General features: G+C 36.3%; 3 protein-coding genes and 1 long non-coding RNA gene across 4 annotated transcripts in view; 2 read left to right on the forward strand and 2 right to left on the reverse strand.

Moving 5' to 3' along the window:
- Positions 1–359: 359 nt before the first annotated feature.
- On the reverse strand, positions 360–76695 carry LOC121380870 (integrin alpha-V-like). Its single transcript, XM_041509875.1, has 27 exons — positions 76570–76695; positions 57743–57804; positions 54450–54498; positions 52990–53073; positions 48988–49032; positions 39877–39920; positions 36284–36337; positions 30419–30571; positions 28652–28760; positions 27563–27660; positions 27317–27407; positions 26760–26910; positions 26058–26113; positions 25321–25481; positions 24709–24849; positions 21986–22053; positions 21335–21482; positions 20412–20504; positions 18521–18600; positions 17495–17584; positions 17075–17162; positions 15835–15999; positions 13903–14001; positions 13062–13172; positions 12218–12328; positions 11753–11878; positions 360–7963 (listed from the first exon to the last, which is right to left on the reverse strand). The coding sequence occupies exons 3-27, from the start codon at positions 54481–54483 to the stop codon at positions 7865–7867; spliced, it is 2499 nt and encodes an 832-aa protein (XP_041365809.1). The 5' UTR covers positions 54484–54498; positions 57743–57804; positions 76570–76695; the 3' UTR covers positions 360–7864.
- Positions 76696–80997: 4302 nt separating this feature from the next.
- On the reverse strand, positions 80998–113631 carry LOC121381510 (integrin alpha-V-like). The gene is made up of 5 exons (XM_041510833.1): positions 113299–113631; positions 99713–99834; positions 98778–98884; positions 88673–88793; positions 80998–81107 (listed from the first exon to the last, which is right to left on the reverse strand). The coding sequence occupies exons 1-5, from the start codon at positions 113511–113513 to the stop codon at positions 80998–81000; spliced, it is 675 nt and encodes a 224-aa protein (XP_041366767.1). The 5' UTR covers positions 113514–113631.
- A 9928-nt stretch (positions 113632–123559) lies between these two features.
- The window catches only part of LOC121381831 (cytochrome P450 20A1-like), a 42644-nt gene continuing 22024 nt past the window's right edge, over positions 123560–144179 (forward strand). The window contains exons 1-4 of the mRNA XM_041511193.1: positions 123560–123681; positions 135088–135137; positions 136056–136225; positions 141212–141357. Of these exons, the coding sequence (XP_041367127.1) occupies positions 123610–123681; positions 135088–135137; positions 136056–136225; positions 141212–141357 (438 nt within the window). The 5' untranslated portion in view covers positions 123560–123609. The remainder of the gene's footprint in view (positions 123682–135087; positions 135138–136055; positions 136226–141211; positions 141358–144179) is intronic.
- Positions 124836–125700, forward strand: LOC121381832. The gene is made up of 2 exons (XR_005959086.1): positions 124836–124891; positions 125311–125700. It is a non-coding gene; the product is annotated as an uncharacterized LOC121381832 (long non-coding RNA).

Here is a 144179-nt window from a genome sequence, read left to right on the forward strand (position 1 = left end):
TTGTTTAATAACACGTACTCAACACATTTCAACTTGGTATTTGTTGTCTAACATATGCTCTTTTTTTTTAACATTTAGTCGAGAGAGAAAAAAAAGAAGAAAAAAAAAGAGTGGAAACCTGCTGTTGCCACAGGCTATATGTAACTAAAGCAACAAGGGATCTTTTATATGCAATACATGCCATGAGCATTGGTGATCAGTACTGGTTGAAATGGGAATAAACACGATTCCATTGAGGGTAATCATTCCTGTGACTCGTAGATATATTTTACCAATGACCAAATTAGACAAACAACATATTACCTATCACCTGGGCCCCGAATAAATACATTTAAAAAACCCATTAACACAACAGTTAAAAGTTTTAATAGTTTATTCACATTTGTACTTAGAATACATAAAACATTTCAACAGTCAATGAAAATGCATATCAATTCATGTAAATGATTAATAACCCTAAGCAAAGTGGTGATGTTGTTTTTTTAAGGTTAAACTTGAAAGAAGAAACCTCCATCAGTATCAGTAGAACGAGAGCAAGTAGAACGAGAGCAATTAGGCCTATTTACTACATTTAAGAATTCAATATAATTTGTTTTAAAAAGCTCACACTTGTTTATTTGCTTACATGCAAGTTTTAAATCTTGAACTTTGAACTTTTGTAGTATATGCCCGAAAAATGTGTGGTCAGAGTGTAAACATTTTCGTGGCATCAAAAGTTAAATTTAAAAAAAAAACCATAAATGTAAATTTAGTTCATCCTTTTTTCAGACAAACATGGAACACAGATGTTAAAAACCAAAAAATATGGAAGCATTCATACTCTTGTCCAATGAGCTTTAAGTTTAATAAGCTTAAATTAATGTAATCCATTAAACTTTGTATCATTTTTCATTAATTATTATGGAAACAATGTTAGATATAAAAAATAAAGTCAAATGCACATTATGGTTTCATTTTGGCAGTTTGGGGATAACTAACACTGCATCATAATAGCACCAGTTATACAAGAAATCATTAATTTAATTATCTTTCAGCAAAGCAATGCATAACTATAGTTAATATTTATTGTTTTTAATAGGTTTATTTATAATCATCATGCAGTTAATAATTCACTCAATGATATCCAGATTTTTAAATGAATGAAGCCAGATTTGTTCTATTTTAATGAATGAGGCTGAATGCTAAATCAAAAAAAATTATTCTAAAATCTAGTACTGGTATACTAGACCTTTTTAGATCAGTGCTTCTTCAGCTGTATTAACCTGGTTCTGATATATGATAAGAACCTGATACCAGTCTCTGAATACCACGCCACCTGATACTGAAATCTGGTTCTGATACGTGATAAGAACCTGATACCAGTCTCTGAATACCACGCCACTTGACACTGAAATCTGGTTCTGATACTTGTTAAGAACCTGATACCAGTCTCTGAATACCACGCCACTTGACACTGAAAGCTGTAGTGTGTTGAGAAAGGCTGATTCTGATCCGTGATAAGAACCTGATACCAGTCTCTGAATACCACCCCACTTGACACTGAAATCTGGTTCCGATACGTGATAAGAACCCGATACCAGTCTCTGAATACCACGCCACTTGACACTGAAATCTGGTTCTGATACTTGCTAAGAACCTGATACCAGTCTCTGAAAACCACGCCATTTGACAATGAAAGCTGGTTCTGATCCATGATAAGAAACTCATACCAACTTGACATAATCATGAGCGGCTGCAATTGCTCACCCTCCTAACAAGCTACAGTTGTTTAATGATATTTTTTGTTTCTAAATAGTATTTAAGCCTCACCCAATAAACTTTATATCAAAATGTAATAATAAAGCCTATTGCATACTAGTATATCAAACAAAATGATTATTAGATTGTCTTTTTTCAGTTATATTTGGTTATATCTGAGTAACATAATAAACAAACTTTATTAAATTCAAAAAACTTTTTAAAATCCCAAAACAAAACAGAAACCCAAATTACTCTATAAATCATTACCGTACAGTAAACACAATGTATATATTATACAAATTAATATATTTGTTATTAATGAAGAGAAAGCAAAACTCTTATAAAAGCAATACGAAAATTATGCAATATACAATAAATGTATAATGAAGACATGGAGACGAACCTGGTGTTAGGAGATCAACAGCCGACTACAACTCGCCCCATTACATGTTTAAAAACATCAAACATACAACACACGCCGACCAATAAATAGCTTGTACATGTTTAATGCTATGTATAAAATAACATACGATCACACATTCATCCACTCCAATCACAGACACTCAAAGCAATTTTTACATCTTACAGAATGGGTGTTGGAGCATGCCAGTAATAGGGGGTGGGGGTGAAATTATTGATTCACTTGTCAACTCTGGGCCATGCAGCTTCATAGTTGGAGGTAAGTTCTTCCCCTGCCCCCACCCAATTCTGACACCCAAGTTTGTGTACCATTCTTAGGAATCTGTCCAAGAATGAAAGAATTGTTGTTTGAAACAAAATGATGATTTATTAATCTGAAACATATCAGTGTCATAATGATAGCACTGTTCAGTTTTAATCATATCGATCATAATTTTTGACAATGTTTAAAGTTAATTTTAAAATTAAGAATAAGGTTTGCTCACTTAAAAAACAAAATAAAGAAAAAAACAAAACAAAACAATAACCCAAAAGTCTGAAATCTTGTAGTGTGACACATTAGTGTTTTTAAATTGTCGTTAAATAAAACATTTCCTTCCTTGTTAGTCTTTTAAATTAAGAACAAAATTTAACAGAATGTGTTGTTTATTTCACAACATAGACAGATTCCTGAACTCTACGTTCTACACTGCTTGAAAGCAAAACAAGAATATAAATATTAAATTACTTGTAGAACTGGACATAATTAACTAACATGCAGCAGTAAATAACCTGCTCCAAGGGGCCACCTCTATTGTCTAAAGGGGTCACCTCTATTGTGTTAAGGGGCCACCTCTAACGTGTTAAGGGGCCACCTCTATAGTGTTAAGGGGCCACCTCTATTGTGTTAAGGGGCCACCTCTATTGTGTTATGGGGCCACCTCTATTGTCTAAAGGGGTCACCATACAATACTCTCCAATCACCTAACAGTGTACACACTGACCAATGTCACGGTCGGACTGTATTGACAGGGAAATGTTGACATACATGTAACATCTATTAACTCGAAAACAACATCATGTTAACTTGATTCAAGACCAGTACAATAGTATGACTGTTATGTATAACTTGGATAATCCCACAGATGCATGTACACAGCCTTTACTGCAAATCAACACAATTCAGAACAAATAACCATAATTAAATTTCCACTATAATGGTTACAGTTTAAAGGCATCCTATTGGTCCAGCAATAGCAAGGCAAATTGGTTTATTTCTCAGGGAAAGTCACATTTGATGATGCCACTTTATATTGGTACTTTACTGAGTGTTATTTTCTAAAGAATTAAATATGATCTTTTTGTGCTTTTGTTAATAAAAGTATTTAAAATTATATGGATTGTCTGTTAATTTGTTTAGGTTCATTGGCATATGAACACAAAAAAACATGGCAAGTTTGTGTAAATGGCTTTGCCGATTTACACAATTTGCACATGTCTTTTTGGTTCTTACCCTAATCAAGTTAAAAGTTCTTATACATTTATGGCAATAAAAATTAGGTCAAACAAATACTAAAGACAGCCTTGGTATCAGGTTAAATTAGACTAAACAATTAACAAGGTTCATAAAGAACAAATCTATGCTTATAAAACTTTAAAATCCAAATGTCAGACTATCAAAGTCTCCATATTGCAAGCATGAAGCCAGAACTGAAGCTGAAATATCATAAACTTTCAAGAACTTTCTAGAATTCAAAAATGTACAAACCCCCTGTATATTGTATTGTTAAACATTCATAAACTAAGCAAGTACAAATAACAAGACAAATGCTAAAATGTATAGCGTACATATATGTTATGTCCAGTCCACACCATGTTTATATATTGTTTATAAAATGTACACTTTCATATTATGCATATATAATATATCATAAATGTTAATAAGACAAAAATTGCCTTGTCAGTGATATCTAATTATAACAAACTATTTACATCACAACTGCTGCAAAATTAAGGCACTTTTGGATTTTATACAATTACTTTGTTATACATACACGTAAGTTTTGTTCTTATTATTAATGGATATAAAAAGGCAAACAGTTGATGAATCCGTCAAAATCCTGCTTAAAGATTTTGTCTGTAGCAATTTAAACAACCAATGAGTGCATTCTTTAATAGTAATAGAATACAAAAGACACTAAGTTGAATCCTCAACCAGCAAACAGTTATTTTATCTTAACTCTAAAGCAGTAAAGATTTTCTAGAATAAAATAACATGTGACAAGATCAGTCATTATTTTAAAGTTAGTATCCCTTTTGTACAAACAAAAAACAGTAATATTATAGGGACAAGAACTAGATATTTAAATCTTTTAACAGACTGAACATAAGGTCTGATCATTCACAATTGATTGATACCAAATTGTTGAACATTTATTAATAAAAAACAAAAAGATTATAACTTTACGTTTGTGAGTTCACTTCAATAAACCATAAATATGATGGCCTCATGTAATAATGGAACTTCTGTTGCTTCTTATATGCTTGAATGTGTATAAAATATTCAAATACATGCCATAATATCTAGCTCATCTAAAACATGAGACAAATCTATTCTAATGTTAATCATTTAAATGAAGATTCTTACTCCTAAACATGACAACTCAACAAAAAATACAAACATTACAATGATACCTTAAATTAAGCCTATATGAATACATCACAATGACTATATGATAAATGGTAGTGAAATGATATGACATTTATATAAGTGATATGATATATGTAATCAAAAAATGAGTTACATGTTAATATGTACAATTGTTAAATATTTATAATGGCACAACAACTTCTAACATTATTTTCACAACAGGACTATTGCTTAAATTCAGACTTGAGACATTTAAAAAATAATAAACAAACAACAATGTCTTTATGTTTAACTTAATAACAAAAAAAACCTGTAATCAAACCCATTAAAGTATGTAGATGTTTTGAGCAGCTGTTTTAAGGCCACCTTATTACACTCCTAAAACATCTACTGTAATACAGCTTTAACTGAAATAAACAATCATGTCTTAGGTAATTGTTATAGTCATTTTACTGACTGCTTAACATGCTTGACTATGCATATTAATATAAACTTTGTATTAAAAGCAATAAATCAACTGACGGTTTTACTTGAAAATTGGCAGTGAACCACAAAACAAATTTTCACTAATTAATAAAGAGTATTTAAATCAAATTGTAAAAGACCAAAGGAATCTTCAAACGTTATTAGGCACAGGTACAGCTTGTATGTGATGCTATGCATCTCCACAGAATAAGAAAGAGTACATAAATGTGTGTCATTGAAAAGTGTAAAAGATCACGTTTCTTGTTTTCCCACTTAATTTGCTATCAACAGGTGGTTAATAAGTGGGAGTGACCCCCAAACTACACAGTGACATTGTAATCATCCAACTATCAATCATTATTTAGGCAATATCATCTCTCAAAGAAAAATATAGAAAACATGTCATCTCAGTACATCTATACACACACCCATTCCCCCCCAAAAAGAGATCCATCAAACTTTTCATTCTAATTTTATGGCCCTTTCTAAATATTTAGAAAAAGATTTATACACCCATCTATCAAAATCTTGGATCCATCACTAGTTTTTAGAAAACAGAGATTGCAGAGAAAGAAACAAAGCAGTATTTCCTATACAATTTATGAGACGAGTGTTAAAACTAAAATTGTTCTGAGACTGTCATAAGAAACGACTCGGGCTCATGATCCCAAAAGTTCCTTTCTCAACTGCTTCAGAAGACTCATTTGGTCCATTTTGAAGTTGGCCCTCTGCATCAGTGTGTTTATATTTTTTCAATGCCTGATAAATAAAAATACTAGGGCTTCGCAATTAGACACATCTCAAAAAATATTAATGCAATTGACATGAATGTCATGATGTCATCGTAAAACCATGACAACAAGAATACGTATGTTTCAAAGAGATCTTCACAATGGAATGGAACACATTCTGAGTTCACAATAATGTGAAGTTTTAGCTAAGGCCTAGTTTTAGAAATGCCATAAACAAATAAAGCAATTTTTTGCCATTTATTTAAAAAATGTTTATCAAGTAATTTTTTTTACAAAGAATAAATATTATCTGATGAGATGTTGCTATTTTGACAATCTAATTTGTGCATGTTGATAAGCCTGCAATATGCAGTTGAAAGCTAGTTTCTGGCTGCTTTGTAACATATACCATCAATATTTAACATAAACCAAGTACATCTTCTTGGCTTCAATATCAGCCTCATTATGTCACATGAGATTCATAGCAGACAGTAACAGCCAGCTATAATTTCTTATTCACTTGCTTTTCTATTTTTAATGGCCATGTCTGCTGCTTATAAAACTTTTAGTCTTGACTCGAGACTCTAATGGAGTCTTAGACGTCATGGCCACACCATACAAATTGTATGTGTGTGACGTCATTAGAGACTGAGTCTGAATTCTAAAAGTTTTATAAGCACGGGGGGCTACAGGGCTCACCCTGTATATTGTCAAATTAGCCAAATGCTAATGTTTATACATAGTGACTACAACATTTAGTATTGGACTAATAAAATATTCCTTAAATTAACATTTTAATAATTTTGAAGGAAATACTTTATATATCTAAAAATTGGTTAATTCAAAATATGTTCCAGTGTGAGCCCTGATTGTCATCACTGATGTTTAAAGTTACAATCTGAGACATTGTTACACACACCAGTCTACCAAAATGTCTGCTGTAAAGACAACACAACCTGTTACTGTTATCCAGCATATGCCTGTCGGTCAACAGTCAGGCAAACATGTCTAAATGTTATGAAAATAATAGTAACAAAATAGCTTGTCTCTATGATTCTCAAAGTCTACTACAAATGAATCACAATAAATTAAAACATGAAACAGTTTGGCACCAAGAATATTGCAGTTCTCAAAGTGTGAAAGCACAGTGGTATTAATTGCATAGAAAAACAAGTATTCTTTTTTGTGACAAATACCATTCCGAAGGCATGCAGTAGAGTACAACATACAAGAAATACACAACACCAAGTGGTATCTGGAACCAGGCTATTATATATTTTGTAGATAAGAGTACACCAAGTGGTATCTGGAACCAGGCTATTATATATTTTGTAGATAAGAGTACACCAAGTGGTATCTGGAACCAGGCTATTATATATTTTGTAGATAAGAGTATACCAAGTGGTATCTGGAACTAGGCTATTATATATTTTGTAGATAAGAGTATACCAAGTGGTATCTGGAACCAGGCTATTATATATTTTGTAGATAAGAGTATACCAAGTGGTATCATTTTAAAGGTATTTGATGCCTGTTATATTCAAATTTCAATCATCAGTGATACCACTGTTAAAAAAATATTTGGCATAAATGTCTTTTGAAAGTGCCAATGAAAATCGGAAATTTAGCCATGTAAAGCCCGATTATTTTGTATTATTGGGCTTAGAGGGCAATAACTCTTACTATGATTTGATCTAAATTGATTGCCCATTCTGCCTAATCATATTTATATCTCCATTTGACTATCACACATCCATTCATGAACAAATTTAATATTAAAAGTATGAATCCATGTTTTTCCCCCACACAAATGAATGGCAAATGTTGTTATGGCTATGATGAGGTGCTTCTTGAAACATATCCAGTGAATGTTCTTGACTCACTCCCACATTTTGTTGTCAACATCCATCTTTGATGTGCCACCATTAGCAATCATGTATCCTTCATCCTCTGGCTGCCAACGTTTGAAAAATCCACACTATAAAACAAAAACAGTTTAGTTATGAAAATCGATTCAGGAAGCCAATTAAATGAAAATTACACATGAAACCATATGTTTGGTAACAGATGATTGTTAACAGCTGTGGAATTTGATGTTGGTAACATATATAAGAGTAAAGGATTTGTGGAATTACAGATAGGAAAGAGTAATTACAGTGAACACATTAAACAGATGACATGTTCAATAACCTTTCCATTCTGTGATATGTTTGTACTGAATCAGTGTAATTTCGACTCATAACTTAACAAAAGGAAATAATAATTTCATTTCATTCTATAAGCTGAAAATCTGTGGAAAAAAGTTAAAATTTCCTTTAAGTAATGAAACCACCAGAGCACATTGATGTATTAAGCATTGCCTATTGGATGTCAAACATTTAGTAAGTTTTGATAAAGTCTAAGAGGAAACATGCTAAATTTTTCCATCAGCAGCAAGGGATCTTTTATTTGTACTTTCCCCATAGACATGACAGCACATACTATGGCATTTGATATACCAGACATGGGGGCAATCTGTGGAAGTCAGTAGCTGCTATTTGTGAAGAGGTAACTGGTGTACACTAGGTGAAAACTGGCACTAACCCACCACAGCAGAATGACTATCAAGAGTTAACTGGTGTAAACTGGCACTAACCCACCACAGCAGGATGACTATCAAGAGTTAACTGGTGTAAACTGGCACTAACCCACCACAGCAGGATGACTATCAAGAGTTAACTGGTGTAAACTGGCACTAACCCACCACAGCAGGATGACTATCAAGAGTTAACTGGTGTAAACTGGCACTAACCCACCACAGCAGGATGACTATCAAGAGTTAACTGGTGTAAACTGGCACTAACCCACCACAGCAGAATGACTATCAAGAGTTAACTGGTGTAAACTGGCACTAACCCACCACAGCAGGATGACTATCAAGAGTTAACTGGTGTAAACTGGCACTAACCCACCACAGCAGGATGACTATCAAGAGTTAACTGGTGTAAACTGGCACTAACCCACCACAGCAGGATGACTATCAAGAGTTAACTGGTGTAAACTGGCACTACCCACCACAGCAGAATGACTATCAAGAGTTAACTGGTGTAAACTGGCACTAACCCACCACAGCAGGATGACTATCAAGAGTTAACTGGTGTAAACTGGCACTAACCCACCACAGCAGGATGACTATCAAGAGTTAACTGATGTAAACTGGCACTAACCCACCACAGCAGGATGACTATCAAGAGTTAACTGATGTAAACTGGCACTAACCCACCACAGCAGGATGACTATCAAGAGTTAACTGGTGTAAACTGGCACTAACCCACCACAGCAGGATGACTATCAAGAGTTAACTGGTGTAAACTGGCACTAACCCACCACAGCAGGATGACTATCAAGAGTTAACTGGTGTAAACTGGCACTAACCCACCACAGCAGGATGACTATCAAGAGTTAACTGATGTAAACTGGCACTAACCCACCACAGCAGGATGACTATCAAGAGTTAACTGATGTAAACTGGCACTAACCCACCACAGCAGGATGACTATCAAGAGTTAACTGATGTAAACTGGCACTAACCCACCACAGCAGGATGACTATCAAGAGTTAACTGATGTAAACTGGCACTAACCCACCACAGCAGGATGACTATCAAGAGTTAACTGATGTAAACTGGCACTAACCCACCACAGCAGGATGACTATCAAGAGTTAACTGATGTAAACTGGCACTAACCCACCACAGCAGGATGACTATCAAGAGTTAACTGATGTAAACTGGCACTAACCCACCACAGCAGGATGACTATCAAGAGTTAACTGATGTAAACTGGCACTAACCCACCACAGCAGGATGACTATCAAGAGTTAACTGATGTAAACTGGCACTAACCCACCACAGCAGGATGACTATCAAGAGTTAACTGATGTAAACTGGCACTAACCCACCACAGCAGGATGACTATCAAGAGTTAACTGATGTAAACTGGCACTAACCCACCACAGCAGGATGACTATCAAGAGTTAACTGATGTAAACTGGCACTAACCCACCACAGCAGGATGACTATCAAGAGTTAACTGATGTAAACTGGCACTAACCCGCCACAGCAGGATGACTATCAAGAGTTAACTGATGTAAACTGGCACTAACCCGCCACAGCAGGATGACTATCAAGAGTTAACTGATGTAAACTGGCACTAACCCGCCACAGCAGGATGACTATCAAGAGTTAACTGATGTAAACTGGCACTAACCCGCCACAGCAGGATGACTATCAAGAGTTAACTGATGTAAACTGGCACTAACCCGCCACAGCAGGATGACTATCAAGAGTTAACTGATGTAAACTGGCACTAACCCGCCACAGCAGGATGACTATCAAGAGTTAACTGATGTAAACTGGCACTAACCCGCCACAGCAGGATGACTATCAAGAGTTAACTGATGTAAACTGGCACTAACCCGCCACAGCAGGATGACTATCAAGAGTTAACTGATGTAAACTGGCACTAACCCGCCACAGCAGGATGACTATCAAGAGTTAACTGATGTAAACTGGCACTAACCCGCCACAGCAGGATGACTATCAAGAGTTAACTGATGTAAACTGGCACTAACCCGCCACAGCAGGATGACTATCAAGAGTTAACTGATGTAAACTGGCACTAACCCGCCACAGCAGGATGACTATCAAGAGTTAACTGATGTAAACTGGCACTAACCCGCCACAGCAGGATGACTATCAAGAGTTAACTGATGTAAACTGGCACTAACCCGCCACAGCAGGATGACTATCAAGAGTTAACTGATGTAAACTGGCACTAACCCGCCACAGCAGGATGACTATCAAGAGTTAACTGATGTAAACTGGCACTAACCCGCCACAGCAGGATGACTATCAAGAGTTAAACTGGCACTGAGCAGGATGTAAACTGGCACTAACCCGCCACAGCAGGATGACTATCAAGAGTTAACTGATGTAAACTGGCACTAACCCGCCACAGCAGGATGACTATCAAGAGTTAACTGATGTAAACTGGCACTAACCCGCCACAGCAGGATGACTATCAAGAGTTAACTGATGTAAACTGGCACTAACCCGCCACAGCAGGATGACTATCAAGAGTTAACTGATGTAAACTGGCACTAACCCGCCACAGCAGGATGACTATCAAGAGTTAACTGATGTAAACTGGCACTAACCCGCCACAGCAGGATGACTATCAAGAGTTAACTGATGTAAACTGGCACTAACCCGCCACAGCAGGATGACTATCAAGAGTTAACTGATGTAAACTGGCACTAACCCGCCACAGCAGGATGACTATCAAGAGTTAACTGATGTAAACTGGCACTAACCCGCCACAGCAGGATGACTATCAAGAGTTAACTGATGTAAACTGGCACTAACCCACCAAAGCAGGATGACTATCAAGAGTTAACTGATGTAAACTGGCACTAACCCACCAAAGCAGGATGACTATCAAGAGTTAACTGATGTAAACTGGCACTAACCCACCAAAGCAGGATGACTATCAAGAGTTAACTGATGTAAACTGGCACTAACCCACCACAGCAGGATGACTATCAAGAGTTAACTGATGTAAACTGGCACTAACCCACCACAGCAGGATGACTATCAAGAGTTAACTGATGTAAACTGGCACTAACCCACCAAAGCAGGATGACTATCAAGAGTTAACTGATGTAAACTGGCACTAACCCACCAAAGCAGGATGACTATCAAGAGTTAACTGATGTAAACTGGCACTAACCCACCACAGCAGGATGACTATTAAGAGTAGAACCAGAAGACCCGCTGATACCGAGATGGCGATGATCCAGATCTCTATAGGTCGTGACCCCGAGTCGGGTCTGTCTGCTGTGACCTCTGTTGTGACCTAAAAATAGAATCACTTTATAGGCGTCTTTCTAATAATAATTGCAACAGGTTTTTTTATAGACACATCGTGACATACAAGTGGAGTATCATATTCAAAAGCCTAGAGATTAATATTTTATCTGCAGAGGTTTTTCAAGTAAATTCATTTGAATCAGTATTTGATAAAAATACCATTTAAATAAAAAAAATTACTTGTTTTAGTATCATAGTCAAAACCATTTAAATCAAGATTTTAGTATTTGAGTAATAATCACAGTAATAGTCATGATCAAACATTTGGATTAACATTTTATTTGTTTGAGTATTAAAGGTAAAAGCAAATGAATCAATATTTTACTTGTTGAGTATCGTAATCAAAAGCATTTGGATCAATATTCTTCAACTTGTAAGGCATGGACAAAACTCGGGCATAGGCCTGGGACGTGAGATGCATCTGATCAATCTCTTTCTGTAAGAGGAAACACAACATGCTGTAGACACAGAGGCTTGTCAGCAATATCAGCAATGTAGCAAATTGTCAAAACAAATCAAGTGAAAATCATACTTAAAGCAAAGTATATATGTTTGCTGTAATGTAACTCACTGTGTTAGCAGTGAAGCTTATCTGTAATAAATTATTATACACAGAAACCCCGCTAAACCGGACACCCATGGGATCAAGTAAAAAGTCTGGTTTTAAGGGGTATCCTGTTCAGAGAAGTTCTGTACTGATATTTAAAAGGGGACTGTGAAAAGTCAGGTTTGGAGGGAATTCCAGCTTACTGAAGGCCCAATTTTGATGGGGTTTCACTGTACTGAAAATGGAATGAAAATAAGACAATTATAAAAAGCCACCCTTCCAGTCCACAATATTTTCTTTAAAGAATGGCTGAGATAAAATAGAACACTGTGACTAGTAATATTTAAATCAAGAACAGCAAAACCTTTTTATTAAAAAAAAAACCCAACTAACATTCTACCGTATTTATAACATGACTGCTAAACAGTAATAACAATCTTCAGAATAACTGGTAAATTTATAAAACTTTACAGAAAAAGGTGTTTACTTTAAAATAATGTAATTCTATCTAATACTAAGATATAATGGGGCTGGGGGTTACTGGAGAAAAGGAAGTTAAGAGTAAACCGTGACCGAATACTATTAAAACTGCACCTATAAAAATAATAGATCTAAATTTTACCTGTAAAAATATTGGAACATTCAGTTCAGCTCGTATTTTAATGAGGAAATTGTCGTTCGCCTTCATGTAGCCCACCAAGCACTGAATAACAGTGCACCAGTCAGAACAGACCTGCAATAAAAATAGTTAAGCTATCAAAAACACCAAGTAAGTTGTATAATTTGTATAAATCATGATAATATACACTGGTCTACACAGGAAGTAGATATCAAACAAATATTAAATGTTAAATAGTAGTAATAAGAAATAATCTTACATGCTAGAAAAACATGACCTCAAGATAACATATACTGTATAAATTCAACAAAAAATGTAGTTGTAAAAAAATATGTGGCTGTAAATATGACTTGTCGGTAATATATGATATCTGTTACAGACCTTGGCTACTGACATATATGTATGTACATACAAACATATACCCAGTGTTTACAGTTTCGAAGAAACAGATAACATAAACATTTAATGTAATACAAAAAAGATATAGACAAGGTCACCATTTGAAAGCAATCTCTGATGTCCGGATGGATGGGATGAGATGGGATGGGATGGAATAGTATGGGATGGATGGATGGATGTAGTTAATATGGTTGAATTATCATGGATGGAGTTAATATGGTTGAATTATCATGTTTTGTTGTTTTTTAGACTTGTAGATTTCACTAATAAAACATGTTTATGTTATGCTTCCTTCTTTAGTACAAGTACTGTACTGTTCCAAACAACGGAACTAAATTTAGTGAAGTCACTTTATGAAGACATTTTTTAAATACACATTGTATGCTTCGCTGTACATTTGTACATGTTAATAAAGAGAGAAGCCAAAATGCTGTGGAACACTCACCAGACGATGCTGTACATTTCTTTCTGCTGCTCGCTTCAGCCTCTGGTTTTGTAAAATCACATCTACACTGTTATCGGAATATGGACCATACTGAAATCCCTTCAAATTATAAACAAAGTGAAAAAAGTCACTTTATAAGAATATTAATAATTGAATATAATGCTTATTAAGCCAAGATAATGCACAGAACTGCAAAGCAGGATGTAGTACAGTGGTACAGCTCTAGCCTGAGGGAAAAAGGGTCTCAGTCAACCCATTGGGGTTATCCATTCCAACCAGTGTGGCACAACTGGTGTATCAACGACTGTAGTATGTGCTGTCCTGTCCATGACTAGGTGCATATAAAAGAATTCTTATAGCTCTTCTGGGTGTATATCACAAAATTAAATACCACAGACGATATTTCAATCAACATTTACACTATAGATATAAATACTACAACTCATTATCCTTAAAGTAAATTAAAAAATGGGAGGAGGGTATGCTACTAGGAAGCATCTTTGACTCCGCACAAAAACTGTCATTCTACTTGCAGTAGGAGTGTGGATGTTTGAAGCATAATCGTAGCTGGTACACCGATACTAGTTGAAACTGAATTACCAGCCTTTACTGGCCAGAGAGAACAACACTTTAGACCACATTTACTGGCCAGATAGAACAACACTTTAGATCACATTTACTGGCCAGATAGAATAACACTTTAGACCACATTTACTGGCCAGATAGAACAACACTTTAGACCACATTTACTGGCCAGATAGAACAACACTTTAGATCACATTTACTGGCCAGATAGAACAACACTTTAGACCACATTTATTGGCCAGAGAGAACAACACTTTAGATCACATTTACTGGCCAGATAGAACAACACTTTAGATCACATTTACTGGCCAGATAGAACAACACTTAAAGACCACATTTACTGGCCAGATAGAACAACACTTTAGACCACATTTACTGGCCAGATAGAACAACACTTAAAGACCACATTTACTGGCCAGATAGAACAACACTTTAGATCACATTTACTGGCCAGATAGAACAACACTTTAGACCACATTTACTGGCCAGATAGAACAACACTTTAGACCACATTTACTGGCCAGATAGAACAACACTTTAGATCACATTTACTGGCCAGATAGAACAACACTTAAAGACCACATTTACTGGCCAGATAGAACAACACTTAAAGACCACATTTACTGGCCAGATAGAACAACACTTTAGACCACATTTACTGGCCAGATAGAACAACACTTTAGACCACATTTACTGGCCAGATAGAACACTTTAGACCACATTTACTGGCCAGATAGAACACTTTAGACCACATTTACTGGCCAGATAGAACAAAACGTAAAGACCACATTTACTGGCCAGATAGAACAACACTTTAGACCATATTTACTGGCCAGATACAGGCCTCTGAAAATTGCAAGAGCGATCGTTTTGTTTGCACAAATCTAATTTTGTGTAACCTATTTTTTGGAGCACCATTTACCTGAATATAACGGGGTATGCAAAAAGAAAATGGGTTGCCGAGATTTATTTCTGCGTAACCAAAATAAACGAGTCATGCAGATGTTCAATCCTCAGCGGCTTGACACACCTACCCAATGGAAAGTGTTCCCATATTAATGCTCTATTTAAAGTTACATGCACTTTGAACCAGTGAGCAACTATTTGATGTACTCTTCATTTTATTGCAACTTACATCTTAAAATACATTTGGTGACAATACTCAAATTCAATATATTTACAATTTAATTACATTGTAGAAACAAAAAAATTGTATCCAAATTAATTTTAGAAGTGACCAAGCAAAGAATGGAAAACAAATATAAACCATGTGTAACTGAAATAATCAGCCAAAAATTAGTTCAAAACTGTCTTTGAATTTCTCAGCACATTCAGATAAATACTCACCGTGTTATTATCGGGTGTCACAAACACGGTCTTGCATGTTCCAACGCCTTCTGTTATTAATGGCTGACCAATTATTGGGAAAATAGGATTGTAATCACTGTCATGGCTGGGCCAGTAGATTTCTAAAGCAGTTGTCTCTGTAGCACTTTTCCCATAGTTCCGAAGCTGTAAGAGAACAGTGAGTATGATAACTGTTGTCATGTTTCCCCATCCATTTCACAATGGTCTACAATACACATGTTTACAGATATAACACAAGTGAGAATTCAATTGCAGAATTTTAACAGTGAGATATTTCTCCCGACATCACACAAGTCGACACAATGTACACTGTACAGTGCATTCCCCAATTCATATTTCCCACTATTTTGCACACAGCACTGAATGGAAATAATAATGGAACAGGGAATAAATTAATTAAGTCTATAGTGGATTTAGTTATTTGTTTACAATGGAAAATACATGGACATTTTTAGTTTAAAATGTGGTTTTCGGCAAGTATTTTCGCGTGACAACAATGGCGGAACCTTGCATTCATTTCAGGAATCGATTGTGACAGCTAATTTGATAATAAATTTAATCATTTTACTATCAACGAAATTCACGAAATATTGGAATATATATTTTAGGTCGTTTCCAAGAGAAATTCTGGTCAGCAAACACAGTGATTGGGAATATTATTATAATTTTTACACAAATTGGCAACAAAATTTAGTTTTTGGCTAAAATAAAATTTTCATTAAATTAGCCACTTTTCAATAATTTTCAAGAACATACTCCACATATCTGAAGATTGACTAAAACAAAATTTGTTCCTGAATGGCTGTAAATACCGGACAGCTAACAATAATTGTGCTGAAGTAAGATCAACTTTATTGATTTTTTTGCATATTTTAAATCAAATTAACTGATCTAAAATATTGTAAAAAATTAGAAAAACCCTACAGAAATAGTTACTACAGTAAGCTATTTTGTACTTGTTCTTAATAAATTAACAAAGATAAAATCTTCATGGTAATTTATATGGCTTTTTTTTAATAAAAGGGTTAAATTTTGCTTCTGGAAATATAAATGGTGACTGCAAAGATTTAGCTTGAAAAAATAACTATCTTTTACATGATGAATGATCTTTTAACTTCTGAGAAATTAACAAAAATGAATAGCTAAATTAGTATAATGACAAATAAACTCAAAAAGACATTTTAATAAATTTTACTGAAAGGATAAAAACAAAATTCACCTCATATACATGTTCTACTACTCTCTTCAGAATTCGATTAGCTTTTGCTTTTGTTGTATTAATATTGATTTGTTCTGGGTCTGTCTTTCTGAAAACAACAATAATGGGTTAAGTACACAATTTGTGGAATAAATGCCAGAAAGTGACTATCATTATTAATCAACCATTATTAGGATGTGGATACGTTCTATAATAACTACTGTTGGTATTCCACCAGCTGACACTTAGAGTGTTCTTATATAAACTATATTGTAATGGTAAAACATGATCTAAAAAAAGAAGTGATATATTACAAAAAGACAAAAAGTTGAGCAAAATATCATTCAAATATTGATTCTAGAATTGCTGTAGTATTCTAATGCTACAAAGATAAACACATGAAACAGTAGATTTTTTTGAGTGGAAAATAAACCTACTAACCCATTGATGTTGATTTTAGCTGTGGCCGTTACAGGTATGGTGACTGCAGCAAAGTTGTTGATGGTCGTTTTCAGGATTTCTGGGTTCGAGCTAAAATAATTAATTAATTAATCCAGAGAATAAAGTACATAAATGCCAAAAATAAGGAAACAACCTTTTTTCCCCATCTGGGACTAGTTGTGAAATTTTTCTAAAATGGAAAAGCAATAAAATTTATTATGCTAATTTTTTAAAATAATTTATTTCACATATTTACAGAGTATCTCTGTATTACACAGCGAAACTAGTATTCAGTCAACTTACAATTTACAGAGTACACAGCAAAACTAGTATTCAGTCAACTTACAATTTACAGAGTACACAGCAAAACTAGTATTCAGTCAACTTACAATTTACAGAGTACACAGCGAAACTAGTATTCAGTCAACTTACAATTTACAGAGTACACAGCAAATCTAGTATTCAGTCAACTTACAATTTACAGAGTACACAGCAAAACTAGTATTCAGTCAAATTACAATTTACAGAGTACACAGCAAAACTAGTATTCAGTCAACTTACAATTTACAGAGTACACAGCAAAACTAGTATTCAGTCAAATTACAATTTACAGAGTACACAGCGAAACTAGTATTCAGTCAACTTACAATTTACAGAGTACACAGCAAAACTAGTATTCAGTCAACTTACAATTTACAGAGTACACAGCAAAACTAGTATTCAGTCAACTTACAATTTACAGAGTACACAGCAAAACTAGTATTCAGTCAACTTACAATTTACAGAGTACACAGCTAAACTAGTATTCAGTCAACTTACAATTTACATACTCGAGTACACAGCTAAACTAGTATTCAGTCAACTTACAATTTACATACTCGAGTACACAGCTAAACTAGTATTCAGTCAACTTACAATTTACAGATAATGAGCATACTTTTTAAAGTGTTCAGTTAGACATACATGTAGTTGGTCAACATTTACATTAGATAGGAGAACTTTACCACGCAGGGCAGTTCTAATTACCTGTTAACATGCAAAGCAAATTCCAGGTCATCTTTTGTTCCATTTACATCTTTAGGTGCCACCCTCAAAGTAAAATTAGTCTGCAAACAAAATACATTTACATAAATCATTGCAAAAATTTGTTTTAATCTTTAAAATAAGTTACATCATTCAAATATAAAAAATATACTTGTCAAACCAATGAACACCAGTGAACTAGGAATTCTAATGAAACGTTAATCCAAATTACTACAAAACCATTAACTATTTGTCAAAATATCATTGCAGTTAAATCCACAAAGCCGCCACTTGTATTAAGCAACCATCCCTATTTAGCAACCACATTTATCAAGTGACCACCTGTTAAGCAGCCACCTCAATAAAGCAGCGACATCTATTAAACATCCACTTTTATTACACTACAGTGGCAGAGATAACCATGTGATATTTTCTGTCTCTCACAATGTGAAATGTCCTTTGAGAGGTCATGACCTCCGATCACCAGATCAAACATGTCGTCACACCGTATGACTCACAATGTGAAATGTCCTTTGAGAGGTCATGACCTTCGATCACCAGATCAAACATGTCGTCACACCGTATGACTCACAATGTGAAATGTCCTTTGAGAGGTCATGACCTCCGATCACCAGATCAAACATGTCGTCACACAGTATGACTCACAATGTGAAATGTCCTTTGAGAGGTCATGACCTCCGATCACCAGATCAAACATGTCGTCACACAGTATGACTCACAATGTGAAATGTCCTTGGAGAGGTCATGACCTCCGATCACCAGATCAAACATGTCGTCACACAGTATGACTCACAATATGAAATGTCCTTTGAGAGGTCATGACCTCCGATCAGCAGATCAAACATCTCACACAGTATGACTCACAATGTGAAATGTCCTTTGAGAGGTCATGACCTCCGATCAGCAGATCAAACATGTCGTCACACAGTATGACTCCCATAAATAGTTAAGCAAAAAGTTAGTTTATATTTTAAAATAATTTTGCTTAGTCTTGAATATGTTTATAGCATTGTTTGTGTAAACTTCATCTTAATCATACAGCACAAATTGACCTCTAAGATGTCATATTTTAATCATCCATTTAATGGTCAGTTAAAACATTACAGCAGTTTGTCAACACAAATTATGTATAATACAGTCAAACCTGTCTTAAGTGGTCACACAAGGGAGTAGATAAAAGTGGCAGCTTAAAACAGGTGGCCGCTGATTACAGGTTGCCACATTTATCATCTTTAAAACATTTGTTGTTGTTTCTTGTTTTACAGTCTGTACTGCTAATCAACAGATTTATGCTTCACAGTTGACTATAAATGAACTTTTGACATGTTGTCTCCTTCAGAAATAATTCAAATGGAATGTATTAAATTAACCATTCTCAACACATTTGTTTTCTTTTTCCATTTAATTATTTAATTCTTACTTCATGCTGTGTATTGTCATAGTAAGTGAATCTATAATGTCAAGTGTAGCCTGCCCAGAGGCAATTTGAGGCATTCCAGAGCCCTACTTTGTTAACTGACACACAGTAGATATGTCGGGACTAAATGGATACTAGTATTAAAGTGTGAGATCGGTTATTTGCTGCAACTTATCGCTGTTATTAAAATGTCCCTTTTATATAATAGAAAACATTTCCAGTGGCCGCTTAATACAGGTATTTTAGCGATTTGGGATCTGATTTAGGTGGCTGCTGGCCGCGTTAGACAGGTGACCATTTATTACAGGTGCATTTACATTATAAATTGTTTGGGAGGGGAAAAAGTAGCCACTTAAGGCAGGTGACCACTGATCACAGGTGGCCATTAGGACAGGTTTGACTGTATTTGTGGAAGAAAACAATGGAATAGTGACAAGTACAAGTATAACGCCTCACCTTGGCACGACTAGGCAGAGGGTTGCCTAGGTCACACAGAACCATGGCCTCCTTGGTGAAAAATGCCCTGCAGCTGACTGGTGCTTCCTGAACCTGAACACCAAAACACAGAGGAAATAAAACTAAAATAATAGTGTATCAATTCATTACGTCTCATTGTTGGATCTAAGTTCTGTTTAAACAAATAGGAAATGTTCAAGGTAATCTGAATGACAAACAATCTATGTATTAAAAATGGTATGTAGCGCTTTATAGAACTCATTAATTTGAGCACAACAGGATTTTTTCTGTTCTAAGCACACCAGTCTTTTTAGTGCAGTAATGTTAATAACAGCTGGTAATGAGTTGTAGATATTCAGAAATGCATTTCAAGTTATTTTAATCTAACACAGCTTAACATTCACTTGATTTTGAGGTGAAATGTTTTAAGGTTAGCATGTTTGTACTTAATTTAGGCTTGCTGACTTTTGGCATATTTATTTTGGGCACACGCATTATTGCATCAGCTTTGGTGCAATCTAAAGGCCTGTGGTATTACTGTACAAGACAGAGTTTAAATGTTTTTAACACGGCTGTGACTTCTCCCATCAATGACTGTCGGTGCTTTGTCTAGAGGACTGCCATTCTCAAAACAATACATTTATTCTTACCAGTGTTAGACTCCCAACACTGCTTTTGACAAATCTCAACTAGTGCATGACCAAGCTCAATGAATATTTAAACAGTTGTGATGGTATTTAAACATGTAAAACTGAATGTTCTCATCCACAAAATCATTGAAAAGTCTTTTATAGTTTACTTTTGAAGGTGCCTGATTTAATGTGATGGTAATGTTAAATATTCAGATAGATACGTGTGGTATTCAGATAGATACGTGTGGTATTCAGATAAATACGTGTGGTATTCTGAAACACAAAGCTCACCGCCTGAATAGCATCAGCATTTTTATAGCTGACACCAGGTGGTAGGTTGATCCACAGCTGAGTGTTGTATGCGTCTTCCCCGCGATTCTCGATCATTATCAGAATTTCTAGTTCAGTTCTGTCACCAATGATGTGAGCTGCTGATATCCTGAAACAGTATTAAAGATATAATTATGTCAAATAAAATGATTTTTACAATGATTTTTGTGTAAATCAGTGAATTTGTCTGGCTGTAATAAAGCTAGCACTGGACTGTTTAAAATATTACATGCGATAACAATTTAAAAAATACATCACACCTGCTTTTCTGCTAGATACAATGTACAGTGAAACCCCTCTAAAGCAGACACCTTGGGACCAATAAAAATGTTCAGTATTAAGAGGGATCTCGGTTAGAGAGATTAAGTTTGTACAAGTTTTTAAAAAGGGACTGTGTAAAATGTGCCGTTTTGATGGAAGTTCAGTTTACAGATGGTCCGGTCTTGAGATGTTTCACTCTATATTGAGGACAGACTTAGAAAATCAGGCAGAACCAAATTGCTAACAAGCATCTCTATAAATGAGGCTCATCTACCGTAATAATAACTCCATAGACACCTTACTTTTTTAACTGAATCTATAATGTACATACATTTTATAATGGCATCTTACCTGAATGAATTAAGAACTAAATCCGGAATACATATATTATCTCTCCCACAATGCTTCAGTATTTGAGCCTGAAACAAAAACAGTGTTAAATGATACAACTATTCATAATATAGTTTCCAATGGCTAAGCTTTGCCTGTTAACTGAATTGTTCACATGAAAATAAATAACAAAATCGAAAGCCTCCTTTCCCAAAAAGGAATTTTGTAAATCTTTTATTAGATAACATGTGCCCAATGTCAATTCTTTGCATGTTAATTATATATTAAACTGCTCAATATTAGAAAGATATGACAAATACAAAAATTAGGAATAGTGAAATAACCAACACACTGTAGAATTGTGAATTGACAAATATATTGGAGAAAATAGCCAACATATTAGAGCACAGTAAAATAACCAACTCTACTTGAGAATAGTAAAATTACCCATTACTAAAGAATGGTAAAATAATCCTTTACTAGAATATGGTAAACTAAAATTTGTTTTGCTTAACAACACCAATACAGCCTGTTGATTAAAGTAAAGTTTGTTTTGTTAATGACACCACTAGAGCACATTGATTAATTAATCATAGGCTGTTGAATGTCAAACAATTGGTAACCTGCTACATTTTTTCCTAATGCAACAAAGGATCTTTTGTATGCACTTTCCCACAGTTGTGGTGCACTGGTTGGAATGAGAAAAAATCCAATCAATTGAATTAATCCATAACTGTCGTTCGATCCTGTGACACAAGCACCTCAAGCGAGCACTCAACCGACTGAGCTAAATTCCACCCTGCCTGTTGATTAATTAATCATTGGTTATTGGATGTTGAATACTTGATAATTCTGATTACCGGGTACTTGAGAATGGCAAATTGGCCCACTACTTGGGAATGGCAAATTGGCCCACTACTTGGGAATGGCAAATTGGCCCACCACCTGGGAATGGCAAATTGGCCCACCACCTGGGAATGGCAAATTGGCCCACTACCTGGGAAAGGCAAATTGGCCCACTACTTGAGAATGGCAAATTGGCCCACTACTTGAGAATGGCAAATTGGCCCACCACCTGGGAATGGCAAATTGGCCCACTACCTGGGAATGGCAAATTGGCCCACTACCTGGGAATGGCAAATTGGCCCACTACTTGAGAATGGCAAATTGGCCCACTACTTGAGAATGGCAAATTGGCCCACTACTTGGGAATGGCAAATTAGCTCACTACTTGAGAATTGGAAAATGGCTCACTACTAATATATATAAATCCATGTATACCATTCATATTATACATATATATATATATATAACTTTTCAAAAAAAGAAACTTGACATTGGTAAAAATAATGCTGTCATATTATTTTTACAAAATCAAAGACATTGTAAAGACAATCAAGTAAGTGACCGAATGGTGATGCAAAAACACTAGAAAACACGTCAGATTTACATAAACATAGCCACAGTCGACATTTGTACTGAAATGCAAAAGCGCAACCCTCAGAGAAGCACGTGCATCATGAAATTCTGTAACTTTGCATGCCGAACCCTCCGTTGGTGGGGCATACAAGGCCACATCAGTAGTGATTCAAACAGACTGCATAACGACAATGTAGGTAATGCAATAATGCCAAGATTGGCATCAGCAATAATGCCATTGAGAGATTGCAAGCAGGGGCAACTCAACAAGCTATGGCAAGGCACTTTGGCATCTCCAGACAGACCATCTCTGCTTTATGGGCATGTAACAACACCACTCAAGTGTTAATAACAGTCCAAGGTCAGGTCATCCCAGAGTAACCACGGCCGCTCAAGATCAATACATCCAGGTATGTCATCTTCGAAATCGAACCACAGTGACACAAATCCCTGGACTACGCAGAATTTCTGACCATACAGTTTGTAATCGGCTGATGGAGGCAGGAATTTTTCCTAGAAGATAAGTGCGACGTAATGTTTTGACCCCATGTCACTTAGCAGACATGAATGTCAACATGGAATGTTTCAGCATGACAATGCCAGACCACATATTGCACTTTCAGTCAGCAGTTTCTGCAGTGCCACAACATCCAGACATTACATTGGCCTGCCTGTTCGCCGGATTTAAACTCAATATCATATCTATGGGATGCACTGGATCAGCGTGTGTGCCAGAGGAATCCACCACCCCAGACACTTCCGCAACTTCTTACAGCACTGCAGCATGAGTGGCAGAACATTCCACAACATGTTATGCAATGTTTGATTGCTTCCATACATCGCCATTGTCAAGCTGTCATCAGGGCTCGTGGTGGTCATAAACGATACCAATATTTCCCCCACCCCTATGTCACACATATTGCTGTGTACATGTTTCAAGGGGGAGTTCCAGATATACCGTTTCGGACTTCTACAGAGTAATCCCCTTCCCATGTCGTCTTGATCTTTGGTTGCTTGTATCATGTCGAACAGTTTTTTTTATTAAACTTTAAAAATCAATGTTGTTTCTTTTTTTGAAGAGTATATATATATATAATATGCTGTCCGAATTATATATATATACATATATACACATCTGATCATGGCAAAATTAACCACTGCTACTTGAGAATGGTAAATAGCCCATTGCTGTTCATGAATAATAAAATGGCCCATAATTCTTGACAATGGTAAAACAGCCAACTACTTGAGAATGGTAGAATGATCGACAGCTACTAGAGAAATGTAGAATGGTTAACCTACTGGAAGAGGACACAGTGACTGACCTCAGTTTGGACATTAGTTGGAATGTATTGGTCGAGGATTGGTACCAAATTTCTTCTTCGTCTACGTTTCTTCTTCTCGTCTGACTTTAGTTTAAACTTGAAGTCCACAGCAATTGGTGTCAGCTTGTCTCGTAGATCATTCTACATAAAACAATATGGATGCAAAACACTGTTCTAATTAAAGTAATACATGAATAAATGTATTCACAATTAAAAAAAAAAGTTTTAATGTTATACCACAGCAAGCAGTCATAGAATTCATTATTGTAAATTGCCACAGTAATGTTGTCAACTTTTAGTTTATTTTAAATAATATAAAATATGTTTAACATTTATCCATAGCATAAGTGTCAACATGCATTGAGGATTATTCTAAATAACACAATATGTGTTTAATGTTATCCCCAGCAATTTATGTAAACTTGTCATCAAGATTCAAAACCAAAACCAAACCTATTCACATATTTACAACAGAAAGAAAAAAGTTCATGACCGTATTGAAGAAACCAGTCTCACTTTAATGTAAGCAAACGATTGATGAGGTATTAAAGAAAGCAGTCTCACTTTAATGTAAGCAAACGATTGATGAGGTATTAAAGAAACCAGTCTCACTTTAATGTATGCAAATGATGAGGTGCACCAGGTGGCCTTGCGTGTCAGTTTGATGGTGTTTGCCTCGGTCAGCACGTCCTCGGTGGGCAGGTAGTATGCGCGCTGCTCTTCACGCGTCCGGTTCCTCTGCAGCACGTCCAGCTCCCAGTTCACGTCAAAAACTGAAACACACAGTATACATATATTACTATTACTCGAATCGGTCTTCAGTGAGGCCTGGTATTACGGTTACAGTTAGCACAGGAAACTATTTGGTGTTTTATCATAGTTATTTTCCTACTGAATAACAGCAAGGGATCATTCATGAACTTTGCTGCTATAAACGCATATCACAGCCTTTGATGTACCATTGCTGGGCTACTGGTTGGAACAGGACAAATACCCTGGGCTGTAGGATAAATTTCTTTGTGGACTCATCATAATTTGTCCTGTTCCAACCAGTAGCCCAGGAATGGTACATCAAAGTATTCTACCGCTGAACTACATCCTCCATTTTGTATTTGGTCATTATGACAATTTGAAATGGCAACATTGCCTAGAACTTGAGAATAACAAAATGTCTACTTAGAAATGGTAAAATGTCCCACTACCGGTACTTGAGAATGGTACATAGGCCTACTACTTGGGAATAGTAAAATGGCCCACTACTTGAGAATTGTAAAATGGACAACTACCTGAGAATAGTAAATTTCACTACTTGAGAATGGTATGTAGGCCTACTACTTGAGAATACTTACAAAGTTCCTCAGGCACCCCAATACCACTGTATTCTAAACACGTGTATACTGTGAAACTGAAAATAAACATTAAGATCATCACTATAAAATAGTTTATGTGATGCAATCATCCAAAACATATTATAGCCCACAACACTTGCATTCATAAAACCAAACATGTCAATGGATATTTCATTTATCTAAGAAGTATTTTTAATAGGTTTAAATATTCTAATTTATCATTTATGAAAGTTAAAATTTATGAAAGTTAAATAAATTAATTAAAATCAATTTGAAAATGAAATGAAAAGTTACATGTATTTTTATTTCTGCATTTTACTTTCCATTGTTATTAACACAAAATAAATTCAGAAATGCCAAGATGTTGTGTTGATAGATTTCTTGCCTAGTGAATGGTGTTTTACCGACAGACTATTTAAGCTGACATACATTCTGATGACTGTATAGTTTTCTGCAATACACACACAGTTTGGGAATAAAAACATCTTGCATGTTTTATATTGTAACAATTTCATTCTCATCAACAAACACTGACAGTCAACAAAATGTACTGTCAGCAGAATATACTGTTGACAAAATGTTCAGTTCTGTGAAAAGTCTATGAGAACAGTCAGTCAGCAACCTACAGGTATCAATGAAATGGCAGGGCACCTATTGAATAGTTAAATGGCAATGTAAACTGTTTTCCAGCTCTGTGTTTACCAAGTGATCCTGGTGTCGTCGATGAGGGTACAGGACTTGGTGTCGAGGTTGATCATGTCTGGGTCGATCTTCAAGCTGGCAGTGACACGCACCACGGGACGGGTCCGCAGAAACACAGCCTTGTCAGACTCATACGCGCCAACCAGAATATCTGCAAACATCACAGCATTTACATCAGCAGTGTCTTCTCATTCAAACACTTATTTGTACTGTCCCAAAGGCACATACCACTGATATTTACATTTATAACAAAAGAGTGTTTACAGATTGGAATTATACTAGTTATGATGCACCGAGAGTGATTGATCTTATGATCCATCACACCTTCATAAGCATACAAGAAGGGGGAAAACTGTAGTTGTCCCCTCTCCCCCAGTGTTGGAGCATATCCTCAAATCCAGGCAAAAATCATAAAGATTTTTTGGCACAATGAGCTGGCCTGAAACCGATTCACCATGTTTTTCCACCATTCTACACATAACATTAGTTGTAATCCATGTAAAATTAAAAATCATACTGTCAATTATAGGAAAATTAAAGTGTGATGTGAAACCCACCTGGATAGGTGTTGCCATCCTGATCCTGGCCTCCAGACAGCGAGTAGCCAAACGTAGATAAGCTGGAGTCCATTTGTTTGGCATAAATGATCTAAAAACAAACGTCAGAATGATATATTCTGTAAGAAAACACTTCAAGAATAAAAATTCAAGATAAGTATCCATATTGTATTTAGTGTACTCAGTTTAAAAAAGAAAAGTTTTGTGTTAGTTGTGTGAAAAGACAAACACCTGTTATACACAAACCTGAGATACTTGAGTGATGATTCCTTTACGAGTGCCATGGTAAATGTAGACCGCTCCACGGCCATCCTCACCTGCATACGGAGCACCCACCCCTAGATCTGAAGCACAAAGAACAATAGCATGTAGCAGAAAAACCCCACAAGATATCTAAGCATTTTTTAAATAATTGTCTGCAACACACAAGTACTTATGATTGAAATATGAGGCAGGAAAGTACATATAAAATATCTTTTGCTTCTAAGTGAAACATGCAGCAGGTTTCTTCAGATGAAGACACTGTCAAATTCTTAAATTTTGACATCCACAAGCATAATCTAAGTTTCAGGAAACAAAACAAACTTTGGAATCTCTTTGAATGAATCATACAATAATCTGGCATTAAACCATTAATATAGAGAATAACTAGTTAATGAAATAGGATATCAGCTTTATCTTGTGATGGTAAGAATGGGAAATTACACGAGGCTTGGCAAGCGGAATTTCTCATTCCATAAAAATTATGGGTAAAAACTATTATCTCTGTTATTTAAGCTACATTGTACGATGACTTAGAAGTTAAATAAGCAATTTTACAATGAACACAAGTGACATCAAAAGTCGTAATCTGCTAGTATACGTTTATGACTGCTTCAATTGATAATCATTATCGGGACAATTGAAACTGTGGTTGCAGGATACAAATCAATATGCTCCAAGCAAGTCATCACATTACAGCTAAATGAAAATTACTCTATTATTTATTTTTAAAATCATATCTGTGCAAGTCAGAGTCCAAGTAAGATTTCGAAGCATGAAAAGTGTATTTATGTAACAACACCAAAGCACAATTTAAACTACGTCTTTTTAATGTTTAACATACTGTTATTGTTAAATTGTGAGTGACAGAGGAAGAAATTACTCATATCAAAAAACAACAAGGGTTCATTAATATTTTCAGGAAACCTAAAAAATGTCTGAGAGCAATCCTATCATATTACAGGGCGAGTGCTCCACCACTAAGCTAAATCTCTACCTAGATTTTGATGATCCCACAATCACTGCAAACAATGAACACTAATAAATTACACAATTAAAATTAAAATTACAAACCATTAAAGCCATCTTTGTTTATGTCACCAAGACCAGTGATTGCAAGACCAAATCTGGCTTTACTGCCTTGGCCATCCAAAATGTCTTTTCTCTGTGCTTTAAAAGTGTGCTGAAACATACAAAACATGCATACATATTTATAACATTGTACAGATAGGTTAAATAGTGATTGAATCCTTTACTGAGAGTTTCATTAAGTTTTCACAGAGCACCCTGCTACAAGAGTCCTGTGCAAGGTATTGTGCAACATAACTACCTCCCTTTGATGCTCTTCAATTTACAGCAACCACAGTGTAAACTCAAGCCAATAACAAACACTTGTATATTAATTTAGATTCAAAGAAAGGAAATAAAACAAATGATTGTTAGCAACACTCAACAATTTAATTATTCTTCCACAATATAGGCTATTCCTGTTGAATAATAGAAGGAATTATATATATATATGCTTTCACACAGACAAAAAAATAATTTACCATGGTATTTGATATACCAGATAAAAGTAAATCTAGTTTATGTGGTCTAATTATATTCAGCATTAACACCAGTCAGATGGGAATATACAATATACCTGTATGGTCTGGTAGTATATGTAGACTCTGCCTGTCTCGTACAACACGTGAGACTTGGTCAGAGTACAATATATATAATATACCTGTATGGTCTGGTAGTATATGTACTCTGCCTGTCTCGTATGACACGTGAGACTTGAAGTCAGAGTACAATATATATAATATACCTGTATGGTCTGGTAGTATATGTAGACTCTGCCTGTCTCGCATGACACGTGAGACTTGAAGTCAGAGTACAATATATATAATATACCTGTATGGTCTGGTAGTATATGTAGACTCTGCCTGTCTCATACAACACGTGAGACTTGGTCAGAGTACAATATATATAATATACCTGTATGGTCTGGTAGTATATGTACACTCTGCCTGTCTCGTATGACACGTGAGACTTGAAGTCAGAGTACAGTATATATAATATACCTGTATGGTCTGGTAGTATATGTACACTCTGCCTGTCTCGTATGACACGTGAGACTTGAAGTCAGAGTACAATATATATAATATACCTGTATGGTCTGGTAGTATATGTAGACTCTGCCTGTCTCGTATGACACATGAGACTTGAAGTCAGAGTACAATATATATAATATACCTGTATGGTCTGGTAGTATATGTAGACTCTGCCTGTCTCGTACAACACGTGAGACTTGGTCAGAGTACAATATATATAATATACCTGTATGGTCTGGTAGTATATGTAGACTCTGCCTGTCTTGTATGACACGTGAGACTTGAAGTCAGAGTACAATATATATAATATACCTGTATGGTCTGGTAGTATATGTACACTCTGCCTGTCTCGTATGACACGTGAGACTTGAAGTCAGAGTACAATATATATAATATACCTGTATGGTCTGGTAGTATATGTAGACTCTGCCTGTCTCGTACGACACGTGAGACTTGAAGTCAGAGTACAACATATATAATATACCTGTGTGGTCTGGTAGTATATGTAGACTCTGCCTGTCTCATACGACACGTGAGACTTGAAGTCAGAGTACAATATATATAATATACCTGTATGGTCTGGTAGTATATGTAGACTCTGCCTGTCTCGTACGACACGTGAGACTTGAAGTCAGAGTACAACATATATAATATACCTGTATGGTCTGGTAGTATATGTAGACTCTGCCTGTCTCGTATGACACGTGAGACTTGAAGTCAGAGTACAATATATATAATATACCTGTGTGGTCTGGTAGTATATGTAGACTCTGCCTGTCTCGTACGACATGTGAGACTTGAAGTCAGAGTACAGTGGTGCCCCGATGATGATGTCATCCAGCTGATCTCCATCCAGGTCAGTCACAGCCAGAGTGTGACCAAAATAAGCTCCAACCTGAAATTCAAAGTAAGTTTGTAGACTTTACATATTTGTTTAAAACCTTTGTCACTTACTAAAGGCAGAATTCAAAGTAAGTTTGTAGACTTTACATATTTGTTTAAAACCTTTGTCACCTACTAAAGGCAAAATTCAAAGTAAGTTTGTAGACTTTATATATTTGTTTAAAACCTTTGTCACCTACTAAAGGCAGAATTCAAAGTAAGTTTATAGACTTTACATATTTGTTTAAAACCTTTGTCACCTACTAAAGGCAGAATTCAAAGTAAGTTTATAGACTTTACATATTTGTTTAAAACCTTTGTCACCTACTAAAGGCAGAATTTCAAGGATGATTTGAATTAAATATATACTGTGTTTTCATTCATCTTTAGCTAATGCTAATTACCATAAACTATTTTGCTAACTGAAGTTCAGACAAAATTTAGTTGGGTCATTTAGTAGGTAATCTGCAACACAATCCTGTCTTTATTATCATCAGACCGCTTTGTTTAACTGGCAGCCATCAGATCTTTGTCAACATGTATTATATGACGGATGTTCAGTGAGTGAAGGAATATGATGCTGCCACATGAGATTAGTTTTTATTAGCAGTAGACAGGACAACACATATCACAGTGTTTGACATGCAAGTATTGGTTGTAATAGGTAAACACCCTATAGGTGGACTGTACAGACATACAGCAACTCAGGCTAGTAAGAGTTTTTATTAGCAGTAGACAGGACAACACATATCACAGTGTTTGACATGCAAGTATTGGTTGTAATAGGTAAACACCCTATAGGTGGACTGTACAGACATACAGCAACTCAGGCTAGTAAGAGTTTTTATTAGCAGTAGACAGGACAACACATATCACAGTGTTTGACATGCAAGTATTGGTTGTAATAGGTAAACACCCTATAGGTGGACTGTACAGACATACAGCAACTCAGGCTAGTAAGAGTTTTTGCGCACTGTTACCAGTAGCACACCAACACAGAATGGCACAAAAGGACTATTTGTTTTATCACACACAAACACATTTTGAATTAACGGCTATTAAATTTTTAACAGTCTAGGCAGAATTAATGAAGATAGGAACACCTTTCAAATTATTTGTAGAGAGTGTCTTCAGTTTACTGTCATTATAAGATGTTTCTATCAGTGCCGTTTTAACAATCATGTTTAGTTTTTTCACATCAGAGGATATTCAGTATCTAATATATAGCCCTTGCTACATTTCGGTAAAAAAAAAGAGCGATGAAGCCCGAAGCCATATTTCCATCAATATGGCTGCAGTCTAAATAGGTTTGGTTGCAGTCATATGCATTTGTTGTGTTTCCATATATATACGGCTGCTAAATGCTATATTAACTGAGTCAAATTCAAGATGCATATTTATTAATTTTCAATAGCACCTACTGTTGGAAGATGAGCAACCTTCATTGTGATGCAGGGAATGGGAACTCTATTAATGTGCCCATATCCAATGAAGCTTCAGGCACATCCATCCTGAACTTAGCCTCTGACATCGCCAGTGACTAATTCCGGGACAGGAAAAAGATAAGAAAAGAAAAAGTAAACCAAAAGGAAGCACCACTGATGGAAGCAATATGTTATATATAAAGACTCGTCTCCTCTGCAATGTCACCAATGATCTCACAGATATTACAGATCACTTGTGCTCAATGTTGTGGGTTGGTACATTCATAAAGACACCTTTTATTTCTAACAGTAACAAGTTTGACAATTTTTCTAAATCTTGCTGCTAACTACACGAGGCATGATTGCATAGAATGTCGAGATTAGTGAATGTTTTTGGTAAAATGCTGTGTTGCAAGGGGAATTCTCCATGCAGTTCTTATGCAGGTTAGCTGGAATCACATCATATATCAAAAAAAAATTGACAGTGTTTCTGTGTGGACACCACATGAAAATCACATAAATGGAACCACTCATTATAAGAACAATGGTATGCTATATCTGATGTTCCATGTCACACCACATCCAGACTGTAGCCATACTGATGGAAACAGCTTAACAGACAGGATAGCACATACCATAGCATTTGAAACATCAGTCACAGTGTAATGGCTATGATGTTCAAGAAGCCAAAGAAGCTAAAGGTTTACAAGTGTTTACAACAAATTGAATTATTCCCATATCCCCTTTTCCCTTCACAGCACTGCGACACAAACTATTTCAGCTTTCTGCTAAATGTGTATTTGTTGAGTTAAAACATCAACAATTTACAATGCAAAGCAAACAGGCAGACAGTAAGGACGGACGGAATTCCTTGACTGGCATCTGGTCGTTGCCTTAAACACTGAATGAGAGGTTAACATGACGGAATCATCTCCATTAAATCCAGTCATGCCAAAACTAATGGCCGGTATTGCCCCTGCTGTTTAGAGACAAGACTGTACACAGAACTGACAGTTTCCTTCTTCATCAAAAAGAAAGGAAAGGAATATTGCCACCTCAGTATATTTGTAAACTTCTACATTTATCACTCTTTGGTGTCTAGCACTTGGAATTTCCAAAACATGATTGTGAGAGAAAAACTGCTGTTGCCACACGGGTTACTCCTTTAAAATGAAACTTGTTTATAAACACCAGTAGAGCACACTGATTAATTAATTGGCTATTGGATGTCAAACACCTGATAATTATGACACAAAATATCCAGAGGACACCCACTATATTTTTCTATTAGCAGCAATTAATCACAGACAGGACATACCATGGCCGTTTATAATTACAACTGTGTGTGAAGAGTAAAAGCCTATATTATGTTCACCGATGGGGATCCAATACTGTAAACCAAGCACCTCAGGTCAATGTTCTGACTACTGAGCTAGGACCATGGGATTTTTTACATGCACGTTCCCATAGACAGGACTGTACTGGCGTAGGAAGTGGGGGATAGGAATGGGCAAGGGGGTGCTTTATATTTGCTTTATAATAGTGTAAAAGTGTGTAAATATAAAAGTGTGCCCCCCCCCCCCCCACCACACCACACCACACCACACACACACTTTTTGTCACCTTCCTACGCCACTGGACTGTATAATCACATTTGATGCACAAGCTGCTGGCAAGTGCTTGGGATCTAAGGAAAAGACTAGTCCATCAGTATTTGAAATAACTGAGGCTACATTCCAGCATATCCATATACTATTATCTATGTGTACAAGTACATGACTAAAATTCTACTTTTAACTCAATGTCCACATTTTAAAATTAATGTATTCCTGGAGTTGATTGGTCAGTGAGTATTTTGACAGATACTTACAATGGATTATCTCCAACCATTGTTCACATTCAATCACACCACTGGACTAAAGTATATGTATTCCATCTACATACGCTGCACTAGTTACACCCATTAATATGTTCACTTGTACAAGAAAAGACAAACAAACTGCATGTTTAAAGTAATAAATCCCAAACGTCTAACAAAACAACAACAGATGTCAAACAAAGTTTTAATAAACAAAATATGTGGGTGGTCTACGTACTGAACCATAAAACTGCACATGTCTGCTTAGATAATAAGCAATTACAAAGAAGGATTGGAATTATTTGAAAACATTTTCCCTTTTAGTTTTAAGTTTTTTAATATCCATGCTCATGTCACAGTTCGTGTTTTGTTTTGTTTAATGACACCACTAGAGCACATTGATTAATTAATCATCGGCTATTGGATGTCAAATATTTGGTAATTCTGACACGTAGTCATCAAAGGAAATACGCCACATTTTTCCTTTAGAAAGAAATGTTTTATTTAACGACGCATTTTATTTACGGTTATAAGGCGTCAGACATATGGTTAAGGACCACACAGATTTTGAGAGGAAACCCGCTGTCGCCACTACATGGGCTACTCTTCATTTTTCCTTTAGCAGCAAGGGATCTTTTATATGCACTTTCCCACAGACAGGAAAGCACATACCATGGCCTTTGACCAATTTTGGTGCACTAGTTGGAATGAGAAAAAACCCAATCAGTTGAATGGATCTACCGTGGTGGTTCGATCTTGCGATACAAGCACCTCAAGCAGGCATTCAACCGATTCAGCTAAATAGGGTTCATGCATGCTGTTCTGTGCACACAGCTCAGCTATCTAGATAGGTTAATGGTGTTAGGTACTTGGATTTGAATTTTGATAAACTGTAACAGAAAGTAGAACTGCCTTAATGCTTGACTTTATATATTCAACCCGTACCATTGTTTCACAACCAATAGCCCATATAAATGACTTCATATATACAACCCTTACCATTGTTTCACAACCAAAAGGCCATGTAAATGACTTCATATATACAACCCTTACCATTGTTTCACAACCAATAGCCCATGTAAATGACTTCATATATACAACCCTTACCGTTGTTTCACAACCAATAGCCCATATAAATGACTTCATATATAGAACTCTTACCGTTGTTTCACAACCAATAGCCCATATAAATGACTTTATATATACAACCCTTACCATTGTTTCACAACCAAAAGGCCATGTAAATGACTTCATATATACAACCCTTACCATTGTTTCACAACCAATAGCCCATGTAAATGACTTCATATATAGAATGCTTACCATTGTTTCACAACAAATAGCCCATGTAAATGACTTCATATATACAACCCTTACCGTTGTTTCACAACCAATAGCCCATATAAATGACTTCATATATAGAACTCTTACCGTTGTTTCACAACCAATAGCCCATGTAAATGACTTCATATATACAACCCTTACCGTTGTTTCACAACCAATAGCCCATGTAAATGACTTCATATATAGAACTCTTACCGTTGTTTCACAAACAATAGCCCATGTAAATGACTTCGTATATACAACCCTTACCGTTGTTTCACAACCAATAGCCCATATAAATGACTTCATATATAGAACTCTTACCGTTGTTTCACAACCAACAGCCCATGTAAATGACTTCATATATACAACCCTTACCGTTGTTTCACAACCAATAGCCCATATAAATGACTTCACATATACAACCCTTACCATTGTTTCACAACCAATAGCCCATGTAAATTTTGGTGAGACTTTAACAAATGTTTACTGACTTTATGTTGAGGTCGTATGACCTACAGATATTATTTATAACTGACATTATTAAAAACAGATCGTTATACAGGTAATGTTAGTTTTGTTGTTGGGACAATTTAGACATTATTACAAAACAGATTTTTATACAGATAATGTTAGTTTTGTTGTTGGGATGATTTAAACATTATTAAAAACAGATTTTTATACAGATAATGTTAGTTTTGATGTTGGGATGATTTAGACATTATTAAAAATATATTTCCGTACAGGTAATGTTAGTTTTGATGGTGGGACGATTTAAGCAATTAAAACTTTACATCTCAAATTCAAAATAGCCCTCTGTATGTGTTGTCCTTCTTGTTTATTATTCAGGACACTATGCACCAGTTGTTGAACATGGGCTGCCTGGCCAAACCGATGGTGGACAAACAAAGAAAGTACTGCTGATCCACCTCTGACCCACTAGCAACATGCTAGCTGGGTAGCTAGGCTTACACATACTTCTTTTACTTCTTTTTCCTCTTATTTATAGTACCCATAGTCCTTAGCGTCAGGAGTAACAAACTATAAATAATATAGTTTGAATTCAATAATGAATAAAAATAAACGAAAACAAACTGAGTTGTCACAAAACATTTCTTACCTGTTCTCCTGTTATATTCATCAGATTGGACATATTCTGGTTAAAAACAGCCACCTAGAAATACAAAATAAATAAATTACTTTATTTGCCATAAATTATACAGTTCAAATGATGATGGAAAACACATTTTGACTCATTTAATTCATGAAGAAGATGGATACCTCAGCTGCATGGATGCAGTAACTAGTCAAATATTCTTTCACACAGGAATTTTATACACAAAACAAAAGTGCTTAAAAGTGATATTTTTTTAAGTAGAAAAAGCCATGGTATTTATTTTCTCCACTAAATACTGACAAATGGTCTTAAGAATTAGAAGGACTAATGGAAGCATTCACTCCACTCTATTTATAAAGCAGTAAAATGTAGATGGCTAGCAGTTAAGAATGTTAACTTTTACTCTTTTTTGTTATTTGAAACAAAGATTTTAATATAATTCATACAACAAAAGTTCACTTCATAGTGTGTAGAGAGAATTTATGGATGGACAACAGACATCTAGCTTTAGATTGTCTAAAGATTGGGATACAACTAGACATTTTATCTCATGGAGCAGATCTGCAGTCCAGCATCTGGTTCCCATTAAATAAGCAGAGGATCTGTCCAAACATCAAGGGTAATCTGGTTTTAGCTACATCACTATAATCTTATAACAAGATTGTTTACCCACAGCCAACTCTGCAAACTGAACTTTCTTGTGCATCTATAATATATATTTATACTTGCCTGATATTTAAATGTTTCAAGATTTTATCAGTCTGATCCCTTAATATTAAAATATTATCAATACAATGTACTTATAGCTGTTACGGAATTACTTATGGGCGAGGCGAAATCAAGGCACTATAAATATTATTTTATGTCAAGTGGGTCTGCATCATTGGGTTTTTTTCCTTTTGCATGATTGACTAATAAAAGACATCAATTTTGACCAACAGTAAGGGCTTGCACTCTCTTTAATAACAGTGGGCCATTTCTCATTCCAGTCAGTGCTCCACAACTGGTGTAACAAAGGCCGTGGTATGTACAGTACTATTCTGTGTGTGGACGGTCATCTATAAGATCCTCTGCTGCTAATCAAAAAGAGTAAAAAAAAGTTTGTTTGTTTAATGACACCACTAGAGCACATTAATTAATCATTGGCTATTGGATGTCAAACATTTGGTAATTCTGACACGTAGTCATCAAAGGAAACCCGCTACATTTTTCCTAATGCAGCAAGGGATCTTTTATATGCACTTTTCCACAGACAGGAAAGCACACACCACGGCCTTTGACCAGTTGTGGTGCACTGGTTGGAATGAGAAAACCCCCAATCAGTTGAATGGATCCACCAAGGTGGTTTGATCCTACGACACAAGCACCTCAAGCAAGCACTCAACTGACTGAGCTAAATCCCGCCCCTTGAAATGAGTAGTCCATGGAGTGGCAGCAGCGGGTTTCTTCTCTGACGCCACATGTAAACCATAAATAAAAATGTGGTGAGTGGGCTGTTAAATAAAACAGTTCTTGTAGCACACCTTACAAACCCTTACTTTAAAACCTTTGTTAAGAATGTTGAAATAGTCATTGATCAAACATACCCTGGTTATTGCAACAACACTAAGAAAGGAAACCTGCTGCTAAATAGGCTACTCCTACCAAATACTGTATTATACTTGTCTATTATATAGTAAATCTACTTGTCTACCAAATACTGTATTATACTTGTCTATTATATAGTAAATCTACTTGTCTACCAAATACTGTATTATACTTGTCTATTATATAGTAAATCTACTTGTCTACCAAATACTGTATTATACTTGTCTATTATATACTAAATCTACTTGTCTGCCAATATTTCCACTTGTCCAAATAAATAATTTGTTTCATTCAAGTACAAGACAATGTTTTTTTACTGCTCAAAATGAAACTGCATTGAACATTTTTACTTGTCCATAGGACAACCATTAAAGTAAAATGTGTTTGCCCAAACACATTTTCACTTGTTAGGATAAAGGGACAAGTGTTTATTTCAAACATTAAGTACATTAATACAGCAAGTGGCACCTGCAAAATATGTTCTATTTTTATTCTATAGAACATATTTTAATATATATTTTATTGACTAAAATAGGTTCTACATGTATATTTCATTAAACACATTACGAGAATAAAGTAGAAAAATTATTGTCCTATAATTTCACAAATTATTACATTTTATTGTACTACTGCGCCCTGTTATACAATGCGATTTTAGAGCTAAGATCACCTTCAGTGAATACAGAAATTATGGACTTAAGGTGATCATAGTGCTAAAATCACTTCATAAAACAAGGCCCTGAACGTTACTTATCGTTGATGTAAACATAGATGTACAGATGTGTGGTAGTCTGCAGACTGGTTTTTATATGAAATTACAATATGAAATTGTCTGCTTTCTTTTCCACTTTAAATTACATTTTCCTTTTCAAAGATTCGCGAAAAAATATATATACATGAAATAGCTATTTTTTTGTGAATTCACAAAATGTATTACTGAGAAAATAATGTTTTTTTACAGTAGCACTTTCCCAAAGAGAGGACAGCACATGCCACAGTCTTTGATATATCAGTCCTGTATGACTGGCTGGGACAAGTCAAAAGAACATGTGTCCATTCAGAGCAATCGATCCTGTGAGCCATGAAACCTGAGAACTACATGTACATCTTATCCCCCATTTACACAACAGGGATTTCACAGGTCTGGAAGTTATTAATTATCCACAGTTTCCTATTTATTTATTTAGTAGATGCATCGGATGTAGCTTTCATACCTGTATAGAAGTGGCTTGAGCCCTAATATAAACATTATCCAAAAGTAAACATTTCAGATACTACACATGCTAGCAAAGTCAGACAGATGTGTTAGCAAGTAAATAATAAACTTGCCATTTGACATATAAATACATTAAAGCTTAAACAAAAGTCAAAAGAAACTACATGTCAGGACTCACAATATAACTTGTGAAAACTGAAAAACACTCGTTTCTTAGACCTAGCAGGTGAAATAGAAACTCACCTGCAAAAACCACCAGAAAATGGTAAGTAATTTTTCAAGTTAAAGTTTGTTTTGTTTAACAAAACCACCAGAGCGCATTGATTTATTAATCATTAGCTATTGGATGTCAAACATTTGTTCATTTTGACATAGTCTTAGAGAAAAAATCCAAGCCCTACATGCACATGTACATACTGCCAATTTTTACAAATAATGTTTTATTAAACTTACATATTAATATTATTCCTAACACAAATACCCCAGACCTAGAAATATATATATATATATATATATATACCAGTATGTCAAAACCGTTTTGTGTCTGCATGTATGTACATGTGTACTTGGGATGAGTACCTCATGCATACTTCACTATGATTGAAAACATAATGCTGTTAACATCTCAAGACATTTTCACATTTATTATGAATACCCAGTAGTTAATTACTCTTTTTCCATAAGAAAATTATGCACAAGAAAGAGATATTCATTATTTAATTTTAAAGTCAGTGCAAGGTATCAACACGGTTTCAGAGAAAACTTCTCCACAACAGGTGAAAAACATTCTCACCTTTCCTAAATGCTGTTCTCCTTTCGGTATTCCAACAACATAATCTGAAAGAGAATAAAGAAACGAGATCAGATTTCCACAAACAGGACAGAAATAGAAGCAGGAATCAAGAAAGTGTTAACACAAAAAACCAACAACGTTTACACAAACATAAATGTACGAAGACTAGCTGTTTTCTGAAAGCTTTAAGTACATTGCCAGTGCTTATATAATATGTGTATATTTTCAGCACTGGCCTCAGTGGTACGGTGGCAAAGTCTTGAGGCAGGTAGGTGTTGGGTTTATATCCCACTGCCTGTTCTAATATAGAGAGTGCACTACTCACTGGCCTCAGTGGTACGGTGGCAGAGTCTTGAGGCAGGTAGGTGTTGGGTTTATATCCCACTACCTGTTCTAATATAGAGTGTGCACTACTCACTGGGGTCATTATAGATTTCTTACTAACCACCCTCCTGTCCAGGAATTGGTCACTGGCGATGTCAGAGGCCAAGTCCGGGGTGGGCGTGCCTGAACCTTCATTGGATAAGGGCACATTAACAGAATTAACCCATCCTGGACAGTCAGACTCAGATAATTCGGGTGTTTGTCCAGGACAGTGTTCTTCAGTCTTAGTTGGATATGAGTGAAAAAACAACAACACATTATGAAATCAATCTAGCTTGATGAGAATGCTCTGAAAATAGCTATATGTAACACAAAACATATTATGTTGTATGTCTGGTTGAAACTTTTATCTTGCTTAGCATGTTCATCTATTTATGTCCATTTAGATCTTCGTGGTCCTTATGTTCAAAATACACAATGTCATGCATAATGCTGCCAATACTTTGCCCATTCACAGTTGGATTTATCACTGCTCAAAATCAAATAGGTCTAGCTAATGTGCTAATGTATATGTACAATCAACTATGTTATGCAGTGACCTAAGGGAGCAACAGTAAGCAGCTATAAATATGTTATGCAGTGACCTAAGGGAGCAACAGTAAGCAGCTATAAATATGTTATGCAGTGACCTAAGGGAGCAACAGTAAGCAGCTATAAATATGTTATGCAGTGACCTAAGGGAGCAACAGTAAGCAGCTATAAATATGTTATGCAGTGACCTAAGGGAGCAACAGTAAGCAGCTATAAATATGTTATGCAGTGACCTAAGGGAGCAACAGTAAGCAGCTATAAATATGTTATGCAGTGACCTAAGGGAGCAACAGTAAGCAGCTATAAATATGTTATGCAGTGACCTAAGGGAGCAACAGTAAGCAGCTATAAATATGTTATGCAGTGACCTAAGGGAGCAACAGTAAGCAGCTATAAATATGTTATGCAGTGACCTAAGGGAGCAACAGTAAGCAGCTATAAATATGTTATGCAGTGACCTAAGGGAGCAACAGTAAGCAGCTATAAATATGCATAATTTAATGATTCAGAAGAATGATCTCTTAGAATCACTTTTAAGGTAATAGTGGGGGGAAAAGTTGAATATTCTATTATTTGAATTAAAACCACCCTATTCGAAACATATATTTGTATATTTCATCAGCTGACTTTCTCAGAAGTAAATCAAATTGATCAATAGGTAGACTAGAAAGGTAACTTGTGTTCTAGGTTGGCTTGGGCATGACATGAAAAAGATGCAGCAAATTTCCAACAGCTAAACAAAACAGTTGTATGCAACATAAACAAGTTGGCAGTGAAGACTACTGACTAACAAATGCCCAGGTGTTCTAGCCTAATGGATTCTGGGGAAGACATGTCACTATTCTATATGCACAGCTCAGCTCTTCACAGCAGACATGATTAGCACCATTCCATGTCCATCTGCTCTTTCTCCTGTCATCACTCTAAATCAGATCCTAGAGCTACACCTGTTCCAAGACAGGGCAGAACTCAGCCCCTCCAACACATCCAAATTAACACATGGAAACCTAATCCCCCAAGTCTCCCAGGTTTATAAATATTACTGTGCCACTTGGCCTTTGCACTGGAGGTCAGCAAATATCAGCAAGACCAGCAACTAGAGATGTAATGTTACTCTTCAAATTGCAGTGCAGATAACTCTGGCATGATGCATCTGCCACATGCCCCAGATGGCAAGATATTGTAGCTATAGGTGTCACTGGCAAGCTCTAGAATAGTGTGCAAGGTAATCTACTCTATTTATATCCACTTTTATATCCACTTAATTAAGGTTCAGGCACATCTCACCTGACCATGTATAGTTGTCCACAATTCATTCATTTTAACTTATTTTCGTGCTTATATCCAATTAAGGTTCAAGCACGCTGTCCTGGACACACACCTCAGCTATCTGGGTTGTTTGTCCAGAACAGTGGGTTAGTTATGACATGTTAGTGGTTAGTGAGTGAGAAGCTGGTGTAGTGTCCTTACACCTACCTATTGAGTGGTTAAAACTTGCTCTGGGTGCGAGCCAGTACCGGCCTGCCAACCCTGTACCTACCAGCCTTATGTCAGATGACTTAACCACGAAACCACCAAGGCCGATTGTACACAATGAAAGATGCTTGATCCCTATACCTATTGTTCATATGTAATAAAGTATCATATATAAAAAAAATGATATGTAACAAAATACACTTCAGTAAAGTACTTTACAGTAGAGTTCAGTATAAAACAACACAATATAAACTGGTAATTAATTCTGCCTCATGTAAACTGTAGAAAGAATCCATTTGCTTAACTGGGTTTTTTTCACCAAATATTTTTTTCTGCCAAGTATTCCTTTATTTCACATAAGTTTAACGAGTTACTGTAAGTTGGGAGATTGTGGGTGGGATTTGTTCTCTTCTATCAAAGTGTCTGTGTTGTAGGCTATTATCTTCAGACACCACTAACCATGCCTGGACTCCACACCACTGTGACAACAGGTCATATAATTTACTGGGAGGTTTATTTCTTAAAATGACCTCATTGTTGCTTTTTATCCCATCTATATCTTATGGTCTCAACTTACTCAGTTTGCCACACACATAAAGACCAGTGGTTCTTAAATTGCCAACAAGGAAGATAAGAAGGAGAGGAAAGGAAGGTTTGTGTAAATATAATTACGCGCGTATTGTTTAAACTACAGGGTGTCTATCACACAGTTATTGTGACACTTGGTCTAGATAGTAAGACACATAATCTGCAACCACCACATAGGCTACTCCTACTACTCAAGCGGCACAGGATATTTTATAGGCACTTTCCTACACATAGGTTAGCCACTGATATACCATGTAGTCAAAGGGAACCACAGGTAACCTCTTTTACCAGAACTACCTGTACCTTGTGCACAGGAAAATTCTGTAACCACTTTTACCAGAACTACCTGTACTTTCTGACATGAAGTGAAAGAAGAATAAATGTTTTATTTAACGATGCACTCAACACATTTTAATCTTCCATCTTAACCAGCCCCATGACGAGTCTATCTATCAGACCTCTTCCATCTTAACCAGCCCCCATGACTAGTGTATCCATCAGACCTCTTCCATCTCAACCAGCCCCATGACGAGTATATCTATGAGAGCTCTTCCATCTTAACCAGCCCCATGACTAGTATATCCAACAGAGCTCATCCATCTCAACCAGCCCCATGACTAGTGTATCCATCAAACCTCTTCCATCTCAACCAGCCCCCACAACGAGTATATCTATCAGAGCTCATCCATCTCAACCAGCCCCATGACTAGTATATCCATCAGAGCTCTTCCATCTCAACCAGCCCCATGACTAGTATATCTATCAGACCTCTTCCATCTCAACCAGCCACCATGACTAGTGTATCCATCAGAGCTCATCCATCTCAACCAGCCCCATGACTAGTATATCCATCAGAGCTCTTCCATCTCAACCAGCCCCATGACTAGTATATCCATCAGAGCTCTTCCATCTCAACCAGCCCCCATGACTAGTATATCTATCAGAGCTCATCCATCTCAACCAGCCCCATGACTAGTATATCCATCAGAGCTCTTCCATCTCAACCAGCCCCCATGACTAGTATATCCATCAGAGCTCTTCCATCTCAACCAGCCCCATGACTAGTATATCCATCAGAGCTCTTCCATCTCAACCAGCCCCATGACTAGTATATCCATCAGAGCTCTTCCATCTCAACCAGCCCCATGACTAGTATATCCATCAGAGCTCTTCCATCTCAACCAGCCCCATGACTAGTATATCCATCAGAGCTCTTCCATCTCAACCAGCCACCATGACTAGTGTATCCATCAGAGCTCATCCATCTCAACCAGCCCCATGACTAGTATATCCATCAGAGCTCTTCCATCTCAACCAGCCCCCATGACTAGTATATCCATCAGAGCTCTTCCATCTCAACCAGCCCCATGACTAGTGTATCCATCAGAGCTCTTCCATCTCAACCAGCCCCCATGACTAGTATATCCATCAGAGCTCTTCCATCTCAACCAGCCCCATGACTAGTCTATCCATCAGAGCTCTTCCATCTCAACCAGCCCCATGACTAGTATATCCATCAGAGCTCTTCCATCTCAACCAGCCCCATGACTAGTATATCCATCAGAGCTCTTCCATCTCAACCAGCCACCATGACTAGTGTATCCATCAGAGCTCATCCATCTCAACCAGCCCCATGACTAGTATATCCATCAGAGCTCTTCCATCTCAACCAGCCCCATGACTAGTATATCTATCAGAGCTCATCCATCTCAACCAGCCCCCATGACTAGTGTATCCATCAGAGCTCATCCATCTCAACCAGCCCCATGACTAGTATATCCATCAGACCTCTTCCATCTCAACCAGCCCCATGACTAGTGTATCCATCAGAGCTCATCCATCTCAACCAGCCCCATGACTAGTGTATCCATCAGAGCTCATCCATCTCAACCAGCCCCCATGACTAGTGTATCCATCAGAGCTCATCCATCTCAACCAGCCCCCATGACTAGTGTATCCATCAGAGCTCATCCATCTCAACCAGCCCCATGACTAGTATATCCATCAGACCTCTTCCATCTCAACCAGCCCCATGACTAGTGTATCCATCATAGCTCATCCATCTCAACCAGCCCCATGACTAGTATATCCATCAGAGCTCATCCATCTCAACCAGCCCCATGACTAGTGTATCCATCAGAGCTCATCCATCTCAACCAGCCCCATGACTAGTATATCTATGAGAGCTCTTCCATCTCAACCAGCCCCCATGACTAGTATATCTATCAGAGCTCATCCATCTCAACCAGCCCCATGACTAGTGTATCTATGAGAGCTCTTCCATCTCAACCAGCCCCCATGACTAGTGTATCCATCAGAGCTCTTCCATCTCAACCAGCCCCCATGACTAGTATATCTATCAGAGCTCTTCCATCTCAACCAGCCCCATGACTAGTGTATCTATCAGAGCTCTTCCATCTCAACCAGCCCCCATGACTAGTATATCTATCAGACCTCTTCCATCTCAACCAGCCCCATGACTAGTGTATCCATCAGAGCTCTTCCATCTCAACCAGCCCCATGACTAGTGTATCCATCAGAGCTCTTCCATCTCAACCAGCCCCCACAACGAGTATATCCACCAGAGCTCTTCCATCTCAACCAGCCCCCATGACTAGTGTATCCATCAGACCTCTTCCATCTCAACCAGCCCCCACAATGAGTATATCCACCAGAGCTCATCCATCTCAACCAGCCCCCATGACTAATATATCCACCAGCGCTCTTCCATCTCAACCAGCCCCATGACTAGTATATCCACCAGAGCTCTTCCATCTCAACCAGCCCCATGACTAGTATATCCATCAGACCTCTTACATCTCAACCAGCCCCCACAACGAGTATATCTATCAGAGCTCATCCATCTCAACCAGCCCCCATGACTAGTGTATCCATCAGAGCTCATCCATCTCAACCAGCCCCCATGACTAGTGTATCCATCAGAGCTCATCCATCTCAACCAGCCCCCACAACGAGTATATCCACCAGAGCTCATCCATCTCAACCAGCCCCCATGACTAGGGTATCCATCAGAGCTCATCCATCTCAACCAGCCCCCATGACTAGTGTATCCATCAGAGCTCATCCATCTCAACCAGCCCCATGACTAGTATATCCATCAGACCTCTTCCATCTCAACCAGCCCCATGACTAGTGTATCCATCAGAGCTCATCCATCTCAACCAGCCCCATAACTAGTGTATCCATCAGAGCTCATCCATCTCAACCAGCCCCATGACTAGTGTATCCATCAGAGCTCTTCCATCTCAACCAGCCCCCATGACTAGTATATCCATCAGAGCTCATCCATCTCAACCAGCCCCATGACGAGTATATCCATCAGAGCTCTTCCATCTCAACCAGCCCCATGACTAGTATATCTATCAGAGCTCTTCCATCTCAACCAGCCCCCATGACTAGTGTATCCATCAGAGCTCATCCATCTCAACCAGCCCCCATGACTAGTGTATCCATCAGAGCTCATCCATCTCAACCAGCCCCATGACTAGTATATCCATCAGACCTCTTCCATCTCAACCAGCCCCATGACTAGTGTATCCATCAGAGCTCATCCATCTCAACCAGCCCCATGACTAGTGTATCCATCAGAGCTCATCCATCTCAACCAGCCCCATGACTAGTATATCCTTCAGAGCTCATCCATCTCAACCAGCCCCATGACTAGTGTATCCATCAGAGCTCATCCATCTCAACCAGCCCCATGACTAGTATATCTATGAGAGCTCTTCCATCTCAACCAGCCCCCATGACTAGTATATCTATCAGAGCTCATCCATCTCAACCAGCCCCATGACTAGTGTATCTATGAGAGCTCTTCCATCTCAACCAGCCCCCATGACTAGTGTATCCATCAGAGCTCTTCCATCTCAACCAGCCCCCATGACTAGTATATCTATCAGAGCTCTTCCATCTCAACCAGCCCCATGACTAGTGTATCTATCAGAGCTCTTCCATCTCAACCAGCCCCCATGACTAGTATATCTATCAGACCTCTTCCATCTCAACCAGCCCCATGACTAGTGTATCCATCAGAGCTCTTCCATCTCAACCAGCCCCATGACTAGTGTATCCATCAGAGCTCTTCCATCTCAACCAGCCCCCACAACGAGTATATCCACCAGAGCTCTTCCATCTCAACCAGCCCCCATGACTAGTGTATCCATCAGACCTCTTCCATCTCAACCAGCCCCCACAACGAGTATATCCACCAGAGCTCATCCATCTCAACCAGCCCCCATGACTAGTATATCCACCAGAGCTCTTCCATCTCAACCAGCCCCCATGACTAGTGTATCCACCAGAGCTCATCCATCTCAACCAGCCCCATGACTAGTATATCCACCAGAGCTCTTCCATCTCAACCAGCCCCATGACTAGTATCCATCCCATCTCAACCAGATGACTAGTGTATCTCAGAGCTCATCCATCTCAACCAGCCCCCACAACGAGTATATCTATCAGAGCTCAGCCCCCATGACTAGTATATCCATCAGAGCTCATCCATCTCAACCAGCCCCCATGACTAGTGTATCCATCAGAGCTCATCCATCTCAACCAGCCCCCACAACGAGTATATCCACCAGAGCTCATCCATCTCAACCAGCCCCCATGACTAGGGTATCCATCAGAGCTCATCCATCTCAACCAGCCCCCATGACTAGAGTATCTCATCAGAGCTCATCCATCTCAACCAGCCCCATGACTAGTGTATCCATCAGAGCTCATCCATCTCAACCAGCCCCCATACTAGTGTATCCATCAGAGCTCATCCATCTCAACCAGCCCCATGACTAGTGTATCCATCAGAGCTCCCATCTCAACCAGCCCCCATGACTAGTATATCCACCAGAGCTCATCCATCTCAACCAGCCCCCATGACTAGGGTATCCATCAGAGCTCATCCATCTCAACCAGCCCCCATGACTAGTGTATCCATCAGAGCTCATCCATCTCAACCAGCCCCATGACTAGTATATCCATCAGACCTCTTCCATCTCAACCAGCCCCATGACTAGTGTATCCATCAGAGCTCATCCATCTCAACCAGCCCCATGACTAGTGTATCCATCAGAGCTCATCCATCTCAACCAGCCCCATGACTAGTGTATCCATCAGAGCTCTTCCATCTCAACCAGCCCCCATGACTAGTATATCCATCAGAGCTCATCCATCTCAACCAGCCCCATGACGAGTATATCCATCAGAGCTCTTCCATCTCAACCAGCCCCATGACTAGTATATCTATCAGAGCTCTTCCATCTCAACCAGCCCCCATGACTAGTGTATCCATCAGAGCTCATCCATCTCAACCAGCCCCCATGACTAGTGTATCCATCAGAGCTCATCCATCTCAACCAGCCCCATGACTAGTATATCCATCAGACCTCTTCCATCTCAACCAGCCCCATGACTAGTGTATCCATCAGAGCTCATCCATCTCAACCAGCCCCATGACTAGTGTATCCATCAGAGCTCATCCATCTCAACCAGCCCCCATGACTAGTATATCCATCAGAGCTCTTCCATCTCAACCAGCCCCCATGACTAGTATATCCATCAGAGCTCTTCCATCTCAACCAGCCACCATGACGAGTATATCCATCAGAGCTCATCCATCTCAACCAGCCCCCATGACTAGTATATCCATCAGAGCTCATCCATCTCAACCAGCCCCCATGACTAGTATATCCATCAGAGCTCATCCATCTCAACCAGCCACCATGACGAGTATATCCATCAGAGCTCTTCCATCTCAACCAGCCCACACAACTTTTATATCAAAGGTTGGGATATTATTATCATATATGTAGAAAGTGCAAATAGAAAATTCCTTGCTTTTATTCAGGAGTAATCTAAGCAGTTTCCTCTCTCACCATCTAAACCTAGTGTTAAAATAACTGCATGTAATCACTGGCGTAGGCAGGATTTTATATTGGAGGGCCAACAGAGGCAAGATTGGAGGACCATTGCCCCTGTGCCCCCTCCCCCTCGCTATGCCACTGCATGTAATACAACACTAACCATAGCTTGTTATGGGTGCATGGTGTTTTTACATAAATTTTCATTGCAACCTCCCTGTTGATAATTTCAGAACTGCCCTTAACTACCTACCCTCCACTCCATCTCCATCAAAGTCACCAACTGCACTTGAGTACCCTAGAAAAAGGAAGACAACACAAGAACGTTAATTCACTGCATTTCACATCATTAATATGGCAGAATGTGAAAACTTGTGGGTGTTCCCATAAACATGTATCCCAAAATAAACACACAAGGGAACTAATTTCCTGGGGAACAGAATAATAAAAGCAGTTCTGAAAGTGTGAAATATATTTGTGAGTTCATTGGAAAATGATTTCTGCCTTGATGATGTGGTGGTTAAGCCATAAGGGTTCAATGCTGGTAGGTGCTGGGTTCGTGACTAAGCACCACCTCTACCCAAAGAGAGTGTCAAACAACTCAGTAACAGACCCAGTGTTCTCGCTGCTCCATTTAAGCGGGGTGGCCCGCCCCACTATTGCATTTTACCACCCTCCTTTCATGTTCTGCTACCCTCCCTTATTTTTCTACGACCCTCTTTATTTTCCCGCACCGTACTAAATTTTACAGCACCTGTCTCTGCTATTTCCAATTGCACACTTCTTTTTTCCACACATAAAATAAACAAAACAACGGTCATTCTGCACACTGGACATCAAAGGAAACAAGCCGCATTGTGTGTATGAAAAAGCAACTAACGAAACATTTACGACAGTTACCATAACATAATTTAACAGTATTTTTAACAGCCCCATATTTGTATGTTTAATACACACAATAAAATTTATATTTGATTAGAGCAATGAAAACATTTTATATTTTATGAATTCGGCAATCTCCGATTGAAAACCCCCCACTTATTTGGTACCAAATTTATCACATGATCAGAAGGGTCATTCTGTCTTTTGTTTCCACTAACCATCATCTGATATTTTGTCCTCAATTTCAGATATAATTGGTCGTAACTGATGATTTTTACTTTCTGTCATTCTGTTTATTCAGCAATTCTTTATAAAATATTATAAACTTTTCATTTTCGGGGGATATCACCACTTATAAAAACAATGGAAGTGGTAGCGTTTATCATTAAAATCATTTATCTTGGATGCCAAATAATATATACACCGCCTTTACAAAAATGAAATTACTTTTTATCAGCTGGCAATAATATTTAATCACAGCGATCGATTCATTTAATGAAGATGGAAATAAATAAAAATGTATCCGACATTAGGGGATCACTTTACAAACATCTTTATTGGTTTTCATATATCTTGAAATCTTTATTAAAATAATATTAAAACTTTGATCGGTTCAGCAAAACCAGAACTGCCCGTGAATGGCAGACTGACATCTTCAGATGAGTCGGCTTGTATTTCGTATAATCTTTCTTGTTTTGAGTATGTTTTTCCACAAAGTCGACCAACACACAACGTGGTAACCAAGCCCCCCCACCCACCCCTTTTTTTCTTTTTTTTCTTTTCGGGGTTGGGAGGGTTTTTTTGTGTTTTTTTGGAAGGGTAGTGGCTGTGCGGCCGCCCTCCTTTAACTTTTACCCAGCGAGAACACTGACAACAATTAACCATTCCTGGACAACAATTTGCACCATAGGAGCCCAGGAAACCATACTTGAACCATGCAAGCATGAAAATCATTGAAGATGAAATAAAACTTATCAGGGAATAACAGCGGACATAATTGCATGTTGAGAAGTAAACTTTCATCTGCTCTAATGCATTCATGTAACTGTGCAGAAATACTGCAATTACATTAATAGAATAAGTGGTGGTTCTTGGCAGTTTTAACTAACATAACATTTAATTTGATATTTCATTAAGCAATTCATTTCAGATGTTTGATTAATATCATCCATAAATAATTTCTGGTTTTGTTTTCATGCATGTTCCTGCATATGATCTACTTCTACATAAAAAAACCCATCACGGTCAAATTTACTGGGTGTTTCCTTGCTGACTTTAATACACAGGCTTCATTCTACATGTTTGTGCATTACAAATACAGTCATTAATGAAATTCTCATGTATCCAATACAAACACAGAGGGTGAATTTATGGCCTATTCTCAAACTTTACTGACTGACTGATAACTGGACTGAATGATGACTGATTGATAATTGGACCACCTGACTCATGATTGGACTCACTAATGACTGACCAACTGACTGATGACCAACTGACTCATGATTGGACTGACTGATGGATGACTGATGATTGACTGATGACTAGACTGACTGACTGACTGATGACCAATTGACTGATATTAGACTGACTGATAACTGACTGACTGATGACCAACTGACTGATATTAGACTGATAACTGATTTATGAGCACACCAAGTGACTGATGACTGACTGACCACTGAAAATAGACTGATTGGTCACTGACTGACTGACTGACTGACTGACTGACTGACTATCACTAATTGTATTACAAAAAGAGTGGTTTGTGAAAGTTCTACAAAGCTAGCTAATTCTCTAACCTTACATGAACATTAAAAAAACCACAATCTGAATCAAGCTTTGTAAGCGTGAGATGCAGCCACACACATCTGCCATGCTCACGTCTACTCCATGTGGTTAGCAGACGGAACTTGCTCTCATCCATTAAACAAATCAAATTGATTTCCGCTTGTCTTAATTTGACTTCTACAATGTCCCACTCACTCACGGCGGACATGTTCTGCAGATAACCGGGATAAACTTAAAGAACCCAGAGAAAATGATTAAGGGAAATTATGAAATCAACAACAGCTAGTTCTGTATCAAGCAAACAGTTATGTGAGGGGTGTAGCTATGGCAACGGTAATCACATATTCTTGGGTTTCAAAGAAGATGAGTTAAATTGCTGGCAATATCAGTCAGGATAGGTCAGATATGTGCTGCATGCACCAATAAGAAAATTGTCTGATGGTGTATCATTTACAGTAATCAACATCAAGCAAATAGCTTGCTGCATGAAAAACTTGAAATATTTGGCCAAGTGAATAGTTAAATTCAAATTGTCTGAGCCAGTCATGGCTACTCTTGTATTAAAAGACAATTTCCTCATTTTTATATGTATGATTGATATAATATTCTAATACAAATCACACAGTTGATCAATTGGTCACCTTTATTAAGGAGTCACTTGAGGTTTCTTCAGTAACACTCTGATCCATTGCTGTATTAATGGCTATAGCATTTCTAGTGTATGGGAGTTGTGACAACTAGTCTTAAGAATGAGATAAGAAATCCATATTGCCACAACATAGGCTACTCTAGTGCTGCTGGGTACAAAGGATCTGTTTAAGTATACTGTCAAATACTGTCAAAGACAATAGCATATCCCATGGCTTTTGTTGTATCATTCATGAGAATGCAGGACATAATATTTCACGCAAACTATTGTACTTTTTGCATGTTGATTGTTTAAATTCACAAGAACTGCTTATAGATTGAACTGTTGCATTTTAAAATTATGAGTTGCAATCTTTTCCTCTTTTTTTTGAGACTGATTTTGGACACCTGAAAAATACTATATTATTTTCAAATCAATTTATTTAAAATACATTGGTAATATTCATGATGTACAGAAGAGCAGTACATGTGTTACGATTAAATTACTCATCAGTTACACAAATATAATTGTTGTAATCACAATCATTTGCCAAAGGCTTTCAAATATTGTGCCCAGGAATGGGAGGAAAGGCAATGGTGTCCTCCCATTTCTGTAGACAAACTGAGTGTAGGCAAAATGGGTGTAAGCAAAGTGGGTTGTAGGCAGAATGGGAGGGAACCAAGGCAATGGTCTACCTACTGAGGTGGGAGGGTTGTGGAATACTCTACAACTGACTAAACACTAAGTATGTCAGAAGGCCACAACAGCACAGAGCTCCTGTCCTGGATGGAAGAGCCAGCCAAGCCCAGCACCTGTGACCATGACAGGCGTGCATTACAACAACTTGTTCTGAATGTGCACGTAAAATACTATGACCTGACCTGCACAGAGCTACATAATTTAAACAAAATGAAAATCAAATGAAGCCACTTTTTTTAAATAATAAAATAAACTTACCCATGTAGCTATCATCTTCAGTGGGTTCACCCTCATGGGTTGCTGTATACTTCCTGTCCGAAATCTGATAGTTAAACAACTGACCTGTAAAATGTCCAAACAACAAATTACAGTGATGTTGTCCATGTCTAAAACAAGATGTTTCAGTTGCAATGACAAACAGTCATCAAGGAATCGACCCCCCCCACCCCCATTGGTGGGCCCATTGGGCTATTTCTTGCTCCAGCCAGTGCATCACAAATGGTATATCAAAGACCGTGGTATGTGCTATCCTGTCTGTGGGATGGTGCATATAAAAGATCCCTTGCTACTAATGGAAAAATGTAGAGGGTTTCCTCTCAACATTACCAAATCTTTAACATCCAATGATAATTAATAAATCAATGTGCTCTGGTGGTGTCATTAAACAAAGAAACTTTTCAAGGAATTTAGATTATATACAGCAATTGAAGGGTGCAAGTGGCAGACCCGTAAATGATTCTTTTACAGGTAGTAGTTTTTGAAGAAGTAATGTCAGATCTGTAGGAATTTGTATACAGCAAATAATGTCAGACCATTTTATTTTATTCTATACAGGTAGGTGTATTAGAAAGGGGGCCAGTTAAAACATACCCCGTGTTTTTATCAAAACAACCCTTGTTCACATTGCGTATATGGATGAGTTCCCTAGCAAAACAAAATAATTAGGTATTTTTTAATACAAAGCCTAATATATTCTTACAAGATTAATAAGAAAAAATACCCTGGTTATGAAAAAATATATCATATAATTCCATTGCATGTTTCTTTGTGTGTGTGTGTGTGTGTGTGTGTGTGTGTCAAAATTGGTTGCAGACACAAGTTTTATCTATATGGATGATCCATTCATACACATACATAAATGCATGTGTTCACACTTATTAATTTGTACAGAATTATTTGTTACGTAAACGGATAATGCATACATATATACACATATGCTGTGTTTGACACTTGAGACTCATTAGTGAAATCATCACCAACTATGAGCACAACTTTTCAAACTTTGGGATGAGTAGCCTATATTTCAGAAGAGAAAACACAGAAACCCATTTTATAAGACTCAATGCCAATTTTGATTGAATGTGAACTTATTGGACCTGAGGACGTTTAGCTTTCTTAATTTGGGGGATGTTTTCACACAGACAGGAAAGCACATAGCACAGCCTTTGACCAGTTGTGGTGCACTGATGGAACGAGAAAAAACCCATTCAGCTGAATGCTTCCACCGAGGTGGTTTGATCCTACGATGTAAGCACCTCAGGCGAGCACTCAATAGAAAGTAATATAGCCCAAACATAAAAGTGTGTAGTCAAAGCCTTTCAAGCTTGAGGTACTTCTTAAATAAAAACACAGAACCTTTTTCAATCAATATATCATCACATAGTCACTTAAACAAAGAAGATTTCTTCGTTAAATATAAAATTAAACCAAACACTCACCTTGCCAGTACCAACTTCCAATGGCAGCAATCATCAATTTTTGGCCACCCTACAATAAAAAAAATATCTCCATCACAATGATGTCATACAGGAAAGCAATATCTCTACCACAATCAAAATAATAAAATATACACATGTATTCCTTTGTTTGGCAAACAAATTACAAGATGACATAATAGAAGGCAGAATTTAGCACTGAAAAAAACATTGTTATAAATATAAACCTTCCTAGTATTGACAGTTATTTTGTTAAAATATTATATATATTTTAAGTCCATATATTATTACAGTATAAATTATATGTTTCTTGTCCACCTGTAATCTTGGGAATAATTTGTGTTCAGTGTTAAAGTCAGTGTTAACAACATAATCTTCAATTTAAAACTAAAAACATTATCAAACATGCTAAAGAATTGAGGTACCCGTTACTTTAATAACATTTATTTTTATTTTATTAGACGCAACAAAGATACTGAGTTCATGAACTAGACAGTTAAAAGATCACTTGTTCTGTATTGTACTAATTACTTGGGTTACTGGTTTTGTATTATGATACAGATCTTCTGACATTACAAGGTGGAGGTGGCACAATTTCATGCAGTCCATGCAATATGTAAATATACTTCCTAATACTATTACATAACAACAAGTCATGTTCTTGTTTGAGTTGTTAAGTCTTAAATTTATGTTGTTACATGCACTGTGTATCCAAATATAAATGGCCATGTTATTTTTATATATCTAATTAATGGCTAAAAATATTCGTATTAACAATATAGTAATTATAATATCACAAAAAAATACCCCTGAAAAGATAGGTAAAAATATACATGGACAAAAATGATGTCATCATCATTATTTAAATCATATCATCTCAAACTGTTGTAGTCTAATTTACACTAAAAATACCCTTTAAATTAATTATCCTTAACAATAAACACTCCACAGTGGTGACACTTTTAAACATCACAATTTAACCGAGCATATCAGCTTCAGTATTACATATCAGCCTCAGTATTACATATCAGCCTCAGTATCACATATCAGCCTCAGTATCACATATCAGTCTCAGTATCACATATCAGCCTCAGTATGACATATCAGTCTCAGTATGACATATCAGCCTCAGTATTACATATCAGCCTCAGTATTACATATCAGCCTCAGTATCACATATCAGCCTCAGTATCACATATCAGCCTCAGTATTACTAGTACATATCAGCCTCAGTATTACATATCAGCTTTAAAATGTTTGAATCTTACATTTATATATACATCACTGCACTCATCCACTTATTTTTCTCAAGCAGAATCCTACTTTCAAAGACAATTAACTAAATATTCAAAATAAACTCAAGATTCCAGCTTTAAAAATAAAAGAGACAGAGGTGAAAGTGAAAGACAGAGAGAGAAGAAAGAGAGAGAGAGGGAGAGAGAGAGAGAGAGAGAGAGAGAGAGAGAGAGAGAGAGAGAGAGAGAGAGAGAGAGAGAGAGAGAGAGAGAGAGAGAGAGAGAGAGAGAGAGAGAGAGAGAGAGAGAGAGAGAGAGAGAGTAGGAAGAGAAGGGAGGACGGAAGACAAAGAGAGAAGACATTGAGTGAAAGAATTGTCCCCAATCAGCCAACTGTAAAGGTACACACTATAACATGAAGAAAAAAGCTCAAAAGTTGTTATATTGCAAAACAAAGAAACTTTTAATAGGCTACATATGAAACTATTCCATTCAGTCAATTTGCATGCCAAATCCAACTCCAAAATTAACAAGCAAATGAGAAAAAGAAAAGAAAAAAGTATGCACTTGAGAGAAAAAACCCAAACATGCAGAAGAAAACCAAACCAAGCCAAGTACCGTAAATCATGAAATATAAGCAAGGTTTTAAAGACATTTTAATTTTTTTAGAAAGAAATAATATGTACACAAAATAGATCAATTACACATACATTATATAGAAAATGTAATATGTTTAGGATTTTAGAATCATGAAATATTACCAGTTTGAATGGTCTTAATAAATTTTTAATATCCATTCTTTCGTGGTCACACACATTTCATGATTTTTAGTATTTTAGCAAACTGACATGCAGTATAAAGAAGTTAGGGAGTTTTTCCATCAAAGAATGCGAATGTGATTGTGAATGCAAATGATTGGGTTGTACTGATATCCAATTGTCAAGTGAACATGAAGGCAATGTACATAGTTCACAAAAGTGAATGCCAACTATCAAGAATTTGGCAATCAATTGCTCCTGGTTTGTAATTCTCCATTAACCTGTATAACAAGGCACCAAAATATTTTCCATCTTGATATTAAAATTTTTATTTCCAAAACTCACTATGATTTCATGAAGTGAAATACATTTATTTTTATTCTAGGCAATATGAGTGTATAGATTTTAGTTTATTTTTATTCTAGGCAATATGAGTGTATAGATTTTAGTTTATTTTTATTCTAGGCAATATGAGTGTATAGATTTTAGTTTATTTTTGTTTGAGGGGCTATATTTTTATTTAATTATAAAGAAAATATTAACAATAAATGAGAGAAATACTTTGCATCTTCTTTGGCTTGTTCATTTAGATTTTGTAGGAGAAGAAATTTTCTTCCCTGAATTGAAAACATTTCACCTAAATATTTTGCAGTAAAAGGCCAGTCAAATTCACTATGAATGGAAAAGGTTGTGCACAGTTCACGTTTGCATTCACTTGATGGATAAGCTTTCAAAGCAGAGAAACCATGTATCAAAAGGAACTGAACAGTTGCAATGTGGTGGAAACAAAACTGCAGGTATATAAACAAGTAAATACTAAACAATCTGGTAAACTTTTAAAATTTACTGGGTAACAATATATCTTAATAGTTTTTTTGTGTTTTTTGTTTGTTTGTTTATTTGTTAGTTTTTATGTTTACTTACCTGCACATTTTTGATAGGAAAAAGACCCAAAGAAATTTATTCTAAGATTGAGACGTTTTTATCATGAAATATACCGGTATCTAAATATTTAAGAGTTTATCATTAAACAATCTCAATAAGGTAGGATTCCATGTTATGAAAAGAAATTATTGCCTTATTTTGTGGAATATTAAATTCATTCATAGACCAGAAAAGCCTTGTTATTTTACGACATAAATTTTGAATCGATTTTGTATTTGTTGTGGCACATATGCTGTAGTCCTGTCTTGATGATACTTCCCACACAACTACTACATATTAAAAGCCACACACACTGACTGGCATTACTACAGAACACTTGAAGCAAAACTAGGAAGTTAGTCGTCTGCGATGCACTCACTTGTGACAGGGCTGCACTGAGGCCAGCCTGACAGAAACCTTGTCGGTGATACCCCCAGGCACCTAGTCGAAGAATAACACAAGCATACAGATAGGCGTGACAATACACATACTAGGTGTGGCAATACACATACTAGATGTGACAATACACATACAGGATGTGACAATGCATGGACTAGATGTGACACTACACTGTGGTGTCTGTTAGTTTGAAAGCTAGGATGACATGTCATGGTTATACCTGGTAGATGAACAAGAAGAGAGTTGCCGCCCTTCAAAAACAATGACAACTTGCCACTATTATTCAGCTGGAGAAGACATTTACCATGTGTTCGAAACTCTGTCATAGTGCTGGGAATGTTTTCCTCAAAAAAGTGAGAATGTGTTGTGTGTTGGTTCCCACTCTCAAATTCCACACTACCTCACATAGTGGTGTGATGAAAATGGGTTCTTAGCCATTCGTAAACACAGTCGTCTTGAACACACGGTTTATTACTGTACCGCAATTCCATTTTCACTGCTCCACCCCATCTCACTCCACTTGATATTTTAGTATAGTTAAAGGAAGGGACAATTAAGGCATTTGGCCTGGTATGCATAGTCAACGATATATAATGCACATTATTGCTTAATATCAACAAGAATAATTGTATAGTTAATTAATAAAATGATTAATTGTAACAGCTATTATTTATAACGGGCACAGCCATTTTGTACCATCCCAGTGCATACGCCCTCTGGTGCCAGTGGTTATGTAATACTTAACGTGTCGCGTTAGGATTATTTTTTTCCATTAATTTTGTTCATTCATTCATTTATTCACTTCAGATCAACTTCATTTTTATCTGCATGAACCAACTAACAATATATGAAGACAGTCTCCATAATCAACACATAACATTTCCAATCATATAGCCCATTAACCACAAAACATAAAATATTTGTGCTTAAATTGGCTGGATATGAAAATAAGAGATAGGATTAATTAATATGTTTTTTGTATAACAAAACATACAAGGTAAATTATATTTCTGTAATACACATATAATGTATAATGAATACTAATGTTTACTTATATAGAGCACACTTTGTATACCATTAGCTTTCAGCTGGCATAGGTACATACAACTGTATTTTATATTAAAAAGTTAACCATTTTCTATTATTATTAAAATAAACCAATTGCATATTTACTTTTATCATATAATATCTTACATTTTCAGTGCAATTAAAGTGTGTGATATTTTTAAGATCACATACTTTAAGAATTTGATAACTTTGCAAATTAGATGTAAATTAATCGAGATCACAGCACTAGGTTTATTGACATTTAAGCAAACGTACTTGTGTGACACTCCATAATTGACGTATGCATTCATAGTCATTGAATAAAAATATTTCAATGGCAATTTGACACTGAAAGCTGTCCAGCGTTCAGAAAACACAAAAACGTTAAGCCCTAGTTTGTTTTGCCAGAGGCTCGCATAATACAATTTTTATTCCTAATATGTGATATTGACAATACCGAAAAACACTCTGGTAATAACCTCTCTGTATTCTTTTAAAAACACCTGTACGTGTATGTTTATTCCATGAACTGTCTTATTTATAGTATCACATATACATATCCCTGGATATATTAAGATTTGTGTCATTACTTCATAAATTAGGGCATAACGTGGTCGCGGGATGGGTCCACATACGAACCTAGCAGATCATCCCATCTACATCTTCCCTGGACACCAATATGAACAACCTAATACTGCACCCACCCCAACCCCTCCACCTGCCCTTGCAAAAGCTGTGTCTGCTTTTAAAATGCATAAATATTTTATACAATGCAATAATGTTTTCTGTTGGATTATATATATACAATGAATAGTCTTGCAATAGGAACAATTACAGAATGACACCATATAACCTTTATAATCTTTTTTTTTTTTACAACTAACAATTTACAGCTTATAAATCAAAGGTTAAACTTATTGTTATATACATGTATACCTTTCATGGTTTCATTCAACATCTGTGTGTGTATAGTACATATATATCTGTGAAATAAAATCTCATTCAGTGCAACAAGTGCAATGTATCATTTTTCAAAACAAAGAATAAAAGATGAAAGGTGTGTTTTTAACACATATCAACAAGTAATGATTATGCTAATGTTAGATGCAGTAATAAATGATAAAACTACATGTACTAGTAACATCAGAGTGAAAATTCAATAGTGATGTGACCAATGATACTTATAGGTAAGTACTATAAACTAAATAACTTCCAGCTGGGTCAAAGTTCGAGGTGCACTGAACTTTTGATAGAGAAGTTAACACCACAAGTCCTGTGATTGGTGATAAATGTGACTGTTTTGGTTGTAAAAAAAAAAAAAAATTTCATCTGGGAAAAAAATGTATGCAATTTTATTTCATCTAGTACCACTGAGTAGCCTTGTGCTTGAAACATGTATGGGGTACCTGTAAAAAAAAAGTACTCAAATTTTGTGTGGAACTAGGGTAGTCTGATTCACTTTAAGGGTGAGGGGTGGTAGTATATCATTTCAAATGATATGCTGCAGGTAGGAGTTTTAGCCTATGGGATTTTATTTGGTAGTATACACCCTATAAAGATATTTGTAGTCATCTAGAATAGATTTCGGATGGGAGCCTTGGGAATTATATCCCCCAATTTATTTGTAAAGTTTACTTTCACTCAAGCATAGAGATGCACCATTTCAAGCAAATGAAATCCTACCATATGCCACCATTAGTCAAATCCAACCTTCAACCCATACCATGTATACTCAGATGACTAGGATGCTATATATAATTATATGACTCAACAAGCCATACAATAATTTAAAAAATTAAAAAGCAAAAAATAAAAGCGTAAAAATACACCATTTCATATATCAACTGGATGTATTCTTTTGTTGTTCTTTTACATATGTATTAAAGCAAGGTCCATTCAGAGTATATACATGTAACAGAACAAAATGTAAATAGTAAATTACAGAGAACCTGTATACCTATGTGGAGATACATTCACAGGTAACATACCTGTATACCTATGTGGAGATACATTCACAGGTAACATACCTCTATGTGGAGATACATTCACAGGTAACATACCTGTATACCTATGTGGAGATACATTCACAGGTAACATACCTGTATACCTATGTGGAGATACATTCGCAGGTAATACACCTATATATCTATGTGGAGATACATTCACAGGTAACATACCTGTATACCTATGTGGAGATACATTCACAGGTAACAACCTGTATACCTATGTGGAGATACATTCACAAGTAACATACCTGTATACCTATGTGGAGATACATTCGCAGGTAATACACCTATATATCTATGTGGAGATACATTCACAGGTAATACACCTGTATACCTATGTGGAGATACATTCACAGGTAACATACCTATATACCTATGTGGAGATACATTCACAGGTAACATACCTATATACCTATGTGGAGATACAATCACAGGCAACATACCTATATACCTATGTGGATATACATTTACAGGTAACATACCTATATACCTATGTGGATATACATTTACAGGTAACATACCTATATACCTATGAGGATATACATTTACAGGTAACATACCTGTATACTTATGTGGAGATACATTTACAGGTAACATACCTATATACATATGTGGAAATATATTTGCAGGTAACATACATATATATCTATGTGGAGATACATTTGCAGGTAACACACCTGTATACCTATGTGGAGACATTCACAGGTAACACACCTGTATACCTATGAGGAGACATTCACAGGTAACACACTCCAGCCAGTGCACCACGACTGGTATATTAAAGGTCGTGGTATGTGCTGTCCTGACTGTGAGATGGTGTATATAAAAGATCCCTTGCTACTAATGGAAAAATGTAGCAGGTTTCTTCTCTAAGACTATATGTCAAAATTACACAAATTTGGACATCCAATAGCTGATAATTACTAAATCAATGTGCTCTAGTGGTGTGGTTAAACAAAACAAAATTTAAATAAACAAATGTTAGGTAACACACCTGTATGGCTATGTGGAAACATTCACAGGTAACAACCTGTGGTAAGCAGCAAAACAATAGCTGTACCCAAATTGATCACATGGAGTGGGGAGGACATGGTTTTTATATCTCCACCCACAAAGTGATCACATGGGGTGGGGAGGACATGTTTTTTATATCTCCACCCACAAAGTGATCACATGGGGTGGGGAGGACATGTTTTTTTATATCTCCACCCACAAAGTGGTCACATGGGGTGGGGAGGACATGTTTTTTATATCTCCACCCACAAAGTGATCACATGGGGTGGGGAGGACATGGTTTTTATATCTCCACCCACAAAGTGATCACATGGAGTGGGGAGGACATGTTTTTTATATCTCCACCCACAAAGTGATCACATGGAGTGGGGAGGACATGGTTTTATATCTCCGCCCACAAAGTGATCACATGGGGTGGGGAGGACATGGTTTTTATATCTCCACCCACAAAGTGATCACATGGGGTGGGGAGGACATAGTTTTATATCTCCACCCACAAAGTGACCACATGGAGTGGGGAGGACATGTTTTTTATATCTCCACCCACAAAGTGATCACATGGGGTGGGGAGGACATGTTTTTTATATCTGCACCCACAAAGTGATCACATGGGGTGGGGAGGACATGTTTTTTATATCTCCACCCACAAAGTGATCACATGGAGTGGGGAGGACATGGTTTTATATCTCCGCCCACAAAGTGATCACATGGGGTGGGGAGGACATGGTTTTTATATCTCCACCCACAAAGTGATCACATGGGGTGGGGAGGACATAGTTTTATATCTCCACCCACAAAGTGACCACATGGAGTGGGGAGGACATGTTTTTTATATCTCCACCCACAAAGTGATCACATGGGGTGGGGAGGACATGTTTTTTATATCTGCACCCACAAAGTGATCACATGGGGTGGGGAGGACATGTTTTTTATATCTCCACCCACAAAGTGATCACATGGGGTGGGGAGGACATGTTTTTTTATATCTCCACCCACAAAGTGATCACATGGAGTGGGGAGGACATGGTTTTATATCTCCGCCCACAAAGTGATCACATGGGGTGGGGAGGACATGATTTTATATCTCCACCCACAAAGTGATCACATGGAGTGGGGAGGACATGTTTTTTATATCTCCACCCACAAAGCGGGGTGGGACATAGCCCAGTTGTAAAGCACGGTCGGTTTGGGATCGATTCCCATCGGTGGGCCCATTGGCCTATTTCTCACTCCAGCCAGTGCACCACGACTGGTACATCAAAGGCCATGGTATATGCTATCCTGTCTATGGGATAGTGCACATCCTTTGCTGCTAATCAAAAAGAGTAGCCCATTAAGTGGTGACAGCGTGTTTCCTCCCTCAATAACTGTGTGGTCCTTAATCATATGTCCGATGCCATATAACCGTAAATAAAATGTGTTGAGTGTGTCGTTAAATAAAAACATTTCCTTTCCACCCACAAAATAAAACTATATTTTAATTAAATAATACTACCATCTCCATGTAATTATGTTTTCAACAATGCCAAACATCTGCCTATTAAGACAGGTAACTGCTTAATAAGGTATTTACTACTACAAGATAAACTAGAATAATAGTAACCTGACATTTTCATATAAGACAGGTAACTGCTTAATACAGGTATTTACTACTACAATTTTTTTCATATTAGACAGGTGGCTGCTTAATATAGGTCATTTTGTGCTTCCAGATAAGCTGGCAGAAAATAACTTGGCCTCTGAATACAAGACAGATGGCTGCTCAGCTCGAGTAGGTTTGATTGTAGTTACCTGTAGGTCATGTACAGGTGTGTGGGTGTCTTCTGTACTTGCTGTATACTTACTTAATCAACCACTGAATGTTTAATAGGTGTGTAGTGGAATTTTCACAGTTAAACACATACCTTGAATGTTGGTTCCACTAATTTGTAGTTTCATGCTAAATATCACCTGTACATTGACATAATTCAAGGTTGTTTGTGTTAGCGGGACCAGCGATGAAACTAGTGGATGCAGAGTGCTGGTGAGGAGCCCCTGCACTGTACAATAGTTACTTAATTACAGCTGGTGTACACAAAACTGGTTATTTCAGCACTAAAACAAGTGTAATAAAACATGGAGACTGCTTAAAACAGTGTATTTAAGAGGCCTATTTTTGATGACCTTTATGAAAATGTTTACTACAGCATGCTAGACTGTATTAGCTTCTGTTTAGTTGCTTTTGTGTTGTTTTTGTAAGTTTTTGGTTTATTCATTGTTTATTTGTTTATGCTCGTTTGTTTGTTACAAGCTGCATCAAAATAAATTGTTTTAATTCCATTGTTTATTATTATATTGTCGGAATAGATTACTGATATCACAATAAATGTATTTTTACTCCCCAACCCCCAGTTAATGTTGTCCTTGGATGGACTGTAATCTCCGATGTTGTCCTTGGATGGACTCTGTAATCTCCACTGGTGACTGACCACAGTTTTACCAGCAAAGATAAGCAGCAGAATGAGTTAATATCCTCTTGGACTGTGGCCAAGTCTCCTGGGGCAGCCTAACCAAACACTGCACACACCATACATGCCAGCATTACCAGAGTTCAATACACACACTGGAGAAATCAGCTCTGTAATTTGTTAATTACCAGCAATCATTAGTCTACAGTATGACAAAGTTAACTGTACAACGTAACACATTACATCTTACACAAGAAAAGCAGCTTACAGAAAGCTAAAAGATAATTTGCAATATGATTTTTGTAGTAAGGACAGTTAAAACAGGTACTTTAGACCATAGTCAAAAGTTTATATCTATTGAAACATATTGTAAAATATTAAATTTTAAATTAATGTTAAGTAATTAACAGACAATATTTTGGTGGGTGGTAGGATTATTTTGTTTAAGAGTATCTACAAATAGTGTTTTTTTACTCCATTTGAATAATAAAGAAAACGTTTATTCATTTCAACTTATTTTCGTGCTTATATCCAATTAAGGTTCAAGCACACTGTCCTGGGCACACACACCTCAGCTATCTCTTAATGTTTACAAGAACACTACATAATCTTTAATTAGTGGCTATTAGGATATCTTACAACTCGTTATAATTATATGGTAATAAAGAACCGGATGTTTGTAGCAACAGGTTATATACGGTTCAGTTAGTGGCTATTAGGAAAGAAAAGCAATGGATATTGAATGACACCTCTGCACACTGTTTGATAAGCAGCTGTCTCGGATGCCTGATCACTGTGACCCTAAGTCTATGGTGGGACAAGTACCTCAGAGGATGGATGTTAGCCTCAGGTGAGATGGGTCGTAGCATCAATAACCCTTAATGAACTTGGTCCCCCCCCCACCCTCCTCCCAGTCTGTTCTGTTCTGTCTACTAGTATGGGAAAGTCATTATAATAGATACCTTGCTGTTTTTCAGCTTGGCAATAACATGTTTTATTCTTCAGTCTAAACAACACATTAAAAGAAAAACATATTTTAGAAAGCAAATAGCAACAGTTTAAAATGTGCTGAGGTGTTGTTAAGCAAACCATTCCTTTCTTTTCTTCCTCTCTTTTTTTCTTTCTTTTCTTTTCTTTTTTTTTGAGGCAGGGGGATGGGAAAAAGTCTACGGTGTGTAAAAGAAACCTGCTGTTACTACATAGGTCACTCATTCCACCAGCAGAAAAAGATTCTTCTATTAAAGAGGAAAGTACGAACAGTGATTTGTATAATTATACAGGTCATAGAGCACCGGATAACTCGATAGGAATTGGGAGGGTGTTAAACACTGACATTTCTAAGCACTGACCTACATGCTATACCTGACTGTACAATACAGTCTCATAGATTAACACACCAATATATACACCTAAGTACCAGTAATTGAAATCCAGCACTTTGTTAACTCATTGGGGAGATATCAGATAGTGTTTTGTTGCATTCACTGAGAATGTATGTATATTGTATATTTCTCATCTGAATTAGTTTACTGTATACACATATATCTGATCAAGAGAGCACAAGTAGTTAGAATATCATCCATATGCTGTGTGTAGTTTGCTATGAATAGCTTAATTTGTCAAATGAGAGAGGAGCATATTAGAATTGACACTGTTATGTGGAGAGGCGAAACAGAGACCTAGCCCATTGGTAAAGAGCTTGGCTGATGTGCAGTTAGTCTGAGATATATTTTCTCATTCCAGCCAGTGCACCATGATTGGTATATCAAATGCCGTGGTATGTGCTATCCTGTTTGTGGGATGGTGTATATAAAAGATGCCTTGCTGCTAATGGAAAAATGTAGTGGGTTTCCTCTCTAAGATTATGTCAGAATTACCAAATGTTTGACATCAAATAGTCAATGATTAATAAATCTAGTGGTGGAGTCAAAACAAACTTTAAATTTGTTATGTGGATTTGCAGAAGCATCTATGTCTCGTTCCATAACTGGTTTAACAAAGGCCATGGTATGAGCTATCCTGTCTGAGGGATAGTGCATATAAAAGATCCCTTGCTGCTAACTGATCGAAAACACAAGCCCATGGAGTGGCGGCGGCAAGTTTCCTCTTTAATTATCTGTGATCCGTAACCTGTGTCTGACGCCAAATAACTGGTTAAAATGTGTTAACTGTGTTGTTAAATAACACTTTTTTTTTTCTTTCTTTCTTTCTTTCTTTGCAGAAACACAAATATTAACTCGTCTATGGTCACAAGGTATTCAGTATTACTGTCATCTGTTTTTAAAACAAGGGCTGGATCTAGTGCTTGCCCGAGGTGCCGTGATCCCAGGACTGAACACCCTCAGTGGGACCATTCTCTGACTGGGTCTAGTGCCCGCCTGAGGTGCCGTGATCCCAGGACTGAACACCCTCAGTGGGACCATTCTCTGACTGGGTCTAGTGCCCGCCTGAGGTGCCGTGATCCAGGACTGAACTCCCTCAGTGGGACCATTCTCTGACTGGATCTAGTGCCCGCCTGAGGTGCCGTGATCCAGGACTGAACACCCTCAGTGGGACCATTCTCCGACTGGGTCTAGTGCCCGCCTGAGGTGCCGTGATCCCAGGACTGAACACCCTCAGTGGGACCATTCTCTGACTGGGTCTAGTGCCCGCCTGAGGTGCCGTGATCCCAGGACTGAACACCCTCAGTGGGACCATTCTCGGACTGGATCTAGTGCCCGCCTGAGGTGCCGTGATCCAGGACTGAACACCCTCAGTGGGACCATTCTCGGACTGGATCTAGTGCCGCCTGAGGTGCCGTGATCCCAGGACTGAACACCCTCAGTGGGACCATTCTCGGACTGGATCTAGTGCCCGCCTGAGGTGCCGTGATCCCAGGACTGAACACCCTCAGTGGGACCATTCTCGGACTGGATCTAGTGCCCGCCTGAGGTGCCGTGATCCCAGGACTGAACACCCTCAGTGGGACCATTCTCGGACTGGATCTAGTGCCCGCCTGAGGTGCCGTGATCCAGGACTGAACACCCTCAGTGGGACCATTCTCGGACTGAATCTTTTCTTGTCCCAACCAGTGTCTGGAGGCAAAATGCTTATAAAAGATCCCTTTCTACTAATGATCAAGTTTGTATTATTTAACAACACCACTAGAACACATTGCTTTATTAATCATCGGCTACTGGATGTCAAATATTTGGTAATTCTGACATATAGTCTTAGAGGATCCCGCTACATTTTTTCCATTAGCAGCAAGGGATCTTTTATATGCACCATTCCACAGACAGGATAGCACATACCACGGCCTTTGATACACCAATCATGGTGCAATGGCTGAAACGAGAAATAGCCCAATGGGCCACTGACAGGGTTCGATCTCAGACTGACCACGCATCAGGCGAGAGTTTTACCACTGAGCTACATCTTGCCCCCTTCTACTAATGAAAAAATGTAGAAGATTTCTCTGAATGTTTGACATCCAATAGCTGCTGATTTATAAAGCAATGTGCTCTAGTGGTGTCAATAAACAAAAACAAACTTAAGTGCCTTAAACATAACTAAAGGTTATAATAGCTATTCCAGTTTATATCAAAGTCACTGTATGTTTGACTGACATCTAGGGTGTATACTACCAAATCAAATCCCACAGACGACAATAGTAACATACGTGGCTAAAACTCCTACCTGTAACGTATCAATCGACATAGACGCCACGGATATAAATACTACCACCCCTCATCCTTAAAGTGAATCACAAAAAAGTGGGTGTCAAGCTGCTCATTTCTGAGATAACGGGTAGCGTCTATGACTACCTTAGTTCCGCACAAAATTTGAGTACTTTTTTTTACAGGTACCCCATACATGTTCCAAGCACAAGGCTACTTGACACGGTGGTACTAGATGAAATAAAATTGCATACTTTTTTAGCCCAGATGAAACTATTTTTTTTTACAACCAACACACTCACATTTATAACCAATCACAGGACTTGTGGTGTTCACTTCTCTATCAAAAGTTGGGTGCACCTCGAACTTTGACCCAGCCGGAAGTTATTTGGTTTAGTACTACCTATACTGATAACATACATTTTTCAAAAAGTGTCCAGCTATGTGTTTTTATGACAACCAGGATCTGGTGTATTCTGACATAAAGTGACAGCCTCACTGAAACTGTTGTTTCTACAGTGCAACCTAATATAATGTATACCTCATAAGGCATATATATTGTATACAGTTTTGTACAAATGCAATATGTCATATTAAACAACAAAATGTTTTAAAATAAAACTCCTGAAGATATTTACTGTCAGTTGGGTGTGTGTACTCAGGTATATATGTAGAGACAACAAAGATAGTCAGAGTACCTCTACTCCTTTAAAGTATTCCATTAAAACACATGCACTTGACTGACCCCTAGATTAGGAAACCTGAACAGGTACATCAAAGAAATATCAGTATTAAAAAAATACACTGTCTGAGGAAAGAAACACAAACATGACTGTACCTGTATGAAGTAATGACTTAATGTCCTGAACATTAGTGTTGGGAGGAAATCCTGTATGCAGGGTGTGGCCATCTTCAAGTTACCAGGTGTGGGAATTTCAAATCCATCGGCCATGCTGATTTTCCTAATGAACCATCAAAACCATTGGGAGCCACCCATATTCCTGACTATATTTTATTTGTAGCCTACTGTAGTTGGAGCTTTTAATATTTGTGATATCTGGAATTATCATCCAGCTTTCACACATTTATTTTTGATTAATTACTGAAAAAAAACAATTTTTAAATGACATAATTACCCGAACATCTATTTTATTACATTATTTTCTAATCCAGATCAATACAATATGTATATTGGATGTATTCCTACAATCAGTAATCCAGCATTTTATTTAGCTAGTAACATTGGGTAATACAGCTTTAATAATAAAATAAATTATCAACCTCCTCCAAGGCAGATAATCAAATCTAAAAAATATCGGTTCTGAATCCAGTATAAACCTAAAATGGTCTTCATGAGAGCAAACTAAGTGATTATTTAAAAAAAAATTTGATCTGGAGATCTAAAGGTATGTTTAACAAGCTTATTGTTATGTATAACTAAGAACAGAAGGCACAATAGTGACAACAAATTTAATTATGTCTTTGGTGAAGTTTTTCTTTAAATTTATTTTAAATTTTGCATAAAACTACAAATTTGTCTAAAATATAACTTAGCACCCTATAAATATGTCAAAATGACAATAAAAATCAAGTTCTTTACAAATTTGAGTTTTCAGAATTTCATACATTAACTATGTTAATGGAAACTAAAGACATTAACCCACTATTGACACATGTTATTTTTAATATAAAAATAAATTGGTATTAAACTCTTAATTCAGGTTGCCTATATATAACACCATATTTAAGAGCAGTTGTGTATGGCAAGTCAAATACCATGTAAAAAGAAATTATTGAAATATTTACAGTATGAATTATAGGCCAAAACCAACTTTTCCTCAGTGCTAACTTTGATTCAAACTCCATTCAGAGCCATGTACAGTTTTTTGTGTCACGGTCAAGGTCATTGTGAACTTGTGTGGTCCAGTGACGGCTAATTAATTAACCAGTATAGTTTAATTAAATAAAATCACAAAATCATAATATTTTTTATTATGCACTGAATATGTGCTATAGGGTGTATACTACCAAATCAAATCCCATAGATGACAATAGTAACATATGTGGCTAAAACTCCTACCTGTAACGTATCAATCGACATAGATGCCACGGATATAAATACTACCACCCCTCACCCTTAAAGTGAATCACAAAAAAGTGGGTGTCAAGCTGCTCATTTCTGAGATAACAGGTAGCGTCTATGACTACCCTAGTTCCGAACAAAATTTGAGTACTTTTTTTTACAGGTACCCCATACATGTTCCAAGCACACGGCTACTTGACACTGGTACTAGATGAAATAAAATTGCATACTTTTTTAGCCCAGATGAAACTAATTTTTTTTACAACCAACACACTCACATTTATAACCAATCACAGGACTTGTGGTGTTCACTTCTCTATCAAAAGTTGGGTGCACCTCGAACTTTGACCCAGCCGGAAGTTATTTGGTTTAGTACTACCTCTAGTACTTATTCTTTGTTGATAATCATTGATAAACAAAGTACATGTATGAATGCACTTAACATGCAACATATTTCAACTTGACAATTTGTACAGCTCTGGTAAAACAGGTTTTACTATCCATTCTGTGACTATTTAACAAACAATTCAGCTTTACTGAAGGTCTCGTTTTTAAGTGCTACAGTATTTTCAATTTTTTTAGTCAGCTAAAAATCTGTACCATCAATCATGTATTCAAAGACAGAATTTTCTATGGTTCTAAATCTAATAATCTAGTACAAAATGTTTCAGATGCCAGTTTGTAAAACATCATCAGATGACTTGTGAACACATTTAACCCAGCCACAACTAAACAAGGATGACATGCAAAGATTGCCTTTTGTAGAGCAAAGGTAACATTAAGGTTTAACACTGGCGAATGGTGTGTAACATTCAGTGTGATAAAAATAGCCAAAAGAATTTCCTTCTTATTGGAAGAATGTCTGTTACTGTTCAGGCAAATATCAACAAGTTTCTTAAAACTGTGATTCATTATCATCAGAATTGCCACACAAGGAAACAAGGTCATGTTAATAGAGGGTCCACCGAGTACATCATCCACCCACCGGCCCACACAGGTTACATCTTACAGGTTAATACATCAGCTTAAAGGTGCAGACCTTAGTTTCAACACGTAAAAATGGACACTAAGTTTGAATAATCTACAAACCTGTAACACATTTGGATAACGTCACAAGAGAGTGAAACAATAGTCTGTGACTTTGAGATGGTGAAATATTATCTAAAATAGACTAAAACTCGACTCCATAACTGTTATTTCTAAGACACATATATGAAAAATCCATTTTGTGGTATTAGTGGTATGAGCTATGGCAGATCCTCCCTCTTCAACTGTGAACAAGAAAAAAAAAGGACTTTCTTTTGTTTAACAACACCACTAGAGCACATTGATTTATTAACCATCAGCTAACGAATGTCAAACATATGGTAATTTTGACAGTTATAGAGAGGAAACCTGCCACATTTTCCATTAGTAGCAAGGGATCTTTTATACGCACCATCTCACAGACAGGATAGCACATACCTTGGCCTTTGATATACCAGTTGTGGTGCACTGGCTAGAACGAGAAACAGCCCAATGGGCACACCGACAGGATCGATCCTAGACCGACTGTGCATCAGGCGTGCACTCAACTGTGAACAATGCAATTTGAATTTTTGTACGTTCAGGTCATGAATTTGAACCAACAAGGGACTGAACTTGCACACTGTAAATAAGTACAATGCTTGAGCCCACTAGGCAAAACATCCGCATCATCAAATGAACATGTAAGTCAAGCCGTATAAATCTGATATTAGTGATAGTAATATATTTGTACGAAATACAATGGAGATCGTCAAATACTAAATCAGAAATCACAAATTACTTGTACATGTTTATCATGTGTATTGTACTTAATGCCAGCCATCCTCTTCTGATAATTTATTATCAGAATATTTTAGGTTACATGTAGGTCTAAAAGGATCCAACATTTTCATTAAAAATATACAATAGTAGTTAACTTGGCAGTAACATTAAACAAATATTTCTGAATAATGAATGAAGCTGGAGAGGCTTCTAAAACCTAATTAACTTGTCCCTAGGCGTTCATGAACTATTTTTCACAAATCCACACTACATCTTGTTTAGTCCAATAGACTACATGTATTTTGAAAACTGTATAATTTCTGTTATACAAATAAAACATATATATATACATGTAGGTCATGCTCATGCTATAAGATATAATTGACTAACAGTTAATTACTATATACTACAGCTGTGCACAAAAGACTGAATAAACAACACCAACATGTAGCCATTGTATGTATGCACATGCAACAATAATGGATGGATGGATGGATGGATGGATGGACGGATGGATGGATGGACGGACGGACGGACAGATGGGTGAATGGATGGTATATAGAAATTACTTTTCTTCTTGAGGTGGAAGGACATTTGATTTGAAAATAAACTTGAAATGAAAATTATATATATGGATTTTAAAGAAGTGTGTGTGTGTCTGTATGCATGTCTGTGTGTGTGTGTGTGTGTGTGTGTGTGTATGCACTGGCATAGGAAGCGGGGGGGGGGGGGGCATGGGAGCATATGCCTTGCCACTTTTCAGATATTTTGCTTTATATTTACTTTATAATACTGTAAAAGTGTGTAAATATAAAAGTGTGCCCCCCCCCACCCCCCTCACACTTTTTGGCACCTTCCTACGCCACTGGTGTGTGTATATGTGTGTATGTATGTGTGTGTATATGTGTGTGTGTGTGTGTGTGTGTGTGTGTGTGTGCGTGCATGTGATATGTGTGCATTTTGTGGTATTAAAAACACAAGAATGACCAGAAACACTTCAGATGAAAACAAATGGACAATCTAAATAAAATCTAATTAAAGTAGGATTTGTGTCACAAACAGCTCTAATAGTGAAATATATGCCGTAGTGTTTAAAAACTAGGGTATGTCACTTTAAGATCTAACCTACCCTCGCACCTCAAACCGCACTAAATATGTAGAGACATAGAGAGATCAACACAAACTAAATTTTCTATCGCGCTGCATGCTCACACCTATGAAAGAACCTCCATTTTGAAGATGAACCCCATGACATGTATACTTGGTTACACTGTTCAAGGTGCTTGTGTATGTGCTGGATAGTATTTGATTATATATGGTGCTGTCATCTATAACTACCGTATACGCAAATATTTTCGTGGCTAAAATAATTCGCAATCGGGCTTTCGTGTTACATTTTCGCGAGGAATTATTTTTGCGACTGTGTCCCCCGATAATAAAATCAAAATTACCCATATTTCATTTGCCAAACTCTTTTCAATGACGATTTCACGCACACACTTCATGTTCACCATGCTTTCAGCGAGACATCAATGTTGTATGTATGTCTGATACATATCGATGGAACACGCACATGCGATACAGAACATTGAAACACGCAAATGTCATAAGAAATAACTTTTCATTATTGGTGGTACCCACAAACTTCCATTCAAGGTTACAAAGAAAACAAACAAAACTGAGATTAGTAACAACAAATCAACAGTGATACAAAGTACTAAACTAGCAACTGTACCTAAAGATGTGCAGAATTATATTCATACATCCAAGATTAAATCGTCCACCTTTCACCTCAACATGCTTTAACTGGCAGTAAGTTACTATTAAAACAGGTCATAAGGTCACATAAGTCCAGGTAAGAAACACCACACTATCAGGAACCATGATTAATTCAATCAGGAACAAGGAGCAAGTCACACAACCTTCATTGTACAGACTGAACCTTTAATCTTTGCTGCCTGTTTGAAATAACTTTATGAAACTAGAAGATACTTACAGCAATATATTCATTGTAATTAAAATATTAACTTATTTGACACCCTACACTTAAATACATGTATAGCCAGGATTTCACTTTGAAGTTGTTTCTCACTTCATTCATAACAGGAAACATTTTAAAACATTAATTCCTTTCTCTTCCTTTCTGTTGCTATGCCTGAACTCGAGTATGTGTTTAATTACCTACGCCAAATTGTTTTTATTTGTAATAACATTTAGGTACACCGATTATAATTACAGCATGCATTACTGTTTTGCATTATCCTGTTGTTCTGAAAATGTAAGTGGTTTGTATTAACAAATGTTACATGTAGTGCTAGCATACTGCATGGGTTAAATACTGGCTAAACTGAACTGGAAGAGAGAAAAGAGAAACCTAAACAACATCGGATTCCTCAAATGGTCCAACAATCATCCACTAATATTTGGATATCTCTATTCCACTCCATTACCAAACAATATCCTATGGCCATAACTGGCTCATGGATGTGGCATATTGGAGGAGAAAAACAATCCACAGGAAACAAAGAGTGGGCGGGCACCTGGTTTCACTTGCAGCACCCTTTTGAGTGAGCCATTACATGTGCAAGAGGTGAGGTTGGCAAACCTTTGTCAGCACATCATAAAACATTTGGTCCTCATTTGTGCTTGTAGGTCAGCACACCATAGTATTTCCATAATGCATCAAAGAATTACTCTTGATGTGTATGGCACAGGTTGTAGTATTTTCTAAAGAAATCATTCCAATTATTTAAAGTGTTCATGGTTTGATAAATTGTGTTGGAAAATTTGGAAAGTGTGTTGGTCAATTTAAAAAATATTTTCTGGTATTTACGATAGTTATACAAGTAAATTTCAATAGTTGGTAACTGTGGATATCATACCTGTATATATCAAGAAATGTTCTTGCTTTGAAATACAAGATATGTGTAAAAATATTATTTATTTATTTACATACCCAAACTGGATCTTAACGTATCATTTAGTTCTAAAGAAAGTTAAGTTAGAATTTTAATATGGTGGTATCAGGTTTTAAAAATTTAAGTAAACCTAATAGTGATTATTTACCAATATTTTACTGTAAATTCAATTCAATATGATTATACAGTTCCTTGGCAATTCATTTATTAAAGATGACTTCTGTGTAATCAAACAAAAACATAATCTATATAAACCCATATAAACATATTAATATGTTAAAGTCTAGTTTTTAAAATCTTCAAAATTATTGAGTCATATTTTTGTACAAAAAGAAACTTCAGGGTACATCTATTTTGTCAAACTTGTAACTTCAAAACAGCACAGTAATATATATATTTTTGAACAGAAAACACTGCTGTCAAAACAACATATTGTAAATCATGAAAATAATCCACATGATATTATTTCATTGTGACAGGTACACAAAGTGTGTACCTTTATTAATGCGTCCGACAAATGCAACTTTTAAATATCATATTATAAATTATTTTAAAAATTCAAAAATGATGAGTTTATATAATTTACTTTAGGTTTAGTTCACATCAATTAAACAATAGCAGTTGTCATTTGTTTTAACAGTCAAAACAATTGGAGCTAGCCATTTGTGTTAGTCTGTAGTAATTCATTAAACTGATTGGTGTCTTTTCTCATTCCAATTGGTGCACCACAATTGGTCCAAAAAAAAAAGAAGAGTAAAGTTTGTTTTATTTAACGACGCCACTAGAGCACATTGATTTTTTATCTTATCATCGGCTATTGGACGTCAAACATATGGTCATTCTGACACTGTTTTTAGAGGAAACCCGCTGTTGCCACATAGGCTACTCTTTTTACGACAGGCAGCAAGGGATCTTTTATTTGCGCTTCCCACAGGCAGGATAGCACAAACCATGGCCTTTGTTGAACCAGTTATGGATCACTGGTCGGTGCAAGTGGTTTACACCTACCCATTGAGCCTTGCGGAGCACTCACTCAGGGTTTGGAGTCGGTATCTGGATTAAAAATCCCATGCCTCGACTGGGATCCGAACCCAGTACCTACCAGCCTGTAGACCGATGGCCTGCCACGACGCCACCGAGGCCGGTCAATTGGTCAAAAAGACAATGGTATGTGCTTTCCTGTCTGTGGGAAGTACATATACAAGATCTCTTGCTACTTTAGGAAAAATGTAGCAGGTTTTCTCTGTTGATTATGTGTCAGAATTACCAAATGTTTGACATCCAATAGCCGATGATTAATTAATCAATGTGCTCTAGTGGTGTCATTAAACAAAACAAACAATCTTTAGTCTGTAGTAATTTCCTGTATCTCTTATGCAGAGCACCACAGAAATGACAAAATATGGATTTGACATAGTACAGCTACCTATTATCAACAACAATTAATGGACTATGTTTCACTTGTCCAACATACTTTTCTTTTACATTGATGTTACAATGTATCTTGTTCATTCCCCGATTACTTTTTAATGAAATAAAATAGCACTTTCATTCTACACATGTTTGGTTGTTTCTGTTTTTGTTGGTTAGAAATATAATGCATCAAGTAATTATTGTGCTGATAATCGGAGTCGGGCGCTTTTTTCGCATTTATATCTTGCTTGCATTCATTTCATAATTTACAGTATTCCAATTTGTATTTTTCAAAATGCTATCCCTAAAACAACCTATACTAAACATTTTTATTAAAAAAACTGTTTTCAAAACAACAAATTCAAATTTTTCTGAAAATGACATGAAATATTTATCTTCAATTTGAAGACAACAAAGTCAAGGTTGACTTACATTACTGAAGACTCCGGAGAAACCGAGTTGACAGTAACCTCTCTTGTGGTACTGATCGGGCACCCAGCTCTTGTCTACCGCTAAAAAAACCAAAACCACATGCACAGACCCTGTTAGTGAACTGGCAGCAAACACACAGTACATGGTAAGCATGGAAAACTGGGTAATAAGGAATTCAGCAAACACACTGGCTAGTAAATATTCAGAAGGTAAGGAAAGCAATTACTTGGGTTTAGGTCAAGGAGTAAATTAGAAAACTACTTAAAGACCAATATGGACATTGAATTTTAAGAAATGTGCAGGTATATAAATTACTACATGTGCATTTGTATTCAACAATAATGGTAGAAGTAACATTCTATGCCAGGTTGAAAATTCCAAGACAATTTCTTAATGTTCGTTCACCTTTTGTTCAAGTAAGTTTAGTTTAACACAACCATTTTTTTTATTCGACCATTAAATTTTGGACTTTGTTTTGAAAGTTTAATATTATGTTATTAAATGTGTGTTTTCATAATGGTCTTATTACAGATGGAAGAACAGTTGTATTGTCATTGTTGTCTAAGGTCAATACATCCAGCTGAGGACCAATGTATCTGTCCAAGAACCTATATCTAGACCAATGTGAAAACACCTATTTAATGATATTTTCATTAATAATCACTGGCATGTTGTTGTCTGCTAATGCCAGGTGTACTGAAATGTATTCAAATTGTATTACTACTACTGTTTCTGGCATCAAAACATAAACACAAATCCCTTGTTGGAAATATAACAGATAATGTTATTGACTGTTACATTTAGTGGCAGTTTAATTTGTATGCCTAAAACAAAACATTTACTTTGGTCTGAGAATGGAGTATAATTAATGTATTTTAATTGCATTACTGTAATGTAAAATTTACATTAAAAATCACCATTTTATAGTGCAACTATGTCATGAAAAATGTTAACAATCACAAGGAAATTTAGTTTTTGAGGAAAACTCACAATGAAGTGATTTTTTTCCAGGAGAAAAATATGTTGCAAATAAAATTGTTGTGTAAGTCCTGGAACATTCACAGAATTTAGTTGTACTGGTGTGATATAACAGATCATTTGTTATGTATTACAGTTAGTTGATTAATAATGGGGTTCCACAAAACAAAATGAGTTAACTAGAAACATTTCATAAGCCAGAGTGAATGACTGTCAGTTGTCAGAGGTCTGCAATGTGACAATGTCAGGTAAAGCTGGGTTGACCAAACAACAAACTCATTTTTATCTATTATTACAGGCCCGTACGCCCCCCACTTTTTCGCCAGTTTTTATTTCGGGAATTCAAAATGTCTTATAATGCTAATACGGAAACCTTACAATAGAACAACCATAAAAATTAGCCCCCCCCCCCCCCCCCCACCACCACCACTTTGAAAGTCCATCCTACGGGCCTGATTAATACCTATTATTGTTCAGCCAATATTGTTTCAGAAAGATATTCAATCCAGCACCATACATATGTATATCTCAATATTTCAATAAGTTAGGGTCAATTTTACAGTTACTGAACTTAATTGCAATGTAAGTTTTATATATTCCTTGTATATATATTCTACCCTATTATTTCTCAATATTTGAAAAATATACTACTGCCATATCTAGAAAAGCCATAGATCCTAGTACACATAAATAACAGCCTAATAAATATTTTAATTTAATATATAACTGTCAAATATCTTACATGCAATATTTTCTAACTACTGATATAATAAAATAATCACACGACACATGCAATAATTCTAATATTGAGTAATGTCCAAAAAGGTAGGTCCAGTGGTTAGCACACTCACAAATCATATTGGTAAAACTTATTATCTGAAATTGATTCCAGAAAGGTCTAACAATTCATATGACAATACAGAAACCCAATGGCTAGTAATAAATATTATTCTGTCAACAGTATAATTCACATCAGCAAAAAATGTACAGTAACCACATTTTAATGAAGAATCATTACAACTAAGTTTTTCTTAAATAGTGTTACAATTACAATTAGGTTGCTGTGCTAAAATTAATGACATCATTTAGAATGTTTACAGATAGTGTCATGTGTTCTACAAAAGTAACAAATAATGTCACTCTTTGGTGTGTCATACTGACATATTTTTGAAGCAGATTTCCATAGTCAGTCTCATTCTCTTACAAAAATGTTTTTGTAAATAATTTCAGTTTGGTCTGATGTAAGAAGAAAAGTAAATGTGTTTTGGAAATAACATAAAAAACCCACCTTATTTGTGTGTGTAATTTAGATAACAATCGGCTCAGAAATAACTTGTAAATTTCATAGTATGAAAAAAGGCATTCCCAGTGGGACGGACTATAAGTGCATGTAACCATTAACTATAAGCTATTACAACTCTTAACACAAAAAGCACATTCAAATACATACATGTGTATTACATGTGTGATAAATTGTGTTCTCCAAACCAGGAACAATATATGACCTAGGTCAAATTTCTGTACATGTCTGTTCAAGAATCGAATTACATATAAAGGACGAGCCATCCCAATTACTACATGCCCCATGTATCCTGAAATTATCAGTTGTGGATGAAGGTGTCCTAGTAAATGAATACATATATGTTCATTCAATTACATATGTGAGACCATTTTTATACATATTATTGCATACGTTTTCTATCAAAGTTCATCACAAACTCTGGTATATCAATATATTTTATTTTTCCTTTAAATTCAAGATGTCTTGTATGTTTTTTTCTACCAAGACACAGTATGTTAATATGTTGCATGCATGCCATTTGTCTTTTTGCATAAACAACAATTTCTATTGTCTATTTTTTCATCTAAAACCATCTGTATCCTTGGTATATTTATTTCTTTTTCTAGTTTAACACAATGTAATGACCTCTTGTCTATTTGTTTTTATGATCCGTTAATACTACATGTATAATAGCTCTTTCATTCATACAGTCTATCTTTTGTTCTCATGAATACAACAATATTGTATTCAAGAAGTCATTATGTAACTTACATAATGACTTCTTGAATACAGAATAATCCCTTTTTCTTGTGATCTCATGTTTGCATACCATTTATTTCATTTTTAAACAGTATGTGACTTCTTTTATGTCATAATGATAATCTATATATATTTGTCTTGTAAGAAAATATATATGCAGAGATAAGATAAGCCTATATTCTACATGTATATGTATTTAGCAGTGATGTAAAAATGATGCACTTATAGAGCTCTACATCACAAATCCCTTATCCCATTGTGCTCCTAGACCATCATCCAGGCCCCGTGCTTATAAACCTTAAAGTCCAGACTTTAATAAAGTCCAGACTTTAACATCATGGCAACGCCATTCAAATAGCATTACGTTAAAGTCTGGACTTTATTAAAGTCTAGACTTTAAGTTTTATAAGCACGGGCCCAGGGCTTGTGTGGTGTGTGTGTGTGGGGGGGGGGGGGGGCATTTTGGAGGGTCAGAGACTTTCTCAAATATTTGTCCAAAGCATATTCAGAAAACAGCAGGAAACCTGTAAGGGTTGTGAGTTTTCTCTCTTCATAACAAATTATGGGAAATTCCAAGAAAAACAATAGCTATAGCCTTGAAATGAATACCCCTGTCCAGGTGGATAAATAGTGACTTCTGCTGAGCTGTCAGTGCACCAAGGCCAAACTTAAAATAAATGATGTTTGCTGTAACCCAACTTGTTCACACATATCCTGGGTCCATACAGGTCACAGTAAGCCATAGAATTTGCAAATATCATTTGCACTGCTTGGAAAGAATGGGTATGTGCTATCCTGTCTGTGGGATGCTGCATATAAAAGATCCCTTACTACTAATGGAAAAATGTAGCAGGTTTCCTCTCTAAGACTATATGTCAGAAAATTACCAAATGTTTGACATCCAATAGCCGATGATTAATAAATCAAGGTGCTCTAGCAGTGTCGTTAAACAAGACAAATTGAGCATTTTAAACTTGTTTTGTTGGTTAAGTAAAGTTCACAACAATTCAATCATCTGATTGGTTGTAAATAATTAACATAATTCTTATGTAAATTACTGTTATTTAATTATCTAAAACAGAGAATGTACACTCAGTACAGACTGTAATACTTATATACTGGTAGTATAAAACATACAATAAAAATATCTACACACTCTACCAATATATAAAAATGTAATTTTCTATAATTATTAATTACATCTCTGAATAGAAAATCAAAATCAAGAAGAAATTGTATGCAAATTTTGGTGAAACATTTAGATGATGGTAGAGCACGAAATATCTGTTTTTAACACCGGTCTCGCATAATAACCCCACAGATAATCTGGTGAAATGTAATGCTAGAGATAACCAGTTTTACACTAAAGCATTATAAAACTATGAAAACATATTTATTTCAAATTTAGCTCATAATGTCTGGCAGTTGGCACCTAGTGGAGAACAAGATGAGCTGTTCCTGGCAAAACATTCTTTCCCAGTCAGCAGCCGGCTAATTCTGGGAATGTGGTGTGTAATTCCTGTCAAACACCAACATAACACATTAAAGGTACTCTCTTAAGTTCCACAAGTTACATGTAGCATATTTTATACAATCACATCTTGGTTTACATCAAAGTGATATGCCCATTGCAGATGTTTAAAAAGGAATAAAAATATATTTGTTTAACGACACCTCTAATGCTATTGAGTGTCTATCATATGATTATTATGACACCTACCACTGAGCTACAACCCTTCTGTTCGACTGTAATGTGTCAGATATCATTATTCCTGACAGTGGTGCTTTAACTGAGAGTTGCACTGTCATTATTCCTGACAGTGGTGCTTTAACCGAGAGTTGCACTGTCATTATTCCTGACAGTGGTGCTTTAACCGAGAGTTGTACTGTCATTATTCCTGACAGTGGTGCTTTAACTGAGAGTTGCACTTTAACTGAGAGTTGCACTGTCATTATTCCTGACAGTGGTGCTTTAACTGAGAGTTGCACTGTCATAATTCCTGACAGTGGTGAGAGTTGCACTAATTTGAAGTATGACATCAATAAGAGCAGGATCTACTGGCGTTCTTAAATTACATCCGATTTAATCAGATTTGTATCTATGGGACACTGATGGTTTAACCAAAGGCTCCATTGATTTATACTGGTAAGAGTAAGATCTACTAAAGATCTCAAATTACATCTGAAACACAGATTTAAAGGGATTTGTATGAATCCAGACACTGATGCTTTAACCAAGAGTTTTACTAATTTAAAGTATGTAACTGATAAGAGTGAGATGTATTAGGCATCTCAAATTACAGCTGAACTAAGAATTTAAACTGAGTTGAACTCTTTGAATACTTGAACAGAAAGGAATAACAAACCAATGGGTTAGCTCCACCATTATGGTATACGTAAATATAACATTCCTGTTACTGTGAACATGCACTGTTTACAATATCAAGAGTAAATGACAAACAACAGTCATCTATGATGCTGCTAAGCTGCTAACATCTGGCATTTGTATCATACTTGAATATTATAAGAAACACTGAAAAACTTAACAGTTGTATTATTCGACTGAATAATTACTTTTTACAATACAAAGGACACTAATATTTTAATTTAGAAAAGCCATACATTGGTAAATAGGTTTATGAACCAAATGTTAGTATATCAATGTATATCAATTGGTATACTGCAATGCAATTTGCAGCCACAAATACATCAGGCCTCACGCCAGCGGGTGAAGTAAGCCAAAACTTTAACTTGATCAACTTGACTTCGCCTGACATTACCTTTAAAGCGACATTGGTGTCACCTTGTAAAAACATTGACCACTGGCATTGTACACAGTTGCGAATGAATGGTGAATGACTTGGGGAATATCTATCATAGATACTAACTGTTAAGTATCAAAGCATTCGATGCGACACTAGCGCCACAAAATCATGCTCGCCTAGACCGGATCATATCCATGATTGATATTAAAAGTAAAAGGCGCTACTGACTGTTGAAGCGTATAACGTTTGGTAACTCTATTGCTTATTTTGTATTAGGGTATATCCAACTTTTAAAAATATATATTTAATTTTACTCAATGAAAACTTATTCATAAGCCTTAAACACAACGAATAGGCCTACCATTTCCATGATACTGAAACGATACATGGAATGTTTGCTTAGTTAATTGGTCTATTCTGTTAGTTGCCACTGCCTGTGATTTCCTGACTGGCAGGTGTGTATTTGATTGGTAACCAGACAAGCCAATTAATTACCGCTGTCTAGACACAAAAATACATACCGGTATTGTGTAATATTACCTGTCGCCCCTAAAATGGTAATGGACATGGTTTATTACTGTAAATAGTTCTGTAAAACTATTGATTAAGTAGACTTTCCCCATCTAAAATCACAGAACTGACCAATTACGTAGTCCCAAAGAACAGAAAATTATCACTTGGGTATCGTGGGTTGTTGTTTTTGTTCCAACGTAGGATACCAATAGGCCTAACAGTGTACATTTTCCCTTTGGATTATTTAACAGAGAAAAATACTATAACCCCATTTCGTTCCGTTAATGCAACTTGAAATATATTTAGTTAAATAGTTTATTATATGATCATGTCATTTATGTTGTTTTACAAGTGAGGTTGATCAAAAAGAAGCCTTGTCATACATTACTGCTTTTGTTTACACTGTGATATATACAGGAGTTGGTCACGAGTTGACGTCACTTTGTCCAAAGCTAGAGTACCAGACGCCTCGAAAAGAAAAGAAAATGGCTGCCCCCAGTTATCAGGAATAATCACATTTTTTATTAACACTAAAATTACGCATTTTTCATTTGTTAAAGTGTCAGTATGAGTTGGTGGTCTGGGTATGCATCTTTCCAACACAAGACTCATGTTTTAGTTTACTATCCCTTTAATAAGTATTATACTGGGTTCATTTTGTTATGATTGTCACCTTTCTTAGAGAACAACTGTTATGACTGTGCTTTATTAGGCCTAATACAATTTTGTTATGATAATAAATTACATTAAAAAAACACTCACACCACCACAAAAATGAAAAAAAAAATAATAATAACATTCACACTATCTTTAATTGTATATGACAATGGAAATCATTATCGGCCAGCAGTAGGAGGGATTTGTCCATTTCACACAAGGAAGACACAAGAAGAACAGAGTAATATTACCCCACATTAGAGTGTCCCTATCAGAAATATAAGAATGTTGAAATTGTTATTAAACTATATTTATAATCTGTGAGCAAGATATTTGTAGACTGACCTGTTCATCAAAATATAAGCCTTTGGTTGGATCATTCGAACAGTAAACGAAAATGTTTTCTACATTGCTTTTTCCTTTGTAATTAATTAGTTTCCTTTTTAATGTGTATTACATTTTCATTGATTGCACGTTATTTGTTGGTGACTAGTTTTACATACTTTCTTATAAAGATGGCAAAATTATTTGTATTTTATTATTATTATTATTAATTAAAACAAAATCAAGTCTAGCTCCCTCCTTTTAAAAACTTCGCCCTGTTGAAAGTTGAGAGAGCCGTAACATCGCCCTATAATTTGAACCTTGAAAATAGCTAGTTAATGACATAGATTATCAGCTTTATCCTGTGTCTGAACACGATAAAGCCTATGTCCTCTGTCATTAACTATTTATTATCAGCTTTATCCTGTGTCTGAACACGATAAAGCCTATGTCCTCTGTCATTAACTATTTATTATCAGCTTTATCCTGTGTCTGAACACGATAAAGCCTATGTCCTCTATCATTAACTATTTATTATTTGTACATGTACATTGTACGATAACCTGGAGGTCAAATGAACCATTTTTAAATCACATGCTTGACGTCAAAAATCATAATCTGCTAGTATACATTTATTACTTTGCTTTATAATCGGCCAATAGAAACAGTGGTTGCAGGATAAAATATTTTATCTTAGTATTCATACTGTTCTAAAGTAAAATACTGCTTAATTAAAGTAGACACCTACATTAAGCACCATTTAAAACAATGTAATTAATGTTGGGTTTTTTGTTACATAGAATCTTTTATTGTAAAACATATCTGGCACAGAACTTGCAATTACTAATGAAATTCACTGGCTGCCGGTGTACTTTGGCAAGTCTGTTTTCTGTTTAGTTTAATAACAAATTACATTTTGTACATGTAAAACACTATACAGCTTTTTCTCTGTGTGCACACACTATGTGAAATTTTCATTAAACAAAAAATGGTTTCTGAATTTCACAAGCAAACACCAGACATATTGGCATCACTGACATCAATAACCAAGATTCTTTAGATTTCCCACTAAATATTGTTTTTCCATATCCCCATGTAGAGCTTCCATCAAAAGTCAACACACCTTCTATTTCTAACCAAACACGGGATACACCAGTACAGCCGAGCCAGTAACAGTAATATGTGTGTCTGTGTTTCTGTATGCCGGTCAGTAATGTGTATAAAAAACCTCTTGCTGCCACTCAAAGTAATATGTGTGTCTCTGTGTTTCTGTATGGCGGTCAGTAATGTGTATAAAAGACCTCTTGCTGCCACTCAAAGTAATATGTGTGTCTCTGTGTTTCTGTATGGCGGTCATTAATGTGTATAAAAGACCTCTTGCTGCCACTCAAAGTAATATGTGTGTCTCTGTGTTTCTGTGTGCTGGTCAGTATTGTGTGTAAAAGACATCTTGCTGCCACTCAACAGTAAGATGTGTGTCTCTGTGTTTCTGTATGCCGGTCAATAATGTATATAAAAGACATCTTGCTGTCACTTAACAGTAAGATGGGTGTCTCTGTGTTTCTGTATGGCAGTTAATAATGTGTATAAAAGACCTCTTGCTGTTACTCAAAGTAATATGTGTGTCTGTGTTTCTATATGCCGGTCAATAATGTGCATAAAAGACCTATTGCTGCCAATCAAAGAAAACCTACAAGATGACAGCAGGTTTCTTCTCTGACACTGTAAACATTATCATGACTACTAAAAACATACATCTGATATATAATGACCATTGATTAACAATGAATTAGAGGGTTGGTCACCAGATTCGTCTTCCTTTTTCTCTTACATATGTATACAGCTTCTTCGTACTACTCATAGATAGATTACCCAGTAAAATGTATCTTTCGCACAACACTCCCCATCTGCTGGTCTACATAATGTAGTTCACGTTGCATTCCAGAATAAGCCCAATTTTTTTTCATGCATATTCTCAAGCACATTGTAAGTATCTAAGTTTACGAGGCTTATCTTGCGTAAACATCAGAGAACATCACTAGCATGATATGGGCTATGAAGTCTATGGGTTATGGGCAATGAAGTCTGCAGAAATCATGTTATCACAATCTAAGCCTGTCTGAGAAATATTTTTCAGATTATTAAATATATAAATGGAAAGAACACATACAAAAACATTTCAGATAATATGAATGTGTTATTCTTGGCATGTCTCACAAGAATTATGGGTTGCAATGTGTAATTCTTAAAATAAATCTCTTGGTCAGTTATTTTGATCTTATCATGCAACCATGCTTCCTATTGACCTGAAAACTCCTACCTGATAATTCAAAGTGTTATCATGTCAGGAAATGAGTTGTGCGCATGACGGATGTTTGCTAAATTTTCAGATACATGTAAGTCGTTTTCTCATTTTTCAAATATCCAGTTACAGCAATAATTGTTGAACTGCATAATAAATAAATATAACATTTACACTTCCTGTAATGTCAAATTACCTCTTATTTTTCAATTCTCCATTATTCGCTCCCATTTGGAACTAGTCAGCATATTGAATGAATCATTTTGAAACAAAAAAGCAAGTAGCTTCCTTCAAAGAATGTTTACATTGGAACAGCATCTGACGTCACAGTCACTAGCAGCCAGTGATGTAGATCTTCTTCAGGTCACACATAAATTTGAGTTTAGATTCATAGAAAAAGGTACAAAAATTGTAATGTTTTGATACAACAGACTTTGAAATATAATCAAAGTATTTTATTTAAAATTTGGAAACACATAACTTTTAGGCTGGCTATGCCATTCCCAAGATGCTTTCAGGCACCTGCTATTGTCTGACTTCCGGTAGTAGCTTCTACATGATAAAAATAATAGTTTCTATACTGCTTTTGACTGAAACATATCACAAAAATATAACTTGAAAGGGGTTGCATGATAAAAAAAATATCAGGTTACTACGTTTTGATATTGTGGTTATTTGGCTCAGTTCGATAACGGTGATACACCATTATCTAAACCTCGCCAAATAACCATGATATCACAACATAGTAACCTGATATTCTATATTTCAAGATGGAACATATACTAATAATATGTATGTACATCTGTTCATTTTGTATTTTAAATTAAGATACCCAGATCAATATGGCTACACCAAGTTGAGCTTCCTTGAGATTTTGGTCTTACAATCACATCACAGGAACATATTAATATATGGAAATGGAATACTAAAATATGATGGTAAGAAAATGGTGTTCGGTAAGAAGAAATTAAAAAAATGTATGTATGAAAAGAAAAGAGAGAAAATGTTTTTCTTAGTGTCTTTAGTTTTCAAAATAATATTTATTATTTAAAGTTACTTTCTACTATTTTAGGATACCCAGTAACTCAAAATAATTACTCAGGCAATATGACAATCCTGACACTTGTTTTGTAAAATCAGTGTGACACATAAGCTCGTTTAATAATCTCTATATATGCATTTTCCCATAAACAAGACAGCACTTTAATACAGAAGTTGTGTGATACTGATTTGGATTTGTGTGGGGAAATAATGGGTGCACCCCTGGCCGATCCTTTATATACAATGAATGGTCTACCACTGAGCAGCATACCACTACCACAGTCAGATTATAAAAAACAAATACTATTTATTAATGCTTGTCTTACACACAGATACTACCTCTGAGGTTCTGATGAAATTGCAATATCACAATCATAATATAAAATAGTGAGCATATATTGTACAACAAGAGAAAAATAACAATAGTCAAGCAGAGCCACTGCTCTGAATATACACTATACATAATTATGTACATGTAGCATACATATATATGTAGGTGTACATATACTTTGCACAATTTATCTAGATGATATAAGCATAATGATGTAAATTGTTTCAACAGCAAAACCGGCCTATAGTGGCCATCCACAATATCTACATGAGTTTTATGCATACTCTTAAAGAGCAAGTGGCCTGTACAGGTTGTACAAGATTGCCTTTAAGACAGTTTGTGGACTATTTTGTAAATCAGCTGCATGTATACATGCCAGGGCTCGACAATAGCAGTATCACGGGGTGTTTTGGCTACCCATTTGTTTTTGGGGCTACCAGATATCTAAACCCAGTAGTCCACCGGGCTACTAGATTTGTTTTGCACATCCAGTTACACTGCAATCAACAAGATGCTTAAACATCTAAAAAAAACCCACATAAAACATGTTTAAATAAAAGTAAATGATTTTGCATTTTTTAAACTTTTTTAATTTATTAAAATTATGGGACTACCAATTTTTACTGAGGGCTACCAGAATTTATAACCTGGTAGCCCGGTGGGTTACCTCTGCAAAAAGTCATGGTTAAGGCCTGCAGTTACTTCAATAACAATTACATAAAATAACATACAAATAAGCTGCAAATCAAAGAAAGAAAGTGATACTAAGTGACTTATTTGCATGTACTCACTGCAGACCAACACACCAATCAAAGCTCAACAATAAATGCATATTAATTACTTATTTACTTATGTATTTGATGTGCCTGTATCATATTAAGGTTCAAGCATGCTGTCTTGTAGACACAGTACACATATGCATATACTCATTTTTATGGTCACTTGGGTTAAGAAACTTGGTTTTAATATCGTCTTACATAATTATCTGTTAGTTCACGTTTTGCAAACTTGTGATGAAACTGTTTATCACAAATCTATTTTTGAAGGAGAAAAAATAGCAATAAATCAACTGCTTGAGATTGTGTACATGTAGTTCCCATCACGTATTACTAGTTATGTCCCCATGATATCTCAGAATAGTTGCATCTTACCTGTCCGACAGGGAGAAAACTCCTCGGCTGTTGTGGTAGATGCTCTTGAAATGTAGCATGTGCCCACTGGTTCTCGCTTGTCAAAGGTATCAGAGAAATAGGTGTAACGTGGTGCACAGGCCTGATAAATAGACAGACACATTTTCATTAATAAACACAGGGTTAGTCTTTACTGTATGTGATATAGTATTAACCAACTTGGCTCACACAAAGCCTAATTTTAAACGTAATTCCTGGATATACTTTCCTAATGATACATACATGTCTTATGCTAGGCTCAACCTACCAACTGCCTGCACAAAGTTGGCCAACTCGGCAGTACCGTTGTAATTTCCCAACTTACGATGTGTGCGCTCAGAATAACAAGTAATGGGTTATACGACGAGAATGGGGTTATAAGAGCTCTAAGACTAGCAGTGGTAGAAGTCGTGACCTCATAAAGTTGACCAACTTTGTGTTGGTAGTTGGTAGTCGGACACTAGCATTAGTCTTCTGTTTTGGGGAACTTTTTTTTTTTCAAAATCACATAACCATCCTCAAAAAATATATTTAAAAAATCTATATTAAAAAAAAAGTGAATACAATTACTGAAGTAAACACAAGAAATTATTAGTAATATATTTACTTTGGGAAATTTTATCTATGGAAATTTAGTATTTCTTAACATTAAATTGGCTTTGTGGATGTTAGCTAGGGCAGGTGGTGCTAAATTTTGGCATCTATCAGTACAAACATGTCAAATACTTCTGATATATCCACTAGTTCTGCTGCTGAAAATAAACAAGCATGTAATGTACATTGAACATGTTACATGTACATATACAGTACATATATAAATATATATACATATAATAAAAAATAGAGTACATGTCTTTAAATTACTCTGTATTGAATAGAGCGAATTTGATTTTTTAAACATACATGCATGATATAGCTGACACAGTTTGTTGACTTATTATGACAAATATGCAGGTTAATGGGTGACCTCCATAGAAAAGTCTGACAATATGTTACAAGTTGATATTATAGAGCAAGCAAACACTTCTTTTTACCAAGAGCTTTTCTTTACAATCCCTATTTTAAATTAAAGTGTGAACAGCTGGTGAGTGATAGCAAGCCCTCTCCCTGAAGGTTTAGAATCCATGAAGATCTGTTACATGTAGCATTTGTCTACTTTATTTGACTGCTCTGACTTCATCCATCAAGTCAATGGGGTCCAATTGTAATTATTGAACAGAAAAATTACTCATCGAAGAAAGCTTTTTCCAGCCATGGGGAAAAACACATGGTTCAAGAGGATATTGATTTTATTGCTGAAACAATATTTTTAGGAATGTTAGGAATAACTGAATACTTTATTCGAAGAAAATTTTCACCTTCTTTTTCAACAAGATATTGACCCACTGATTTCAGAAAAATGAGGAAAAGTGAAGTCTAGGCTACAGCTTAATACAGCTACAGCTAATATGATACCAGTTCTACACCGTCCCTACATTATTAAGGCTCAGATTTAATGGTGGCCGTACCGCAAACTGTTTTAGTATATACTCCAATGCCCTCGAAATTAAACAGGCATGCCTTATTTATGATATACATGTAATTCATCAGTAAACTCTTACACCGTTCCTGAAAGTTGTTTTATTACAGAAACATAAAACTGTTCACATTTATTTATGCTGAGTGGGTGCTGTTTTGTTATATATTAAGATACTTGTCGAAGGTTGCCTTGTTGCTTTGACTTCTGGACATAATGCCACAAAAAATTGCCATTGATCTAGGCCACTGCTGAATTGTTAAATTCAAGACCTGTATTATACCAAGAAATTTAAATTAACCTCATTTGTAAACTTGCATTATATGGTCACTGAATGTAAATTTATTACATTCATTTTAAATATCTCTAAAAATATAACTGTTTTTATGTAACATGACATATATCTATAATATAATATGCAGGCCATTTTAACAATTCCTATCATTCTGACAACTTCTCATCTTTTGATTTACACTGCTGATTGCCTTCTTTGTACTTATCTGATGCCGCATTTCATAAGGATCTTTTTGCGCTTAGGTCCTGTTGATTACTGTACAAACACTGTGTTAAATATTGCTTACAAAGATGAATTCCATTAATACAACCATAATACAGGTTGCCATATTTGTTACTTAACATATAAGTGGTTATATACATATACATAGCAGCTGTGAATATAGCCTCAACTAATGAGCGCTGACTATCTACATGGCAGCGATATTTTGAGGGAATGCCTATTTTAAGGCTATCACACCCTATCTAAACTTTGAGGGAATGCCTATTTTAAGGCCATCACACCCTATCTAAACTTTGAGGGAATTGCTAGTTTAAGGCCATCACACACTATCTAAACTTTGAGGGAATTAATAGTTTAAGGCCATCACACACTATCTAAACTTTGAGGGAATTGCTAGTTTACGGCCATTACAGCCTATCTAAACTTCCCTGTGTGTAAACCTTGTCAAGCATAGCAGGGGAAATATCTAGTATGTACATATTCTCATGCATAATATGTTTTTAGACTATTTAAACCTAATCTATAAATTACACATTAATCTGAATTTTTTTCTTTTTTCAGTCATTTTGCAAAAGTGCCAGAGCACATATATTTGGAGCTCTACAGCGTAATCATACCTGAATGAACTTTGACAAATTAATATTAATATTAAATATTTATATTAGATTTTGGTCTTAAAAAAATATAAAATGGTTTTCTTTTAAGAACAACACTAGAGCACACTGATTTATTAATCATCAACTGTTGAATGTCTAATGTGATAATTCTGATAACAGAGTCTTTGAGGAAACCGGCTACTATTTTCCATTAGCAGCAAGAGATCTTTTATGTGCACTTTCCCACAAAGAGGACAGAACTTGCCATGATGGCATTTCATATCAGAGAATGCTCTAGCAACTGAGCTAGATCCCATCCCCATCAGATTCTGGCCATCTAGACAACCACCTACTGTAGTTCATCTAAAGACAGTATCAACCCTTCATAAAATAAGACAAAATTCTTTCCATGTTCAGTGTGTACGCAGTAATTGGTTATTTGTGGAGAAAGCACAGGACAATCTTGCTGAAAGGGCTGACTGATGTGCTACCTGTACCCACTGGACAGGTTTGATAGGGAGGCTGGCTGCTCTAGGGTCATCTTCAAGGTCAACAGTCGGATGCCAGATAAAGTAGTGTTAATTACAACAAGTCTACCTCAGGAGTCAAAGGTTAATTTGAACAGCTGCTGAAGAGTGAGGTTCAAAGTTTATTATCCGAAGCCTGCTGGCACATGCTCAAACTTGAAAACCATGCATTGCTGGTACATAAATGTATCTCAGTTACCAAAATAACTGCAAGTCATAAATAATAAGGAAAAAACAACCATTACATCCAAATTGTCATAAGGGGAAGTGGATAAAAGTTTGTCCATGTATTTGATGCAGAAAGTTTATTAATAATTGCAACAAGATATATAAAAAATACTTTTGTGTCTCAGGTTTAGTTGCATATATGTAACATATCTGTGATTTGTATGCCCTGTAACATAATGTTTTTAAATTGTACCGGCTCAATTTGGGGTATTTTGTACAATAAATATTGATTGATTGATTCACATCAACTGTAACATTACCAGAGGGAAATTAAATATATTTTGTATCGTTTCTATTTATTCCAAAACATAAAATCTCCTTTAAAATAAGTTATATTTGCACACACATTAAAAAACCCCATATTAAATCATTACACCTACACTATATATTCAATTATAAAATGTTTTCTGTACACCAGTTATCATTTCTTTATATAAAACAGTATATTTTCCCCATCAAGCAATACAAGTTCTGCTTCAGGATTTGGCATGAACACATTTAATGTAGCAACTGTTAGATGCTTTAGGGCAGTTTCAGGTGTCATTTTAACATGAACCCATTTTTCTGTTATTACTGCAGTGCTAAGACTTAAAATTTGGAATGTCAACGCACTCAACACATTTTTTATTTATGGTTATATGGTGTCGAACATATGGTTAAAGACCAAACATATACTGAAAGAGAAAACCCGCTGTCGCCACTTCATGGGCTACTCTTTTCGATTAGCAGCAAGGGATTTTTTTTATATGCACCATCCCACAGACAGGATAACACATACCATGGCCTTTGATATACCAGTCGTGGTGCACTGGCTGGAACGAGAAACAGCCCAATGGGCTCACCGACGGGGATCGATCCTAGACTAACCGTGCATCGAGCGAGCACTCAACCACTGGGCTATGTCCTGCCCCCACCTCCTCCTCCTAGAGATACAGTGGGAATGAAATGTTTCAATGACACATTTCACAATCCTATATTTCAACATTGAGTAACAAAATCATGCAGTATGTTGGTGGGTTTTAGGGTTGTGTTTTGGGGTTGTTGTTTTTTGCTTTTTTAAATAATATAATATTTGTCAGGTCAAAGCCTGTCTACATTATTGAACACGGTTATAATCAAAAAATAATAAAAAAAGTAAATGAACAGAAAAATGGTGGATTAACTTCTTTTATAGAATGTCTTCAAATATTATGATGACATCTGGTGTTGAAATCAATATCTGATTTGAAGAATTCTTTAAAAACAAAGAATCTGCAGCAACAGCTATACATACATTTTGAGCTGGCTGGTCACAGCTCACAAATGTCACATGTATGTTTAAACATCTAAGAACCCAAATCCAATACTTAACGGGTAGGGATTGATGCAATGGGGGAAGAGAAAGATAATTGCCACAAATGGTGTTCTTTTTAGTTCAAAAGTGTTCTTTAAATTTTGTGTAAGTGAAAAAAAATAAAATGTGTTTTTACATTGCCATGATCCTTGTTTTACTACCCACTAGCTATTTCAGGCATGGAATCCTCTCTAGCCCCTAATGACATATTCTCTACACCAAGTACTGCAGCTAATGTTACAAATCTAACAACTGGTGTTTAAATAATGTGTGTTGTTTAGTAAACTTAATATAAAGGACCTTGGGTATCTTTATTCCTTAGATTATTGTTTTTAGACATTTCGGTATAAACTGAGTATAAATGTCCTTGGAACTCTTTATTCCTTAGATTATTGTTTTTAGACATTTCGGTATAAACTGAGTATAAATGTCCTTGGAACTCTTTATTCCTTTGATTATTGTTTTTAGACATTTCAGTATAAACTGATTATAAAGGTCCTTGGGACTCTTTATTCCTTTGATTATTGTTTTTAGACATTTCAGTATAAACTGAGTATAAAGGTCCTTGGGTATCTTTATTCCTTTGATTATTGTTTTTAGACATTTCAGTATAAACTGAGTATAAAGGTCCTTGGGACTCTTTATTCCTTTGATTATTGTTTTTAGACATTTCAGTATAAACTCAGTATAAATGTCCTTGGAACTCTTTATTCCTTTGATTATTGTTTTTAGACATTTCAGTATAAACTGAGTATAAAGGTCCTTGGGACTCTTTATTCCTTTGATTATTGTTTTTAGACATTTCAGTATAAACTCAGTATAAAGGTCCTTGGGACTCTTTATTCCTTTGATTATTGTTTTTAGACATTTCAGTATAAACTGAGTATAAAGGTCCTTGGGTATCTTTATTCCTTTGATTATTGTTTTTAGACATTTCAGTATAAACTCAGTATAAAGGTCCTTGGGACTCTTTATTCCTTTGATTATTGTTTTTAGACATTTCAGTATAAACTGAGTATAAAGGTCCTTGGGACTCTTTATTCCTTTGATTATTGTTTTTAGACATTTCAGTATAAACTCAGTATAAATGTCCTTGGAACTCTTTATTCCTTTGATTATTGTTTTTAGACATTTCAGTATAAACTGAGTATAAAGGTCCTTGGGTATCTTTATTCCTTTGATTATTGTTTTTAGACATTTCAGTATAAACTCAGTATAAAGGTCCTTGGGACTCTTTATTCCTTTGATCATTATTTTTAGACATTTTGCCGTTCACCACAGGAGTTCACTGAATGTTCAAAACTTTCAAAGGCATTTGTCACACCCAAAGATGAAACGCAGTCCAAATAAACATGCCCACATTCATATGAACAAGACTGCATCAGACTTCATTTCTGACAATGTTGACATTATGTAAATGATACATGTGCTCTGTGTTAAACTGATGAATTCTAATATATTGGATAACAGTGAAACCTTTCAGTCTTTGGATCATTTCAACAGTCTACATAACATATCATATTTAACCATTAAAAACTTCCTTTCACAAATTCTTATGGTGAAATGAAAACGTGCACAAAAAACACAGCAAAGTCTACATATGGCTGATAAGGCCAATATTTTAAAAGTGTGTATTGTTTACTGGAACCCAGTCTACTCATACTAAATGCTTCTAATTTATTTTAGATAAAATCTTTTTGTTTTATTAAAAACAATTCTTATTTATTTATATATATTTATATTCCTGTTAACCAACTCAAATGAAACTGATGGGCTGGATTACAACTTGGGTATTCATTGCTTTAAAGTAAACATATGGTTTCACAGGCCTATAGAAATGGGAAGTGGAGGGGCTAGTGCCCCCCCCCCCACACACACACACACACTTGAAGACAATAACATTTACTTTTTGTCATATAATTTAATATAATGAAAATTTTTTTTTTAAATAAGCAAAACTTTGACACATAAACCATTGTTATTTTATTATTCAGAGGCAAATGTATATTTTATTATTAAATCAAAATTTGAAAAACCATGTCTTATTTGCAGATATACAGGGTTGAAACAACTTTAAAATAATGAAAAAGTTTGTTTTGTTTAACAACACCACTAGAACACATTGATTTATTAAAGGTCTACATTTATCAAAAACATAATTCACTATTGTTTGGTATCTACGTATACCTTTTACAATATATATGAAGTATCAATAAAATAAAATAAAATTAATTTACCCGTTTTTAATATATTCGCAATAAAAAGTCACGTTTTCCCCATCACTTGCCAAAAAGCCTCTCAACTCCAAGAGTCAAGTCATGTGTCCCCATGACACACTAACTGGCATAACATGAACGCACGATTCACAGCCTTTCAGTCATTTTACATGGAAGTGGAACACGTGTATTTTTAAAATGCGAAAATGTTATTCTATTGAATTGAATTGTATGTTTGGATTATTATTTTGAAGATATATTTCAAATGTGAAACATGGTGAACCATTGTTCAGTGTATGGATGTACAAAAGCTGCAGTTAAAGGCAAAAGAAGTTTGCATATTTTTCTGAAAGACAAACCGACATTGTTTGCACAGAAGCAGTTCTTAAACCGAACACATGCGTATTGGAAAGGACCGTCAAGGTAGGATTCGATTTGCAGTGACTACTTCACACCTGGGGATTATGACAATTATCTAAGATGGTCGATGGGAATGGCACCGAAACTTTTGTTAAAGAACAAGCCTGTATCCCCCCATTTCAGCCTATTGCAGCCCGGAGCCCAAATGTTGCCCGGAGACAAAAACAAAGCCCGAATGTTAATGCCGAGGTGTACATGGTTCATATTTGGCACAAAGATACACCTCAACACGATGCATTTATACCGTCATTACTGCAACATTTATACCATCCGACCACAAATTGTCGGGAACAAACATACATCAGTGTTATTCTGTTCATTACAATGGAATTCACACCTTCCGACACCGACAGAGGAAATTAGGAACAAACGTGCATCCGACATCTGAAAAACCTCTTTCCAACATTACATAATCACAGATACTGTAGCATATTGGCAGTACACACACAACCACTTAGATTCCTTGATCTCGTAGTGAGCCGACTGTGTCACATGCTGTCCGAGCTACCGATGTCTGTGAAATCTGTAGACATGTATTGCTTTTGCAAATAAGCCTTTAGTTAACCAATTAAAGGATTAACTTCGAACAATAAAATCTTCTATTTTCATATTTTGTTAATGTTATGTTAAAACGAAACAGGTACCAATCGTAGATGTCTGTAAAAAAGTAATGATTAGCCTGATGATGAATGCGCCTTGTTCAATATATTTAATGATGTTTTTTAAAAACATATTTAATGTATGTATGTGTATTTGTTGTTTTTAATACATTAATTATTTAAATGCTATCCAGTCATCAGTTAATATTAATTAGTATTTTTGCTAAAAAATATTTTTCCTACATTTATGAACAATGTACACCTAGGCATTAACATTCTGGCTTTGTTTTTGTCACCGGACAACGTCCGGACTCCGGGCTGCAAATAGACCACATTTGACTCCACGGATCCATCGTTGGTGTACTATGAGTCAAACTGATAGGGAAGTCATGCTAACCTACTGATGAATGAGTGGAATTCACCTGATCCTACGTCACAGGTCAGATGTGGGTCAAATCGACTGGATCAGTGTTCTCTCCCCCCCCCCCCCCCTGAGCATTTTACAAAAAGTCGCTTTATTAATAATTGGGGTGGTATTTTTATTTTTTTTATAGTTAATAATGTAATCTTTATGTATTTTTTTTAATATACTGTGTATTAATAATGTGCCATGATTGTGAACCTTTAATCAAAAGTTATTAAGTGTCAAACATTTGGTAATTCTGACTATAGTCTAAGTGAGGAAACCCGCTACATTTTTCCATTAGTAGCAAGCGATATTTTATATGTACAGGTTAGCACATATCATGGCCTAAAATATACCAGTAGTGGTGCACTGGCTGGAACACGAAATAGCCCAATGGGCCCACCGACAGGGATCGATCCTAGACCTACAATGCATCATACCACTTTACCACTGGGCTACGTTGCAACCATAAAAATGCACTGGCAACTTATTCAGACAAGCCTGATTGTATTAATAATATTCCCACAAGTTTGCTCTTTTAGTTCATAATCTAAGATTTCAGAAACAGATTCAAGCCTGGTTATGGCAAACAATAATATTTGTACATATGGTCGAAGTGTGGAATCCGGCTGAGTGTTACATGGAGAGAAAAATAATGTGAGGAAAGGAAAGAAGTCTTGATAGCCATGGCAGATGTTGGGTGGTTACGTCACAAGTCACATCTGTGGGTCCATTGTCAAGGGCCATGGCCATCACATGCTACTCAGTTCCTTACACTTCATTTTGTTCAGAGGAAATCTAAACTACAGTTAATTAAATAATGGTTTAAAATTAAAATTACATTTATTCTGTGTTTATTTTTAATTAAATTAGATACAAATATGTTGAAGATTTTAAATAATGCATGTCTGAATGCTAAAGATTCAAGATTTTTTAAAGGATGGTCTGTTATTTCTTTTATGTTCATTGGGGTATGAACAAAAAACATCATCTGCAAACTGTGTGAATCAGCTAACGTTCTCACATAAACTTGCAGATTATGTTTTCTGTTCACACCCAAATCAACATGTATAAAAGAAATAATGTTAAAAGTTCATATTTTATTTTGAATAATATTTTTGGTTCTGAACAATAACACTCAATAAGACAAACTATCAATATAAAATGACGTCAGATATGATGATTCCTGACGACGTACTATTTACTTTCATCGAGAAATTAACAAACTCCCATTGCTACAGCTACACCAATTGGATGACGTGACAGTGTAACTTGTAATGAATGTAATGGAATTTTAATTATGTTATTATGGTAGCACAATCAACTGTTATCAAGAATGTGACAGTCAGTACATGTTACTACGTGTACTTCATAAATGTTATTATGGTAGCACAATCAACTGTTACCAAGAATGTGACAGTCAGTACATGTTACTACGTGTACATCATAAATGTTATTATGGTAGCACAATCAACTGTTACCAAGAATGTGACAGTCAGTACATGTTACTACGTGTACTTCATAAATGTTATTATGGTAGCACAATCAACTGTTACCAAGAATGTGACAGTCAGTACATGTTACTACGTGTACTTCATAAATGTTATTATGGTAGCACAATCAACTGTTACCAAGAATGTGACAGTCAGTATATGTTACTACGTGTACTTCATAAATGCATGTACATGTGTATGTAGGTAACACTAATGAACTCATTTTAATTACTCACCAAAATAACTCCATTTTCTCCAGAACTCTTAACAGTGGCACCAAACCACTGCCCAGACTTATCCTCTATATCAACATAATCGCGTCCATTCCACTTTATATTATTACCTGAAACATGCAAGACATAAAAACATAAACACTAAAAACAAATTAAAATTATTTCCTTTCCTTTTACAAGAATAAATACAGAATGAATATATGGTATTTTACTGGTCAGTGTTTGAAAGAATCAAAATAAACACTTTCATAACAATACACTGCATGAAAACTAGATGCGTCCGTTGTATATGATACGACCATGACAGCAAATAAGACAATCATCTATTCTTACTTTAACCTGACCAAGTATAAAAAATACAAGTTATTACAAGTAAGAGCTGCAATTAATTTGATTTTTCTCAAATAAAATTTCATATTTACTGTAAGTATAAGATGTGATAAGTAGAAGATGTGATATAGTGTAATGTTTAAACATTAGAATGACACACACAAGTCCAGTCAAACCTGTGTTAAGCAGTCACTATTTAATACATGTACACGGCCTCTTATATGTAAGACATGATGATTTGAGACAAATTGAAAGTGACATGTTAACTAAAAACAGGTGGCTGTTTAACAAAGGGTTTTTATCAAGGCAGGTTTCATAATGTAGCCCCCTTTTACCACTGTGATTTTCTAGCAAATTAAATCATAAATATAATTCACAGGAAATTATGACGGTAACACATTTGACAGTATATAACCACATTCAATATGGTTTTTTGTAAATTGTTTTAAAAACACATTTTTGTAAGGCCTGAATCAAACAAAATCATATATTATTATTTTTGTGAGCTTACAATATTTACATTTTGTATTGCCATTATTATATCATCTTGTCAAAAACAACATCAAGAGTTTTCTTAAATTTTAATTATATTATATTATTTCACCAACCTGAGGAATCAAAAGGAATTTCTTGGCAATAGTTCTTTTTATCTGTTCTACACCTGTAAACTGCTCCCCCTTTTTGAACTCCTGGCTGCGATGTCTGTGCCTGGGGTGCTCCAACCAATAACCTGTGGAAAACAAGTGCATTGCTTACATTTAACCGTGCAATACAACTGTTAGTTAAACAATATTTACAGGTATTGGCAAAAATAATGTGTTACTGGATTGGCCAGTGAATGATAAAAGAAAAGGTGAAAGATAAAAGAAAACAGAAACAAAGGTAAAACTATCATGACCTTTGACCTTTGAGTGCCGCTGATTGAGCACCATTTCATCAGTTTGTGCTATTTCATGACAGTCTTCAAACAACTCATACTACATGCATGCTTACACTATTAAATTAAAAATGTGTGTCATCTTCACTAGTTGCTACAACACTTTTATTTCTCAAACACTTTTAGATATTTCATTGTTTCAAATCATGCAATAATATATAAATTTGTGAATCAAATGAAATGTAAATAGTTAAATGTTGCATTTAAGCAGGAGTTTAACCACACCAGTGTACCGTCAGACCTTGTTACAATGATCATTGTTAATATGACATTTCCTCATCCAACCACAAATATTAAGGAATAAATGTACATCAATGTTATTGTATTCATTACACCAGAATTCACACCTTCTTACTGAGAAAATAAGAAACAAATATACTCAATACATCCCATCTTGTGAAAATGCCTCTTGCATTGACATTACATTTATCAAAGATGCTGTTTTGTGTTGAATGAGGAATTGTCAATGAACAGTCAATGACTAGTCAACACTAAAGTTAGCAGTACATTCATTTTATGCAATGTTCCAGTTGCTTGTGAAGTTAACCATCACAGTTTGTCAAAGTTAAAGTTATAGTTTAGTTTTGTTTAATGACACCACTAGAGCACATAGATTTATTAATTATCAGCTGTTGGATGTCAAACATTTGGTAATTCTGACATTTAGTCTTCACTACATTTTTCCATTAGTACTAGTAGCAAGGCATCTTTTATATGCACCATCCCACAGACAGGATAGCACATACTATGGTCTTTGATATACCAGTCATGACGCACTGGCTGGAACGAGTAATAGCCTAATAGGTCCACTGCTAATTGATACAGTATATCACAGTACAACATGTATAGATTAGAATTCCATTGTGTTTTTTTATTACATGAATAATTGTAGTCATATTATTAATGTAAAAGCAGAAAAACATGGATGGTCATACTAGGTTCATATCTGAGTACAGCCAGACTCCAACCCAAAGCAAGTTCACTGCTTTGTTCAGTGGGGAGATACAGGGTCCATGCTTATAAAACATTAGTCTACAGGCCTCAGCCAGACTCCAGCCCACAGCAGGTTCACCCTTTGTTCAATGGGGAGATACAGGGTCCATGCTTATAAAACATTAGTCTACAGGCCTCAGCCAGACTCCAGCCCAGAGCAAGTTCACCCTTTGTTCAATGGGGAGATACAGGGTCCATGCTTATAAAACATTAGTCTACAGGCCTCAGCCAGACTCCAGCCCACAGCAGGTTCACCCTTTGTTCAATGGGGAGATACAGGGTCCATGCTTATAAAACGTTAGTCTACAGGGTTCAGCCAGACTCCAGCCCACAGCAAGTTCACTGCTTTGTTCAGTGGGGAGATACAGGGTCCATGCTTATAAAACGTTAGTCTACAGGGTTCAGCCAGACTCCAGCCCACAGCAAGTTCACTGCTTTGTTCAATGGGGAGATACAGGGTCCATGCTTATAAAACGTTAGTCTACAGGCCTCAGCCAGACTCCAGCCCACAGCAAGTTCACTGCTTTGTTCAGTGGGGAGATACAGGGTCCCTGCTTATAAAACGTTAGTCTACAGGGTTCAGCCAGACTCCAGCCCACAGCAAGTTCACTGCTTTGTTCAGTGGGGAGATACAGGGTCCATGCTTATAAAACGTTAGTCTACAGGCCTCAGCCAGACTCCAGCCCACAGCAAGTTCACTGCTTTGTTCAGTGGGGAGATACAGGGTACCTGATTATAAAACATTAGTCTACAGGGTTCAGCCAGACTCCAGCCCACAGCAAGTTCACTGCTTTGTTCAGTGGGGAGATACAGGGTACCTGATTATAAAACATTAGTCTACAGGGTTCAGCCAGACTCCAACCCAGAGCAGGTTCACCAATGTGTTCAGTGGGGAGATACAGGGTCCCTGATTATTAAATGTTAGTCTACAGGGTTCAGCCAGACTCCAGCCCAGATCAGGTTCACCAATGTGTTCAGTGGGGAGATACAGGGTCCCTGATTATTAAATGTTAGTCTACAGGGTTCAGCCAGACTCCAACCCAGAGCAGGTTCACCCTTTGTTCAATGGGGAGATACAGGGTCCCTGATTATAAAACATTAGTCTACAGGGTTCAGCCAGACTCCAACCCACAACAAGTTCACCACTTTGTTCAGTGGGGAGATACAGGGTCCCTGATTATAAAACATTAGTCTACAGGGTTCAGCCAGACTCCAGCCCACAGCAAGTTCACTGCTTTGCTCAGTGGGGAGATACAGGGTCCATGCTTATAAAACGTTAACCTACAGGCCTTAGCCAGACTCCAGCCCACAGCAAGTTCACTGCTTTGTTCAGTGGGGAGATACAGGGTCCATGCTTATAAAACGTTAGTCTACAGGGTTCAGCCAGACTCCAGCCCACAGCAAGTTCACTGCTTTGTTCAGTGGGGAGATACAGGGTCCATGCTTATAAAACGTTAGTCTACAGGGTTCAGCCAGACTCCAGCCCACAGCAAGTTCACTGCTTTGTTCAGTGGGGAGATACAGGGTCCATGCTTATAAAACATTAGTCTACAGTGTTCAGCCAGACTCCAGCCCAGAGCAAGATCACTGCTTTGTTCAGTGGGGAGATACAGGGTCCATGCTTATAAAACGTTAGTCTACAGGCCTCAGCCAGACTCCAGCCCACAGCAAGTTCACTGCTTTGTTCAGTGGGGAGATACAGGGTCCATGCTTATAAAACGTTAGTCTACAGGCCTCAGCCAGACTCCAGCCCACAGCAAGTTCACTGCTTTGTTCAGTGGGGAGATACAGGGTCCATGCTTATAAAACATTAGTCTACAGGGTTCAGCCAGACTCCAGCCCACAGCAAGTTCACTGCTTTGTTCAGTGGGGAGATACAGGGTCCCTGATTATAAAACATTAGTCTACAGGGTTCAGCCAGACTCCAACCCACAACAAGTTCACCACTTTGTTCAGTGGGGAGATACAGGGTCCCTGATTATAAAACATTAGTCTACAGGCCTCAGCCAGACTCCAGCCCACAGCAGGTTCACCCTTTGTTCAATGGGGAGATACAGGGTCCATGCTTATAAAACGTTAGTCTACAGGGTTCAGCCAGACTCCAACCCACAACAAGTTCACCACTTTGTTCAGTGGGGAGATACAGGGTCCATGCTTATAAAACGTTAGTCTACAGGGTTCAGCCAGACTCCAGCCCACAGCAGGTTCACTGCTTTGTTCAGTGGGGAGATACAGGGTCCATGCTTATAAAACGTTAGTCTACAGGGTTCAGCCAGACTCCAACCCAGAGCAGGTTCACCCTTTGTTCAATGGGGAGATACAGGGTCCCTGATTATAAAACATTAGTCTACAGGGTTCAGCCAGACTCCAACCCACAAGTTCACCACTTTGTTCAGTGGGGAGATACAGGGTCCCTGATTATAAAACGTTAGTCTACAGGGTTCAGCCAGACTCCAGCCCACAGCAAGTTCACTGCTTTGTTCAGTGGGGAGATACAGGGTCCATGCTTATAAAACGTTAGTCTACAGGGTTCAGCCAGACTCCAGCCCACAGCAAGTTCACTGCTTTGTTCAGTGGGGAGATACAGGGTCCATGCTTATAAAACGTTAGTCTACAGGGTTCAGCCAGACTCCAGCCCAGAGCAAGTTCACTGCTTTGTTCAGTGGGGAGATACAGGGTCCATGCTTATAAAACATTAGTCTACAGGGTTCAGCCAGACTCCAACCCAGAGCAGGTTCACCCTTTGTTCAATGGGGAGATACAGGGTCCCTGATTATAAAACATTAGTCTACAGGGTTCAGCCAGACTCCAACCCACAACAAGTTCACCACTTTGTTCAGTGGGGAGATACAGGGTCCCTGATTATAAAACATTAGTCTACAGGGTTCAGCCAGACTCCAACCCACAACAAGTTCACCACTTTGTTCAGTGGGGAGATACAGGGTACCTGATTATAAAACATTAGTCTACAGGGTTCAGCCAGACTCCAGCCCACAGCAAGTTCACTGCTTTGTTCAGTGGGGAGATACAGGGTACCTGATTATAAAACATTAGTCTACAGGGTTCAGCCAGACTCCAGCCCAGATCAGGTTCACCAATGTGTTCAGTGGGGAGATACAGGGTCCCTGATTATTAAATGTTAGTCTACAGGGTTCAGCCAGACTCCAACCCAGAGCAGGTTCACCCTTTGTTCAGTGGGGAGATACAGGGTCCCTGATTATAAAACATTAGTCTACAGGGTTCAGCCAGACTCCAACCCAGAGCAAGTTCACTGCTTTGTTCAGTGGGGAGATACAGGGTCCCTGATTATTAAATGTTAGTCTACAGGGTTCAGCCAGACTCCAACCCACAACAAGTTCACCACTTTGTTCAGTGGGGAGATACAGGGTCCCTGATTATAAAACATTAGTCTACAGGGTTCAGCCAGACTCCAGCCCAGATCAGGTTCACCAATGTGTTCAGTGGGGAGATACAGGGTCCCTGATTATTAAATGTTAGTCTACTGGCCTCAGCCAGACTCCAACCCAGAGCAGGTTCACCCTTTGTTCAGTGGGGAGATGCCACTATTTAATCCAGCACCAAGACTAGAAAACAATGATTTTCTAATACAGGTTTTTTTCCAGTATGACGTCATGTTGGAATCCTTGCTTCATTAAGGGTACTTAACGGTAACTGGATAATTTTCTTGTACTGTCCAAAATGTGTGACAATCGGATCTGACAAATAAACGTTATGGACAAATGTGTTGGTCTTCATTAAAAAACACTGGTTCAAAATCATCTGTTATCGGACGCATTTTACAGCTGATAAATGGATGCGATAAACGGATTGTTAACGGATATATGTGTCACTAGCTTTACACAATCGACTGAACATAAGAAGGAACTGAAAATATGAACCATGCACCTATTATGTTCACTAGGATACACCATACAAATTGCTAATTACATTTACACCTTTACAAACTACCTAACCTTTTTCTTTCTTTATGTGGACATGAAAATAAACACCAATCCCAACATATTTACATCAATTCAGTCATCTTTTTAAACTTCTTTTTTCAAAAATCATTATTTTTCTGTTGAAATTACATTACATTACCTAAAGGTGTAAGTACATCAATTCCATCATCTAAACCAGAGGAACAATTACAGTTAATGTTAACCATAACAATTGATTATGGATTTTTACAATCCATCATTACATCAGTATAGAGCCCTACCAATCCATTTTCAAATTAATTAAAATCCACTTTAATATGAACTATCAATCTGTAACAGACTTTTCTTTTACCCAAACTGAACAATAATTTCACAATATAATACCAGTGATGAACACCAATGTCTAGTTTAATGTAAGAGAAACATTTTGGATACTAACAAAAGAATCACATGAACTTAATGGCAATATTTCAATAACTACTTATATTACTAACATATGTATACATAAATTTACAATGTAGTACAGCACTATTACTTTGTATTACTGTACATTGAAACAATGTTTAAACAATGTTTCATACATGTATGTATATATAATATAGGAGAGAGAGAGAGAGAGAGAGAGAGAGAGAGAGAGAGAGAGAGAGAGAGAGAGAGAGAGAGAGAGAGAGAGAGAGAGAGAGAGGTGGGGAGGAAGGGAGATAGAGAGGGAGGGAAGGGAGATAGAGAGGGAGGGAGGGAAGCAGGTGAATATGATCAATTTAACAATTAAGTACCAAGAAATGTATTTATGCATAATCATTGTTACCTTTTTCTAGCTGATATATGACTTTGTATTTTAATATGTCATCAGTGGTCTTACAGCAATATTTCTAGGTGTTATTGACCTGCTAATTTTAGGCTACTTTAGTATACATTGCAGTTGTTATGGATCCTGAACATAGTGATAAAAGGATATTAATCGATATGAGAACATATCATTAATCTGTTTTTCTTTAGCAATATAACCATAATGTGACAACAATGTAAAGACAATTGTCTTATTGTTAGTTACAAAAAAGAAGAAAATGCCAAAACATGTTAATTTAACAATTGAACTGTTGACTGTGGTATATAATATAATATATATATATATATATATATATATATATATACATACATACATGTATAATTAATTTTACAGTTCAGCAGAATGAATCAGTGCAGGAAAACGATCTTTAAATAACTTCCCATGTGGAAGTACCTACCACTATTCATAAATACATGTAGGTCATTTCTATATACATATCCTATATTCCTATGTACATACATGTGTGTATTTCCGTATGTTCACATATACATACATATCGACTACATAATCATATAGCGTTATTTACAATACATTTAATTGTAATATGATTCAAGATTTTTTACTTCAAAGATTTTCATCATCTTAATTAAGGGTTGGTTATTGGGTTCATAATGACATACAAGTACCGGTACAAGTACTTGTTATAGTTATAATTTTTCAATCTAGAAAGGATGGTAAAGTGACATATTTAAAGCCATATGGTATGACTCAAACTAAAGAATGTTACATGCCTGTACATGTATGGCAATCTTAAAAATGTTTTTGTCAAAGGTGTGGTACAACAATGCTATATATTCCTGTGTGTCAGTATACACGTAATATAGTACATGTCACTGGCGTAGGAAGTGGGTGGGTGGGGGTGGGGGGAGCAAGCAAGCCGTTTTATATATTTATAAATGTATTTATATATATATATATATATATATATATATATATATATATATATATGTGTGTGTGTGGCCCTCTCCCCCACACTTTTTGGAACCCTCCTACGACCGTGCATGTATACCAGTACTCATCAAAGTTAATTAAAGACCAGTAGATCTTTGCAGCATGTTTTTTAATTATGGTTTTGAAAAGAAAAAAAGACCTCTTCCGTTGTGAAGTCTCAATGTTGTGACATGTTGTTAAACTTAATTCTGAAAAGAGTTAACAGTTAAAGTTTGTTTTGTTTAATGACACCACAAAATAAATCTCTGAAAAGAGATAAACACACACGTATGTAAAGTTCAATCACTGATTCACTATTAAAGTGATGACTGGGCAAGGCTTTTGGACTGGTATGCATGCATATTCAACGATATTTAATGCACATTATTGCTTAATATCAACAAGTATATTGGTATATTTAATTAATAAAATAGTACAGATGTGATGGCTATTATAAATAACAGGCGTAGCCATTTTGCTACATCCCAATGATCTGTCATCTGGTGAGCCGCAGTTACTTAAAACTTCAACACATCACATCAAGTCTTAGTACTGAAGAATCAAACGTAAAAGTCTGTCCATTTTTGCAGAATGATAAAACAGGCATGTGTCACAATGTTCTGTAATAAAATCCATCCCAATATGCCAGAAATAAGTATACATTATTTTCCTATAATGCAAAATTGTCAAACTGGCTACAAAGCAAATAGAAATACATGTAACTGTCAATCAATGTATTGTCCAAAATGAAATGATGAAATAATGACTGCTTACTTAGTTAATTGGTCTATTCTTTCCAACACATACATGTAAGGCTCATATTTGACCTGATTATGCCTTCAACATAGTCAATGCTAGCACTGTATGAACAGGTAAGTTCACAACATTATCTATTAAGCTTTAAAAATTGCAGAAATCCAGTTATTTTCCAACAAAATAGCTATTATTACACGGAATTATTTTATCAAATTAAAATAAAATTTGTTAATTGTTTTTGAAATTTGCAATTGGCACGCTTGGCAAGTGGCAGTGCTACAAATGTAGCCCTGTAATTATACAAAAATGTATGCATGGTGCAATCTTGTTAATTTATCTCAACAGTAGGTTTTTTCCAAAAACTAACCAGACTATTATATTAAATCATGTTTAAATTTAGTACCAGAGAAAAATCACTAGTCTGTTTGTGGCAAAAGGGAACTGATGAACTGGCATATAACTATAATATTATACTGTATACTCATCAATATAAAACATATTTTTAAGTTTTAAAGTTAAACCCATACCCAAGTTTGTTGATAAATTACCATCAAATTGCATAGATTAAAGCTCATTTCTAACATAGGGGTGTAGACAAAATGCTGGAACACCAGAAGTAAACAATAATGTGGTACAACGATTAACGCAGATTGTGGATTCTCTACTTAGGCTGTTCCATCAATTGCCTTCATTCCTGTACATATTAAACGAGGAGATTTAACCTATACAATTGGAATGTTTTACTGTATAAATAATTACAAATGACCCTGTACCAAGTACTGAGTAATTGAAAACATCACTACTGCACTGAAATATTTGTAAACAAGTAGACACATTTGGAAACTGTCCTTCAAAAAATATTTCGAAAAGCACTTCTCTTTTTTTTTTAAACTACCCTTTTAGTACAGTTGGAGAAGATGTTATTAAGCCCCGATTCTTTTCTTACTCTTCTCTCCATCCCCCCCCCCCATTAATTCTGATTCAATACAAGCCTGGAGTTAAATGTCTCATAACACTGAGGTATTACAACAATTACAAGGTTGTATTTACCAACGGAGGACTTGACCATGTCACGTCAGTTCACTAATGAATTCTCTGGCTTGGTGAACAGAAGACAGATGACTGTGACATTTGTTCTGGGTCACAGCATTGGGTCATCTGCACTGTCATCACCACAGTGCAAGTAAACCAACACACAGAACAACACAGGTGATTAGTTTGGTCAAATTTAAATTATGCAATAAACAGTACAAAGTTGAAAAATACTTAAGTAGTTGCTATCATAAATAAACAGAACTTCATATATGTTGTTTTCGCATCCTATTTATTACACAAGTTTAATTTGTGCAAGAATATATACCACGAGACCGCATAGCAGTCAAGTGGCATCTTTTTTCGCAAAATAAACAATTGCAATAAATAGGAAGCGAAAACAATGTATGTGAAGTTCTGTATTTATTACATACCTTCTTTTATATTTGACAAAAATGGCTTTTAATTTAACATCATAACAACACTTTGTTAAATTTATGATCAAAACTCCTTTCATGGATTTACTTAATGTTAAGAATCATACCATGTACTCTGCGCTAACCTTGTGTAATGTTTCAAATATGATGTGACGTCATTTGTAAATCATACATGACATCAGTAAACAAAATAAATTTATCACACGGTTTTAAAATGTCTTTATCACTATAGTAAGACTGAATAGGTATGTAATAAACTATAATATAAAAACAGTTAAGTAAAAACAATAAATTTATATTATTTGGATAAATGAGACAGTAATAGAAATTAAGAAATATTTCTATTGGCATGGTGGACTAGTAAGTCAAATCTAATTTTTCACATCACCTTCTAATGTTTACCATCACACAATAACACATGCAAAGTGGAAATTAACAGACTACTACAGTCCATTTGGGTCAAAAGGGAACTGATGAATTGGCATGTATAGATCTCTATTATGAATAATGTTAAAATTCATATAAAAATATATTATTAAGTTTTAAAGTCAAACTCAAAACAAAAACAAAAAATATATATAATTAATGTCCAGTGTAAATAAAAAAAAGATTCTTTAGAAATAATATAATCAAACTGCAGCTTTAGGTTAAATCTTGGTTTGATACCAGTGTGAAGATGGAAGAGCTGATTATGTAAAGCATGCACAATTCTTTCTTTATCCTCTCTGTACTGCATAATCAATTACTTCAGGGACAATTAATGCAATCGAAGCTGCATACCGTGGCTGTTCTAGCAGTTTTTCTTCACCCATGTATCAATGAAAAACAAGATTTACTCTACAGGACTCTGAAAACTGCGAGAGTGATAGTTTCGTTTGCTCATCACTTGTGTAAGTATAGTTTGCCTAATCCATTTTTCGTTCGCACATTGAATTTATGACATCATTTACATGATGATGATGAGATACGTAAAAATGAAATGGGTTACGTGAATGTCTTTTTGCGCAACTCATAAATGGTTGATTTTGCCATATGCTTGCCACCAGTTACATTATAGGTTGATTTTGCCATATGCTTGCCACCAGTTACATTATAGGTTGATTTTGCCATATGCTTGCCACCAGTTACATTATAGGTTGATTTTGCCATATATGCTTGTCACCAGTTACATTATAGGTTGATTTTGCCATATGCTTGCCACCAGTTACATTATAGGTTGATTTTGCCATATGCTTGCCACCAGTTACATTATAGGTTGATTTTGCCATATGCTTGCCACCAGTTACATTATAGGTTGATTTTGCCATATGCTTGCCACCAGTTACATTATAGGGCTATGAGATATGACAGGAAAAACAAAAGTTGAATGTGTGGAATGAAATAGGCCTACAATGACATGTTTTGGCATCTATGTTCAGCATGGGAATTAAGATGCATAATGCTATTTTACTTTATTCCATAGTCTCATTATCATCTAATGTAAGTGGCGGGTACTCGGGTCCAGGTCGAGTTTGACCCTTGAGTACCTGAGTCCAATATTTTGGACTCTTAGGAATGGTCCATAAATATCGATGTGCTTCACAATCTGAACAATGTTCGGAAGAGGGGGAGGGGGTAAAAGCCATGTTCGGATTGCTTTTCAGGTAAAACATCAGTCCATTGAAGGTCAATGTTTCGTACACATTATATCAATGTTTTTATGTCAGGATTAGGGGAGGGGGGGAGGGGGTCAAACCCAATCCTAACATTGTTAGGATTATGAAAACCATTGACATTTATGGACCGTCCCTTAAGGCCCTAATCCCTTGATATAATGATAGTGGTGAGTACAAACATTTTGAATGTTTGACATCCATGATAAATCAATGTGCTCTAATTAAACAAACAATTTTTTTAAACCCCTCATCCCCCGCTGCTATTGAAAACCACCCCCTAGTTCAGCCAGCTAAGTTACGTTTCGCGAACTATTTGGTTGGTTCCCGAAGTGGCCATTTGGTTTATCGTGAAGCGCATAAACCAGTCTAGCGGACGTTTTTCTGCTCGGTCTGGCTGAATGCAGCTCGTTTGCCTTCACTCTTCAAAGCTGAAATCACTCCCTCAACAACCCAATCTTGCTTAAATATTACCGATCCGAAATTCTTTTAAATAATACACTCACCATATAAATTAGGAACAGAACCTGATAAACCGACAAATTTCACACGCTTTTCTGTGACCTACATTACAATCACATATTACACGCGTAAAACGTTACACGGTATAAATCCGACACACGAAACGACCGACATATCGGTGTGATGTTCATCCGCATCTTGTTCAGTTTGAGGATAAATTAACAACTTATCGGAGTTTTGTCAACATCTTTTTTTCGTACCAGATAACAGCCGTATCTGTGGTTCCTCACACGTGGAGCAGACATGTTCAATCGCGTTGACCCCCCAATACACTTAAAGTATGACCACAAACCGGCAGCGGTTGAAATTCTCACATTATTGTCGCTGACGATGACGCATTATAATACATTGAAATATATACTTATTAATTAAAATGGACTTTTAAAATTATGTAATGATAATAGCTGCTAAGCAAGACTGAAACACGCTGTGCTGATGTCTAACCTGTTAAATATGCAATCACCTCCATATTACAGCAGCCTCTAATCAATTGCTCACACGGGCGTACGGACTCCAATTTTTGTAGGGGCAGGCTATGTTTTGCCCGAATTAAACTACTTTTTATAAAAAATGAAACACTGTACAAATTAAACCCTGAGAGGTGTATGCTATTTTCTGGAGTAAAAAAAAGAACTGACCCCCCCCCCCCCCCCCAGGAGGGTACGGCCCTGGATGGTTTGTGTGTAGGCCTCTTTAGACAGGTTTGAACTGTCTTATAAAACTGAAAAAATCATTTAAGATCATAGCCTCTTAAGACAGGTGGTTGCTTAATACATTAGCTTAGATCACAAGAGATCGCTAAAATACAGTTCAGTTTGTTAGTAGGCCTACTATATTAATTAATTTGGAGAATAGCCAGGCGGTCTGTTAAGACAGGTAGCTACTTTAGTTTGTATACTCTAACTGGATCTGGAAACAAGGATGGGTAACCTCTTTAGACAGGTTGCTGAGTAATATAGTTATACGGATTGGGTAAATCGTAGACTCGTCTCTTAAACATAGGTGACCACACAATGCCTGCAGGTAGCCTTATATTAGGTGCGTTGTGCGACTATTAATTATACAGGTGAATTGGTAATCAGCGATATTAAATACGCTGGAATCATTGTAAAGGTACACGGCGGTGAGCGGATACGACTACGAAACTCCAGTGTTTATTTTTTAAAAACCCAACCCAGAATGTACAACACGGGTGGCTCTAGACACCTCACTACACATTTAGAAAGATGACCTACTTTGTAAGTATACTGGTTTCGCACTGTTCATATACTTGAGTAGGTCTGTAGGTATTTTGTGTGTCACTACTACTCAAATAAACCTAGCGCAAGTTCTAGTCTAGGCGGGTTCGCAGTGGTGTAGGAAGGTGCCAAAAGTGCGCGCGCGCGTGTGTGTGTGTGTGTGTACGCACGCACGCACGCACACGGACGGACGGACGGACATACATACATACATACATACATACATACATACATATATATATATATATAACTATAAACCATCGCTGCTGCTACTAGATCAGGAAAAGTGGGAGGCACATGTCGCCTGCTCACGTATACATTTTCTTCAAATGACAAAAAAGACACGTTTCCACAACCACTTAACCAGTTCCGTTAAATATACCGACGATCAAAAGAAAGTAAACCGAACCATTGTTATGTGAAATCGCACATTTTACCCGTAATGCTGTTTGTGAAATGTGATGTTTGCGATTATCCGCTCACAATAAATCTGGAATCCTAAATCAAAAACTATAGATTGTAGTTTCTTCTTTGTTCAAAAGCTGCTTCTTAGATCTAACTAGGATAATGGAATAACTTCAATCAGGTAAATAATCTCTCTCTGTCTCTCCCTCTCTCTCCCCCTCTCCCTCTCCCTCTCTTGCTCTCTCTCTCTCTCTCTCTCTCTCTCTCTCTCTCTCTCTCTCTCTCTCTCTCTCTCTCTCTCTCTCTCTCTCTCTCTCTCTCTCTCTCTCTCTCTCTCTCTCTGCCCCTGTCCCTCTCTTTATTTTTGTCCAGCAACAATTTTCTAGACAGGCAAACAAATAAAAAAACGATTTTAAGAAAATAATAATTATTGAGACAAACTAACGAACTGTAGGCCTACTAACAGCTCAAGGCAGAGCTCTGTCTAATAATGGAACATACCAGCTTGTTGACTGATCTATATGTTGCGCTACGGCATATCCGAACATGCTGCCAATTTCACCCGAATGGACCAATCCTCCCTCGGCATCAACATTGTAAGCGGAACTTTCTGGCAGTAAACTTCCAAAGAATATCACAGTAAGAATGGTTCCGAAAGTTTCCATACCGCGCACAACACAACAACTAAATCCTGCCCTGTGTTTTTCTTCTTTCATCTCCAGTAAGTAAAAAATAATATTCCACACTTCAGACACAAAACTAAATCATCCCGCTCCAAGTTTTAGAAACTGCCCAGTTATTTTTCCTGTTTCTTTCAGATATTTCCGTTTCTGTCAGAGGCACCGGGCGAGTCAATTAATGGTGGGTGTACTGGAGCAGTCTACCAACAACAGCGCGTGGCATGGGTGAGGCGGCGATACCATAAAAGTAAACCAGGCAGCTGAGTCACTGAGAATTTACACTCGACATAGCACACACGCGGACTTCATAATAAAGAGGGCAACTACTGCTATGGATGACTTATGCACACCTTGGTTATATGTTACTTACATCAGTTAAAAGGCATTTGCTGCAGTCTAATATTCATTTATATTTATTTTCGTGCCTCTATACAATTAAGGTTCAAGCATGCTGACCTGGGCATACAGACCCCCCCCCCCCCCCCCCCCCACACACACACGTCCAGCTGTCTGGGTTGTCTGTTCATGACAGTGGTTTGTTAGAGAGAAGTTGGTGTAGTGGCCTTGAGTACGAGCCGGTACTGGGATGCGAACCCAGAACCTATTAGCCTTAAGTCCGATGGTTTAACCACTAAACCACCGAGGTTAGTGGTCTGATTTGTTTTGACGGCACTAGGATGGCCGTTGGGTACGCACATTCCCCATCTTGTGCTTGTATATTGCGACGGTCAGAATCGTCACCCCTTCCCTCTAGCGAACACTGCGTTATTTACCATTCCATTCAGTGCTCCACGTCTATAATAATAATAATAATAATAACTTTATTTAATGAGGGTGACAGGTTTAGCACAAGCTAATCTTCCACTTGGCCCTCAACAATACATTGAAATACTGGAAAAGAAAATACATATATACTAAGTACTATACTATTATAATAATGCATACATACATATTGACTAGAGAAATCTTACATTTAACAGACATCTGTTAGTTGTGTAATATTGACACTAAAGTCTCAAAACATAATTATTATATAGAATAAAAATTAATCAGCCAAATAAACATCCATGAGATATTGTTTCAGGCTGGTAATTATACCAGAAATTGTGACATATAAATGTACTGTTCCGAACGAGTATTGTATGTGGCTATTGGATGATACGGGAGACTGTTACGATGGCCTCTTTAGACAGGTGACTTCCTAGCAGAGATGGCACGTTGAACATGGGTGACTGTAACTCTTTACCAGAATGTGTTACCCTGTCTGTGGGATGGTGCATATAAAAGATCCCTTGCTGCTTATCGAAAAGAGTAGCCCATGAAGTGGCGATAGCGGGTTTCCTCTCTCAATATCTGTGTGGTCCTTAACCATATGTCTGACGCCATATAACCGTAAATAAAATGTGTTGAGTGCGTCGTTTAATAAAACATTTCCTTCCTTCTTTATCAGATGCCTATGTACGGAATTCCAATAACTGCATGTTAATTATATGCGTAAGTGGTGTTAATTAAATTATGGAACAACCACATGTAGATTAAGGCCAGGCAGATGTCAATGAAATTGCAAACGTAACCAGCTTCATTTAGCCAGTAATTGTAACACCTACCTGAAATCAATAGATTAAACATTCCAGTAGACATATTTTGTCAAATTTAATACATCTGTATATAGTGTTAACAAGGTTATTATTATTGTACGTGGTATCTTTTTATGTATGGTCCCTTTCTTTGGACCCAGTCTGCTTTGGACCAGGATGTGGGCATTTTTTTAATAAATGTTTTCCGACGGTTTGCTTCTCCCCTCGATATGTTTAAAACGTTAAATTTTTAGTAAATTTTAAAATAAGGTAGGATACAAATAACAATCACTGATCTCCACCCCGTTCTTCCGCAATGTGCCCTTCCTAAATACGACCACCTTACAAATGCAATAGCGTCACTGCGGTTTATTGCCATTTAACTTCATTTCTGTACCTATAATATCTAATTAAGATTGAAGCACGCTATCCTCTGCATACATGCCTCAGCTATCTTCGTTGACTGTTCAGGACAGGGGTTAGTGTAGCTCGAGTCACCTCCAGCCCTACCCCTTATTGATTTTGATATGTGTCTTAGCTCGAGTCACCTCCAGCCCTACCCCTTATTTCTATTAATATTGAATAAGGGGTAGAGCTGGTGGTGACTTGAGCTAGGGTAAGTCTTTAGTTTCGGTGATTGGTAATAGAGAAGACCATGGGGTACAAAGTGGCTCTTCATTAATTTTGAGCCAGTGCTAAGATGCGAGCCCAGTACCTAGCAGCTCTTAACCATTCTGCCAACGTACTTCCCTGCAGTATGAACAGTTTTGTATACTATTAGGCTACTGAGACGTCGTAATATAATAACCATTTTTGTACGATTATGCTTTGCGCATACCATGTGTCATACAGGTGGTTCCGGTACAGTAGCGTTTTGTCATACAGGTGTGGAAGCTGCGCATCCCGTACTGTCATACATCGGATGTAAGTTCTACCTGTACGTGTATATACCAACAACAAGTAACACACGTGTATATTTTTAAACTGATTACTCACAGCAGGAAATGCCTTAATTACATTCGTTCAAATAATAGAAACAGAGGGCGAACATATTTGGCACAGTGACATTTATGAAACTTAAACGTAGCCCACATGTATTGACAGCAGGCGAGGATCAGTGTGGGTGCTGAGGTCACGGGCGTAACCGGGGGGGGGGGGGGGGGAGACATTCCCCCAATCACATCCATTCTTCTCAAAACCTTATAATCAGGACTTGCAGAGCCGGGTGGGGTGGGGTATGCTCTCCACATTTTTGAACAATCGCTTTTTTTTTTTTAAATCGTTATATATTTTACTCTCAAAACGTGTAGTGTTAGGTCATTACCATCGTTAGGTCATCAAAAGTTTAAAGCTCCATCAACTAAATAATATCAATACCAACATGCTATTAATTTTCTTTTGTTTATAGTAATGTTAATAGTATAGACTGTATAATGTGTATGAGCAGAAAGCTTCACGGATACAAAATCTCTGTCTACAAGATATGTTTTAAACAGCTTGACTGGGTAATGACACATGCACGCACGGACGCATGTATACGCACACGTACACATACACTGAAAAAAGGAGAGAGGGAGAAAGAGAGAGAGAGAGAGAGAGAGAGAGAGAGAGAGAGAGAGAGAGAGAGAGAGAGGGGCGAGAGCGAGAAAAAGTTAAAGTTTGTTTTGTCACCACTAGAGCACATTAATTTATTAATAATCATATTGGATGTTAAAAATTGGGTAATTTGACATATAGTCTTAGAAACGAAACCCGTTACATTTTTCCGTTAGTAACAAGGGGGCGGGACGTAGTCCAGTGGTAAAGCGTTCGCTTGATGCTCGGTTAGTCTGGGATAGATCCACGTCGGTGGGTCCATTGGGCTATTTCTCGCTCCAACCAGTGCACCACGACTGGTATATCTAAGGTCATGGTATGATATAAAAGATCCTAGACCGACCGAGCATCAGAGAGAGAGAGAGAGAGAGAGAGAGAGAGAGAGAGGAGAGAGAGAGAGAGAGAGAGAGAGAGAGAGAGAGAGAGAGAGAGAGAGAGAGAGAGAGAGAGCAACTGAGGTATACAACATGCGTCAACTGCCCCCCACCCCCACCTCCAGTGCTGAAGCGAATACAACGGAGACGTTCGTGCAAAATGAGCTGGTCTGAAACCTTGTATTTCCATTATTCTACTCATAATATTATTTTTAGTTGTAAGGTCAAGGATACTAACATGCCACTTTGCATTCAGTTAGGGCATCATGTGTAGAGTAAAACTTGATATAGGATCAACCTGGCAGTGACCCTTATTGGCCAGGTGACCTCACAATTCAATATGGCCGCCAATTCAATATTTCTCATTCTGTTTTGATCACATTTAAAATGTAAGGTATAAAATATTAGTTTCTGTGACGGGACATGCTCTTATCTTTTCGCCTGTGGCGATGTTAATTGTTTTAGAAGGCCGTGTGCAGCTTGGTTACGTAATACCCCCGCGCGACGGTGGTAGAGCTGCGTCCTAATACACACCCAGAGCAGGTGTGGAGGCCATGTGGCCAGTAGTTACGTAATAACTCCGGCAGTGCGGTTTACGACCGGGGTATTTCTGGCGAACTTGCGACAGTAAGTCTGGCCATCTAAGAAAATATACCGACTGTGGGAGTTGTGGAAATATCAGATCATAGGTGAGGTACCGCGTTGTGCCCCCAGGCGATATTCGCTGTCTCTGAGATTTTTAAATAAATAGATAGGATTTTAGATATATCGGGGAGAAACATTGGAAGGCTCCCGGGGAACGTAGTCCGACTGGACTGGTAAATATATTTTTCTGCTCTGTTGTATAACCTTGATGTGATTGATGTGACTTTAAATATTTTAATACTGTATTATACCAATATTATTTAGACAGTGTCTCCGGTAATCTGACGAAGTAAATTGTAGGCTTCACTGTTCTAAATATTAAAGCTTAGCCAGTCATCCTAGAGGACCTAGGTAAACTGTAGGTTATTGTCTTTATTGTGATAGGTACCAGTATTAATTCTGTATTACAAGGTTACTGAATGAGTAGTTAAGGGTTAATTAAAAATTAACCAGTTAGGAATAGAGTTGTAATTCCTTTATTAATTAAGTTCCCCTGGCAGCGTTTCTCAATTATCACACGTGTGGGTGTTGTATCACGGTGAAGTGATTAGAATATTGTGTAAACTAGACACCTAGTGATTAACTAATTAAGTGATTAGTTCTGGGTTGTTATTATATTGTTGTTGTTAATTAACTACTGCTGCAAGTAATTTGTCAGCGTAGTGTTAATACAGATTCCAAAATGTATTGTGTTTTGTTGTGTTTTCTAGTGAACTAAACGTGCTATATATATATTTATATAAGATCTTATCTCTGATATACCTAGAGCCGAGCCACTCGGGTATTAGACTGCCCGATACAGAGAGATCTAATAGATATGCAGTTAGGCGAGAATTTGGATAATCGTGTTATATTCAGTTACGGGTATTATAGGATCCCCGTGACAGTTCCAATGGTACATTTCAGACAATATTATTTCTATTTATATGTTGATGTTATATATTAATCATTATTTTAAAAACAAATATGAATATGCTGAACAACAAAAGAAACGCGTTTAATAACAAATGCCCTATATATAATAGCCCAATGGCTAAAGTCTAAATATCAATGGAATCGTTAACTTTTTAGAAAAGCATGAAACTTGACACAAATCTTCTAAATTGCTTAGTCGTGTCAATTTAAAAACAGATATTAATATCTACCCTTGTGGCCGACATTTTGAATTTCAAAATGGCCACCACCAATTACAATTTGTACTGAAAACACCACTGAAGACGGAACTTGTTTGCCTGTATGGCGTGGGACCTAGAAATGGAAAACGAACAGGTACGCATCATACAGTTTATGAAAATCCGCCACAATTTATACTGAGATGGAGCTACACCAGATAGGAGCAGCGCCGGATACCAAGCCTTGAAGGGGTCCATCCTCTACTACTAGTATCAAAGAAAACATCTGGCCACAACCCAGAACAATCGGAGAAAACCTTTGGGGCGAAATAGACGATCTGCTGCTGACTGGAGTTCATGGAGGCGGTAAAACTCACGATTTGAATTCAAGTAGCACACAGAAACTGAACGCAGAAGAAGAAGTACTAGAAATATCGGATTCTAAGAAAACCATGAATCCAAAACCTTTCCTCATGCTTTAATGAGCTGTGAATCCATCAGTGCATATAAAAAGTTCAGGTGTTGAAAGTGTGCTTACATATATATAACAAGATGCCAAAGTATCTCAAATTGAGGTTGATGCATATACTGTAAAATCACGTTTGTTTGTGGTGGCCATATGTTCGTGTAATCCGTAGACTAGTGTAGTCAACAAATTTAAAAATACAATGAAAATATAATACACCTAGTAATATAATACGAACTTGCCTTTTAGATCTACAAATTTAAGTACCCAACACCCAACTAAATGTGTGTGTGTGTTTAGGAAAATCATGAAAATTTAAACCAACTAAAATAAAGCATTTCACAGTAGTTTATTAAAAGACATCATCTTAATCATACGGCCATGGTAATTGGTAAAAGGGGAAATTTGTTTAATGTGCATATATCCAATTAAGGTTGCCGCACACCCACCCTGCACATGGTCTGGGATATTGCCAGCGACTAATTCTATTAGAAAAATGAATGTGCCTGTGATTACGTTGCTGGACGAGAGCAGGACTAATTCCAAGAGCTTCTACCTGTAGGCTCAATACATCAATTGGTCTCTTACTAGTACACTTATTAACGAAAACATAGTGGCAAAAGTGGCACGTGACAATGTGGTGACAAGAAATAAAAACGGATAATCATCAGTCATACATGTAGTTAGTACACAATACTGAAAATAATAATTAATTTGTTACATGGGGAATTAGGTATGCAGAAGCCGCGTTGCTTCTTTTGTGGTTTAATGACATAGTCTCTGAACAATCTCAACACTAGAGAGATTTGTTCGAATAATTAATAATCAATTCAATTAATTTAAAGGAACTATTGCTATTAAACAGTTCCTACCCCAAAACTCGATATGGGAATTTTGCTATTGACATGATAATGTGATTTGGAGACTTTATTCTGTTGAAGTAATACACATTGCTAAGTTGCTGTAATAGTTTGGAAATAGTGTTTCTGTCAAACCATTATTTCCAGTGAGGGAAGTGAGGAACATGCTGACAATATTATCCCCCGCACATTGATATAATTAGTGAATATGATTCTTGATATTAAATATATTAAACAGTGTCGGGTCTTATGGAAACCCAAGACACAGACTTTCATGTAATGACACATGCATTCCTATCCCAGTATATTGTGGCCTTACAATTCAACCAGATACAATAAACCTGAAATGTGTTATTGTCTTTGTCCCCATCAGACTGCCGATTCCGTGTGATCATGTTTTGAAGAGATCATGTTAACTTGCAAAAGGAGTCACTTAGCACTTTGAAGTCATGTGGATGGCACATTATATGCCCTTACCCCATCATCATCTGTCTTGCTGTTTTCCACAGATGACAAGAAGAAACGATTGTCTTAGAGGTGACAATCACATAAAAGCATGTTAGTGTTCTTCCCCTGACTTACACGGCCATTTTACTTGCAGAGCCAATACCCAAAGAAATATTAGCGTTTATTACCAATGGTTCTAGACTCCTATGTGACCCCAGACAAGCAACCAGTCATTAGACAGAACAAGAATACAAATGGCTTGACACGAGTACATTTTTTAGGAATAAAAATTAGATGTTGATAACTTTATTTCCTGAGATGAATACTATGCACTGATACCACTTTATGAAAAATAATACAGTCGAAATGTTCAAAAATAATATCAAGGAAAAACGACAGATCAAAAGTGATTTCATAGATGGGCGTGTGTTATCCAATGCAACTATTAAAGCAAATATTGCTACAAACAGAACTGTAGAAAGATGTATTCATGCAGTATACGTTTATAGAACCAATGGAATTCATCAAATCACAGCTGCCTCGTTTTAAAGTTTGCACAAGAAAACTCATAATCTCACAGTTCAAAAGACATGCGTATTTTAGTGAGGGTGGATAATGCACCTCGTGTTCATATATTGGTCCACACTGCTTGACTTAAAGCCGCACGCCCTAGTTCCATCCAGCGAAAATAAATTATAATTTGGTTAATCTACAAACCTGTAACACACTTAGATCACGTTTTTATCAAATGGAGTGAAAAAGCAGGTTTTATATCGATAAATACCATGGGAATCCCCATGTCCCAATTGCTTGAAATAATTTTGAAAGTTAGTATTCTGATGTCAGCAGTAGGTTGCACTATACCAATTAATTTCCGGCTGGGTCGAAGTTAGAGAAGTTAACACCACAAGTCCTGTGATTGGTTATAAATGTGAGTGTGTTGGTTGTAAAAAAAATTAGTTTCATCTGGGCTAAAAATTTATGCAATTTTATTTGATGTAGTACCACCGAGTCAAGTAGCCTTGTGCTTGGAACATGTATGGGGTACCTGTAAAAAAAAGTACTAAAATTTTGTGCGAAACTAGGGGTGTTGCAGAAACATCTGGTTATACCGAAAATGAGCCATGAAAGGTACCATTTTCTGCAGTTAATACTTTGAGGTAGGGGTTGTAGTACTGATATTTATGGGTCACAGTTTGGTTGATATATTGCATATAGTGTTTGTAAACACAAACGTTAACATGGTCGCCTATGGGATTTGAATTGGTATAGTCCAACCAGTAGATGTCGCTCGAAGCACAACAATGCCTACGTCACGACAAATTTCACAGAGTGCGCACAGACTTGGGGTGCGTTCCTTTCACCTCTCCTGGACATGTTCCAACTGTTCTGTCCTGGTTGTATCCCCTCTCCAGATATCGTAAGACTTAGCAAAATAATTGGTTTTAAGGGTTTGTAACGTTTTGTATTGAGATACTTACTTGTCTGAACTTTATTGTTACTGAAAATGTTCACGAACTGTGAAGAAAAATCTCACAAATGAACAACAAGCAAACGATAACAAATCGGATGTTGATTGCGCGAACCGTGCACGAGAAAACAAACCGAACCAAAATGATAACGGTCACGTGGTATACCAACGGCTGTGACATTGAAATGGGAATATCCCCTCTAAAAATAGATTAGACCTTGTCTGCTCAACGGTTTTTTCTCAGAGGCCCGTGGCATTTTATGAAATACGAAAAATGCATTTTGTGGTATTACACACACCAGGATTACCAAAAAACACTTCAGGTGAATGGAAATGTATATTCTAAATAATAAACGGTAAGTAAAGTGCAATTTTATTTGTGAAAAAATGGGTTTAATGGCGAAAAACAACGGCGTAATGGTTAACAACTAGGGCGTGTCCCTTTAATAATAACTGTATTGATGTTTGTGTGGAGTCATTGAAACATTGGTACTCAGATTCTTTGAATTAGACCAGTCCAGCTATTTCTCATTGGTTTCCTGTACACATTAGGGACACTTCCAAATGTCTAGATGATCATCCCCATTTTTTGTGTGGTGAAAATGACAATGAATTGTGTTGTTTTAGGTCGTGGAGTGAAATAGAAGAACACTAATTTTTTATTTTTTTTAATTTTGGGAGGGGTAGTGGAGGGGGGGGGGGGTGATTTCCAGGCACTTTATCAGAATTTTATAAAAGTGTTTGCTTTAATTAGTATCATGTGATAATGAACACAGTGATGATTATATACAGGGCATTTGTAATTAGACGTGTTTCTTTTGTTGTTCAGTATATCCTATTTTTGGTCGAATATGGTGAACATATATATTACTTTCTTTATACGCACCATTAGATTCATAGTTCATTGAAACATGAGTATAGGTTTTGGTATAATGGTTTTTTATGTGAATAAGATTTTCAATACAAATTGAAGCTAATGGCGGTCATTTTAAAATTCAAAATAGCGGCCACTAGTAGAAGATATATGTCCTGATTTTAAATAGACCCCACAATGATACAGAACATATGTGCCAAGTTTAATTGATATTGTGCATTGGCCACTGGGCTAATGCAGGGTATTTGTGATTAGATGCATTTCTTTTGTTGTTCAGTATATTATTAGTATTTTTTTTTTTTTTTAAATAATGATTAATATATATCAGCAACACATAAATAGTAATTATATTATCATTGGACCTAATATTCTATGGTTTGCCTTTTTAAATGTGATACAAACCGAGTAAGAAATAGATGTGGTGGCCATTTTCATGATTTTGAATTGTGAAGTCACCTGGCCAATAGGGGTCTGTACCTGGTTGGTCCTATATTACGTTTTACTCTACACATAATGGCCTAACTGCATGCAAAGTGGCGTGTTAGTATCACATTTTACACAATAATAGTATTTTACTACTATATGTCACATCTCTACTACACTATATCGGCAATAGAAATGTATTTGGTACATTGGAACCTCTACACAACGAGGCGCATCGTAGCATAGGTTTTCAGTGAATCCGAGATTGTCCACAAGTCGTTTCTGCAATGTTGGGGTTTGCAATATTTGCGGTGATATTTGTGGTGACGCTTATCATCAGTATCATTTACTTATATCCGGTAATTATTTTCGTTCCAAATGATTTGTGGTAACAGTTGCATGTATTGTTTTATTGGTTGTCAGTTAAATTTATGAGCCTACGTACTCGGGGCTTTTGTAGGCCGCCTACGGTCAATGACAGTCACTCTTCGCACCCTTGTTTTGGGTTAGTACACAATACCATCGACCTCCTAAACTGCGTTCACCTAATGATAATGGCTAATGACAAAAAACACGAATACAATATTTATGGAATTACTATTCAACATCTTTCAGTTACGATACGTGAAACAAAATAAATTCCAATCAGTTAACGTAAATTTTTTTTACAAAAAAGAAATGTTTTATTTAACGACACACTCAACACATTTTATTTACGGTTATATGGTTACGGACCACACATATTTTGAGAGGAAACCCACTGTCACCACTACATAGGCTACTCTTTCAGATTAGCAGCAAGGGATCTTTTATTTGCACTTCCCACAGGCAGGATAGCACAAACCATGGCCTTTGTTGAACCAGTTATGGACCATTGAGCTTTGTGGAGCACTCACTCCAGGTGTCTAGATTAAAAATCCCATGCCTCGACTGGGATCCGAACCCATGGCAGTACCTACCAGCCTGTAGACAGATGGCCTAACCTAGCCCGAGTACTCTGACTGTAAGAGAGCTAGACGGACATTTGGACATAAACACGCTCTCATTACAGTCAGAGACCAACCTATGTCTTTTTTTGGCAATTCCTGACTACCAAACGGTAGGCAACGAGTCCCGCTCTAATACCACAACAATCCTATGTTTGACGTCAAATACCTTTACATCAATCATTTTCGAGTTAAGTGATACAAAAAAATCCACATATTAATCACTAATACACTTACTACAGAAAGAAACCCGACAGCACCCACATTCAGCTACGCTTCGTGACACTCCGTCGCAACAATTGCAAAGCTCGGCGATCTATTTCGAGACGTAGACCACGTGATCGCGCACTGGGCGATTCCGCCTTGTGCAGCAGTTACAGGGGCCGTCTCATATCAAGCGAAGTTACAACATGGAAGAGTTGGCTAATGCCGTTTTGGATGAATTTGGATTTCATTACGTCATTAAACCAAAACAATTACACATTATTGATTCCATTTTGAATTTGAAGGATACATTTGGGTGTTATCGACAGGATACGGCAAAAGTATGTGCTACGTACTGCCTCCTCTTATGAAAGATAAAGTAAGTAGTAATTTAATTTGATTATTTTATGTTTTATGAATTAGTCATTAGTACAGTAGTAGAGTGTGTGTGTGGGTTTTTTTTCTTCTTCAACAATTACGTAACGCTCTTGAGGGGATGGGGTATCATAAGATGTATTCCGAGGCGTTAAGGGGAAGGATGGCAATGCTTGTTACTGCAAAATCAAAATTGAATCGGTGCATAGCTCATTCGATCTTTAAAACTTATCTTATAGTTGTTTTGCTATTCAGATCAAACTAAAAAATATTGAAATTTGTTTTGTTCAACGACACCACTAGAGCACATTGATTAATTAATCACTAGCTATTGGATGTCAAACATTTGGTAACTCTGATATGAGTATTGGAGAAGAAACCCGCTACATTAGCAATGGATCTTTTATATGTACTTTCCCACAGGCCACTGACCAGTTCTGGTGCATTAGGTGGAACGACAAAGAAATCAATTGGTTGAATGGATCCATCGAGGTTGTTCGATCCTGCGACGCGAACACTCAAACGACTGAGCTGAAACCCACTCCCTAAGAAATATGCGGAAATGACTCAAATGTGAAACTGTGGTGTAATATCTCATTAAAAAGCAAAAGAAAAATAAAGAAGAAAAAGGCGGTAGGATACTAGTAAATTAAGTAATAAAAATAGTTCAAATTTTGTTTTGGGTTGGTTGTAAGTATTCTGTTTGCTTAATAACTAATTTCATATGAACGATCGTTTTATCCAAGCAAATGTAAATCACATATATGTATGGTAGTTAATAATTATTGACAATGAATTAACCTACGTAGAACACAGCCCAATTGTTTTCAACAACTGAACAGACCGATTCTGTAACACAATACTCAATGATCAGTTGTAGACAGGAGTTCCGTCATAGTAGACAAGCTGACGCCTAGGGACCGATGGCGATGAGTTTCGCCGTATGCATGTATGGCCACAAATGACTGCCAGGTCCGATGTCGGGAATTAACCTGCTTATATCAGTTTGATGTTCAAGTACGCTATCACGATTTCTGATCAGGGCCACAAACTGTACTCAGAACGAGAGGGTGTGTGGGAGTTTTAAAAAAAGGTTTAGAACTTTTTTCAGCGTAGAATGTAGCCACAATTAATGAGATTACCCATCGATACGCATTGGCAGTTAACAGTACGACAATGATATTTGTCGCTGATTTACAAGTTCTTTTTTGACTGACGATTTGTTTATGAAAATAATAACCGCTTGATATGAGACGGCCCCTGTAACTGCTGCACAAGGCGGAATCGCCCAGTGCGCGATCACGTGGTCTACGTCTCGAAATAGATCGCCGAGCTTTGCAATTGTTGCAACGGAGTGTCACGAAGCGTAGCTGAATGTGGGTGCTGTCGGGTTTCTTTCTGTAGTAAGTGTATTAGTGATTAATATGTGGATTTTTTTGTATCACTTAACTCGAAAATGATTGATGTAAAGGTATTTGACGTCAAACATAGGATTGTTGTGGTATTAGAGCGGGACTCGTTGCCTACCGTTTGGTAGTCAGGAATTGCCAAAAAAAGACATAGGTTGGTCTCTGACTGTAATGAGAGCGTGTTTATGTCCAAATGTCCGTCTAGCTCTCTTACAGTCAGAGTACTCGGGCAAGGCCTAACCATGCCACCTAGACCGGTCAAAAAAAAAAAAAAAAATGTTTAACAATATGGATGTAAAATAAATGCATTTTAAATAGTAAACAAAAGTGAAGCACCCTCCAGCAAACAGGAATGAGGCAACGTTTCTAACCGTTCAAGCACATGTGTTTGCAAAAAGTATCGTACCATGCATGTGCGGTTCGTCATTTTCCATTTTTAAGGCCACTGTGTGATAAAATATCGTCAACGAGTGTTATGCTTCCAACTCTGTTCAGTTTGTTTTCTTGTGCACTGTTCGTGCAATCAACATCCGATTTGTTGTTGTCTGCTTGTCATTCATTTGTGACGTTTTTCTTCACAGTTCTAGAACATTTTCATTGACAATAAAGTTCAAACAAGTAAGTATCTAAATACAAAACTTTACAAACTCCAAAAACCATTACCCGTAATTTTACTAAGTCGTTTTTGTTTATTCCTTAATATTACCGATATGACTTGTAGAAATTGACCTAAAATGGAGGAAGATAAATGAACATTTGGTATGCATGACATGACCCACACATGCCAGATCAAAAAAGCCAAATCATTTAATTTGTATGATTTTTAAGTCCCCTGATGTTAGAATTTGTTTTCAATTATTATATTCGATCTGCAAAAGGTATGTTACATTTTTGTGCCTCTACTGTAGGGAATAGTATTCATAATCCATTTTATAACAATTGTAAATAATTTTGAGTGTATAAATTGTGTTAATTAAGAATCAGTTCATTAAATCTTTTTATTTTACAAACTATTAACTGGTATGAACGTAATGCCTATCAGTGTTGACATCAAGTATTAGCGTTGGGTGTTGGTAAAACATGGACCAGACCAGTGCGCTTGACAAATTGATTTTTTCCTTTTGAAAAAATATTCAACAAAGTGTTCGTCAACTGTGCATTGTTAAGAAATTAAAATGTTTGCATGTAAAAATGGAAAATGACAAATCGCAGATGTGTGGTAAGATACTTTTTGCATATGCATTCCCCTGAACGCAGTTAGAAATGTTGCACTCTTTTCTGTTTACTGGAGGGTGTTTCACTTTTATTTACTAGAATGGATTTGTTCTGCAGTATATTTTGTTTCACGTATTGTAGCTGAAAAATGTAGAATAGTATTTCCGTAAATATTGTATTCATGTTTTTGTTGTTAGGTGAACGCAGTTTGGGACGTCAATGGTATATGTTTCTGAAATATGTATACTGGACGAAAACTCTGTTTCATATTTTTTTTAAAGGATAAATTCAGTTTGTCAAACGATCTGGCCCCGTCTGCATTTTACCAACATCCATCGCTAAAAATTGATGTCAACACAGATAGGCATTATGTTCATACCAGTGAATCGATAGTAAAATAACAATTTTCAAATTAATTTATTCATAATTAACACAATTTATACACTCAAAATTATTTACAATTGTTACGAATGGATTATAAATAATATTCCCTGCAGTAGAGGCACACAAATGTAGCATACCATTTGCAGATTGAATTTCATAATTGAAAACATATTTTAACAATAGATGGGTTAAAAATCATCAAAATTAAATGATTTGGCCTTGTTGATCTAGCACGTGTGAGGTCATGTGATACGCTCCAAATGTTAATTTATCTTCCTCCATTTAAATAAATTTCCACGAGTCAAGTGGACCAGATATCGGTAAATTTAAGGAATAAACAAAAACGACTTATTAAAATTAATGGTTTTAGGAGTTTGTAAAGTTTTGTATGTACCGTATATCTTCGCCTATAAGTCGAATTTTTTTCACCCAAAAATTATTTTATAACTTGGGGGGTCGACTTATAAGAGGGTAAAAAAATTTCACCAAAAAATATGACTGTTTTAGGGATTATTTTACAAGTTTTATTGTTGAAGTATGCCATATATTTATACTCAAATATGTTAATTTGACACATTTATTTTTTATAACCTATTTTTTTTGGCATTAGAACGGTTTTGGTTATGCGAAAAGGCGTACGATCTCACTCACATGCCAAGACAACAGTCCACTTAGTTAAATTAAGTCATAACTAATAGTAAAAATGTAAACAATACTAACTACCTGTTGCCTGAGTTTATTTTGAAATCTGGTCACTGGCATTAATGGTTGTTCAAACAATGTTTTGGCGGTGATGAACTTCATGAATATTACTAAGCTTTCCCTTAAAATAGACTGATCTCTGCAGTTCACTTATCTAGAGCAATAGGGACACAAATCATTTGGTACAAAAACCAGTGTACTTTCCAGAGTTATCCTCCTTACATGTATTAATATGGCGGCAAAACGTGATACTTTCAGTTTTATCGTAGTGATCTGTTGTCAGTGTTTATAAATAAAGTTGTTGTCTGTGCACAAAACCATCTGTACAGTACTATACAGTAACAGTCAAACAGCTTTCACTCTCTACTAAGGGAATATTTCGTTTTGATGCTATGTAATAATGATAGTTTGATTGGAATAGTCTGATCATATTGCGATGTACAAAACGTGAAAACCGAAGTTTGTAAAATAATTTTCTTTTGTTCAAATATTATTGTTCTCATGTGCTGAAAATAAGAAATATTTCAATATTTATAAGTAGTTTTTCATGGGTCGACTTATAAACGGGTCAATAAAAAAATACGTTTTCAGGGCTTGAAATTAGGGACTCGACTTATAGTCGAGATCGACTTACAGGCGAAGATATACGGTAGATACTTACATGTCTAAACTTTAATGTTTATGAAAATGTTCCTTAACTGTGAAGAAAAACCTCATAAATGAATGACACATCGATGACAACAAATCAGATGTTGATTGCGTGAACCGTGCACAAGAAAACAAAGTGAACGGAATTGGAAGCATAACACATGACTTGTAGAAATTGACTTAAAATGGAGAAAGATGAATTCACATTCGGTGCATGTCACATGACCTCACATGTGCCAGATCCACAAGGCCAAAGCATTTAAATTTTACGATTTTTAAGACCCCTGTTGTTAGAATTTGTTTTTAATCATTATATTCGATCTGCAAAAGGTATGTTACATTGTTGTGCCTCTATTGCAGTGAATAGTATTCATAATCCATTCATAACAATTGTAAATAATTTTGAGTGTATAAATTGTGTTAACTAAGAATCAGTTCGTTAAAAAAAAATATATTCATTGGTATAAACGTAATGCCTACCAGTGTTAGCGATGTGTGTTGATAACACGCGGACCGGACCAAAACGCTTAACAAATTGAATTTTTCCTTTTAAAAAAAATATTGAACTAAGTGTTCGTCAATTGTGCATAGTTAAGAAACATATTTTTTTTCACGTAGTGGCCTTAAGAATGGAAAATGACGAACTGCACATGCACGGTACGATACTTTTTGCAAACGCATGCACCTGAACGCAGTTAAAAATGTCACACTCATGTTTACCGGAGGGTGTTTTAATTTTATTTACTAGACTCGATGTGTTTTATGTCCACATTGTTGATTTTTTACGTTAATTGATTACAATCTATTTTGTTTTACGTATCGTAGCTGAAAAATGTAGAATAGTATTTCCATAAATGTCGTATTTATGTTTTTGTCGTTAGATGAACACAGTTTGGGAAGTCAATGGTACCCAGTGTATGGTTATTGTAAGGAGATTCAAAGTGACGTCATTGGAATACTGATGTCATTCAAATTCAAAATTAGCTATATTATTACAATGCTTCACCACATTAAAATAAAAACTGGTCTACTAACCTTGACCCCTATCAAATTTCTATAACAAGCAGACAATGCTGTTTACAAGTTGGTATTAAATAAAAAAAATTATTTGTCAAAATTCTGTACAAAATATTAATTTTAAGTTTCAAAAGATGAAAGAAATAAAAAGTACCTTTTGTAAAACATCATATCAAAAAATTACCATTGGATATGTTTTATTTACTGTGTACGAAGCCAAAACAAGGGTGCGAAAAGTGACTGTTGTCGACCTTAAGTTCGACCAAAGTCCATGACAGTCAGTTGGCTGGTTGGCACTGGTTTGTATATGGCATTAACCATTTGCAAATTCATAATATTCATAGCATTTGCTTTTATACTATCAAATTATCCAAGAATGTCTGTTTGTGAGAAATGCAGCTGAGTGTCATAGGAGGTAGGCCTACCATTACCATCGACGTCCCAAACTGTGTTCACCTAACGACAAAAACACGAATGTGATATTTACGGAAATACTATTCAACATGTTTCAGCTACGATATGTGAAACAAAATAGATTGCAGTCAGTTAATGTAAAAAATCAACAATGTGGACTAAAAAGAAATCCATTCTAGTAAATAAAAATGAAACACCCTCCGGTAAACAGGAAAGAGAACAACGTTTCTAACTGCGTTCAGATACATGCGTTTGCAAAAAGTATTGTACCGCGCATGTGCGGTTCATCATTTTCCATTTTTAAGGCCACTACATGAAATTTGTTTTGTTTTTTAATAAATTGATTCTTAATTAACAATTTATACACTAAAAATTATGTACAATTGTTTTGAATGGAGTATGAGTACTATTCACTACAGCAGAGGCACAGAAATGTAGCATACCTTTTGCAGATTGAATATAATAATTGAAAACAAATTATAACAACAGGGGTCTTAAAAATCATAAAAAGTGAATGCTTTGACCTTGTTGATCTGGCACATGTGAGGTCATGTGACATGCTCCGAATGTTAATTCATATTCCTCCATTTTAATTCAGTTTCTACAAGTCATGTGGACCCGATATTGGTAATTTTAAGGAATAAACAAAAACGACTTAGTAAAATTAATGGTTTTAGTGATTTGTAAGATTGTTCTTCAACTATTTATTTTTGTGAATTGGTTTCCTGTGATTTAAAAAAAAAAAAAAAATGTATTTTGTCATATGCACAAAACTGACTGGTGTGATTCATTGAATATTGAACCCATATTAAGTGTACGAGACGGGTATGGGGTTGAATATGCAGCAAACTGTGTCTTTCTGTTATTTTTCAATGTCACTCCAATACCATGAATGTTATTATTATTAAAAATGTAATTACTGAGTGATGTATTTCACATTTATATTATTGATTTATAAATATCTTAGCTTGATTTCAGTTATACTAGTTCCAGTATCAGACTATGCTCCCCTTCAAACTCGCCTGGAACGTTTTAGGAGAGCTGCAAAGTGATGGCAATAAAGTTCATTTCATTAGAAACTCCTGTAATTGTTCACCTGGCATCATTTAAGGAGACTGATCTTCAGCTTGTGTTCAGTTTGCTCATGTTGGAGACAGAGTATTGGATGCATAGCACAGCAGATATAACAACCCCCTCAAAAAACAAACCATGTGCATTTTATGTACCTCCATTATGGCATTTTAAAATCCATTTTATAATGATAAAAACAGGGGTTTACAAAAACAATCCACAAATAAGTTGTTATGACAAAAACTTAATTCATAATGAACAGTTTTATGTATACTACTCAAAAGAATTTAAGGGTCAAAAATTTATAACCAAATAAGTTTCAGAGTGTATTAGATTGATGATGTAAACTACACCAAAAATTTAATTTATTGTTCCATATTAACAAAAAACGTCACTGTATACAAGAAAGTCACATGACATGCTGTCAAAGTTGAAGGTTGTCAAACATGGATTTTACACATTAGAACATTCGTTTAATAGTGTGTGAATCCACCCCTGGCACGAATACACTCGACACATCGTTGCCTCATGCTGTTGATCAGACGTCTGAAGAACTCTTGGGGAATGGCCTGCCACTCTGCCATAAGAAGTTGACCCAGATCATGAAGGTTGGCCGGAGGGGCATGGTTATCCCGAACTCTCCTGCCTAATTCGTCCCAGGCGTGCTCTATTGGGGCCAAGTCAGGCGAATATGCTGGCCAATCCATCCTGGCGATACCTTGTTGTCTGAGAAAGTCCGTTGCCACCCTGGCGCGGTGGGGTCTGGCATTGTCATCCTGCAGAACTGCCCCGTCGCCAATCTGCTGAAGGCCTGGGAGAACCAACGGCCGGATAATCTCATTCAGATAGCGGATTCCATTCAGATTGCCATCCACCACATAGAGGGGGGTCCTGTGGTGGATAGAGATGCCGCCCCACACCATGACGCTGCCACCACCGAACCGGTGACGTTGTCTAACGTTAACGTCAGCGAAGCGCTCCCCAGGACGTCTGTAGACACGAACCCAACCGTCGTTGAACTGGAGACTAAACCTGGACTCATCAGTGAACATCACTCGACCCCACTGAAGACGTTGCCACTGCAGATGAAGTGTGCACCAGTGATGTCTGGCCATTCTGTGACGTGGTAGGAGTGGTGGTCGAACAGCCTGGCGACGGCAGCGTAGATTATTGGCTCTCAGACGATTGCATATGGTTTGATCAGACACTCGAGTTCCAGTCGCAGTCCGCAGATTGTCACGTAATCGGCGTGCAGTGGTTGTGCGTTGACGTAGAGCCATATTGGTGATGTAGCGGTCCTCTCTATTTGTAGTGCTTCGGGGTCTTCTCGAACGTGGACGATTTCGAACAGAATTCGTTGCTTGGTACCGTTGCCACAGTCGGCCAACGACACTCTGACTGACACCAAGTCTCAGAGCAACATTTCTTTGCGTATTGCCATCCTGAAGCCAAGCAATAGCCCTTCCTCGATCTTCGATAGTCAGTTGACGTCGTACCATTGTCGAATTTGGAGTGTGCACCGTACACGAACGCAAGCTCCAATTATACGGAAATTCAGCATTGGGAACATGGAATACACATGCAAAGCGTGCAAATGAAGCACTTTGTGAAAAAGCAAGTTATGGGCACTTAGCAGACCTATCGCTTTCGCCCTAATTTACGTGCAAATGTAAGCATGTTTTCGCCATTAGAACTAGTCGACAGTGTCAATGACAGTGGATTTTAATTCATTTATGGGTTGCTTAGACCCACTTTCGTCAAAATGGAACAATACCATGCGTGACATTATGGTCTAGCTAATATAATTTGACATTCAGAAAATAATGTCGAAAATATCGTCTGACCCTTAAATTCTTTTGAGTAGTATATAAAAGTAGCTAAAGTTGACTCTGTTACTGATGCAGAACATTTTTGGCAACAAACATATTACAACAGGAAACATGTTTAAATGACAGAGTGACCACGGGGTAAAGGTGGAAAGCCCAGTATTAAGTGAAGTGAAAGACTTTACGTGCACATTCAGAGCAAGCTGTTGTAGCGCACACCTATACTGGGCACAGGGACTGGTCTTGGCCGGATCCCTCTGTCCAGGACAGGAAAGAGGTGGGGGAGGGTTAGAGAGGTACGCCTGCACTGGCAGGTGCAAGGGAGCACCAGCAGTCCAAATGTTGGTGACAGGCGGGGTGTAATTGGTGCTATGGAATTTTGAAAGTCCCGTAGGATTATATCAAAAGAGAAAGAGGTGCGCGTTTACATGAAGGAAATTTGGCGCAATTTTGATGGTTGTTCTAATTGAAATAGTGAGGAGAGCCAATAGGTTTTGCTTTTACTAGTTTTAGTATTCCGAGAGTAGCTCTTTATTATGACCTTCTTGGTGCTGTAGGGTGTCTCCCTAGGTTGCCCTTAGGGCCCTTAGAAAGGGCCTGATCTCTTCTGATCGTGGCATGACAACCCAGGGGAGACTCAAGCCCAGTATTAGGTTGCAGCTAGTTGATATAGTACCGGTAAATTGTATTTCTGGGCAGATGTTTTATGAGATCTTATAAATGGACATAGTCTGTATAGTGTATTTGCTCCAATCACATATGTTTGTGCTTGCTGTGAATTGATACAATTTATTTAGTAATAAATTTGAGAAAAAGCTAATTTGAGAATCATATATATTTCAATAGCCTTTATTTTTGTAAGTTTTAATTGGCTAAGAAAAATTTGAATTTGCTAGTTCATTATCAGATAAAATTATCTATACATTATTACACATGTACTAGCAGTGTTTTGGCCTTACTTTAAATCTCATTATTAAAGGTGTCAGAGAAAAGAATTTCTTCAGTCTCGTATATCTTGCTGATCACAACCCCTGCAATTAAGAAAATGACCACAGCAAAAAGCATGACAATCAAAAATCCTGAATAGTCCAATGAGGCAAAAAAGTGCTACGGAGAACTAAAACCTCCACGGCATTGCCGATTGCTGTGGGCAGTTGCAGGGGTTGTGACCTTATGTGTAATTCATGTTGACGAGGATGTAAAATTGGTTCAGAATTAGATGATTTATCAAGAGCTGTTTATTGAGCACTGTGTCCTCTTTTAAAGTCATTGCTGCAAACCTGAAACAATCTTTAAAAAACAATCAGGAAATGTATATGTCTGAAAATCGTGAACTCATATTTTGAGTTTATTTTGTGTATAGACCATGCTAGTCAGAATTTAATAACACAAATCAGAATGATATTAGACAAAGAGGTTTTATCACCAGAGATAATATTTCATTTTGTTTTTTAGAGAGATTTTTGTGTAAATCTTGTGTAACTTTTAAAACTTTTTATGTTGATATATTTCAGAAAAAAACAAAAACAACTACTGTGCCTGGTCTTGAGCCTACCAATAAAGAGTAAGTTGGCAGTAGAAATGTATAAATAGTTTGGACTTTTTTTTCTTAATTAAAATACTTCATTTTTCTTGAATTGTTATGATTCCTGAACTTTCAAAATTGTTAAACTTACATTGTGCCTTGCCTTGACTAAGTTAAAAGGTAAGATACAGGTGGGTTTTTTCTGATGGCATCGTTAACTTTTGCATTTAGCTCAGCCAGGGCTTCTGGATTATGGTAGCCCCACTCCCATGGCTAGTGATATTCAATGTTGGACTTATAAATAAGTACTATTGCCTTGCCTGACAGGGCTTCTAGATTATGGTAGCCCCACTCCCATGGCTAGTGATATTCAATGTTGGGCTTGTAAATAAGTACTATTGCCATGCCCGACGGCTAGTGAAATTTTGTAAATCAAATGTTGAAGTTAAGTATTTTTTAAATATGAATATCTTGATCCCATCCCAATCCCAATGTTAGTGTTTTTAAACTATCTCCCTCTTTTGGTGGCATATGTGATTATTATTATTATTTAGTAAAATTGTATCAACAAGTAGGGCTAGTGAATTTTGAATTGTAGCTAAGTAAATGTTTTAAATCACTGATCCCATAGCTAGTGGATTTTAAAAACATTCTAGAAGCCCTGTCAAATCTACGTTTTCACTTTTATATGTAACTCCATTTTTCTCAAATTAAAGTCCTAGATTAATGAAACTTTGTTTATAGTTGCATCTACGAATGTTCACTTTAATGTATATCTAAAAAAGAAAAAAAAGTTTTATTTATTTTTTGTAATTTAAATGTTTTAAATTATTATTATATTTTTTTAAAGGATCTGGATTAATCATGATTGTTATATCACAAATTATTTTTTTATTCACTAAACCAGTTTATGGTAATCAGGACATTTAATTTGTTTGAATGCTTGTTACTTCGCAGAGATGGCAATTTACCTGACATTGGGCGAGCTGGGAGCCTACATGAGTTCCTGATGGATCTGCATGAGCAATATGGACCGATAGCTTCATTCTGGATGGGAGAGAAGCTCATTGTTAGCATTGCCTCACCAGAACTCTTCAAGGAACATCTCACTGTATTTGACAGACCACGTAAGTTTGTCAGTGTGGCTTTTTCTTGTGCATGAAGGAGGCTTTAGTTAAAGATAATTCTCCAGAACTGTGTGTGACCATTTTGCTGTCTTTGCAGGGCCGCTGGAAGTGTGAGGCCCTCCATATGTATTTTGAAGCCTCCTAAAAGCCTAAAATTTTTATGGGCATTCTATGTTTGTTTGTTTTGGTTAATGACACCACTGGAACATATTGATCATTTATTGGATGTCAAACATTTGGTAATTCTGACTCGTAGTCATCACCTAATGCAGCAAGGGATCTTTTATATGCACTTTCCTACAGACAGGAAAACACAAACCATAGCCATTATCCAGTTGTGGTGCACTGGTTGTACAGGCATCGAAATAAGCATTGTGTCTGGTAACCCATTTACAGGTTACCACAAAATATAGCCTGGTAACCCAAATGAAAGTTGGAATTGAATTCCTGTTATTACTACTTTTAATGCAGATGTTCTGAAATTGTATTGGTGTGTGCAAACAGGGCTCGAACTTAAGAATTTGTCTCCCACAGCAATTTTAAAAAGAATTGCCATCGGTGAAACAGCCCACCGACGGCCTTTTTTTTTTTTTTTAAATTGACATTTGCAGAAAATAAACATGACTAAAAGGTTATTTTTCTGTATGTAGACATATTTCAAATGTGAAAATGTTAACTATTGGCAAATTATGTACACCAGGTGTATATATTTTGCCATTGTTGAGGAGTTTTACTGACGGCACAAAAGTGCCATTGGTAATGCTCTCTACCTACAGCAATTTATATCTCAGTGACGGCAATTGTTGTCGTTAAGTTCGAGCCCTGAGCAAACATCGGTACGAGAAACGAAATCTGGAAGTAAATTTATCTAGTGGGCGCAGCTTAAAGGTTCTAATAGACCAAATCAATTCCTATTGCCGATAATGTTAACGTTTACTGATAAAACTGATATAAGCAGCATATCAACACACCCAGGAAGTACAGCAATAAAAAGTGTGGCACCTCATATCTAATCTACCTGCAAGAAAATGAGGGGTTACATACCATTTAAGAGATTTAATTAATGTTTTTAAAGGAGCTCAATCACGGATTTAGTGGGCCTTATTTCTCGAAATATGCATTATAAATGGAAATTACATTCATTTGGAATACCAAACCTAGTTATTGTATGATCCAAAACATTTTAATTGAACTACGATCTAGGGAATTCCATGACACGATTCAGTTTTAAAATTTGGAACACTTCTTTAAATGAGACATTTAAAATACGGAAAAACAGACTTGTAGTGATGTATATGACAACCATATAATGTATTTTTGGATTTTATATAAACAATTGCCGTGTATAGAGACTTGGGAAATGAGGGCTGGCTATATACATGACAAATAATAAAAAATATATTATTTCATGACAAAAATCACTGTGAATACGCTGAAATAAAATAATAAACAGTTGGAACATGAATTCACCATTTATTATTATTATTATTATCAGGCGTGTGTGCAAATTATTTCGACTGGTTCGCAAAGTGGTATTTTGGTTTTAATGTACAGTATAACCTCGATTTAACGCCAACCAATGTTCAAAAATAATTTTGGCGTTATATCGAGTTGGCGGTATAGTGAGGGTTTACTACCAAACTTAATTTTTGTTTTTTAAATTGCTGAATGTCAAGAATATGACAAGTTTTAAATGTAAATAACAGTAACAACCAGGTAACAACATTATTATTTTATTTGTCTATAAACATGGCATTGACTATACACTAAAACGTAAAACGCGCACATGTATGCGTTTCAATCGATCTGTGAAATACATTTATTTATGTTTTTTAATCTTTTTTGAAAAAGTTCACAATGTTTTTTTGCTGAGCACTTGATAGAATTATCTCATTCAGTCTTGGTGGGGAAGGCTGTCAAAATGTTAATATCTGAATCAACAGAATGTTGATTCCCTTCTACAAAATGTATCACCGTGTTCATGGCATCCTTGGCACTAACTGCCCATGGAATGGGCTCCGGTTCAGCGTCGGACTGTTTTAACCGCGTCTAATACGATATGTTTTCGCTTTAAATCCATTCTGCTGTAATAAAATGCATTACTGGTGTCGTCGCATTTATGCCAAAGCTAAATAGCAACTTAACATGAGGCCATGGTCGAAATATGCTTGAGCATAATAAAACTTACCTAAAGTTTGTTCAAAGACCCGACAGAACAATCCGCGATTGAAATAATGAATCTAATGCACCACTCTTGTCACGTGATCACTACAGCGGCTGTTCTTTCTATACCGAGTGTTGATTGGACACAAACACCGCGCCTGCCTAAACAATTCTAGCACTTACATCCGTTAATTGCTACACAATAAACAAAAACAGATTCAGTGTGTACTGCTAGTGTACAACGGAAGTAGGATTTCCCCAATCAACAGATCGCTAGTAATTATGTCACTATAATCAACTTTGTGACCAGACCATTGGCGGCAAAATCGTGGAAATTATAATGGCTAAATGGAGCAATAAATCGAGGGTACACTGTCTAGCATAAAAAAACCCAGTGTACTGTTGCATGTTTTGTCGTCCAAAGGTTGGCTAATTATTACTTAACCCAGTTGAATCCAGTTCTACGTGCAGGGACAAGTTCAGTCTGCTGTTTGTGTGTGTGTGTGCACGCACGTTAATCGTGCATTTTTATAGCCAAAACTCAACCAGATAAACACCGCCCCTCCACCCCAAAAAGGTAGTAGTAGGCTAATAATAATAGTAGTAGTAGTGGTGGTGGTGGTGGTGGTGGTGGATTATTATTATTATTATTACATTTATAATAATTTTGGTAAAATCACGTTACGATGGGGTGGGTGGGGGCGTTTGTTACAGAAACATTACATGAGAGTGGTCTCAGCTTTACTAGTAACCTATAAAAAATTTATTTTGAGTTTTATTGCCCCTTACAATTTTGAGCATTTGAAATGTGACTAAATACAGCAAAATAACCTTTTAGTCATATTTATTTGCTGTAAAATTAACTTTTTTTAAATTTACGTAAGCAGCCTCAAAATTGCACTCAGTGAAGAATTATTAAGTTCAAACCCTGTTGTTAGTTTGTGTACTGTCCGTAGTTAGTTTCTCTTTCAGTTAATCTACCTCAGCAGCTGATAAATTTATTTATTTACTTATTTATTTATTATTATTATTATTATTAATTTTTCGTTAGTACTGTAGGGACAGTATGATGCTATTCATATATCTATGGAAAAAAGTACACAAAAGGGTCCGCTAAATTCATATACTTCCCCACTCCCTCCCCTGTTAAGAAAATGCACTGTTCGTATAGTACTTAGTATGTATTACTCCTGTTCCAGATGGTTCGGTAATATGGATCAATCAAATACATGTACTTATTTACCACCTATATACAGTTTTGTTGTGAATATAGCCAGCCCTTGTTAGTGGAGGCTATATACACGGCCTTCGTATATATAGTCACATCGTATATAAACACGGTCTAGTTCAGAGTATTCTTTAAAAATGTAACAATTCCTATCTCATGTCAGCTGTTATGGCATATTTTGCATAATATTGAATTTGACATGGTGGAAAATGAAGGTGTTCATGATCCAGATGTTTAGACTTTTTCGCGTACGACTAAAGATAAATTTACCTATAAATGCAAAGGCCTAACTAGTCGGGATTGTCGACGTTTAACATGCTTCTGTTACTAAAATAAATTAATGTATAAGCTTATTATCATTCAGTACATGTTTTTATTATTTTTTAATAACTTATTTTCATTGTTGTTGTTTTTCTATTTACCCTACGTCGCAGAGGACGGTTAAGCGTTCTCGTTACACGAGCTTGGTCAATCGTTTTGACACTGCAGGGTATTCAGGGAATGCCTGTCACGTGACTCAAAATAATACGTCACACCTTTGCACTCCAAATAGCCGTTATTTTTCTAAGAATTATGGACCATACCCATAATTCAATTATTTTTATAAAATATCAATATTAAGTGTGACATGGTGGTCATATAGATGGTTCAAGAAAGTACTTTTAGGTACAAATCAAATGTATATATTGTCATATAATATCTTGTTGGGTCAATAATTAGGTCAACCATCTGTGGGAGAGCGCGTTTAGCAACCGTTATTTTTGCTGAAAATTGCAGTTCCATTTTATTCGCGAACATTTTTGCGTATACGGTAACCCAAAATGACAGGATCCATTCAGACCAAACCTGAACGATTGTGCCAATAAATCATTAGTAGTGGATGGCTGGCTGGCATTAAGCATGATACACATGCTAAACGTGGAATCTTTGATTTCCAATTTGGTTTCCAACAATTTTCCTAGTATTCCATCAGAATACATTATTATGACTATATATAGTATCAGGATAATAAAACTTAAATTACATATTTATTCGAAACCGTTTGGCCGTGTAGGCTAATGCATTGTACTTGTTTACAATGTACAAGTTCTGTTGGCAGTGGGTTCTAATCCCTGACCTGAATGCACAAGAAATTTCAAATTGCATTGTTTCATAGATGTAGATTCTTGAAAAATAACCTACACTTAGAACAATAGTTTGATGTCACAGGTATGGATTAACATTACCTTACATGTAGGTCAAATACATTTTGTATATGGGTAAGGTATCTGAGCATTCTATTTCTAAAGACATTGACAGTTGGATATAATTTGTTTTTGTCGTAGAATGATAATTTTAACGACATTTATTGTTTATTTTTATGAACTGTATCCATGCAGGACTGTTGTCACAGAGGCCCTTAGAGGTTTTATGATTAAAAATGTAACATTTTCAAAGCATTCCTATTTTTGATCTTCCATTTTGTAAAGTAAGTGCAAGATTGAGCCGAGATGATGTGTCATGACACTGTTGAATGTATCTCCACTTACACGTAGGTGACATAATGTGGGCAGTACTGACGTATAATTAATACATTTATTCTTATCTTTTACTAGCTGAGCTGTTTAACATCTTCTTGCCCATTCTGGGAGAGCAGTCTATACAGTATGCCAATGGAACAGTTGGACGGAAACGCAGACAGGCCATGGACCAAACCTTTAGTCATGATCAGCTTTCCCTGTATTATGATGGTCTTCAAAAGGTACATGTGTACAGATATATATTTGTTTATATAGATATAGATGTAATCAAATTATGGTAACTAGAAATTGAAGGGGACAGATTCATATGGGATATTCAAAATCAATACTTAATAATTTGGATTACTTCATTTTATATTGCATATTCCATTTGTGTATCTTGTCAAGCCAACTAAATAACAAAATAAAAAACATAACTCAAATTAATTTCACTTAAATATGCATGGGTGTTTAAATACATTTATTGGCAGATAAAATGAATTTATCAGAAGATACATATGAAGAGCTTTTATGCAAATCCACTTTTTATCAAAATTGAGTTAGGGAAACTAAGAGTATCTGTTATTATGTCTACACAATATGAATAGAATAAATTAGTAAAAATAAAAATATTTTGTGCTTACATCATTCTCTAATTTTTAATATTTCAAACAATTCTTGACAGCTATCAATCAAAAACAATAATACAGCATTATATGGCTATTCAACAGGGGAGCTGTCAGTAGATCTGTCATTTTCACTGACTCCAGTACCGCATCTGCCACTCCTCCATTACTATCATAGCTACAGCTCTGCTTATGATGACCTGACTTTTGAAAGTTAATCCAGCTATTAAAATCACTACCATAACAGTCATCATATCAATTATACTATACGGCCAATTGTACATCTTTCAAACAAAACAAGGGGAAATCCATAATTATGTAATACTGATTACCTGGTCATACTAGATTTTTATCTTAATAAGATAAAATGCTAGGAATACAATTAATTGATCTAGCATATTTCCGATTCCAGGGTTTCAGCCAGAAATATTTTTTTTTAGAATGCAGATGCCAAAGAAAATGGAATTTAGGATCCCTTGGACATGTTTTCCTGTCTCTGTTCACCTTGTTGTACATATGAAAAGAATAGTTTTAATCATATAGTAATGATAAAGAGTCATTAATTTTGTCAAAGGTCAACAAAATCTGTAAATAATTTTGAGTACGGCATTTTATCTGTTTTACCCTCTGGCAGAAGCCCTGGATTCCTTTTTTTACACATTAAGTCACACAGTCAAAAATGGCAGTTTATTAAAAATGTAAGTGGATTTATCTTAATTCACAGGAATGCTCTAAATAAATAAATAAATGCTTTAGTTGATATATTTTAGTACAGGGTACATATAATTTACACAATAAAACACAAATGTTAGTGCAGTCTTGTTTCACACGTAAATATCCATTCAGAATAACAAAACATTTTAGTCACAAGAAATTCTAAAATCTAATATAATATTTGATAACAGTGTTATTAATAATGTTACAAAGACTTGGTAACATTTAATCAGAATATTCATGGTGCTGCAGGTGGTCAAAGTTTGTCAAATAATCCTCTCATGGCCCTGACCAAATATTATTTTTCGGGCAGATTCAAAATCCAAGATGGCTGCCATGATCCTCTTATGGCCTCAGATTACAGTTATCTTCCCATTTGGTTGTCGAAAATCTGGAAATTTGACCGCGTAAGTAGTCTGCTGTTTGACTGTGATTATTTCATGGCAGACAGCTATGAAGTGGCAACTGTTTGACTGAACTGACAGGGGATAGCATGTAGTTTGTAAACATGTGTAACTTGCTGACATTGAAGACTTGTTTGTGGTAATTCTGGCCCATGCAAAAGTAGTGCTTTTTGTGTAAAATGGGTGTACTCCGGCCTGGTTTAGAGGGTGGGTCTGTTTAAACCAATATGCTGGGAGAAAGAGCTGGACAACAGGGGTTGTCCTTTTCGGGGTATGTGTCCCCCATGCAGACAAAGGTACATACAAAACTTCACGGGCCTGCTGATATTAATAAAAATGTTATAGCCACTAAGGCTATATAGAAACATATAGCGAAATTAATTGTGGTCTGAGGCCTGATATAGTTCACACATTACACCGGTTAAATGCTTGATTCTGCTGAAAGTATTATAACCAGAGAGGTGAAATTACACAGACTGATTGTGAATACCACAAGGAATATGAAAACTAATTTATTTATTTTCTAAATATTTTATTAAATTAAAAAAACTTTTTTTTTGAATTTATTAAAAAAAAAAAAAAAAAATTTCAACTTTTAAATTTCAATATCCTCCAAAATAGCATAAAATGACCTCTGATGTTACTACAGGTTGTTGCAATATTTTTTAACAGTTTTGAGCTAATAATTTGGTAAAAAAGAGCAAAAGTTGGATTTTGTTAGTCAATATTGAGATTTTAATTTTTTTTTACATATTGAATTTTAATGAGTTTCTCAATTATTGCAATTGGACAGAAGATCTAAATATAATGAATATATCACTACTAAATGTAATTAAACACTTTAAATAAATAGTATACAGTTTTTAACAAGATTAAGTACTCTAATAATACATTTCACCTACATTTATGTAAATTACACACTTCATTCATTTTTCAAAAATGGTCTTTTATCATTAGAAAATCTAATAGGCTAATATTCTATGCTGTCTGAATGTATTTATTGTGTTCAGTAATCAGATGCTGGTATACTGGTCAAGTTTATTGCAGAAAATGTGCCAAAAAGGTTAACATTTGGCTTGTAATACATATGGCAGAATAATCCATAATGCATCATCATTACTACATTACTACAAACATCCTTCCAATCAAGAAATACTACACTGAGGTATCCAAGACACTGGCACATGACTACACTTGTTAACAGTTATCACTGGAAACTGAAAAATATGGTGCAAGTACCTCTTGGTAGGATTTATATCAGCATTTTGTGACAAAATCTTCATTTTCAAAGTTGTCGTCAACAAAAAACATATTATGGTG

Source organism: Gigantopelta aegis, chromosome 9 (genome assembly GCF_016097555.1).
Source record: "Gigantopelta aegis isolate Gae_Host chromosome 9, Gae_host_genome, whole genome shotgun sequence".
Lineage (NCBI taxonomy): Eukaryota > Metazoa > Mollusca > Gastropoda > Neomphalida > Peltospiridae > Gigantopelta > Gigantopelta aegis.

What these genes read in the sequence shown, in the direction of transcription:
- LOC121380870 (XM_041509875.1), bottom strand. Translation starts at nt 54,483, where the DNA reads ATGATTGCTGCCATTGGAAGTTGGTACTGGCAAG. An exon ending in GGATGGCAACACCTATCCAG is followed by an intron (nt 26,911 to 27,316) that starts GTGGGTTTCACA and finishes TGATGTTTGCAG; the next exon opens with ATATTCTGGTTGGCGCGTAT. An exon ending in CAACTAATGTCCAAACTGAG is followed by an intron (nt 22,054 to 24,708) that starts GTCAGTCACTGT and finishes TTTTTGTTTCAG; the next exon opens with GCTCAAATACTGAAGCATTG.
- LOC121381510 (XM_041510833.1), bottom strand. Translation starts at nt 113,513, where the DNA reads ATGAAAGAAGAAAAACACAGGGCAGGATTTAGTTGTTGTGTTGTGCGC. An exon ending in ATAGATCAGTCAACAAGCTG is followed by an intron (nt 99,835 to 113,298) that starts GTATGTTCCATT and finishes TGTTTTCCACAG; the next exon opens with GTTATTGGTTGGAGCACCCC. An exon ending in GTTTTCTCCCTGTCGGACAG is followed by an intron (nt 81,108 to 88,672) that starts GTAAGATGCAAC and finishes GGTGTTTGACAG; the next exon opens with GAATTACACACCACATTCCC.